Below are 115,528 nucleotides of genomic sequence, written 5' to 3'. Positions count from 1 at the left end.
GTGGGGAAAAAAAATGGACTTCAGTCCATTTATATAGATATAGCAAAACACGTATTGAGAACCATGTTTTTCAGGGAGACTGAACTAAAAGGTGTTAATCAGCTGTATCAAGAATTGTCTTAGAGAGTCGTGTTCTCATTAGTGAAGCGCTGTGATTCTCGCTCTTAAATCGTGTGGAATGAACTTCGTGTGGAGCTGACCTGGCACCTCTTCAGCTGTAACTCATGCGCACGGGGAGCTTGTGTACTCCTGCCCCAGGAGGTAAATCCCCTCCGAACAAGTCGTCCAAAGATTGCAAAAATTAATTTGGGCGTTTAGAGAGCATTCAGAAAACCAGCTGTAGCCCAGCACCTGGGAAGTCAGGCATGTAAAAAAAAGCTCCAGTTGTGGAGCTGGTGAACCTCTAGACCTTGGTTAACATAAAGAAAAGAGCTAGTCACTACCCACGATGAGTTTCTACAGGCTGAAAACCAACTCACAGGTTCTAGTCCATGACGGTTATTTGCAGTAAATAGAATCATAGAATTGTCTAGGTTGGAAGGGACCTTCAATAGCAAGCTTAGGTCAATTCAATGATCAAAACTATTTCAATAATGTGAATGTAGTTTAGATAACCCTGGTTTTTAAATGGTCATTTTTATGAATAAGCCAAATGTATTTAAATTATTAAAAAAAAAAAATAAAATGTGTTGAACTGGTATGCAAATACAAATGCTTTACTAATTTCCCTATACTGTTTCCGCTTAAGAAATAAGTGCAGCTAAATTATAATCTCCTGTGGAAAATAGGCTACTTTATTTGATATATGCATTAAAAAGCAAAACAAAGATCTAACAAAAGAGTCACTTCAGTAAAAAAAAAAAAAAAAAAAGAAGAAAAAAAAGAAAGAAAGAAAGAGTAGCAATGCTGATATAGTCAAAAAGCAAGGGCTCAGTTCTTCAGTAAATTCCCAGCGTCTGGGTACAGCCTATTGCAAAAGTAAGGACTTGGAAAGTATCTTCACATGCGGAAGGCAGCAATTTCCTGAGCAACATTGTGCATGATAGGCTGTCACAGGTACATTCACGAATCCTTTGGATGGAGTTTCGGGAAGTGAAACTGTAGTGACACATTTTAACATTATTACTGGAATCACAGCAACAGTTGCTTTAATTATTGTTTCAGAAAACGGAGTCATAGGAAGTGCCTCGGAGTAAAACCTTGTTTTTCTGTATCTCGTGCCGTGTTGGTCACAGCTGCTTCTGATTAAAGGGGAATGGGTTCTCAGTACTTAAGGGATTAATAAGAGAAGACAAACCATCTTAATTAATTAGGCCTGACATTTAAACTTCCTGAGAGCATGATGATGATAATATGGGAGTCATTAGAGAGCGCAGAGAGGTAATACGAAAGCAAAAGTCGCAGGATCGCTCAGTATTGATCGCAATACAGTCACTATACTTCTTTTTCAAAAAGGAGAGCAGTGCGGAATGGCTCGACGAAGAGACAAAAGTTGGTGGGCTCTTTTTGGGCCATTTAGCAGAACAAACTGCTTTTTAGTTGATAAAGTATACAGGTAGAATAAAGTGTTTTCAGTGAGCTTAAATATCAGCTGACTTTTAGTTCACAAGAACATTTACTTAGCACTTAACAAATGTAAAATAAGGTACAAATCTAAGTATACGGCCATGCCATGCCATGCCAGTGTGTTTACTAAATACCTCTAGAGGCCCAAGAGCTTTCTTTTCCAGAAACCTCTTTAAGACCTGTAAGTCAGAGCTCAAGTAGAAATTAGGGGTTTGCACAGGGATAAACATAAGTTGTTTTACAGTCTCCAGACATCTACTTTAGCTATTGGATGCCTCAAATGAGCACTGTCCAGCCACCACAATTTACCGTACTTGAAGTCCTCCTTAACTCACTCCTGGGAGATTAATATCCGTTACGGCCACATCCTGATTTCCTGTGCAAAGTGCTTTTGGGATAACAATTCCCCGTCATCCTTTGTAGCAAAGAACAGATCAAAAGCGATGCCTCTTGACATGCACCCACTTGTATGCAACTGCATCGATACTGCTGTGTTCCCTGCTATTCTGTTCCAGAAGACTAAGGAATTTACTAATAGTATAGACATTGTCTGCCAAAATACCGTGAAGAAATATGAATCTCCTACACTTCTAAATGCTGAAGAAAGCAAGCTCTCCTTCAATTTTTAAAAAATTATTCATCTGATCACACCACCCTCTGGAGTTTTACATTGTGGGTTTTTTTAATTGTTCCGTGTACTTGGGCTTCTCTCCAAATGATGCAAAACACACAGCAGCAGGCAACATGGTTCCTGGGGAAGGGAAGAAGCGAAACTGATAGTATATGAAATACTCTAACACAATGTAAACATGTTCCTGTTCTTACTCCATTCATGTGGAGGTGACTTAAGATGAACAGGTTTGTCTAGACAGAAGTAAAAGAACCCCCGGGCAGCTATCTGATTGGAGTTGTTCAGACTGGGAAGGTTCATATGCTGCAGAGGTTCGTGTAAATGGCAAAAGGGTGAGAACCAGCCCTGATGCAGGTGTTGCTAAACACAAACCAACCCTCCATATGGTTTTTATTTACTTTACTAACTTATGCTTGCTACACAAACAAGTCACTATAGTTTGAGAAGATGGATTTCTCTTTCTAGCAGACCCTCAGCTACCAACCTGACCTGCTTGCTGGGGGCTCAGATCTAGAACGTTGTGGAGAGTCTGCCAAGGCAGACAGGTCCCATGTCTCTCATGCTGTGGAGCCCAGACCTGGCACAGTGCTCCAGATGTGGCCTCAGCAGTGCTGGATGGAGGAGAAGGATCACCTCCCTTGACCTGCTGGCAACAGGTTCCTGAAGACTGGAAGAAAGCAAATGTCAGTCCCATCTACAAGACGGGCAAGAAGGAGGATCTGGGGAACTCCAGGCTCGTCAGCCTCATCTTAATTCCTGGGAAGGGGCTGGAGTAGATAATCCTAGAAACAATTTCCAAACATTAAGGACAAGAATGTGATTGGGAGTGATTAATATAGATTTTTGAAAAAGAAATCCTTTTTGATCAACCTCATGGCCTACAGTGGACTGGCTTGGTGGATGAGGAGAGAGCAGTGGATGTTGTTAATCTTGATATTAGCAAGACTGTTGACCCTGCCTGCCATAACATCATCACAAACAAACTGATGAAATATAGGCTACATAAGCAGAGAGCTGTGGAATGAAAACCATCTGAAATGTCAGGCTCTGAGGGGTTGTGATGGTGGCCAGTCCCTAGCGGAGTACCCCTAGAGTCAATGCCAGGGTCGATACTGTTTAACATCTTCATTAATGACCTGGATGATGGGTCAGTGTGCACCCTCAACAGCCCTTCAGACAACACAGAATTGCAATGAGTAGATGATAGACCAAATGGTTGTGCTGCTGTTCAGAGAGGCCTGCACAGGCTGGAGAAATGGGCTGACAGCAATCTCTTAAGTTCCACAAAGAGAAGTGCAAAGTCCTGCACCTGGGGAAGGAACAACCCCATGCACCAGCACATGCTTGAGCCAACCAGCTGGAAAGCAGCTTTGCAGAGAAGAACCTGGGGGTCCTGGTGGACACCAAGTTGAACACGAGCCAGCAATGCGCCCATGCAGTGAAAAGGGACAACTGTATCATGGGCTGCTTTAGGACCAACATTGCCAGCAGATCAAGATGAGGGTGATCCTTCCTCCGTACTCAGCAGTGGCGAGACAGATGTGGAGTGCTGGATCCAGTTCTGGGCTTTCCCGTACAACAGAGATATGGACATATCAGACCAACTCCAGTGAAGGGACACAAAGTTGATGAAGGTACCGGAGCATCTGTCCTACAAGGAGAGGCTGAGGGAGCTGGGACAGTTCAGCATGGAAAAGAAAAGGCTCAGGGGGATCTTGTCAATACATATAAATACCTGATGGAAGGGAATAAAGAAGATTATTCTTTAACCTTCTTTAATCTTTATTCTTTAAAAGAGCCAGGCTCTTTTCAGTGCTTTTTCCATTGTTTTTCCTGTAATCTCATTCCTTCCCTCATTTTCACCTGTTTTCACCATTTAGCCAGACTTTTTCTGTACTCCTTTTCCAGCTTGGTTTCATGAGTAATGTTTTTATGAAAAGTTTTTCAAGAAAAATCTTTATGAAAAGCTTTTTCTATAAAAACTTTTCTTGGCTAAAAATTTCCAGGGTTTGGTTGCTCATGTCTGCAAATACTTTGGCTTTCAAGGAACACTTTCTGAGGACTAGTGTTCGCTGAAAGCTGACTTAGAAAACCAAACACTGATCTGTGTTTATCTCTCCACCTTTTCCTCCTCATGTAATTTTTCAAAAGCTGTCATTGGACTACGAAAGGGGAGAAAGGAGGAGGGAATCCCTTTCAAAAGTTTGCAAATTTAATTTTCTAGTCAAGTCCCCAACCTTAGGTCCCTTAGGCTACTTCTCCAGGCAGGGGTACTCAGGAGCGCTGGCAGGTGACACTGCTTTTTGGCTGGGTTGCTGGCTTAAACTTAGGAAGGGCATGTAACATACCTGCTCCTGGCTAAATGGGGCATGAAGGTGGTATTGTCCTGATTTCTAAGGGCTTTGGGATGAGTATGAGGCATGAGGCATGCAGTCACTTCCAGAGGAGTGAGACAGAAACCCTTTGTACTGCTCAGAAGCAGGACTTTAAAGAGATCTTTTTAAATACTAGTTAAAATCACAGCATTATTGTTCCGTTGACATTTTCCCATCACACCTCCACCACCGTTTCCCTTTCCTGGAGTGCAGAACCACTGGCCTGTGCCAAAACACAGCCAGGACAGAACTGTGAGCTGGGGGAAACGTTTTTTTTTTCCTCGGCATGGGGATTGCACAAGAATCAGTGGCAATGAGGAAACCCAGGTGGAGCTGGCTGATTCATTTGGCTGGGTGTGAGGAGAGAGGAGTGAGCTGAGCCAGGAGGAGCAAATCAGCCCATGGATATGGCAGAGGTGCTCTCTGTCTTCTTGGAGTTGAGCTAGATCATCCTCTGTGCTTGGGAAAAATCCCCTGAAGATGCATTTGTGGGATGTGCTTAAACTGCTGCTGCTGTGGTGTACATCCTCTCGTGGCTGGGAAGAGGTAAGTGATCCTGAGCACAGGGCAAATGGTCTGCATAAACCCTGCAGTTTATAGCTCCACAGGGATTTGTCCTTCTTAGAAATATGGACAGGTTTAGTCCTGTGTTCCAGCTGGTATTTCATCCTTGCAAGTGTAAGGAGGAATTGCAATGATACAATTTTGTCTAAAACCAAAAGATGCTTGGTGGCAAGGATGGGAAATTTGAGTTGCTCTTCTGGAAACCCTGTAGAGAAATGAAGATCACACAAGCGTTGTGGGGCTTGTCTGGCTGCCTGTCCCTTTCCTCCTCCCTTCCCTCTTTCCTTCTTTGGACATCATCTGGCTGTAGGGACAGTTTTTGAAGCAAACTTTATTATGCTTGTTTGTAGATTTTTATATGGTCACCACTAAACTGTATAATCAGCAACAGCAAGAAACCCTTGTGTTGACATCATTAGCATTATATCTGGAGGAGTAACTGTCTAATAGGTTACTGCTTCTTTTGACTTTGAGTGTATTAAATAGAAAATGTTTTTTTACATGCACAGGATGTATTGTAAAACACCTTAGGGAATATGAATGTTTAAATGGCAAAGGGGAAATCATTATTTAAATAGAAAAAAGGTGGAGTTTGTCAAAAAGCTTTGGTTTTTTTCAAAAAAAAATCTCTCCTGGTGTGTCTCAGGCATCCTTTAATTGCATTAACCTAGTACTATGAGCTCTTTTTGAGGAGGGCAGGAGAAGTAGAAGACCAAGAAAATGTTTTTTTTTAGTCTGTCATTCCTGGAGAACTTGAATTCTTCTCAACACCCTGCAGTGAATGCTGCTCCCTCTGCTGCCCTGTCCTAGAAACAGGGGCTCTGAGCCTCCGCAGGTGAAAAGCCAAGAGACAAATAAAGATCCCTAAATAACCTTTTAAAGCAAATCTGTAACAAGATGAGTGGGGCTTGTTTTTTTGCGTTTTGTTTTAGCGGGTGGAGAACCCTGGTTTTCTTCACAGCACAGGCAACAGTTTGGGTTCAGCATATTTAGTTTGTGTCCTAAATGGCACATGAATACATAGGTGATATGTATCCATGGGATATTACTATGGAATCCATGGATTTTCTTCTGTTATATTCATTTAAATCAATCAGTCGGAGCTGATTACAGTTTGTCTACAAGTTGCTTACATTGCATTCAGCTCAACCCAGGTAATTTTTACAATGACTGTCTTAATGGATGGAGACTCTGCTAAATGTTAAATTTTATCTCCACTCATCATAAGCATCTCAGAAGACCGATTGCTTTCTGAATGTTACCTTAAAAATGGAAGCAGCAAAGAGAACTGAATTGGTAACTCTTCTCTGCTGCAGGCACCTTCTCAGGGTCAGGAAATGTGGAGCTGGAAGGCAGCGTTATGGCCAAGCCAGTTCCTAAACCGCTTCTAGATTGCGCTCAGCCAAGGGTTTCTTCCAGCACAGCCTGACGGCCTGGTCGCAGCTGAGCTCTGATCGACCATCAGATGCTGTAACAGAAAGGAGTTATGTGTGACAGCACCCTGGAATTTGTGCTGTTTTGTTCAGCAGAGGAGAAATCTAAAAATTGCTCATGTTGGAAGACAGGATTGCAGACAAACAGCAGCCTCTACTGGGGAGGAACCTCCCATGCTTTTTTGCAAATGCAAAAAAAATCAGTTAATTGGAAAGACACCAATTTGGCAAAGAGTGGTGATGAGCCAGATGAGCGGAGAGTATGTCTCACAGTGCCCGAAGTGATGGAGGTAACATTTCGCTAGGCTGGGATGGACCAGTATAGTTATGGTCACAAACTTTCCAGAGAAACTACTAAAATGAAGTGAGTTGTTCTGATAATTGGTAAATCTGTAACCCCTGCACAACCTCACCAGAGAGCTATTCTCATTAAAGAAGTACGCAGCTACGACAGCATACCACAAGTGACAGTGCAACTTAAATCTCCCAACTCTCTTCCCGATTCCTGTCTTCCTCTTAGAGATGCTTTCTCCACCTGAGTTAGAGCCAATAGAGCCTACTGAAAAAAGACAAGGGAAAAATCAATTGTGCAGTGAGTAACTTAATCATGTAATGGAAAGAATGATCACTAAGCTATTTGTATCTTGAAGCAGTTGCTTTGAGTTCTGCTTTTGTCCAGCATGACATTTATCACACTATACAGCACATTTAGAAGTACTAAAAAGAGCTGACTGTGGAAAGTTACGGAAATCCCCAATGGAATCAAGCTGAAAAAGGAGATGATGTATGTAAACAGTACGGGAAATATTTTAATGGCTTCTGGAGTGAAGAAAAAATGATTTTTCTTTTCCAAAGAGGGAAGTGTTTCTGGAGAATTTCCACTGTCATCTGGCACTCGCCAGTACTAAACTTCAGTTTTGAAAATCAGACCCTCTTACGTATGTTCTTGCACTCTTTTTGTTTTCCTTACTAGCTCTGTTGACTGAATACCCTGTATATTAACCTTAATGCACTAATATTCAAGCCCAGTTCTGGCTTGTACTATGAAGACAAAAAAGTGACATCTACTGAGCTGTTATTAAAGGTATTTTTGGCGTCTGCAGTATGGCTCTTGCAGAGTGAGTGTCGCCCTCATGGCCAGGTAAATGGGACATTTCTCGTCAAAGCCTGCCTTGCTACAATTTCAGTACATTGTGCGGCATAGCAGGGAAGCAGCAGATTAATTTTGGCAGCTAATGCTGTGGCAGTCCCAAGGCATTCAAGATCCCAGCTGGCTGCTCTGCCATTTCCCCGGTGGTCCTTGCCCCTTCAGAACGGGGCAGGGGAAGGAAAAATGAACCCGCTTCTGGGCTTGTCTGGCCCAACCTGGGAACCCCTGCCTCGCAAGGTCGGATAGGTGGGTGTTCAGTACTTGTCTCCTGCTGACCTGCTTAAAACTGCTGCAAAAGGAAACTGGGTCTAGTGGGGTTTTTTTTCTCTCTCTCCTTTGGACTTGGAGAACAACTGTTTGTTAGTCCCTTTGAGACAGCTTTCCCCGTAAAAGGAGAGACATCAACATCTGCTTCTTCCAGCCTACCCTCATAGCTGGCATCTTTTTTGCATTTATTGCTTGCACCAGAAGCTGTCACCTTATGGTGTGGTACTTTCAACTAGAAAAGCCGCTCCAGCTGGGTCCTTGGCACTGATGGCAGAACAGAGTGAATTCCCTCAGATGTTTGCTTATATGATGTTTCCATGTGTATCTTCTCAAACAAACTTCTGTCAGCAACAATTACATGTTGTCGATATGCATTCAGTAGCTGGCCCATCACAATTTTCCTATTTTTTTTTCTTCCAGTGCTGCCAAATATTTCACATATACGTTTTGTCCTCTGGAAAGCTACTGCACCCTGCTTGCCACTACTGAAATCATAGAATCATAGAATCATAGAATGGCTAGAGTTGGAAAGGACCTTAAAGATCATCTAGTTCCAACCCCCCTGCCATGGGCAGGGACACCTCTCACTAGAGCAGGTTGCTCAAAGCCCCATCCAGCCTGGCCTTGAACACTTCCAGGGATGGGGCATCCACAACTTCCCTGGGCAACCTGTTCCAGTGCCTCACCACCCTCACTGTAAAGAATTTCTTCCTTATATCTAATCTAAATCTCTTCTCTTCCAATTTAAAACCATTGCCCCTTGTCCTGTCACCACTCTTCCTGATAAAGAGTCCCTCTTCAGCTCTTCTGTAGGCTCCCTTCAGGTATTGATAGGCTGTTATAAGGTCTCCCCGGAGCCTTCTCTTCTCCAGGCTGAACAACCCCAGCTCTCTCAGTCTGTCTTCATAGGAGAGGTGCTCCATCCCTCTGATCATCCTCGTGGCCCTCCGCTGGACCCGTTCCAACAGGTCCATGTCCTTTCTGTGTTGAGGACTCCAAAGCTGGACACAGTACTCCAGGAGGGGTCTCACAAGCGCAGAGGAACATCCATCCACCCTGCTACATGTGTATGTTCTTCCTCTAACCCTATCCTCAATCATCCCTTTTAGCTTCATGCCATCTGAGGGCACTTTCCATCCCCCCCATGGATGCTGAGAGCATTGAACTGGGCTGGACCCATGACCGGGGCTTTAGGTTCCCTTTCAGGGGAGGAAGGTCACTGGTGTAACTACTGCAGGGGAGACAGCCCCATTAGGGCATTTTCGCTGCTGAATGCAAATCCCTGAACTTCAACTGAAGTGGAGATCTGTCTGGGCATGGTTCAAGAGAGGAACTATCTGGAAGAGTGATACAAAAATGCATGCGTTTTGTAGTATTAGTAATTGCATGAAAACATGAGGGGAAAATACTACTTTTCCTCTTTCATCTGTTGCTGATTTCCAGCAGGGAGAAGGCTGGGCTGCAGAAAGAAGAGAAAATTAATACAATGCTTGTGTTGGCATGTTGGTAAACTGTGGGAGCAAAAAGTATGAGCTTATCCCCCAGGGACTTTGCTGGGACTCTGCAGTGCCTTGGCGAGCCTGGGGCTGAGAGCGGTGGCCGGGCACTTGCCCCAGCGCTGCAATAATGTGGTGTAGCTGGGAGAGTTGCTTACACACACACGCACACCCCTTCCAGCTGTTCATGGAGCTGTGCCTTAGGGCAGCTGGGCTTCTCTTGTCTCAGCTGGCAGCAAGAACAGCAGCAGAGGGTCCAGGGTGTCAGGCACAAGTTCCTCCTGTCCGGCAGGAGCAAGCTGAGCAGGGGAAGGAGGGGAATCATCCTGCAGGTGCTGGCAGACAAAAAATTGACTTGGGCCCCTGGGAATCGTAAGATCAGCTCACAGGCTGGGGAGGGGCTGTTCAAAATCATAGATGGGGTGTTATTTTGCAAGATATAACCTCTGTGGTCCCATTTCTTCTACTTGAGCTAAGAGTTATGAGTCTTTATACTTTTCCAGGAACATCCATTGGATAAGGGGGGCTGTGCTTCTTTTAGGGTACAATTCTTCATGTAAGCAACATGTACGTGTACAAGCTTCTGATATGTTATTAATAATGCTCACAACAGTGACCCTGCAGTGGTGTGTCCTCGGATTCCTTTTGCGTAATGTATGTGAGCATCCCATACTCACAGGATCCTGTGAGGTGGATCTAGGTGTTTATCTGGAGGCACACCTCCCAAATAAGCATCTTTCCACAGGGCAGCAAACAGCTTTTATGTAGAATAAATTCAAGAGAGCCTCAAAAAAATCCTAAATGAGGTGTGAGCCAGGGGTTGGATGGTGTGACATTCTCCTCTTGCTTTGAGCTTAAACTTTGAATAAAAAATATCTCCCTCAAGCAAATGGTCTCATGTTAGGACTGCAGCCTGTTCCTGTCTGCGCAACAATCATGTCACAGCTTTTTTATATTTTTTTAATATTTTTTTAACGGAAAAATAACAGGATGTGAATATACGCAGGTATTTCTGAGTGCTTTAGTCATGTGTAGTTCAGAATCATCCTTTTCTCATATGGCCTTGTCTACGCTCTCCAGTGGCACTGCCAGGAGCTTTCTGTGCTTCCGTGAATTCTGGCTCAAGCACCACAGCTGAAGGGCAATACGTTACACTGGGAAACCCCCACACCACCATTTTCTTTTGGTTAGCTGAGATTCTCCCCATGTCTATTTGAGTGCATGCAAGGCAGTTTTTCTGATGATCTGTGTGAGACAATTTCAAGTGGAACCTTCTAGCTTCAGTACCTGTAACTGTCTGTGAACACAGCAAAGTTGCGTGGTGCCTGTCGTGCAGGCAGTGGTCCTCCGTACGTATGTCCAGCGCTAGCTGTAATACGAAATGTATAGGTAAAACCTTCTCCTAGGCCCTAGAAGAAAAGGACAATTACCCAGAGATCATTAATAACAATAACAACTAGAGCAAAATTATGCATTGAATTAAAACTTGTTAAAGATACAGAGGAGGCGGATAAGTAGATCTGAAAATTTGCAAGGCAAATACCTTGTAATCTGGAGGAATAAAGCAGTGCACAATAAAGAGATTTGGGGTGCATTAACTGTCCTGAGACTCTGAACAAACCAAATTATGTCCTGAGAATGAAGTGTAGGGGCAGTGATTTCCAGGCCCCTGGTCTCCTCACCGTGTCACTGCTGGTGTGGTTCACCAAGCCCACTTTTACGGAACGGACGGGCACTTTCTGGAAGCTGCACTTAAGATGTTTCAATCCTTTTCAGGGAAGCGGAGGCTCGTCCTCCGCACTGACCTGTGACCTGGCTGCCGGGGCCTTGCTGAGAGCCAGTGAATAGCAGACAGGGATGAGAGGGAGTAATTACGACAGATGAATGGGGAAAATAAAGATGGACCTCTTTCTTCCTTTTATCTCAAACAGAGGAGCTAATTTAGGGAACCTTTCTGACAAAAGCTCACAGTGACCCAAATCCTTCCCCCTTTGTCTCAGCAGGGACAAAACCAGGCTCAGAAACCCCTCTGGAATAGGTTAGATGGACACTTAAGAGGTGCCGGGCGATGAGTGCGGGTGGATGCTGGCGGTGCCGGCACGAGCCTGGGAAGATCTGGTGGGGACTTTGGGTGACCCCAGGAGCCCCGGCGTCTCTCTGCAGCCAGAGGAAACCAATTGAAAGAGACTCTTGACCTTCTTTATTCTCTCACCAGCCCTTTCTTCTTGTATCCTGTCACTTCACTTTCTGTCTTACACTTTGTGGTGGTAGCGTTCCAGGAAATGGATGATTTGGTTTTTATTTCGAACGAGTATAGCATCTGCCTGTGTGACTCACAGGGGTGACAAGGTTTTTCTGGTAACTACTTGCGACTCTTAGCTGCAAGGTAATAAATCTCATCTTAGGGGATCAAGATCTGTGCTCATCAGTATATTTTCTTCCATTACCTTCCCTGTACCTCTTGTGTCCCCCTGTCTAGCTGTAGCTCCTCTTATCCAGGTAGCCATGTAGGCTAATTTTTTGCTGGAAAACTTCACCTGGAAATCAGTCCTAGCCCTGCTGTGTAAAAGCGCTGTCAATGCCTCTGATTTGAGGAACTTCTTGTGCTGGTAGAGAAAAATATCTGCCTAAGCCTCAGAGATAGATCAGCCCATTGTCATTCCCAGCTCCAAACACTTACCAGTTGCCTGAGTGGTCAGAAAATGTTTATCTTACATCCTTGTTGGGAAAAACCTTAGGCCCAACTTTGACACCTTGTCAAGCTGAACAAACCACAGGAAATTGTGTATAAACAAAATAGAGGAGGTTTTATGTCATTGTCTGTAGAGACGCTGCTGTCTGGTCTAACAGCTGGAGGTGGGAACTGAAATTTCACCCCTCCCTTGCTGCTTTCTGGGATCTGTGGGGTGATCTGTGGAGCACTGGAGGTTTCTAGGAACAGGTTTTTACCTTCCTCTTTGCAATGCATGGCCTTTATTCAGCTGGAATAGTGGTGAGCTCTGAGCAGAACACAGCACCCACAAGAAGGGTATTCTGCAGAGGTGGCTGTTGCTCAGTAGTACTGGCTCAGGGTGCAATATTCTTGGCCTCCCTTGACCTTGGGTAGGGATCCATTATTGATGTTAAAGCACATGGTACCAGCCGGCATATGATGCTGTGCTCATCCATTTGGAAGCCACACATGCTGGGGAAATTTTTGAAACAAAAGCAGATAGTGCAGAGAACCCACCTGCTGCTTTGGTGCTAAAAGCTCATAGGTTTTCAGCTGCCCTTCAGCTGCCCCATAGCCCCAAACAGGAATCTGACACAGCTGCTCTTACCAAAGATGCATATTACAGATGTTCTTGTCTTAGATATTCTCACCACGGCCTGAAGCCAGGAAGAGATGCTGATGGCTCCACTCGGAAAGGAGAGAGAGTTTCACGGGTTTGATGCTTTTATGACCACAGCAGATCTTCACAGAGGAGATGATAGGGTCTGTTCTTTGTGTCCAGGTGGGTTAGTCTGGTCTGAGTTCAGCTATAAGCACCCTCTTGTCCTTGCAGGTAGTAGTTCCACAGCACTGCAGGAGAAAGTCTGGGCAATGGTGCTCCCTGGGTTGGGAGCCACCCTAACTAATGGTCTGCAAATACAGCACAGAGGGGACATGTGTCCTTAACTGTGGCAGTCTGTGTACTTGTGGTACAGGTCTAGCAAATACATAGTCAAAAAAGGTGCAAAATAAAACCTAGCCCTGTGAAGTGCTCTGGGGAACAGCTACAGTGTGTGCTCCAGGGCAGATGTGATGTGAAAAACATTCAAGCACCCAAGGAACCAGTTAAACAGAATACAGGGAAGGAAATTGCGCATGGGGTTATGTGTGGTATTTGGAGGTAGCCAAGAAAGCCAACGGCATCCTGGCCTGTATCAGGAATAGCGTGGCCAGCAGGAGTAGGGAGGTGATGGTGCCTCTGTACTTGGCCCTGGTGAGGCCTCACCTCGAGTGCTGTGTTCAGTTCTGGGCCCCTCACTACAGGAAGGACACTGAGCTGCTGGAGCGTGTCCAGAGGAGAGCCACCAAGCTGGTGAGGGGTCTAGAGAACAAGTCATATGAGGAGAGGCTGAGGGAACTGGGCATGTTTAGTTTGGAGAAGAGGAGGCTGAGGGGAGACCTCATTGCCCTCTACGACTCCCTGAAAGGAGGTTGTAGAGAGGTGGGTGTTGGCCTCTTCTCCCAAATGAATAATGGCAGCACCAGAGGAAATGGTCTGAAGTTGCAGCAGGGGAGGTTTAGATTAGGTATTAGGAAGAATGACTTTACTGAGAGAGTGGTCAGGCACTGGAACAGCCTGCCCAGGGAGGTGGTGGAGTCGCCATCCCTGGAGGTATTTAAGAAATGTGTAGACATGGTACTTCAGAGCATGCTCCAGTGCCCGAGATTGTTGGTTTGTGAGTGGGGTGGGGTGTGGTTGTGGGTGTTTCGTTTGGTTTGGTTTGGTTTTGGTGTTGGTGTTCTGGGATTTTTTGGGTGTGGGCTTTTTTTTTTTGTTTGTTTGGTTTTGTTTTGTTGTTGTTGGTTGGACTCGATGATCTCAAAGGTCCCATCCAACCAAAAATATTCTGTGATTCTGTATTTAAATGTCCACTGAAGGGAGTGATCACCCTTGAGCTGAGCTGTTGACAGAAACAGCAGGATGTGTTCTGCTTTGTAGGTACTGCTGCCTGGCATGGGGCTGGCCTGAATCCCCAGGGCTGGCCCCAGGGGGGAAACACATTTTCAGCCCTAAGTGCCTATGTCTTGTCATCACTCAGAACAGTGAGGTGACTTGCTCAATAATAGCAGTGAGATTTGTCTGGTAATGATGTACCTAATGCTTCTAATGTAGTTTGTACCTTGCTTTAACATCTGTATGCAATTTTCCTAATTGCTTGACAAATTCTTCTTCAAATTTGTTACTCATTTCAGGTTGTTTTTTTTTTTTTTTGCTGTTTCATCCAACAGTGCAATGCTGAGAAATGTTAGTAAAAAAAAAAAAAAGGGGGGGGGGGGGGGGGGAAAGGGTGCACGGCTAAGCTGGTAGAAAGGAGAATCTCTGCCTTACCCTTCCCAAATTAGCCAAAACGTTTGTGTGGCTCAGGAAGCTGTACCTGCCCACAACAAAGTCTCCACAGCCAAACTGTCCTGTCCAGGGCTTCCAGACGACCAAGGTGAAATGCCTCAGTGAGATGGTCTAAGCATTCCTCCTGACACGTGTGCCCTCTTTAGCATGTGAGTGTGTGTGTTAAATACACCAGTATGGCTAATGGCACTCTCTGGTGTCTGCTGAGAATAACTAAGAGCTCAAATATGACTCAGGAGCTTCAGGGGAACAAGGCTGTAGCTTTTAGTAGAGGGGCCAGTTCAGGGCCACCTCTTCTTCATGAGTCATTGGCAAAACCAATTCCAGTCCCTGGTGTGGAAATGGAACTTTACCCAGTGGAAGGGGAGCTGAGCCTACTGCTGCTCCCTGAAACCCCTCATAGGCTGTCCCTAAAATCCAGGAGGTGCCGGTAATCCCAATTTTTCCAGTTTGATTCTTTGGTTGGAAGGGCTAGAAAACCTTACCCTCTGTTTTGTTTTTTTTTTTTTTTTTTTAAATCACCTGCTGCTGGAACCATTTGTCTGTTCCTGAGGTTCTTTTGCTTGAATTCCCCTTGGCTTTCACTAACACAGAAAAAGTTCCTGGGGCTCGAGGAACACTGGGGTGGCACTTGTGCCTGCCCCCTTTACCCTCCCACGCTGTGGCTGCCAAGCAGAGGGTCTCCGTGAGGGGAGCCTCTGCTCCTCTCTGCCCAGCTTTGTGCCAGGAAACTGCTTTCCAGAAACTTCCGCCTTGAAACTCCATGGAAGTTATGGTTCAGCAGGCTTGACTGTGACTTTTGGTCACAGCTGTCAGTATAGGTCAGGGAGAGATGAAAGGAACGGGGGCCGGATGGAAAGGAACTTGCTGTGCTTCGAGCCCCCGTCCTTGCTGTGCTGCCTCGGGGAAGAAGGGGCATTTCTGCTTTCTTCCATAGGCAGCTTCCAAAATACTTCCAAATTCAACTTATTTTAAGTTACTCCAGTAACTTTCAGCCAATATTTCCCAAAATGTCTATTTAGTCTGATAGCCTCAAATATTTTGAATGGTCCAACTAAGGTGTTTTGGTGTGTGTTTTTTTTTTTAATTTTGTTTTGTTTGGTTTTGGGGTGCGCGTGGCGTTAGCTAATTGCTTTAAAGAGCCTAGGACATGATAATTCAGTACATTTCTAAAAGGGAAAGGAGACAAAAGAACTAGTTTTCTAGAATATTGAAGACTATGAGCGTGGCAGTGCAACCACCTGCCATACAAACCTGTGTCGTAAGCCGGAATGACTGAAAAACCTGGCTTTTGTGGCAGTGCTGCCAGTAACAGGTTTACTGAGCGATAGCCAAGATGAGTCCATCGGTTCTTTTCCAGCTACAAACCATCTCTAGACAGTCTTGAAGATGTCAAAGGAAAGAAAAATGCAGTCCAGCTCCATGCCATGGTTGAGAGATTGCACTCTGGTTAATTATCTTCACTAATGGAAACATCCATGTACTTCTGGCTTAAGAGTAAATTACTTAAAAGTAATTTTGAAATGACTGGCTTGTGTAAATAGCTCTTGGTCCCAGCAGATTGCAGGAAAAAGTTCTTTCAAAAAAGGCTAAATTTGTTTTGGCACTTAGGGTTACAGAAAGGCTGGAAATAGCTTGGAAGCATGAGCCCTAAAAGCTACAGAACAGGGCAGAAAATGAACATGCTGCTTTTATAATTATTTCAAAGGGCTGCTGTGATTTTTGATGTTACTTTTTTGACTAATTCAGAAGCTTCAACCCAAGAATTTCTTCTCTGTGTGAATCAATGTTGTTGTAAACGCCACGTGGCAGTTACAGCTTCTCTGCATGGCTAGGCAGGGGGGCTTGGCTTGCGGCAGTGGATTTAGGTACTCCCGATGATCTGTCTTTGCGCAGTGCACAAGACTTGAACATGAAGATAATAGTTCTTAACTGTCGGGGGGAGCTGCTGAAAGAAAGGCTGAAGACCACTGGCCTCCAGACGCTCTGGCAGGGAGGCATGCATGTATCAGAGACCAGGCGGGAAGAATCGGGTGTTGCTGCTCTTCCAGGCACTTTGGTTTCAGCCGCTATTAGACTGGAGAGGAGGCTTCTCCGTTTCACTTGTTTCTAAGGGCTTCTTGTGCACATCCAGAGCTGCTCACAGCTCCCCGAGATGGCTTGCTCCTCTATCATCTTGTGGGGTGGTGCAGAATAGATGGTGGTAAGCCCAGGGTGTGCCCTCACATTCCGCAAAACACTGGGGTCAGGCAGGTTGTGTGTTCGGAGCGAACTGTGCTCCTCAACGAACGCTCTTGTGAGATGTTTTAAGAAAGCCTTACTCCTTGTGACTGGCCCGGGAAGTGGGACATATGGGAGATCTTAGCCAAGGGGATTCAGAGTCACCTCTTCCCCTTTCCACAAAGTGATGAAAACTATTTGGCTACAGGTTGGAGTGGGGTGGGGACAGGACTGGATGTGACGGGATGTGTTCGGGACACCTTAGTAGCTCGCTCTTTTCTAAGGCCATAAATTAGAGGGGTAGGGGGTATAGGGGAAGTAAATGAAGTTTTATGTGACTAGAAGAGTGAGTAGACGGTAACCCTTCCTGCAGATGTTTGTACAAACAGGGAAAAAAAACCCTCCTTTTCTGCTTTGTAGAGATTCTTAAAATTTTGCTATTACCTATATGTAGAGCCTTGCACTGTAACACAGGCAGTGGAGTTATCATATACAAGCCCTCAAATATTTTAATTCAGAATGATGAACTAACGCTATCCACTTCACCAATACACTTTATGCAATTTAGTGATGGAATTTCCAGGTGATGGTAGATCACAGCACTTGTATAACCCAAATGTCTGATAACTTTAATGACCAGTATATTCTCACAGAGAATAAGTACCAAAAAGCTATAATCTTGCAGTTTAATGTCAATAGCTGAATAGGTTTTGGGGTGCAATTTCAGCAGCATTGCTAATATGATCCAGGTATGCATTAATCATTTATTCCTCCCTTCTCCCAATAACACCTTACATAAGTAAAATTATCTTTTCTGAAGATAAAACTAAGTGAACATAGGTGCATATGAAAAGTCTGCCCAGAGACTGTACGGTGGTTTTTTATCACACAAATAAAAGAAAATCTCAAAGGCCCACTGTAAATGCCAACGTTATATGTTTTATTTTTAATCAAGTAATTCTTTTAAACCTCACAATATCCATGACTGACAGGAAAAAAAGATATTAGGCATGAAATGAGAATATAAAATACATGATATGTAGAAAGGCAATCAGTGCTTTAGTCCCTCAAGACAGTAAACAGGTGAAACGACCTTCAGAACTTCAACTCACTGTCTTTTTCTTAAAACATAAAATTCAAGTGATTTTTCTTTTATTTCACCTTGTAAACAACATAGAAGTCAAAATGGACAATGAGGTAATCTATACTACAGAAGATAATTTAAAAACACTAGATAAGACACAGTATTAAAGACATATAGAAATCAGTGTTCACTTTGGTCTCTAGTATGGTTATTGTTATTATTACCACAAGCAACACATACTAGTTTAAGCCAGTCTGGTGATGTTTGTCAGCCAGTTGTTGCTTAACTTAGTAATCCAAGAGGTAGTCAAAACCATTATCCTTTGCAAAGATGGTTGCTCTTACATTTGGTTCAACGACAATGGTAGCAAATACCTTGGTACTTTTTAACATTCTCATAAAAACACTCCCAAAGCTGCTAATGTACAGCTCTGGTTTATTATAAAAAAAGAAGCGTGTGTTCACAGATCAACCTCTTGTTAGCAGTCAACAGTTGTAACAGGGGTAACACAACCAACGGATCTTAAAGAAGAGGCTGTTGATATACTAAGCAAAATAAGATCGATGCGTTTAACAAGGCTCTGCTTGTCTCTAAAACAATACTCAAATCTCAGTAAGACTTCTAGAAAATTAAAATCAGTGCATCTGCACATGTACATATCTTCCCAATTACTTTTATATCTAGCACAGGGGAATACATATATATTTTTTTATGATAAACATTTCTTACAGATAAATTAATTAAATTAAATTTAAGACTCGATGAGATTTCCCATGTTCTTTTATAATTCTTCTTACAAAGAATGTTACAAGATCTATAAACACTTTTTATGGGGCTCTATTCACAAAACTAAGTATGACTAAGCAGGAACTCCAGGATAACACTGGTGCAAAGTAAAACTGGGCTGAAAAGGGCAGCCTACAAAGGGAAGAGGTAGGATCCAAATGTGGTGTTTGGCACTCCCTGAAAGCTGGCTAGAAGCAAAATACTGCAAATGGTATTACACCGCCAGATCTACCATCAACTGCAGCAAAAAGTTATTTGGCTCTGCCTCCAAATACAAGTCTTCCTCATGGCCTATCTTTCGTGGCAGGTAAATAAATACCATGACCTCTCCTGGGGCGAGAGTAAAAAAAATACCTCGCAATGTCCCTTACGATTAAATCAAATTGAGTATTCTGGGGTGGGATGATGGGAGGGAGAGAGATTCTTGTTCCAGGTTTAACCTTCTCTCCAGTATTGTTAGGAGAAAAATAGAGCTCTCTGAGCAGATATTTGAACTATTTCTACTCAGACGAGTCCTATTGTGAAGCATTCTGGCAAGGACAGGCTGGTGAATAGGGGAAATCTAGGCTGAGCCAATGCTGCAGAATATTCATTTTGTCCTTAGACATGAAGGAAGAATCCTAAACTCAGTCTATGCCTCTTTCTTTAAAGGGTTCTTTGCTTATTTGGAGCAGCCTATTGAAGAAGTACAACTAGATATGTTTTTTCTACTGCAGCCCAGTGCTAAATAGTTACCTGCCGCAGCTTGTGCTGCTATACGTTTAACTTAGGCATGTACATTTTCGTCTCTTCTGGAGGATGTATTTATTTTCGTGAACAGTGCCCATAATCCTTTAGACAGAAAAATAAAAACTTTCAAAGAAATGTTTAGAAACGTCTCATAATTTCAAATGGATGCTTCATCTTAAACAAGTATTTGCCATAATGTATGCAGTGGTGAACTATCAGTTACATATTTAGTACAGATAAAAAGTATGTACCATAGATCAACAGCCACCTTTAAGGCTAGAGCAGCACAAAGGTGTGTTTATGCAGTAAATATGAGGTAGCATTTTGCTGTAAACAGAATAATAATTTTATTGTTACCTATGTAAACAAAGTGGACTTGATGCTTTTGTGTTTTTATTCTTCCCCCTCCACCCCCCCGTCCCCCATCCCTCCCCTCCTAGAAAAGCTAAGCACCAGCAACTCCGACTGGAAGTCAGTGGGAGCTGTGGATGCCCGGCATCTCTGAAAACTCAGACCCTGTGAATGTAAAGACACGAATGCTCACATAAGCAACCAGTACAGAATACCACTTTATCATTTCACAGGAACTTAAAATACAAAATGCTGAGATCTGATTATCAGAAATGTAGGTCTATGTCAACTCAGAGGTAGTTACTAATATCAGTACATAATACTTATATAGAGATAAAAAGGTCTAAGACTATTTGGTTTGTTCTGAGTAAGCAGGTCTGTAGACTATTCTGTAAAGAAAACACAACATTACATGGTATATTCCCTGAGCAAAGTTCTTTGTCCTGAGTATGTTATGTAATAGTGATAACATTCTAATATATAAAAATAAAACCTTAAGCTTTCAACAATACGATAGGGTTTGGTATGTGCTCTTAGCAGTTCAGTCTGACTTTGGTGCACATGGTGATTTCAAACAGCACCAATTAAAATCTGCGTGTTGAAAATATTTCCTTATCTCAGCTCTGAACTTCTTACATATAAACAGGGAATGACCAGTTTTCAAATCCACAATTGCCTATTTCTATAAGGAACTTTGGTTTAAATTTTCAAAGTGACCTAAGTTTTGCATCTTTGCTGTTTAACCTGGTTTTTACACCGGCTAGAAGGTTAAGCAATGCCACTTTGATTTGTCTACATAATTTAAATAAGTTTACTATCCTTACGTAAGGCAAGGAAGTTCTTCTCTATAGATATATCACATTCAATATCGTCAAAGGTAAGCTTTGCATTAGTACACTGAGAACTTCAGTATAAACCATCGAGAGTCTCGCGAACACTGGCAAGGAATTCACACAAAATAACTTTCTTGAAATTGTGCCCTTCACTGAGGCGTTTGATTACTACCTGTTTACTGAAGCAGCAGCAGCAACAGTAAAAGTCTCCTCTGGCAGGACAAGTGGGAAGGGGGAGGCTGTGTAAGGAGCCAGCTGCGTACCTGTGGTAGCCGTTGGCTGCCAAAGAGCTGCCACGGGTAGGACTTTGGCTCGCCGCAGCCTTTTGTGCAGGCTGTTTCTTTAGTTTGATTATCCGAGCTTAAACCTACCTGACTCTTTCAAGCTTTAACAGCCTGTGTTTATTGCCAATGTTAAGGATTATACAGGTTTCTCTAATTAACTTACATCCGCAATGGGATTTGTCAAAGTACGTTATCTTACGTATGACTTGGTAATTCAGAAGTTACAAATGGGAAGCGACTTGAAGTTTTGATAGGCTCCAACTCTATTAACCCCGAGCAAGGGCTGCAGCCCAGGGAGTCTAGCTCTGAGGCCACCAATCTTTCTCCTCTTTAATGCACAAGTGTGTGGTCCCAGCTCACTCTGGACCAAGGCTGGTCAGCAGCAGTCTCCAAATCACAAGCAGCAGATGATGCCCAGGGCTTCTGGCAAATTTGCAGGTCCCTTCACTCAGGCTTGTCTGCAGCAGACACCTGTCCTTGACTCAACACATGCTGTATCATCAGCACGGGAGACTGACTGAGCAACCCCAGGTACCCATCTACCTTTATTCTTAAGAAACTATTTATTCCAGGATCTCATTAGCTTTGCATTTCGTTTTCTTTAAAACCAAAACAGACAAGAACAAAAAACCCTAGGGAGTTCTCTCCATGGCATTTCAACAGAAAACAAGGGGGAAGACCCTTCAAATTGAGGGGCACTACTTGGGACCAAGAGAAGTTGCTGCTGCTGCTGCTACTACTGCCACCAAGGTCCCCTAAATGGTCACAGAATACAAAGGGTTAAACAGGATGGTATCCTGAGACCACTCCAAAGGGTCTGTTCAGTAACAACTTATACATTCTCCCCTACACAACAGTCATCTAAATTACAGTTACAACCATATTAATTTAACAAAACATTTTGAGAAACCAGCACAGAAACTACACATTCATTGTCTTTTCTGGAGCTTTTAAACTCCTCACCAGCAAAGGATGGTGGCAATGAGAGACACATTGAGTCATGACACTGCATGGGCATGGGAGGGGAGGACTTTGTGGAGATGAGAAAGAAAATAACTCAAATTGATGACATGGGGGATGTCTTAGTATCTTTAGTACCATATGGCAGCTTTAAAATATGAAAGTGTCCTTTGGTTCATAAGAGAAGTAACAGTCTTGATCTCAGTTCTGTGTGTGGTTTTTCAGGTTTGGTTTGGGTTTTTTGAGTGAGATTTTTTGGGTTTTCTTGTTTGTTTTTTTTTTTTTGAACACATTTGGAAATACATTCTAGGAATGAGTTCAGGAACGTTTGTGGATATTGTGCCTATTGCTTCACAGTAATGTCTTGTGGGAGCTGGAGAGTGGTCTGATGGAAAAAAATATATTTATAGATATGTACACATACACACACACGCATGCACACTCATACACACACATACAGAAGGTAAAACGTAATGCACCCTGCTCAAATGTATTTTGCTTGGAGTGATTTGTCTATCAAAGAAAAAAAAATTCACAGTTCCTCAACAGTAGTTAAAATTCCAGGTCAGCTACTGATAATGAAATTATTTCCCCTGTACTTGCATGAGGTAGACATCCCAAGAGGATAAAGAAAATTTAAAGTTATGACAAATGCTTTAAGTTTTTTTCCTTTTCTGAACAGAAGGCCCCTTTCTGCTCGGTTCTTCGGGCGATGCAGACAACTTACTTGATGAAGCTTCCTGTGGTGACCTGCCCGAGCGCTCCGAGATCTCCGACCTGCCTTCCTGAGAGTACGGTGGAGACGAGTAACCATGCGTTCCTCCCCCTTCTCTTGGGACAGCAGAAGTGGAAGGCTGTGGTTCAGCTTCGTGTCTTCCCTGAGAACTAGTGGGCTGCTGCGAGACAGTTTTATGGGGGCAGTTAGCCACCATGTGCATGATGCTCTGACAGTAATGGCACTTCTTTGGCTGCGGAGGTAGACTACATTCTTTAGCGTGGTGGTCAAGGCCACCACAGTTGTAGCATCTAAAAAGAGAGAGAAAGAGACAAGGTAGTTATAAAACGCAGCATCAAACTGTAAGATTTTCTATGTTGGTTGAGCTCCGAGTGAGCATATACAAGGTCTGCTGGTGAAACAGCGGGGGCTTCTGCACCGATATCCCACCGCCGCAGGCTGAGGTACGTTTGAGTTTTGCTTTTTAGATCACTGGGAAGGTGCCCCTTTGTCGCACTGATGCCAAAAAACCACCTTGTGCTTGGGACCTAGAACCTTTTACCGTGGATCCCAGCCTGTCCCAGCCCCACTAGAGGGCACCCGATATTCAAGCATCCCGCTGCCACGAACATCTCTGTTTACCCCGGTATTTATAGCATTAAATTAAACGCCTGTGAGTACTAGTGTTTAATGCCTGGCAGGATGAACATGGCAAAGCGGGATGAGGAGAGCAGAGGAGGCAGTCACCAGCACCGGCACCCTCACCCTGCGGCCGCTTCGCTCTGCGTGTGCCTGTCGCTCGGTCGGGGCCATTAAAGAAATGCGTGGAGAGGAAATACTCGGGCTCAGATGTAACTGTGTCCTAATGGACATGCTGCTTTCTGCCAGGGAAACCCAAATGTGGAGGAGGGATGTGGTGCCCTGTCACTAGCCAGGCTCTTGCCCAGGGCATCTTGCCTCCTCTGGCTCAGCCAAGGCATGGTGAGCGGGAAGGGGGAGGCAAACTTTTACAATACATATGTTTCAGAGGGTTCGTAATAGCATTTACAGTTTCAAAAGAGAATAAATAAAGCCCCAGCAAGAGTCATAAAACAGGGTTTGTTTTTTTCTCTCAAAATTCCCAACCCACCTACAAGTGGCGATGCCCGGGGTGCCAGGACACGGCTGCCCAGGACAGGAGCTGAGGGGCACGGAGTGGCTCCTCCACCCTGCTCACAAATGGTCAAAATCGACAAACACTCTTCCATTAACCTTCCTAGCCAGGGAGCCCTGAAGAAATCTCCAGCAATTCCTTCCTGAGTCCTTTCACTTTGTTACACATGCCAGGAACACCAGTCCCTGGATGACATTATTCTAACTCATGATACGAAGAAGTGATTATACACCTTTGGCACGGTGACCCTATGCTGGTCTTGTTCACCACTGAGCTTTTTATTTTGGCTATTTTTCTGTTGTTTCTGTTTCTTTGTTTTATAAACCCTGCACTGAATGCATAGAAGTTTAGTTTACGATAATCTAGCATGCTACTGGAGAGAACTAAATCAATAATGATGATTTTTTTTTTTTTTTTGGTCTTCCCTTAACCACCATGAACTAATTTAAAAAACAACTGCACAAATACTTAGGTCTGGTGGAGTCAACTGAAGGGATTACAAAAGACCGTAACTATAACTATCTATACGTACAAAATAGTGCTATGTGTTCTGGCTTGAGCCCACATCAAAATATTTTCAATTTTCAGATTCCTGGAAAGTAACAAGGCACTGTTTCAGTTAATATTTAGTGGTCACTACTAGTCTAGATAAACCAAGAAGTTTAGTCCATGCAAAGCTGTATGCACAGCTGGAGTCTCACCTACAGAATTTACTTTGCCTTCCAAAGAAACGCAATTGATAAACTATTAACAAGATACTAACCATATCTTTATTTTAACAGACAAATGAAAAATCAGCATAAGTTGCCCATGGCATGCTGTCACGTCCTACAAGACTGACCTATAATTTAGAGAAGTTAAATTATGAACAGAACTTCATTATCCTTTCAGAAAACATTGTAATTAAATTGTCTTATCTTCCCTAAAATGGAAAAGAATCAAGGAACCAAACCCATTATACTGAACTCTGCACTTCTGTGACAACTGCAATAACATATTTTAGGTGAACTCGCTCCATTTTTATGTCACCACTGCACTGACGTTTTGTGTGGTTTTTCAGCGGAATTTGAAGACTATGCTTACACTCATCTGTCTGCATGTACTACAGAATAACCCGTGGAGAGATGCAGAATGTAAAGCTTCCCTTGAATCAAGAAGAAACTAACACATACAAGCCTCATTGTCATTTAGTATTGATTTCCCTAGCAAGGACATACTAAATATGTTGTGAAATACAAACATCCTGATCCAAGACCAAAACATCAAGCTTTTTTCCCCTATAACAAAAAAAAAAAAAAAAGTTTTAAGTTAGTAAACGATATCCATCTGACTGCTTTTTCCCAAATCATTGCAGATATTTTCAAATTAGTGACCCTTACTTAACGTTAGCATTCAGTCTTCTTAACTGGCACCCAGCTATGTTTCCCCAACAAGCTTCTGGATAAAATAATAAGGAATATCATTTGCAATTAGAAAAAAAAAAAGATTAGCAACAACAACAAAAAATCCCTTAAGTATTTTCCTTTCTCCTCCTCCAATAAATACATCTAAGAATTCACAACAATTGTACTTATTATAATTCAAGTTATATTAAAGAATTACGTTCATTATTATCTTCTTCATCGGTTTCTAGCTGTGTGCTTGTTCCTGAGCTAAGTATAGTATAATACAGCAGATCATGGGAGTGTGCAGACACTCTGGAAATCACGCTTTTTGTCTTAATTCAGAATACAGAATTTTATAGCTGTGAATGCATCTGCATTTGCTTCCTTCCCTTAATATCACATGCATTTAGAGTGGTTTAAAAAAGAAAAAAGTTTGAAAATAGGTTTGAAAAAAGGGCCTCAGTAGCAGGGTAGGCAGTAGCCATGGACAAACCAATTTAATCAGTCACTATGGTATGCGCTGTGTTATCCAATTCAGTGAACCATTTCACCTCACCAATTGACCAAGAACCTGCTGTCAGGGCCGCTGCTTCCACTCAAGAGGCCTCCGTCACCTTTTGCATATATATTTATCAATACATCCTATTTGCAAAATATTATAATTCCCTGTACTTATTCAAATCACTGCTAAAATGTCACCATAAAAGAAAACTCTATCAGAAGCAGTTGTGATTAAACTATGATTGGGCTTTTCAGGAATGCTTTTTGTTACCAACCAACTCAAGCATCTGGCTAAAGTGTCGCATTAGAATATATATGTGCCAGCCGGGGTGTGCCTGGACTTAAACAGGAGGGTTGTATTTATTCAGTTCTTTTAAGTATTTATTCATTCCCTGTCAATCACTCTTACCAAGAGAACAGATCACACCCCCTCTGAAATGCCTTCCCTCTCAAGGGATTTACACCAAAATGGAAATGGTCAGCCACCTCAGAGCTCACAAATGACACCGCATGGCATCATCCATGCGCATTAAGGTATGGTATTAACCCTTTTGTCCAAAACGCTTCAAATCTTTGCTCCTCTCTGCTGTATACGCTTATGTTACAACACAATACAACCTGAGAGCATAGGCTATGTGCACACGAGCCTATACATCCACATCTCTATATACATAAATATATAGAACAATATACAAGATGGCTCCTGCTAAGAAAATTAGCAAGTTCTCGTTTGAGTATATTCTCAGAAACTCTAGATGAATACGAACACACCAAGTGTTTTTTCACTTCAGAAGCACCATGGAAATAATGTATGTTAGCTTAAACACAACATAAATGTTTATATGTAAATTACACCCTGAGATGAATAAACCACAAAAAGCCCTTAAAAGTGCAATTATAGGGGAAATAACCCTTACAAAAAAGCGACAGCAAGAAGGATTTGTTAAAATAGGACTGTCTTTCTCACAGTAGGCTCACGTGATTTACTAGGTAGCTTCAGGCTCAAAAAATAACACAACAGAGTAAATAAAGAGATGGCAATTATCTTAACAGGGAATCCTTTCCTCGCTACAGCACTGACTGGAAGGTGTATCAGGGTGATTTTTTGATATAAAAAAGATGAACATTTTTATATAGGAACACCTTGAGAAACTTGTCTAGCATTGTATTTCAATATTCTCAAGAAAACAGTGACATTAATACCTATTAACAAAGAGAGAAGAGAGCATATCGCAAGGTTAAAAACCACTTCTAAATTCTCCTTCACTGTGGATTTGTGATTGCACAGAACTATGCATATTAAAGGAAACATGGAAAAGCAAAACACATGCAGATTCCAAGGTAAACTATGTTGTATTAATTGCAGTAAGCTGATGACTGAAATTCATCAGAAGTACTCAATTTCACAACCAAATGCAAGTGCCAAATAACATACTCTCTAGTCTCCAGCTTTTCCCCTTGTCCCAGCAGTCAGCTCCTGCTTAGGAAGCCCCCCAGCCCCAGCCCTTTCACAATGACAATGCCCTGCCTTGCAAATACCTTCCCCACAATAACAGCTCAGCTGAGCTAAGCAGTAAGGAGGGTAAGCACAACTGCTTGCTTCTTCATGCTGCTTTATAATATGATTTAGATGATAATCCAATATATATGACAAGTAGAGAATCATTTGTGTGGCTCCATACTATTATCCGTGGAGAGAAAAAGCTTTAAAATTACCCCGATGAGTGACTTTTTCTTGGGGGGGGAGGGGTTAACATCTAACAGGGACAGCAAAGGGAAGAAAGGGAGTATAGACAGAGGAAGACTAAAATCATTCTCCAGGATATTCCCTACATCAATTCCTCTTTTGTTTTCCTTTTTGAATGCTATCAGACAACAAAAAACTGCATCTTGGCTAACGATGCTCCATCTAGCAATGTAGATGCCTTGAAAAATAGCACGGTATTCTAACAGCATGTGCAAATGAGATATTTTTACAATACACTGAATGCCAACTAAGCAGTTAAAGCATAAAGGAAATGTTTAAAATTGTACCTAAATGTGCCATTTTTTTTAGTAATTACTTCCACAACATACCTTAAGAAAGGCCAGCTCTTGCAGACAGCCACACAGCCGATCACTCGAACTACCCTATTTTGCTGTAAAGGAGGTTAAACTATCCATGATCTAACAGAAAGACAGATCTTAGACCAAACTAAGATATTTTACTCTTCAAGGGCTTCAGTGACTTGTCTGGAAAATGAGCCCGTGGGGTGAGCGCAAGGGGACACTTCTGGCTGGTGGATGTGAATACACAGGAAATCTCGGGGAGGCCAGTGCTTGCTCGGGCACGGGCTGGGAGACGTGAAAAGCACCTCCAACACCTCAGCAGTACGGAAAGAGGCTTCTGGACCGCTGAGGATCTGCTAATTTCAAACTGTCTTTGAGATAACTACAAGTATATTTTAATGGATATCATATCTGTCACAGCAGCACTCCAAAGACTGACGGGATCACAGGCCGTTGCTGTTAAACGGGCACCTCTGGTATGGTACTGTATTATAAAAGGACCAATCACTTTTACTTAATACAGGTATAATACAAAACCCCTTCTTGCTGAGAAGTCTACACTTAAAAGTGAAAAAATGGTTTGAGTATTTTTTGAAACAAGGCAATACCCTTATGCCTTAGAAGAAGACAGCACATGCGGACCTCATCCTTCTAGACCAAGAAACGCTGAAACTACGTATAAGGCTGCAACTTAAAAAAAAAAAATCAGCAACTGTCCTTAGAAAATAAGAAAGTTTGGTTGGCTGCCAGGGCAACAAGCTGTGGGAGAGCAGGAGGAGCAGGAGCAGCGGCAGGGGATGGCAGGGGGGGATGGGGAAGCAGTGGGGACCCCCGTGCACCCCGAGCAGTGCCCAGTGCCCGCCGGCAGCCCCGCGCTGGGCATCAGCTCCTCTGGCATTCCGCTCCTTCCTCCGCCGCTTTTGCCAAGGATTCCCTTACAGGCATTGTTCCAGGGGATTTCTCCCCACCCCCGTCCCCTCAGAACCTTTTAAGCAGCATTAAATCCCAGGAGAAATAAAGCCAGCCTGTGTTTTTTAAAAAATAAAGAAAATCACGGGGCGCAGGAGGGAGCCTCCCCGCGGTGCGTGGCTGCGCTCCCTTGCTGCCGACTGTCCCCCACTCCCCACACCCAGTGGGGAATTCACCCCCAGAAATGTGTCCCCCAACTTATTTTTTAAAGGATGAAAACCCACTGTCGAGTCGATGAGACATACACGAGATGCACCGAACCCACATGTTTTGCTCGCACCCCCCAAGAGGGGAATTGCTGGAATGTTTCTTCTCACGTGCACGTTGCTGGGTTTTATGCCATTTTGTGTATTAACCTTTAACTCTTAAGCAGTAGTTGAATGCAGGAGAGAACAAAGGTAACTTTGAAAATAGTCTAATAAGGTATAAGTATTCAAAATACTGAATACTGAAATAATACTGAAAAAAATCATTTAAAGTCAAGTGAAATTATCTTGTTAAATTAACTAGAGAATAGAGCATTTCGCATCTTCATCAGAGTATTTATGGTGTGTCCCACAAGCAGGGTCATACTAAGGCAGAAAAATTCACTAGCACCCTCATTTATCAGTCCATGGAAAAAAAAAAGCACCTCAGTTTAATTTTAAAACTGTAATTATTCCTAGCCAAGGATGTTGGAAAACCGTGTATTATCAATTCAGAAAGCGGCACATCAGGGCCACATTTAGATCTGTGCTGATCCTGTGAGTATTCGCTACCCTGAACCCCTCGTTCACACAAAACACTGTGGAGGCAACATGCTGGGAAAGTTAATTGCAGGCTGTTGTTCTTCAGTAAAATTCAGTTTGAAAATTTCCTGTGCTTTACAAGCTTTTTGAGATTAACAGAAATATCATCTTCTAAAAAGAGATAACCTCCTAAGGAAATAACGATGAAATAAAATAAAAAATGCTCATCTAGCTAATTCACCTCCAAACCCTACAACACATGATAATTAACGTACCAGAGATGGGAGACTTTCAATTTTGTGAGAAAAACAAGGGCCCTTAATTTTTTTAAGCTTGCCTTTTTTCACGTTACAGATAGCCCCAGCCGCCGACACAAACCCACTGCCTGCGAGGCTTCCAGTAACACGAATACTGATGATGTTTACTCTTGTTACAAATAAATAAATAAAAACGCTCTGTTGTAAACTCATCAGATCGACTAGTTTTCTGTGGTTAGTTCTAAATCAATCTATTTTCCCTGGTGTACCACAGAAGTAATATCAATAGGTTACGGTCTTTTGTTGCTTGGGTTTCCCCTCCCCCTCACCCCCCAACAAAGAAGCGGACAAACAACGTGGGGCATTTGCCTGATAAATCAGGCCTGTCGGGATACAATTTAGCTTAGGTTCGTGAGGAAATGAATGTTTAAAATCTGCTAATACAATTTTACCGGAAGGTGGATGTATTTTTAGGGGTTTTTTTTGAGAAACAGAAAGGTGGTTCAAAATGCACAAAATGCAGTCTTTTTTTCTACAAAAATGGAAAGGGCTACACGGAGAGCAGCTCTTAAAAAAATAACCTCCATGATGTCGTTTCCATTCTTTCTTCCTTTCCACAAAACCTTATCGCTGCTATCCACTCAGCCCTCTTTACAGGCATGGAGGAAAATTATTTTTCACATGATCACATAAAAATCCTTACGAAATGCATCCTCATGGAGGAATGCTTTGGATGTACTTTCATTTGTTACAACAAAACGGTTTTCTTTATATTCAGCGTTAAGAACTCCTGAAATAACAATTTACAGAGTGAGGTCTTTTTTCTAAATAACATGAAAGATGGGTTTGCTCCAATAGTATCAATATAGCATGGAAAGAATGTGTGTATTTTAATGGCTTTAACTCATCCAGATAAAGCAGATACAAGATCAGTGACGGTTTAAGTAAGTTATGTTTTAAACAGTCGTATATCACACATTTCAAACATGAAATGTTATACCATGATTTCAAATAAGTCTACTACTGTTAATCTTTTTGCATTACGAAACCACACACACAAATATTCTCAGTCACAATTTTCCCTCGTAACCTTGAATTTCTGTGGGAATAATAATAAATAAAAAAAAAAAAGAAAAAGAGGGGATTTTAAATTAAAACAGTTCTGTGTGCAGTACTTTTAAACAGTTAAGTATTTTCCATAGTTCATGTTGGTGGAAAGGCCATAAATATTTGCTCTGGGTATCACTGCAGTGTGTACGTACCCACATTTGCAGCCTGTAGCCAAAGGTAGCTGGGGTGTAGCGCTGGGCAGGCATCGGGGTGGCCAGAACTAAGTGGCCCTTGGCCGGCTGCGTTTGAAACCACTTCTGGGCGCCCCCTGTTTACAGAAGCATAGCTCAGTAACACCAGAAGTCTTCACAGGGGTGGCTGGAGCCTCCTGGCCATGTGGATAAGGACGCACACTGCATTAACACCGGCTCAACTCTTTCTGGGTCAGTGAGGTGCCGACCATGAGCTAAGAGGCATGCCTGACCTTATCTGCATCTCAGCAGAGCCGGTCCCAGGGTTTCTGCATCCACTGATCAGCTAATCCACAGATGAGATAAAAGGGTAGTAGGTACCTGGAAATTACTTGTTAAAAATTGCCATTTCCCTTTTGTTCCTTATTTTATCACTAACGTTAGCAGTGAATGCAAGTAACACCGACCCCTCACAACAGCAGGAAACAGCAAATGGCATCCTGGCTGTAGGCGGGAGCACAATGAAGCAAGTAGTGGTAGAGGAAGGAGGAGGAGGAGGAAGGCTGCTCTGGAAGTTCATAACCGATTTTTCTTCCCCAAATAGCAGTTTGGAGTCATACGATTTCAGGTATCCCTTATAAATCGCTATCATGCACAAAGTGTCAGAATATCTGGTGACAGGAGTACAGACTGATTTAGATCCTAGCCTTGAAATGGATTCTCCTATAACATTCATCGAATTAGTTGACTTGCATGAATGTAGGCTTCACAACTGTTAAGAATTGCAGGATTTCACCAGCAACTCACATCTTCATTCTATTCTTCAGAAATAAAGGGATGGTTACTGTCTGACAGACTCACTCTGAGGAGGCACCGCCAGCTCTCTCTACAGGGGTTCCTTCCAGAGCTCATGGAATTGATAGAGTAAGTTGTGTCACATGGAACACACACACAGAGCTTCCTTTCCCGACTGTGTAACAAAAGGACATCAAACATGGTGGTTGGTTTTCCTTGAAATAGCACCTGTAAGTTCACATGTTCAACCCCTGCAAGAACAATTAAGCCATTCGGGTGCTCTGCAGCCACATTTCTCTGGCAAGGGAAATCTGCATCACTCCCATGCACCCACTGAGAAAGCAAGCAGTCAGTTCCCAATTCACTTTTCCAAACTTGCATCTAAAGACGTCTAAAATGGACTAGCCCTGTATATTGACATTATTACTAAATGGCTTTGTTCAGCATTTTCCATAATACATTTTTAAGAGGCTTTCAACATCTTAAAGGAAAAAATTAATTTTGAAACGTTTCACATCAAAATGCAGAAGCAACAGTAAAGCGTGAAAAGAGGATTTCAGCTGCAACAGGATTAAGCTTCATATGTTAAAGCTTTTAATTCCCACCTGAGGCAGGTATATCTGCTGTCCCACACTGCCTGATCCCTGAGAATTAAAAGTGAAATAATGCCATTTTCTACTGTTCTGTCCTATCTCACCACCAGATTTATCTTCATTGTTAACTCACCCTAAAATTGTGCACATAAAAATAAAACCCACATATATGCACATAAACCAACACTGTTAATTCAAAATTTGGTGTTTTCTTTTTCTTAGTTTGGCCTCAGGATGGCAAATCTCATGCACAGGTTTGAGCTTACTACTTCTTTCTCTGAATTCTGTAAATTCTATGTACAGTTAAAAATAATGAAACTTAACTGAAATAATTTCACTATATGTGGTAAACTAGATCACTTTATCCCTCTTGGTTGCGATTACGTAGATTAAGTGATATCACTCCAGTAAAATGATAACAATGCAGTTAATAAAACTTTTTAAAAATATTGCATCTTCCCAGAAACAGTGCATCTTAATGGTCTTAATTCTGCTCTCAGTCACATGGCTGTCAATCCAGAGCAATTCTGATAAATTCTCTGAGCTTTAATACTTTAATAGTGTAACTGTAATGTCCCACTGTGTATGAATACTGAAAAGCCACTTTGCAGCAGCCAGGGCTGGTTGCAGAGGTCAGGCTGGTACAAGCTGCGAGGCAACGCAGCAATGGGGGCCAAAGCCCCTCAGTTCCACCTGTAAATCGGTGTTTGGTGGTTGATGTAACACTTGAAAGCATAATGAAGCATAAATCACAAAGCTGAAACGAGAAAACCAAGGAATTATGGCCAAGGTAGAGGAGTGATGTGTTCGATTCTTCTGCCCATTTGTGCTCAGCCTTTCTGGTTAAGCATGAATGAATGAATGAATGAATGACTTCAAAAGTAAGGATGTTTATAGGCCAAGGATCAATTTTCCTGGCATGACTGATGAACTCTGCATCAGGAGATTTAGATAAAACAGGAACTCTAGACTTATATAAAATGTTTGAAGGCAAAGAATAATTCAGATAAGGGCACCCCAGTCGTGATCGATGCAAGGGGACAGCAGATTACAAGCTGGATGGACACTGAGCGCACTGGCCAAAAAAACCGCCATGGATTTGCTCACCGAGCGCAGCACAACCAGCTATCTGTAGGTTTGATCAGAAATTCATACCCAAGCCACAACTTCAATTATGGAAGCCCTGAATTTACACTTCTGAAAGCAGTCACAAACCAGAAGAGTGATTAATGCCAGCATCATGTCTGCGCCTTAATATTTCATCTACGCTCTAAACCAAACAACCTTCCAGTTATCCAGTATCACTCACAGTGCGAGGCAGGAAAACTGCACCTACCGACTGGAAGCGTACGGAGGCAGAAAGGGCAACACATTTTTAATGCAAGCCCTGAAGTTGCTCAGGATGACTTGCATCCAAACATGTCTCTCACACCCAGTGAGGTATGTGGCGAACCCTCAGGGACCTTTTGTGTAGGTTAAAGTGTGCTCACTGGCTTGGGCCATACAGGTGAAGGGGAGGGCTCAGAAGCCAACTTGATAATTTTGTGGGGCTTAGGTGTAAGCTGGAGCACTGAGTTGCTGGCCGTCCAGTAGAAACCCCAAGTGATGCAAGACACAAAGTAAATTTTTGAGAAGCCAGGAGTTTTGAGGCTCCTGGGTCCCAAACATTAAATCTAGGAACTCAATGCCTTCTGTGTGGTTGAAAAAGGGTTACCAAGCATTGGAACAGGCTGCCCAGGGAAGTGGTTGAGTCACCACCCCTGGCAGGATTTAAAAGATGGGTAGACATATAGCTTAGAGATATGATTTAGTGATGGGTTTTGTCAGTGTTAGGTTGATGGTTGGACTAGATGATCTTAAAGGTCCCTTCCAACCTAGGCAATTCTATGATTCTATGAAAATAGTAATACCTAAACAGTTTTAGCCATAGAAGAAAAGGGACCAGACTTATAAAAGCCTGACACTTCCCACACTATTCCTGGATAGTTCCAGGAACAAACGAACTGTTTATTAAACCAGTGTAACTCTTGAAAGCCTGGAAGGCCACAAAGCCTCGCTCCTAAATCAAGATCCCTTTGGCCCTTCTCCTTACAAACTTTCTAATTCTAAATATCCAAAATACCTGGAAATACCCAATTTCAAGTAACTGCAGAGTGCAGGGAGACTGTGTCCCCCACCCAGGGGGACCTCAAGCACAACCCACAAATTTCCCTCATGAAAAGTCTCATCTTTCTCAGGCTCAGAAGCTGGTGATGGAGAGCACGGCATCACCTTCTTCCTCTGTCACAGGCAGCCTGTGTGACCCTGTTGTGTATCATCAAACGTTTACAGGTATTTAAATGCCTAAGTCTCACTGACTTCAGAGGCAAACAAGATCCTCATAGCTTTGAGAATGAGTCTGTACCCCATGGAATTCTATCTGGTAAAGCAAGGAAAAAAAAGATATTATGGTACAACAGAGTACAACTGTACAGTGATCAGGCCACAAAGTAACTGGCATTCGCTGAACTAGAGCAAGAATCAAGCACATCCCAGACAATGTGTAAAATACCCGATTTTGAAATTGTTTTTGTTATGGTTATTTTACTACTGTGATGAAAAGTCATAGACAAGTTGTGAAAAGTCATTTCACTTATGTCTACAACCCAAACATTACACAGAAAATGAGGGCTATCAAAAGCTTAATTAGACTTCACACAAATGCAGAAAACCCCTCCACGTGTCTTTTTCATTCTCTGTTGGCAGGAAGCACAAAAATGAGAATCAGATGCGGAAAACACACACTTTCTACATGGGGCAAAAGCCTGAACCGGAATGTCTTCAACAAACTACTGTGCTTTGCTTTCATCCCAGTTTCCCGCAAAGCTTTGCACAGTGAGTGCCACCGCTGCTTGCTGTCTTGGCAGCATCAGTGACAGCTCCTGGGGTGCCCTTCTGTTTTCACACTCCGCACTGTGAAACGAGCCAGCAACAGTGTGCTGTGCCAGGCAGGACACAGGGAACTGCCAGCGATCCTGCTCCAGCACTGCAACCCATCCAGAACCCTAAGCGGCGAACGGGACTCCAGCTCGACTACTTTGCATTTCGTTCATAGCTTTTCTTCGCTAATGTGAAAATAAATAGAAGATAATAATCCAGCAAACAGCCTCTTTTCAAAAAGAATACTTCCAAAGACATATGATCTGCTTTCCAAAACTCCTGAGGATGATCCATGCGGTAACTAAAACTGCCAGCCAATTCTCAACAGCCAAAGTTTTCAGTTAACTCATCTACTTTTTTCAGTTTGTAATGTTTGTTTAGCTCGGTTCACATCACACCTCCAGTTTTGAGGCAAAATCATAAACCATTGCATTGGCACAACTGCGAGTGTGATAAACACTGCCAGGAGGTGAGAGGGAGTAGATTAAGCAGTGAGATTCCCATCATCCTCAAATGCTCTTGCCAGAGGAACTGCAAGGAGGAACTGCTCCCTGTGTCTGGGACTTACCCCTGGTCACAGCACTTACACAGCCCTTACCCAAACCTATACTGGATTTCTACCCAGGTTCATGAATATTTCAATCACAATATTTCATTTATCTAATCTGCACCAGTAGGAGTGTGTATGTGAAGGATGGATGAAAGAATCAGTCACTGGAAGTCCAGGCACAAGATGCAGATGTTGAACTTAGTTGTGTAAACTGGGTGGCTGTGGCTGAATTCCCTTTCAGTTAAAGACAATGAGCTGGAAAAGAACTAAATTGGCAAAAAAGTAGCTGAGTTGGCTACAAAGTATGCTTGAGTTAAATACACAATAAATACAGCACACAGAGATGCATATTTTCCTTCCTCTAAGTAAATATGTTTTTACACCATTCTTTTACATATTCCCCAAAAAATCAACCATCCCTCTACTTCAAGGTTAACTAATCCCTTTTTTGTGAACTCTCCCTCTACTCACGCATAGCTGGGGCACTTCCCACCTTGTGCTCACGCAACTGCTACTTGCAGCTGGACAATTTCCCTTCTACCTCCTTCACAGGTTCTGCCTTGCTGCGTCATTATTTCTTCATTTTCCTTCCACTGCAATGCCTGGTGTGGAATCACTGCACGTCAGGACTCTGCAAGAATAGCTCTCTGACTATTTTCTGTCTGAGGCCATTGTGAAGATAGGGCTTGAGTCAAAAGCTGCTGCTCATGGACAGAGAGCAGTCTGGTAGCTAAAAAGGGAGAAGGAGGGAATGTCAGTGGTTTGCGACCAATTAGTCATGAGATGACTTCTCAGCTCCATTCACTTTGCTTGTAGTTACCTCATATGCAGCGGGCAGGAAGCCCTTGAGAGGAGCTCAGCAACGTTGAGATGCCAGTCAAATGGCATCTTACAATAACCATGGCTGTGATTACAGGACTGCTGCATACAGTCAGAAATGAAAGTGTAATGTTTAAGGATATTCCTGTCTTTGTAAGAAATACGAAAGAAATAACTGTTAGTCAACAATGTCTGCTGGGTTTATGGTACACAAGGTTAATTGTTTAACTCCAGGAAGAGTATGAAGTCTTGCTCTGTTATTGAACTCATGATTTGGGGTCGAAGGCAAATGAGATGGCTTGCATTTGTATTCTTGATGTTCAGTGTAACATTCACCCTGCTCTGGGGATTGCCTTGAGCATCTCTGCAGCAACAATAGATGTATTCTTTCTCTGGAAATTACCTTAGATCTTTATCACAGGGTTAACTGCTCAAATGGTTGTCTTAGAGATCATAAAACAGCTTCACAACTGAATTATCAACTCTGATATTCATTCAATAATAACTGAATTCTTTTTCAAGAATGGGACAGCCTATAGGACAGGGTTCCCTTGAAGCATCTCACAGCTGAGACAAAGATCCTGGTTTCTGCAAAATGTTGTGGTAATTCCAATGCTTTATTACACTCAATGGCATAGAAATATCAGGCCAACATACCTGTTAATATACCACTGACTTTCTACATCTAAAAATTGTTAAATGTCATTATTTGCCATGGTTAACTATGCTATTACCTAACTATTTTGGTGGCTCTGAAAGCAGAATGCTTTACAACAGAATGAATTTCTATGCATCGATATCCCTTTTAGCTTAAAAGTGCATTGGAGCTTTCAGGTTACCGTACCAGAAGTGCTGGTGGTAACATTCCACTCTATATAATTTCCACTATTAGCTGAATCCAGCCACTAATATTATAATGTCTTTAAAATATTTTGAGTAAAATTTGTTGACAGGAATATTACCTTTTTTTTTTTTTTGTAAATGATTTAGCCAAAAAATCTGCACTTTCCAAATAGTACTTACAAATTACCTAAATGCTACTACTCTGTATCTCTCAAAGAGCATCAATACCAAATGCATTTACCACACATGTTAGGAGACCCTTGCCACGTGTGTTTAGAGCAGTGCTCCCTCTGGTCTGGCTCCAAAGTTAAAGCATCTGAAGTGTAAATTGTGTGTGACACAGCCAAGGAAACCCACTTTACTTTAACCTTGTTAATGGTGAGCCAGATGGAACCGCTGAGGCCACCCATTGTTCGGGTTTGCATTTTTGTGTAATGCCATGGTGTAGGTCCATAGGGCCTCATGAATTCCCCTCCTCTGAATATATACTGTGCTGTTAAAGGCACTGAAAGGATCAAGCTCTGCTCTAAGAGCAGCTGGCTTTGTATTTTTTTAATGGTTGTTAGCAGCAGCAGCAGGTCCATTCTGCTCCCCCATTCTCCCATTGCCCTTCTTAAAATCCTGATCTGTCGGTTCTTGAGCGAAACCAAGCCCTAACTCTGTCCTGTGTGGCACATAAGACTTCCCCTCAGGTTCATTCCCCCAAATTTTAATCAAAAAAGTCTCAGATTCTCCCTCCCTTGCAGCCTCAGAGCCTGACCCAGTGGTTCTTAATCACACGAATAACCATCACTGACTTCATCAGCAGTTAGGTCATAATTTCTTTCCTACCAAACCCAGGTAACCTGTGCCTGCATGATTTTTGTTACTGATCATCGGTCTCTGAAAATTTCACCAAATTTCCCTGTCTTGACTTATTTTGTGCTTTTAAGATGAAAATGAAGCAAGAAGAGTTTTGAATAGATAGCCCACAGCAGACTCCCCAGTCTGAGAAATAAGGGGAAGTTTGTGAATTGCCAGGGCCCATCTGTGCAGTGCTTGTGATGTAGAAGATATCATCTCACAATGAAGTGCCATGACACAGCAACGTCAGACATTTGCTGATGAAAAGCTGCAATGAAGGACTTAACAAAGGCGGTGAAAAACCCACAAGACTTACAGCTGGCTGCCTATCAGGCTTCCAGCTGCGGTGTGAGATACCAGAAGGTGCTGGATGGCTGGGAGAGGGGAGTACTCTTCTCCCCATTTACTCCAGATGTGATACAAGCTGTTCCGAACAGGATGAGAAAAGCGTGAAGCCATCCCTCCAGCCCTTCCTCCCTAGTGTGCCTGCCATCAGAAAAGCAAACTGCACCTCACAAAAAGGAGACTGCAGCCAGAAATGATTGAATCACACCACCGAACACCAAATAATGTGTCTGCCTCTTTGCAAGAGGACTTTAATATACTCCTGAAGACAATGCAGTTAATGTAACTTGCGAATGATATTACAGGGATGCTGCAGACAATTAATTATCTGTTGTTACAGAAAATACACAGAGGGTTTTGCAACACTAGGGCTGATCAGGGTATTAAAAGGGCTGAGAAACCATAATCAATACTTCAGAGAAAATCCCCTGACCTGTTCAAAGTGACTTGCTTTTGCGCTACACTGGCAGAGTAAGGAAGGAAATCCCCCTAACAGATTCTCAGGTCAGTGCCTCATCTGGCATCAGTGCCTTATTTCATACTCTTTGAAATACATTCCTGCTGTTCCCATCTGGCCTAACGTACCTTTGGGTAGAGGAGCCAGGAGACACCTGAAGCTCAGCAGCGCTGAGACCGCTGTAGCATCAACCAGAGCAGGAAATCAAGGACCTGATCGTTTCTCTTCTTTCCCCAAACTGCTCTAGACAACGTCGGGAAGAGCAACTTCCCCCTTCCTACATGCTCCCCAAAAGCAGAAAAGTGCCAGCCAAACTCCCTCCTGGGGTTCCTACAACCTGACATAAAAGCTCTGGGCCAGCCACGGCTGGCTGCCAAAGGGGAAGATCAATGACCTGGGGAACCACAGGGAAGACACACTGGCAGGAAAGGCAGGACAGGGTAAACCTCTACTTTCTCCCCACAGAAAGAAATTTAAATCCTGTCCCTCACCTCTCTACCTTTTACATAAGTAGTAGAGTGCAACTTAGGAAAGTTATATTTAACTTGGATAGTTCTTTAATATGGTTGTCTTTAAAGGCTGCCTACATGCTATGAGGCGGCTCAGTGGGATACACTGCACAAGGCACAGCAGTTCTATACTCACTACGTTGTTAAAAACATTTCTAATTCCAAGTCATAAATCACAGGGAAGCACAGGAAGTTCAAAACAGGTGAAGCTCTTGGGCTCAGTAAACTATTTTTTAGCCAGTTCAGACTTTGCGTGGTAAACCTTATTTTAACTGATAATTTTCCCTTGTGCACTGTTATCCTTTTTGAAGGCCAGATAACCTTTAGTACATTTCCACTGCCTAAGAAAATAATCTAGTTAAAAAAATACCAATGCTAGGTAGGGTATAATAATAAGGGTAAGCAACAATTTGCAATTGGTAAATTAACATTGCACTTCACCCACTTTTTCTCATTTTTCCAGGTCTTCTCTGTTAGTAGGATGCAAGGCTGTCATATGTATTTTGAGATCGGACTGGCTTGATTGCCGTTGCCTGCAGTTTTTATGTCCTTCTTTCACGAGCACTCTTTAGCCCTAAGTCCGTATCCCAAAGCAAAAGCTGTTAATAACCCTGGACTGATCTGACACTCGGTACTTTAGCACCCTAGGATGGAGATTATATGCCCCCCTTGATTTCAGCATGTTAAGCTTCCTTGAAGCTTTGTTTCTTTCAGAGGCAGCTGCCTGCATTTCCATACCTTAACCCGCCTCTTGCCACCAGAGTTAAAATCACACGTGTATCTGTTAGAAAAAAATAGCTGCAAAATTACTTTTCCTATGAAGTCTTGTAGAATTAATTAGTTCAGCTGGTAACTTTCCTCTGGTGATGATGACAATAAGAAAACCTTAAGTTGTCTTACAGAAAGGAGACTTTAATTGCCAATACCACAATCTTTGTATAAAAGGAACTCTGAATTACATTACTATCACTGCTGAGCTTTATCATAAATTATTTTTTAAAAATGAACTAGGTTTTTTTTGTTTTGCTTTTTTTAAGGTATTTGTTTCACTTTCTTGGTAACTGAGGGTAATTGTAAGATTTGCAATAAAACTAGTTTGCTATCTCAACATAGTAAATTAGCATTTTTAACACACTTTTATACTTGATCAGTATTTATGAATGCTTTGAAAACTCACTGATTCCTAACAAAGACTAGGAAAATATGCATGTCTGGAAGTATCAGGGAATATAAACTTTCCTTTTTTTGGGAAGCCTGGAAAACACAACACTGAATGGATTATATACTGAGTTATAAGGTTACTAGGTTGTATACCGAGTCACAAGGTTACTGACACTTATATGTACTTTTCAGCATCACAGTACTACTAGCTTTAAGTGCTGATTTTATGTAATCCTTTCTTTCCATTCAGTGAGAAAATTTCCTTTGAAGAACTGTCATTAAGAAACTTGAAACATTAACTTCTTGTGTATTACACACAAACACTCTATAATTGATACATGTAGTAAAATTAGACGGAAAGAATATGGTTTCTGCTATCGTGTGTGAAATTTGTTATTTTTTTCCTTGTCACAAAAGGTGGCACGTTATCATTTTAGTACCTAAATGTACACATCTACTGGATGTTTAAGGACACCATTATCGACGCAAGAAATTTTAAGCTAACCCCCAAATCTGAAAGAATCTGTCTTGAATCCCACCTGAGAAAGGGTATGGCCTGGGGTTGGGCCAAGGCCATCTCTGTACCTTCCCCATCTGCTGGGTGGCACGCACCAACCCAACTGCACTTGGTAGGGGGACACTGACCTCAGCAGACCGCAGAGTTCATCTTTTCTTCCAGAGAGGCTCTTTTCCTCTGTAGAAAGAGACTGCAGCGTAGGCGGAATTAAGTTATTGGCACACTCTGCCAAACAGGTCTCTTAGGGCTGCATCTATTACAGCGTCCTCAGGAGAACTCTCCTGGCCATGTTCCTTCACCACCTCAGCAGTCTCACCCCGTGGGTGCGTTCAGCAGCGTCACGAGCCGGTCTGAAATACCAGCAGGGCAATTTTAAAAGTGCCTGTCATTTTGCGGCAAGCGCTGTGCATCCCATCCTCTCCCAAGAGGGGCCACCCTGGGACACCTGAGCCTGCTCACCCACATCCCACGCAGCAGCGGCAGCAGAACCCCTACCTTCAGGCCACACACGTGTCATCCTTCCTCAAATAGCTGTGCACAGCCAGGAAAAACCAGTCCTCCTACTCCCCAGGGCTACTCACCAGCCACAGGCACGCCGCCAGGGAGCCTGGCACTCGGCGCCAAGCCATTCCCCCACCAGGCTTCAGCACAGCCACAGCTGCGGCACACACCTGCATTTGCGCCGGCTTCCACAGATCACGTACACCCCACGCACACCGTGTTCCTGGGGACCCTGGGCAGCTACAACAACCCCGTGAGCACCCAGCAGAGAGCTGTATCCCAGCCACGCACCCTGGACCACCCTGCAAAGCACACAGCGACAGCCTGTCCTGGTTTCTGTCCCTCAGTCAGCTCATGGCTGACCCACGGCTGGCACTCCCCTTCCTCTGAATCATGCGGAACATGCATGTTACAGAAGCTTCTCTAACTATTCCTCACCTTTTCCGGAGGAGGAAATAGAGGCGAAAGGAAGGTGAACAGCACAGCTTGCCTGATTTGGGGCAGAAATATACTGAAGACCTGTCCACAGGCACTGGCAGTCATCAGTCCACAGAAAACATCAGGTTGGGAGCAGCTCTGCCCCTGTCTGCTGCGGAGAGATGAGCACTGCCCATCCATCACTTCTCTTTAAACCTCGTGAGCCCCAGTCCCACAAACCATATCCAGCCACCCCTTTCACAACGTTTCCTCCCCGACTCCAGTTCTTCACACTTCCATCCCGATTCTGCTCCTAATCGTCACATTTAGCTTTTACATACTAATATGCATGAACCATTTTAGAGGTCACAGCTGGCTACTTCAAAGAAATAAGGATTTTTAAACCGACAAAGTATTGTTCAATGAAACAGTGCTTTTTTTAAAAAAAAAAAGCCCATTATTTGTTGCAAGTCTTTACACATAAACCTGTCTCTGTGGAATCTTCTATTTTTTCTTTAACTAAATGAGAATCTGCTTTAAGAAAACAATTCCAAGTTAAATGAAAATGGATATATATGCCACACACAAACCCTACTCCTCTACAGTGTAACAAAATATGCAAGCTTAAGCAAATTTACCACCTGCTACCATAGAAAGGGAACATGGTGGTTACTCTGTCCCCAACACAGCATCTCATTATAGCAGCCGGATGTTTCCACTGTAGTGATTAGCGCGCATACAGTGTCATGATTAATTTCCAGTACTAATACCACCTTACAATTAATATACTTTTTCACTTACAGTCTCAACCATAATCTGTACTTCGAGATTTTTTTGCAGGTTTGTGAAAATTCTCAACTGATTGTCTTACACAGGGAAGAGGGTAGATGCAAAAGGCACACGTCGTGACATCGTTACTTCTGTTGTTACCTGGCCTAAGGAGAGCAAGCCTACACAGCTACACTGGTACAGCTTCCTTTTCCCGATACCTCATGCTGCAGAAGTGGACTAAGGTAAAACCATGTACTCTAGGATGCACCAGCAGAGAGAACCGGGAGAAAGGAGCATACGCTACGGCCAGGCTGGAGACAGACACAGATGGAGGACTGTTGGCTGGTTAGACAAAGGTGTCCTGCTAACAGAACACATGCAGCATCTTTTAGAAAGAAACAGTCATGAAGAGTCTTAGCTACCAGGACACCAAACTGCAATAAACTAAACTGGGTCACAAAGCCAGGACTCGCCACCTTCCACAGCATCACTTTGTTACGCGACTACCTGTAGCAAGCTCACCTGCTGGAAATTTGTAATAGAAAGGGAGTATCACTGTCAGCGTAAGAAAAAAAATCACTAATCAGTTCCTGCCAGCTCTACATTGCAACTATAAAAACAATGTTTGTTTGTTGTGTTTTTCTTTAATAGATGAGGTCATCAACATGTACATCTCATTCTGAACCGACTTCTTATTAAATCATTTTCCTTTTGATATCCACTTTCTTCAATGCAGCGGAGGCAACCTTTCACAAATCTTCTGCGTATACAGCTATGCCCATACTGTATGTGTATACAACACATATGTACACAACAGATTTAGTAATTTCTTTTTTCCTCTTCACAAAGTCATTCTTCCATGAAATGCACATTAATGTTACACTTGTGTAAAGACTATTATTGTTCTGCCAAACTCAAAAGCTTTCAAATTTGACTCATTCATATTTTATGCAAGTATTAAAGCAAGAAATGTGGGTCTTTAGGAAAAATGATATATAACAGCTCAGATATAATACGATATACTTCTAAAGATTTTATGGATGGCTATCACCTGAAGCATCTCATAGACATTCACGTTCACCTGGCAGTTAGGAACAACTATAACCACTACTCACAAAGAAAACCAACATGCTGCTTTGCTGGCTTCTCATTCAAATAAGCGGCTAGAAACAGAGGAGGACTGCAAACCCCAACAGTCCCTTTAACAAAAAAGGCCACCAATAATCCAGATTTCTGAAACCTTCTGAACTTGACTGCATTACTACAAAAAGTATTTTCTGATGAGTTCTTATTTTGAAAAGGAGGGGGGCAGTGCAGGCTAAACCCTAGAAAGCAAAGCAGAAGAAATTATCTCTTTATGGCAGTTCACGGTAAGGAAGTGACTCAGCTGAGGCAAATTACAGAGTCCATTTGGAAACACTGATTCCAAGAGCACTGGGGGCTGCAGTTCGAAATCTGGCGCAGCTGCACTGCCAGAAATTTCAACCTTCACAAGCACATAAGCCCAAAAATACTATTTGCAGTAATTCTGATCAGTTTTGGTTTAGCTCTGCAGCAATTTTTTGTTGTGAAAAGAACATGTGAGGGAACTGAGGATAAATTCCCCACCTATTTCTCACACAGATCAAGTAAAAACAAAGCAGAGTTTCATCATAAAAAGTCAATTGTAATTTTTAAGTCATTAAAAAACTGTATTATTACCTCTTTGAGTTTTGAATTCCCGTTCCTCAAGTTCAGCAAGCAGTCTACTCTGCCCTGCAAGCTACAGCACATGAAACTTGGAGGCAGTTCTTAGTACATTTAGAACTAATGCAACAATAATTAAGGGATGAAAAACCTCCATCCCCCCACTCTCTACTACAGCAGTTTTCGATCTGTAGATCTTGGGTATCTACAGACTACTTTTAAAGTGTAGGTAAAAGATAAGAAAAGCAGCCTTGTGGAGAGGATGTTTGAATCATCAAACATCATGAAACAAGAAGATACACACATCCAACAAAAATCCTGTGAGGCAGGTCTTCCAGATTTAAAAAAAAAAAGTGTGTATCACTGTTCTCTAATAATTCAAACAGCCAAGAACCACAATTACAATTGTAATTAAAACCAGGAGTGATGTTAAGTATTGAATGGACTAAGGAGGAAACCAATTCTGCATTGAAGAGTTTACTATCTAAACAGACAGAACAGAAGGAAGGTATGGAAAGGGGCTTAGGCAAACAAGAAATTTATCTTATGTCCTGTCAGGCACACTATCTTTGTAGTTGCTTAATTTTTTTCCTTTATTAATTAACAAGTCCTCTGTTCCTTCATAATGATTCACATGTTTTCACAAGTGGGTAACCAAAGCTATTTTGTAAAAGAGAATTAGCTCTCCTTCCATCGATCCTACTGATTTATTTAACCCCACAGAGGGCTGGCAAACAAGAATCACAAAATGGCTGATCAGAAGCTACCCCATCTTATCCCAAGAATTCAAACGGGGAACGGATCTCCAAGACACAACAGCATTCAGGGTTGGTCCTGCCCCTTCAAATGCTCTGTTTCCCCTGTGGTACTCCTGGAGACGTGGGCCACGTCTGGTTGAGGCAGTACCACGGAGGATGCAGGGCAGGTGGCCATGGTGGCACCGCCGGGGTCACGTAGCACACCCGGCCACAGCAGCCCCTGCAGCTGGTAGAGTTTCTCCAGCCACCCCCGTGAAACGGCAGGAAGGAAGCGGAGCGGTGGCAGCGTCCGTGGGAACGGTCCATGGGCTGCTGCAGTCCACAACAGCTCCTCCTGCTTTCCCTTCTTTTCCTTCCCAGAAGGAGGAAGAAATGATGGTGACCACCTTGTTCAATTTCCCCTCAGGCACAAGTCAGGGCTAAAACCTACAAAAGGAAGGGTTTAGCCTTCAGAGAAATAGTGAGGAAGGTTATAAGGTTTAAATCTCATATCCTTCACTATCAAAAGAACAATAATAACGTGTGGAGGTTAGACTGAGGCTTACAGATAGCCGTCTGCTTGAGTTTAGCTGTATTTTAAAGTACTTTACTGAGTAGCCATAGAAGCACCAGAATCCATACACTCTTAGTAGGAGCCTGAGCTGGGAGATAGCCACGACTTTTTTTTTTTTCCCCTGCTAGGTGTGTTTGCATGCTGAAACACTAGTCTGGCTTTGGCACGTGATACTGAAACCACTTATTTGCACTTTAAGCAAGACAAAAATGTGATTGCTTACACAAATCCTTGAACTTGCATAATTTTCAGATGTGGAAAGGTGTCTTTCTCTAGACACTATCATCTTTGAAATTGATTGTACAGATGAAAGATGAAGTCCTCATTCTTCTAAAAACACATACTAATGAATTTTGAACTATGACAGACAAGAACATACAGTACTGTTTTCTTTTAAATCAATTTCTAATCTATGAAAGAACATTCCTTGGTGACAAGTTTGCATTGGACAGGCATTCACATTTGAAAAGCCATAACAAAAAAGAGATGCTTACAAATGTTTTTTAAGCATCACAGTCAGGAAACTTAAACATGAGAATACTTATTCCCATGTACTGAGAGCACCTGTATTCTCCAGTGAGAGTGAGGGGTCCTCATCAGACCACAAGCAAGATTCAGGTTCCAGAACACTTACTACTGCTGTTTGGAAGAAACAGAGCTAATTAAGTGCATACAGGCTGTATGATCAGATCCTGAATTATTATCCTACAAAATGTCGCACAAAAACATTTAGTATACAAAATAAATAGCACTTTTATACTGAACAGGCATTATGTTTCTCCAATTAAAAAAAAAAAAATTCTTCAGTGTTAATGTCCTCAAATAATATAAATTGCTTGCATCAACAAACACAGTACAATTAGCTTGTTACCCTTAAACTGAGTTTAAAATAAGCAAATTGTTTGATGACTTTGATGTTTTCCACCCAAAATGTGCTGGCTAATTTTTCCATTCCAGTTCCCATTCCAATCTTTTAACTGCCTTAATCTCCTGCCCTCAGATGTTGACCTCCTAAGAACAGAGGTCATAGGTTAGCACAGACAGACCTCAAAAGATCTGGACTATCAATTCATGCCTGAAAGATTTCTCTTCCACAAAAGAACCACTAAAAAAGCAAATTCCAAAATTCAGCTCCACAGGCTGCATAAAATATAAACTTGTTGATATGTTACATTCATACATATTCTAAAAAGATTGGATCTAAACAGTGTGAATTAATTTCTGTAGGATACAAAAATAAATAAAACCAATGGCATCGACATGGAATAATGACCGAACTTCAAAGATAAAAAAGGAAAGCTCTAGACAGGAGAGAATTAAGAGTTGGCATCCTTAACCACAGATACGTATGTTTTAAATGTTTCTAATCTCTGCATTCGAAAGTAGCATTTTTCCACATTAGGCATTTTTAAACATGATTTGTTTTCTCGTTAAGGGTGGAAGTATGAGATTAGCTAACTCAGAAAATGAAACAGCACCAGCTTATACAAATTTTACTGATTATTAATGAGACTACTACCTCATTTTCTTGCCATAATCAGCCATACAACAGATTCCTTGCTGCTTGTTTGGTCAATGAGCGTACAGCTCTCATTAAAAGAATGCCAGATGTTTCTTTTCTATGCATAAATGAAATGTATAGATTGTAAAGGAGAAAGATAACTTCATGAGGCTCCAGTGAGTTAGAAATACAGGGATAATAAGAACGAACGATTTTATAAAATTATTTCTGAGCTCCAAGTAAAATTTTTACATTACACAATGTACATAAGGACAAAAATGCTAAAAGTGAAGTGATTAATGATACTCCCACATTTAATAACATAAAATCCTATTGAACTATTTAACAAAAAGTAAATTAAAACACTGCGGGGTTGGTTTTTTTTTGACTTAGAAAACTAAAGTGCTTCACACATTTTAAGTAATTATTAAGAAGAGACGTAGGCACATATTCCTAGCATTAATTATATGAGGAGCTAGCCATGATTCTCCAAAAATATATCAAAGCACAAAAACATGGAAAACTGAGCCTGATCAACAGGAAATTAATGATTTTTCATATATGTACTAGAAATAAGTGATTACAACAACTAGCTCAAGAAAAAGAATGTAAATAAAATCAAACCTTTAAAAAAGTAAATAAAAAGGCTTTCCTTACATCTGAGCTAGATACAATTTCTAATCCTATTGCCAACTACTGATTATTCCCTCCCATTGATGGAAGAAGCAACACTGCATAATCTTATAGAACAACTCATTATGCAGACGCCGACTGACACACACACTATTGTTTTGTTTTACATTATTAGTTTAGCACAACAAAAAGGCAGAGCTACCGATTTCAAACACTAGCAAATCTGAAGCTGAATTTGAAACATGGAACTATTTCAGCTTTTTGTGTTGGTCAAAAGATACCCATTTATCATTGAGAAAATCAAAGCATTCTGGTTAAACTTTGATGCAAAGGCTGTTGCAACATTAATTGCAGACAATGAAATAAGAGCAGTCTGTGGTTTGCTATTGTTTTCAGAGCTGTGTGAAGTAAATTCAATGCTTAGCATTTAAACTGTCCAACAGCTAAAAAAGTAAAACTCCAAGTAACTTTTAGGCTAAAGAAAGCCATTCAGCACAAGACCAGTGCAGTTTAAATCAATTTTTGTACTTTCAGCTATTCATTGTAAAAGCTCTAGCGCCGGGAGCCTCAACACCAATAAGATTATAAATGAATGGAGATCAAAGAAAAGAAGTTGTTTAGCTCCCTCCCATATTTCATAGTGACCCTTCACAACTCTTTCTTCCTTAACCGTTCCACGGGTCTGTTACTGAGCAAACCCAGCTCCCTCTACTCCATCAATAACGCTGGCCTCAGCTCGCTATTCCTCCAGCTCGGCCACGGCCACCTTTGTTCTCTCTCGCACGTGGACGTGCAGTTTCCTCCGTGAAACCAGTCCCTTCATCCTCGTCCTGCAGTGTCACAGTATGGTTTTGAAGAAAAACCAATCCAGATCCCCAAGCCCAACTGCTAGTCAGAGGAGTGTTCAAGCTAACTTTTCTACCCGTTACCTACAAATTCAGCATTCAGAGGAGAAGGGAACAATTTACACAGTAGTAACAGCCTGTGAACTGACGTGTGAGTTCTCCTGCACGGCCTTTTCTCGTTTGCTACATGAAATATAAGATAGTTATTGTATACTTCTTTAGCCTCCTCAACTCAATGGTTTGGACACACCACTAAATCCAGCTGAATCTTGAACACAATATGGGAGTAGGGACTTTGGGGCTCTCACTAAGGTATCTTCATGCATTACAAATGTTAATTACTTTGCAATGGCTCTATGAAATTGTGTGGTTTAATTGGTCTCAATAAAATGCACAGGATTCTGGAGCACAAGAAAAAAAGCCAAAATCATTTTCCAGGGGAGCGTTATTCTAGGTGCCCAATTTGGAGTATTAGAGCCCGTGGAGCACTTAATATTTTATAGCACCCAATACGTTTAGGACAAAGCTCAAACTGAGCAACAGTTACAGCTAGGAACATTTGGTGGTTCTGCAAAACAAACTCCAGATGTGTCACGTTTATCACCTGGTAAACGAGGAACACACAACAAGCAGACTACTGCAAAAAGTCCCGTTTCCTAGAATCACAGAATCATAGAATCGTCTAGGTTGGAAGAGACCCTTGGGATCATCGAGTCCAACCATCTACCCTACTCTACAAAGTTCTCCCCTATACCATACCCCCCAACACCACATCTAAACGTCTCTTCAGCTCATCTAAACGTCTTTCAGATCAAACCTCCCACATCTGCTGAAATCTTCACACCTGGGTCTTCACAGGGCTGCAAAGCAGGAGCTCACATCCCACCTACACTTCAGCTCCTTATGCATCAGAGCTCTTGACTTGCAGGAATCTTTCAAAATGGAGGAAACTTTGATTCAATCCCTCTTTGTGCCTGAGGGGATTCAGGTTTCTCTGTACTCCCCCCTGAAGAATGCCTGAACTACCAGCTTTGAGGTGGTAATTTTGAGACTGGGAAAACTCTGTACTTCTCATATTGATGCTATTCTCAATGGTCTGTCCTCCCCTACCCAAGCCCTTCTCTTCCCTCTTCCCTTCCTTATCTCCTCCAAGCCTGTGCGTGAGATTTCACATTCCTGTTCCTTACTAATCTTCTCTTTATCTGTTGTCCTTGCAATATTTTTCTGTCACTCTGCTTGAGGGACCATGGACATCACAGGAGCATTTCTGTCTGAGCTCCACTGTCTCTTCTCTGAACAGCCTCCCATAACCAGAAGAAACAACTGCAAAGTCCCACTGCCCTTCTGGATGGACGATACCACCTCGCTGTACAGGGGTGGCTTAAACTGGTACTTTTTTTCCCCAAATAAACCTACCTTTCCTGGTGTAAATACACCCTTAAACCCATGATTTCTTTCAGGACATAGCCTATGCCTTATTACCTGCTTCAGAAGTGCTCTAGCACACTGTAGGTGCACGAGGAGGGTGTGCACAGTGGGAGCAGCAGTAGCGTGCCAGCACCACCACTACAGAGCTGATGACTACCTCCGTGACACATTCCTCTTATATAATGAGCTGCTCAGCTTCTTGACAAAATAAGATATCGAAGTAAATTCACATTTTTAAATGATTCATATTTAAGTAGGTTTGATCTTTAAGTGTCAAGGACAGAAACATGAAGCCACGGCTAATAAAAGAAACAGCTGTAGCGATTTGGAATTATATTACAGCACAGACTTTATGAATTTGAAGTTAAAGGGCTCCAGAACTTTTATTCTTTCTGAAAAGCTTCAGATTAATCAACAGCGGTAAATCATAGGCAATGTTTTGGGAATATGTGATTTAGCAGCTATGCTGTAATTCAGTTTTCTCCAATTTTCAAGTTCTTGGTATCTTTTTTCAAGAGGCCAAGATACGTGGCAAATGTTTCCATCATCTGGAATCACCATTATAATCCTTCCTTAGTGTTACTTGCTTTGAGTATGTTTTCTAGGTGATGCTGGAGTGTAACACATCAAGAAAAGCAAGGAAATGCAACTGTTTTCCTAAAATGAAAGGGATTTAAGGTTTAACTATTTACACTGAACGATTCTGCAGTAAATATAGCACAGACTGTGTGCATCTTTTTAACAGACAGTTTGTCCTGTGAGCAGTTCTGTTCCCAGCAAAAAGCAGCAGTCTGTAGTCAGGGTCGACACCAACAGGGGAATCTTTTCAAATAATGCCTCTTCCCTACTACTTCCAAAGCACAGGCTTAAGTATTTACTGAGTTGGACCCTGAAAATGGATGCACGTTTCGTTTATTCTTGTCTACTTGGAAGTAGGATATTAGTATAGTAGTGAGAAATGCAATAGCGAGAGAGCAATTTGAATTAAGGTAGAAGACGCTGGTTATATTAGGAAGATTTTTAGAAACAGAAATGATGTTTTGTAAACTATTTACTGAAATGCTTTTTTAGCATACACTCTACTGAAGTTATTAGTAATCTTTGTTAAATTGAGAAAAATTCACAATTCTTTCTTGCTTCTAAATTCCTTCAGATATCATTACTTCAGGTAAGACTCCAGTACGATCATTAGGCATATCAGCACACCATAGCAAAAGCTTGAATATATGCTGGTACTTTACTGTAAACGAGATAGAGCTCTTCCCTGGATGAGAGAGGGTGAAATACTCAGAAAGCACGAGGCCTGAAAAGAGGCCAATTAAAGAAAAATTTATTTTCCAATTAAAGAAAAATATTCCACATTCCGAAAACAGTGTATGTACTTAAGAAACCCATCTGCTGTGCAGGGACAGCTTTACTCTACATGAGGCTGCATAAAAACGACACCTTCCTACTCACTTCATCTGTTCCTTGTACATTTTCAGAATTGTATCTACTTACTTTAGCATCAAATTTGGATTTGTTATTATAAACACTACGAAAAATTTGGGGCCTATCGCTTCTTAACTGTACATGCGTACAAACAGATACCAAAGACAACTTTATTCAGGCTCTACTCTGTTCTTAATACAAGCTTGCAATGAAGAAAATCAGACTTAGATACCGTTTAGCGGTATCACTGCCACCGGGTTCCCAGCTCCTGCTTTAGCACAGAAATTTGCATTCAGTAGAAGCGCGCGAATAGCCCTATCAGAAGGCACATCTGATGGAAAGGAAGCACATAGTTGTGTGTGTTTTGTTGATCTGTACACCTAACTGCAAAGCCCAATCCCCGCCGGCACCCGAGCGAGCAGGCTGAAACACTGCATGGGTGTGCAACTTCACCAGCAACGTGGTATCTCAAATGGGCCCCTACTTGCAAGCTGCCTTGTGATGAATTTGGTAGTCAAATCGTGTATAACCAGAAAACGGCCTTTCAAATGAACGAGGAATTGCCTGTGTCACCACCCAGCACACAACAGTGTGCCTGGGTACCCCAAAATAACTCAAACTGACCTCGGTCTCAGAAGCAGCACAGCTGGCAAGGGATCAAATTGAGCTCCGTAGCCTGCATCTAAACACAGGCACTTGGCTTTGCAAATTAAACAATGTTCTCTACATTTAAAATCTCGAATGGGATTTCCTCCACATCTTTTGAAAGACAAATTATTTTATTCTAATATTAAACATATTGTTATGCACAACCGTAACCATTTCTACATCTAGTTCCAACATTCAAGTACTGATCCTTCGGCTCGGCATCCTGGATCTGTTTGAGCTACGGAAATAGGCAGGAAGAGAAACCCATTATCTTTTGAGGAAGGCAACTCCCGATGCTGTGTGCTGCATATTGGGGTAGAAGCCAGGCTGGCCATGGCTGTCTTCTGAGAGCCAAGGCTTTCCTGCTTGTGCAGTGCCATGCAGCTTCTGCGTTACTTCCATGCCAGCTTTAGAAAATGGCAGAATTGTGAACACAATCTATCCCAGCGAGGAGCAGGAAAATTCAACCCTTTGACAGTGATGTGCTGACACCATTTTGTGCCAAAGGCTACAACTCCCTGAACTTTTCATCCATTTCTCTGGATGGCTGGGTCTGCCCCCTGTTTTGTGCTGGTGCTGCTCAGGACCTGCCCAAAGAGGGTTCCTGGGGCTGGCCGAGGGCAGGAGAGGCCGTGTCCCTGTGGCATAGCTGTGTGAGGTGACCACCAGCCCGGCCTTGCCTCCCAGCTCTTGGGTGAAGGGACTCTGATGGGATTTCCCCATTTGCCTTGGCCCGATCTGCCTGTGAAGCAGTTTTAATGAGCTTTTCCCGTTTCAGTACTAGTTCAGGGCTCTCCTTACAGCCCATACCACCCCCCATTATTCATGTCTCCTCCACAAAAATCTGCTCGGCTCGAGCCATAGGAGGCTTTTCTGTGAAAACTAAATTATACACTTGAGTGTGATTCCGTCAGGAGAGATGGAACTGATATAGTCTCAAGTTTGAAGTGACTTCGTATCATGTAACTTTTCTGTCCTGAACTAGCTCTCCTAGACCCACTAACTTCGATCCAAACGCCCTCCACAGCACTCCATTGTGCCGTCATCTCTGCCTGCACCACACTCATTCAGCGGCTATTTGTGCAGACCAACGAGCTTTTAAAGACTTTTAAGATGTTATTATAGTCTGACTTTGGATCATCTGCAGAATGTCTTCAGATATTATATCCATTTTCTGTCTGGCTCAGACACAAACTAATTTCAAGTGATAAACTATCAGAGAAGTATTTTATTTTAATTTTTATTTACAGTCCTTCCCGCCCAAGTGGTTGTATTTCAATCCAGAGTTTAAAAATATGTTTTTCTTCACTTGAAAATTATGTTTTTGGTCATGTCTAGGAGTCACTGGCAAACACATTACATCTTAACACAAAACCACTTTTCCACAAAAACACCTGCCTGGATGCAGTCTTAAGTAATGTGCTCTAGGCAATCCTGCTTTGGCAGGGGAGTTGGACTAGATGATCTCTAGAAGGTCCCTTCCAACTCTGACAATTCCGTGATTCCATGATTCTTTTCTAGTTGTCTCTCCTTCGTAGATGTCTACACTGGAAAAAGGGTTTTGAAGAGTTCCATTGATGCTGCAGTGCTCCTTACTATTTAGCCAATGGCTAAATACATGGCTATTTCACTAGCTGTATTCCCAGAACATAATTCAGCATCACTATTTATCCAGTGGCAATGCTTGGTGAAGCTCCCTCATTTCCAGCAGCTCCTGACTCTCTCCCTCACAGTTTACTTGCAGGGCTGTGCTGTAAACCAAGCAAGCGAAATGTTTCATGTCAAACCCAAGATCTCACAACACATTACTTATTTATTACATGTTTAAATCCAAACCACTTACTGATACAGGTCACCTGTGCTAGAAAGCCGCCCTGCCACAAGTGTTACTGGAGGGTAGCATAGGACTGAAACATCGTAAATTAGAACTGAGAGATGGAGCTATACCCTTAATTATTTCTTTCTTGCCTCTTCCTTCTTGCTTTATTTTATTGCTGCCATTTTGGTGTAAATACTTCAAAACCAAAAAAAGAAAAAAAAAAAGTTGTCATCTTCCCTGCCCCCCTTGAAATGTTCCACATGAAGCAAGTGCCAAGTTGAGCAGATACAGAACTACAGACACTCTGCTGAAAAAGTATCCAACTTTGAGCTTCTACTAAGAATATTTACAGATACTGGATAATACCTCTAGGTCCCAAAAAGAACTCTAGCTTCCAGTCCTGTGAGCATCATGCATCTTCTTTGTTAATACTGTGTCAAAGGTCTGTAGGTCAAATTTATTTAAATGTATGCTGCACTAAAGAATATTTTCCCAGCCATATAAATTTATAAAAATAATATTAAATTAAAAAATTACAACTAATAAGATGGTCCTTTACTACGTTTCATTTTAGGTCATATACAAACACTAGGAGTGTTTAGTTTTTGTTTTTGGTTTTTTTCCCTCCCTTTCTCCCTTTTTCTTCCTTCAAATCTCATTCTGAGATGGTGGGCTAGGTCCCCATTTCATTTATTCTACTCTAAATCAAGATTTCACAGACCTTTCTACAAGTTACCAAGCAGGTGATTAAGGTGTGAATTCAGAGTTCTTTATCTTTTCTGCATCAGCTCCCCGCAGTCATTCCTGGAGAGCAGCAGAGTGTGCTTTTGTGTCAGCTCACTGTCAAAGTTGAGCAAAACACATTGTGTTTGGCATGCGTTAGGAGTTCCTCTGAAGGGAGCCACAACCTGCCGCATTATAGCGCGTTATAAATTCATCCCCTGGCTTACTTAGGTAGAGACCAGCTGCACGAGCTGCCACTGGGCACCTTTGCCATAAAACACCACTTCTAAACCCAGCACTTCTCAGATGCAAATCTCAACTGAGTCTCGTTTAGAAACCTCCCCTCTAGCCCAGATTACTCGAGACACTGTGGGGAAAAAAAAAAAAAAAAAAAAAAAAGTAAGACACATAGATATTACAATAACTTAAAGTAAGGTCTGGGAACCTAAAGCCGGCAGGCTGCTTATAGCCACAGCTTCACTCCACATGGACCACAAAGACTTTCCCTTTCTAGACCTGGCGTGCGCTTGCACGCTGCCTGAGAAAGATGCTAAAGTGGCCAATATGACCAACAGCAATTACAAAGCCTTCCCACCCACGTTAATGTGGCCCCCAGTAATGTTGAAGTGGAAATATTATCATATTGAGGTCCTCACAGCAACAACACTCTGCAAATTACAGAGACTCCGAATCTATTGTGGAAGCACCACAAAATCTACCAAAAAGCACCAATATTTGGTAACCTCAGTGTCACGACCCCTCCCCCCTCTGCACATATTGCTGCTTTTCCCTTTCTTTTTCCCACCTTTGCTATCTCTGTCAGTCTTCCTTTCTGCCTTAAATCCCACCTACACCATGAATAGAGTCATGGGATCCATTCAAATGGGATCTATTCAAAAAGATGCAGCGAGGCTCAGCCTTCACACAGTTACACTGATAATGTAGAAAAGAGATAAAACAAGAATGTGGAATTAGCTTTCCTAAATGGAGGTAGTTCTCAGTAGCACAGCAATCTTTAAGAAATTTTTCACTACACATGTTGGAGATGCGCTTTTTTTTATTGGCTAGGCATTCAATCAAAACTAATTTTCCTTCAAGCAAAAACACTGCTCCTCACCGAGTGATAATGTCAATGCTACTTCAGACATTTCAAATTTCAGACTTTTGATGTCTTATGACTTAAGCATAAGAATTTTGAGACAAAAGTGGGTAGATGTTTTTGCCCACGTTTTCATATTCAAATTAATTCAATTTAATTTTGAATTTTTCCTTCTTTAAAGGCAAGTGAACATGAAAGAGTACATTGTCTCATGGATCACCCCTCTGCACTGTTTTTCAGGGTATATCTGTTCCAATTTTTCCTATGCTTTAGCTATGCTATGAAAAAACATCATTGAAAGTAGGATTCATCTCACAACTTCAGAGACTTGTAAGGGAAGTATCTACAGCATTGGAGCTCGGCTCATTTTGTAGTCCCTGAAGAGAAACAGCCACAAGGCAAGATTCAACCCCAATATTTTAGATGCTTCACTAGGATGAGCTGAATTGCACTCTGAAATACTGCTTCCTCTGCATTGACTACACTGTGCACTAGAGATGCCTATGTTTGTTCAAATCCCTGGCTCCTTAAATACATAGTTTTTCCTTGTTTACTTGTAGCCTGTTCATTTAAATTTCAAGGCTTTTGAAGCAAGGACTATCTTCCTTCATATACATGTGCAACAAACAGGACAACAGTATCACGACTGTGGCCTTTATTTGCTGCCATAGTATGAAACATCAATAATAATGGTAATGCTAATACCCTAAACAGATTAGTAATTACAGTCTATGGAAAACCAATGGTTTAAATAAGAACTAGATTGAAAGCCTAGCTAAAGAAAAAAAAAAAAAAAGGAAAATGAAAAAATGATTTTTCACAGCCGTTGCATGCACCACAACTCTGAAAGGCCAGATATGGTGAGCAATCAAAAAGAAAGCTTTGTCTGGCTTACAAAGTCTCTCCTTGTTGTGGTTATGGACTCTGATCTGTTACAGCAGCAATAAATTTTGTTCATGGCCTTTAGCTTTTACAAAGAAGGTGAAAGAGGGACAACTATCATGTTGTCTCCAGTCCTTAATTTAAAAAAAAAAAAAAAAAAAAGAAAAAAAAGAGGGGAAAAAAAACCAGAAGTCTTTTAACAGAGATGGGAACAAGTGGAGTTCATCTGTAGCCAGCAAAGTCTTCTGATCCCCTGTATCTCGAGACTGGACTACACTGCCTTTTCAGGTGACCTCCTCCTTCCCAAGCTACTCTTTGCTTCAGAATTTGCAATAGATGAGAGGCACCCCTCAGTCATGCCATACGTGAAATCCTGCAGGCAAGACCTAGCTGTTTGGATGTTCTTACCAGGATCCCTCATAAACTATGCAGTCCCCTTGACCTCAGTCATACTGCTACTGGGCTGGGCAATACTATGAGGAAAAAAGGGAGATTCACCTAAATACAGCAGTTTTGGGGCAGAAAGGCTATCCTTGGGGAACTAGGTGGAGGTGACTTTGTAGTGAAGAGGATTACAGAACTTCTTCAGGCCATCGGGGCAGAAAGTAAAGTAAAACAGGACAAGTCAGATTGCTGCACTTGTGTATAAAAAAGTGCAGCTCTCAAGACTAACCCAGAGTTTGTAAAATATCATTACAACAGTTCTTCAGATCACCAGGAATTAAAGGTTTTGGAAAGACCTTATACTCTATTCACTAAGTAAAAATATAATTAATCAAATTATATACATCTCAACCCTGACTGCACCACCTATACTTTCTTCTGTATAAAACTACTGATGCACAGTTTAAAACCCCACTGCACACAATAGTCTCTTTAGCATGCACAACTCTCACCTAAACATGACGTTATTTCACCTGCATTCAGACCGACCTCTTCTCTCAGTCTAATAGCAATATTTTCAAAATAATGTTACATTCCTTTGCAGGCTCCCTCTAATTCAATAAAACTTTCTCAAGTAAAACCAATCAAGTGGGTAATTTATATAGTTGTATAGATACAGCTTAGTAAATTTAATCAAATTACTAGGCTACATGTAAAAGCCAAATTTACATAGAAGGGTTTCCTTTCACAAATGAATAAATGCTGAAACCATAATTTCAAGAAAAACTTGCAAAGAAAAAAAAGAAGGGGGGGGAAGTAGCAAAGTAAGGTAATTACCTATCTCCCTTTGGTTTTCTTTTTTGTACTGTCTTCCCTTTGGGTCGTCTTTCACTTCCTAAACAGGGGCTCCCACCAGGGCCTGTTACCCGTATTGATTCAAGGCCTTTGGAAGATTTCTTAAAAGTAAATTCCACTGGTTCTCCTTCTTTTAGGCTTCTAAATCCTTCCATGTAAAGCTTGCTCTGTAAATAGGAAAAATACTCTTGGTTACCATTGCCTTAAAAACAGTATTTACATTCATAATCAACAGGACAAAGTATCCTGCCTACTATCCTAGAACACATACAGGTTGAATAACAGTTTCCTCTGCATGAGCTACAGCAGAAGATACTACAAATTATAGTCTTGGATACACTGAAAACACCAAACAAGTAACAAGAAGCTATTTTCAGTATCAGCAAAACTGAAATAACATTTTCCTTTTCTGTGATGAATGCTATAGATGTAAGAAGCAGAGAAAATGCTGTATTCTTAAAGCCCCTGTCTAACAGGCATCGGGAACTGAAAAGGCTTTTTTTTTTTTTTTTTTTTACAAAATGGAAAGTTCACTTCAGAGCTATTAGTTAACAATCAAAATTATCATAATTTGTATTCCTTGTATCTGGGACAGGGCTCTGCTGCTCTTAAAATGACTCAAAGATACAATGAGCACGAGAGGCAGGAGGAAGGCACTCTGAACAAAGTCCACTGAAATGGGCAATTCAAATATACCTAGTGAGCTGGTGAATTGTGTTCACCAGCCTAAAAATCTTGCCTAGTTAGCATGATGTAGGAATGGATTTGTGTTTTCACTCACAGAAAAGGAAATTATTATCATCAGGGCAAGTGAAATAAATGTTGGTAAGTCTTTTGACATTACACTGTAGCAGCAAAATCTTGGACAAGCCGAAGTCAACAGGAGCTCACCACTGATTTTGATAAAATTTTCATCTCAAATCCTGATAAATTATGTACAACAGTAAGGCCAACATGTACAACATGCCAGGACAAATTTGATGAATCAAACTCTTAAATAAAATGATCATCAAGTGAAGTGAGATGATTTTTTTGGGGAAAAAGGTAAAATGAAAGACACCGGTTGCACTAAATGTTTATTTTAGAAGTTACACATTACATGAAGGAGATCAATTGGAGGCACAGAGAATATTATAAAATCTGTCAATTTCCAAACACTTGTAGCTTTTGCAGGAGAGTTACAAAACGTGTGTTCTTCCTTTGCTCATGAACTCTTCATAGCAAAGAGAAAAATGTACCCTGACTGATTCTTATTCCGTTCTCCAGCATTCACTTGGCCGAACCACGGAGTCAAGAAGGGAATCGTCACTGCAGGTGCCATCTCACTACTCAGTCACACGTCAAAAAGAGCCAAACAACACATCTACTGCCCCACAAGCGCAACTAGGGAATGTGTTCCAAGTCAGATGGCAACCCCTGACACCAGCTTCCTGTATTCACGTTATGGGTATGGCAGGTCTGCAGCACCCAGGCGCGATTTAGCGGAGCACAAGAACCGACACCTACAGAGTTCGTAGTTCATATACAAAGAGGGAGCTGGTCTCTTCTCAAGGATGCACAAAAGAGAGGAGGCAACAGGCCCAAGCTGCTTCAGGGGAAACTCCATCCAGACATAAGGAGAAGTTGCTCACTACGAGAAGGATTAAACAGAGAAGCCCAGAGAAGTACTGTAGTTCCCTTTGCTGGAAATAGCTAAGACCCAGCTTAACAGGGCAGTGAATAACCTAATGCAAGGCCCCGCTTTCAGCAAAAGGTTGGACCAGAAGATCTCAAGCGGTGTCTTCCAACTTAGACTTTTCTGTGATTCAGATATCTTAATGTGGAGCTGAATCACACCCGGCCTTTCTAAAGAGGGACACCACTGCAAACTCCATTTCCCACAGCACTAATAGAGTAAGTTTAAAATTATAAAATAATTGGGAAAATTTATTTTAATGAAACCACGTGAAAAAACATGCACCTTTGCTTCCAAAATCCCCAAGTACCAGACCAGCTGAGTTCTCAAAGTCTACTCAGCAGCAACCATTCATAACGCAACAAGACGCTGCCAGTGACTGAGGGACCTAGTTGCTTATAGTTTTTCCAGCAGTCAGAAGTAAGCAAGGACACAGCTCCACCGGTTAGGGCGAAGGCTGGTTTTGCTTATCCATCTGTGCAGCTCTAGTACAGGTAGCACTTCCACCAAACGTTGTAACAGTGTGAAGAATGGGACAAATAGTTGACTTTCTAAATGAGAAGTTGAGCTCTAATTAAAAAAGGGGGTGGGGTGGGGTCAGGGTGGTATGGAGAAGGGTCACATATAAAACAAGAAATACATAATAACTGTTCTGTTCCCTGAACCCTAAGTTTGGCTGATTTTTGAAATGAAAATATAAGGTATGAAAAAGGAAATATGCAAATTTTCTCACTACTACAACTGGAAGTCAGTAATTCTACATAAACCAATGAAAAAAACCACCCAGGAAGGCAATATTATTTCAAGCAAGCCCTCCACTTTGGAATGTCTGTACAGCAATAAAGGGATCTTTGTCATAATGAAGAAATACCCAAATTCAGAAGATGGCTAAAGATGACACCACTACTTATCAACCAAAAGAAGAGACTCTGCCTGTGGCGCGAATCCTTCCCTAGGTCCATCCACACCTCTTCAGTTTTCAGCAACCACCAGGGAAAATCTTGTTAAAAGGAAAGAACTGAACAACATGTATTTTGTCGCAAACTAAAAATATATAGTTAAATGTTCCAAAGCTAGACAATCATGACAACACTGATGGGTGCTAATTACAAGTGGAATCTCAAGCAGATACACATAAGCTCTTATTTCTCAGTAATACTGAGCACAGCATGGATGCTTTTGTCTTTTTGTTTAATTACAGCTCAATGAAGATGTAGTTAAGTCTCAGCAAGACTTAAGCATTTTTCCTTTCTGAGTTTCACTGTTACAAAATAAATGCCAAAAGGTTGACATCTGACATGCATATAACATAGCATGTATTCTACTTTACTTCAAAAAAAAGTACTTATTTAAAGTGCAGCTAGTAGGCATTATTAGTACTCTAAAATGTTTTTTATTTTTCTCAACAGAACTTTTATTTCCAAACAAAGTACTATATTTACAAGAGGGATTTTAAAATATACTTAAAAGCCAAAGTAATGAAACAACTATGCTTTTCTAAATCACATAATGTGCACGTCTACTTTTTTTTGCATATTTGTTTTTTCAAGCACTTTTAACAACAGAAAACGTTGAAAAAAAACACTCCAAATGACTTGCACGGTACTCTCCTTGAATGCACCTCAACGGCTTCTCAATGTTAAGAGATGGGTTTGGTGCCATCTGACTTATTGCGTAAATGTACACTACTATGCCACAGCCAGCTCATGGTGAGATTCTCTCAGGGTACAAAAAAAATTCAAAGCCATAGTGGGAAAAGTGATATTTGGAAACCAGCAAAACAAATCTAAAACCTGAATTCCTCTTGCCTAAAGAGTTGGACAAAAAACGTCTGTAAAGTCGATAATTTAATGTTGAGAGACCTAGCTAGTATTTTCCTCGCGCTACTTGAACCAATAAATCCCACACAATTAAAAGCAGCCAGAGTTTCAAGTCAGTGAACCATTTCTAGAGCCCTGAATGGGGTGTATGGGCACACCGCCAATGAACAAAGGGAAAAACTTAAAAGCAACATGCTTTTCCTCCTTTCTCTCTCTTTCAGCTGTCAGAGACTTCGCTGTTATTTTTGCCAGCATTCACCACAGTGATTTCAGACTCCAGCTTTTTTTTTCTTTTTCTTTTTTAACTTTACGGTGCCATTTCTTTTTTTTTTGTTTTGTTTTTTGTTTTCTTTACAGTTATCCTATTAGTTCTTGGTATTTTAGTCTACAGCATAAAGTCTCACACATCTCTGTTGCAAGCAATGGCTTTGTCCAAAATGCTGGCAATTTCATCAGAGTATTAGCAACAACAAAAAATAAGAGTGGAAAAATCCATGAACGCAAGTCCTTGGAAAGCATTTCTCACTTCGAAATGAAAATCAAAAAATCAAAAATAATCTGTCTTAGCAAGATAGTCCCAAAGACAAGTACTGTTTCTTTGGCAGTGTCAGAGAGAGCTTACAACTCTCACCGGGCTCTACAAAAGAAAGGAAGTTTGGAATTAAGGCTCATTACAGGGGCCTGATACGTGTGCATTACTTTTATTAACATGTGGGGAGGGAAAGGAGAACAGGGTCCCAGTAAGCGCCGCCTCACAACAACTTTGCCACTTCTAGTCAGGGCTGTGAACAACTGCTGTTGCAGCCATTAAATTCTTGGGGGGGTGTGGGGGAAGTTGCTCAGTGGCATTCTACTCAGCATCGTTTATTTTCTGTATCTCTCATTTCTGCCCCTTTTTATCTAGTGATTGATTGATTGCTCAGTACAATGACCAGATGCCACCAGTATGCCGGGTTTCCCAAAGTAAGAAAACGGTTTTCCCTCCAAAATTATCTACAATTAAATCCAGACATGAAGGAAAGCATATCCTGAAGCCCAACTGCACTGAAGATTCTAAGAAATTCTCTCCAAAACAACCTCATACAGTTCCGTCAAGAGCCAGCAACCTTTGAGTAAAGCAAGAGCACAGATTAAGAGGACACAGAAGTTAAAGGATTTACACTGGATCTATACTAGTGCTTTACCTGCATTAGATCAAAAATCAGAATTTAACTGTTGTACACCGCAAAAGTTAGGGGAAGCGTTGCAAAATACTATCAGTTGCATGATACAAGTCCTGCTGCAAGGACTTTTGCTGTCCGCCAAAAATTCGTTTTAGGAGGTTTGTCACAATCATGTATTTTTGCAGGCAGAATGCTAAACCAAACAAAAAAATCCACTACACTGAACAACAGCCCTTCTGAGAGCAACACGTAGCTCTGCTGCACTAACACAGAATTCGAAGGCCAGGCACCCACAAGACAACTCGCCATTGCTCCTGCTGACCTCACGGGCTTTTTCCTGCTCCTTGAGGCTTATCTTCCACCAAATCTGGCACTTCTTGGTTCTCCTCATAAGCCAATTTAACTCACTAATCTGACAGGAAACAAACTCAGTTTAAAAAGGGGGGAGGATAAGAGAAAGAGGAAACAGGGATAGATTTTTGTTTTTCCAGTGAGCTAAATCTGTTCACAGAAAGGTTCAATGAGCTCCAGGGCATACACAGTGGAAATGGCAACTCTTGAGACGAGAATGTGTTCCTTAATATTTTATGTAAAAAAGAAAAATCTACAGTATTACAAATATATTTTTTTTTAAAGTTCAAAAGAATATAAATTTTACTTAAAAAATAAAGCTATAAACCACTTGATTTCTCAAAGATTTGCACTTCAGCTCTTCTTAGGCAATCAGCAGCCATGTACACTACACATATACAATGCTTATTAGATACCATGAGCTATTGCAACTAACTTTACAGTAGGGAAAGAACAGGTACGTAGGCAGTTACCGCAATGCAGCTGGTACACTGCAATTTCACATCCTTATTTTCTTGGAATTTGTTTCTGTCTTGAATTTCCGCCTCAACTGTAGTCATATTCATAACCTTGTTTCCATTCATCATCCTGTTGCTGTCACCACACTGTTACTGAGAGGTGTGCAAAGGTATTTATTTAGCTTTTTGAACAAAAGGCTCTCTCTAATTGGAAACCGCTCTGCCTATGCAACAGAATAATTTCTTCTTTCTCAATTTATTCATATGTCTAAAGAAACTTTTACTAACTGCTTTAATTCTTAAGAACTTTAAATTCTAACTCAGCTTAATACTTTCAGCTCTTGTTCAACCACAGCTTCCAAGAAGTGACTTCCTTTGACAATCTCTACTCCGTTCTTTTGCATTACCTTTTCTCTACCAATATCCCTCCCAGTAGAAGGTTCTCTATTAGAAGGATTAGGTAGTTTCCCACAATTCTCCTTTTCCTTTACTTGGGATTCAAGTTGAACCATTTTTTTTCCATTTAAGCCTCCAGTACTTCAGCTCACCTATATTCTCTAACCAGTTTTCCTAATTTAACAAATGTTTGCCTTCAAAAAAAAATTGTTATTTACTTCTTATCATTCCATCCAACTTAAACCAAATTAACCCAGCTAATGTTTTGTCTTCATTTTTTAAACAATCAGGTTTTCTATAAGGTCAGCAATACCTTCCACGGTCCAAAATACCACAACTTCTATTCTGCATTACTCTTTTGGTACGAAAACTATTTGCTGTCATGTACAGAAATATCACATCATTATAATATAATTTGTGCTTAAATATACATCTAGCCTATCTATAATGTTACTATTCCTACTAGTATACCTCTCTCATTCTATATAAATTGTATGTTGTATATATACATACATACATCGTATATAAATCCTAAGCTAGAGGTCTACAACAGGTCGTTCATAATTTCTTCCCAAAATGATTTTGACCAAACAGATTCTACTGTGTCCATGCTACTGTTTGTTTTTTCACACAGTGGCACTTCATTCATGACACCTTACTAATTTTCTGCGTAATTTTCAGTGTATGTGTTCAGGCTATCAATGCTATTTGGCTGTGTTTCTGCTGCCTCTATACGTGGTTACGCGTTCAGCACCAGCTGTTCTAGTTTTGTATACTAATGAAAAGAGCCTGGATAATAAACATCTCATTTGCTTTTCTTCCCTGACCTCACTTTCTCTTCTCTCTATAGTAAGTACATTTTTTTGTTAGTGTAGCATCTACACAACCGGTCTTCTACTGCCAATTTTCTCCCTTTGCTCCTTTGGATAGACCATTTGTCTTACTGCATGTGCAATTCTCGTTTACCCAATTTTCCTTCTTCTGTGCTTTAATACCAGGCATGAAAATCAAGCCAACCTCTTCTCCTATTTCTTGGTTTAACTATTTTCTCATCAGACATGCGAGGCACAAGAGAGAGTTTCAGGACTCAGTTCAGTCAATTCAAGGGGACGGTTCCTCTTCCCCCACCTCAGTCTCACATTGACTCAGGAAGAAAACCGTTTACCTCTTTTTGCTAACGTCAGGTTTTCTGCTGTTTCTGCTCCCTGAATCAGTTCTATGCAGAGCCAAAAAACACCAGCACGTCTCAAAAGAAGCCACGGGAATGTGCAGCCATGGCAGTTAAGGCTGTCCTGTGCAGCACCCTGCCAACTCAGACTGCCTCAGGGATCTCCTCGAACCACGACACTGAATACCCTCTGAAGCCCACTCATTGAGAAGCACCATCTTCTCTTCTCCCAATGCTCAAACACCTCCAAGCTCCCTCCTCACAAGCGCCCCCTCACTACCAGCTGACCACACTGCCTTTGGGAACCCCACACAGCCCCCCAGGATGGAGGCCCTTCCCTTCCTTCGCTTGCCAACGAGCTGTTCCACCCTCGGACGAGCAGTCACTTCATGCAGCTGAAACCACCCAATTTTCTGTTACAAACACTCTTGTCAGCTTTAAGTCAGTTCTGCAGAAACCTTAAGGCTCTTTCTACAAAAATTGGGAACGAACTGACATGACCTTTTATGCAATCACTAAATAGAGAAGATTATCCTCTTTCTGTTTTCATTTGGAAGCGACACTATTTTTTTCATTTTTTTCTTCTTTCATGAGCCAAGAGCCTGAGGTGCAGATGAACAGGCTCTCCAAGGCACCTTGACATTCTATTCATATTAGTGAAGTGTCAAGTGCAAAACTCCCCAACGGGGGACAAAACCAGCGTGGCCAGGCTGTGGGCACCATGTACCTCTTCCACTGAAAAATTCATGACAACAGTGAGCTTCACACTTTTGTAGTGTCCACCTAGGCAAGAGTATTTTTCAAGTCTCCTTTCTGTTAAAAAGCCAAACCCCCCAGGCAGAGGTCAAAACAAGCCATTATTGCAGCTCTTCTTCTATTAACCTGGAAAAAGGTGCGACACAGAGCCCTAGACTTCCCCTCACCCCCTCCCTCTCTGGTAAACCAAACAACAACAAAAGAACGAGAGAGGGGTCCAGCAGAAAATGCATGAATGCCACCGAGTCCAGTTCTCTCATTTCTTCCAAAAGGTATATAAATGCACTGAAACCTGCACGATGAATGAGGCTGAGCTCTCTCCTGTCTGGCATCTCTGTCATGAGTTTAATGGTGAGGACAGAACGCAGTACGGCTACAATTCACTCATTCTGAAAAACAGACTGAATAGATATACTACAACACAGTTCTCCCCTAACAAATCTAAAAACCAGCCGATTTCAAGGTAGATTGTCCCATAAACACAGATGGAAGCGCAAGAGCACAGGAAGGCGCAATGTACAACCCACACAGTTTGCTGCATTTTTCAAGTACTGAAGATGTACTCCGTAGAAAGCACAGACTCCACTGTAGAGTTATTTCACCTAAGACTAAACCACAATTTCCTCCAGATTTACTACACCTTTCTGGTGTTGTTAACCACATTTTCAGAAACAACTGCAGCATCTTTATTTTCCACGCCTGCCCTACGATGTCTATAAGCTTTGTTTCCGCGCTCCTCTATACACCCCCATGCACGGCAATGACAATCCCCTACGCCAGGAGATGTTTTAGCTATATAAAGCTTTCCTATCCACCCCCTTTACCACCTCCTACCGTCCCGAGAGACTGCATATAATGAAAAAGAAGTTAGGCCCAGATCGTGCTCTGCTAATTCAGGTGTAGCAGGATCTCTCTCTGCACAGGCACCTTCCCCTTCCCCCGCATAAAAGTGGCCTGAGAGAGAGAATCACGTTTTCTTACTGCAGACCTTTAATACCCATTTCTGGGAAGCTGCCCTTAACCTTTAAATTGGCTACCAGTAGTGAAAAATAGTACCAGGAAAATCCTGAGAAAGCGGTTCAGCCACCTTTTTGCGTGCCAGCTTTACATGAGAAAATCGAGTGGTTCAGGTCTCGCTGGTAACCAGAGGAACGGCTAACGCTGTGGGCAACTGCAGAAGCCACAGGCTGACAGCTGAAAAGAGGAGTTTCATACAGATGACTCAGCGAGTCAGTGGTAGGGAGGGAGTCCTGAACCTGTTCAGACAGTTCAGCTCACCCTACTCTCATGGCAAAATATATCCCAATTATACCAAACTGCCTCCTTCTGAAGCCTGGCATAACAGGTAGCTACCAACAGCTCTACAGACCAACAGGGGAAGAGCAGGTTGGGGAGAGGGTTGCTGGGTTGTGTTGGTAGATACAGGCCAACACATGCTCGGGACAGAAAGAGGATCTTTCTTGTGAGCACTGAGCTGAGGCAGGACCGTGGGGTGGGAAGGATGGAGATAAGAGAGAACGGTGGTTGGATCGTGCTGGAACTCAGCAACTTGACTTTCTCAAGGGGCAGGGGACAGGGTGGTAGAAGGGCTGGGCTGTGCCGAAAGACCAGGGGTGGCAGCCTGCAAGGAACAGGCTGGGGCAATGGCCTGGCTGATTCAAGCTAAAACTGATCTGCGTAAAAGAAGTGGCTGACAGTTATGCTGGCTAAAGGTTCTCAAAGCTGCAGAAAAGCCAACTCCTCTCTCTTCCCAGGCTCCGAAGGGACAGGAGCAGCTCAAGACCTGGAAGCAGAACGAGGGTGTACAGCCCTGACTTGAATGGTGCTAGCAGTCCACACCTGCCACTACTTCACCTTTCTTCTCCTCTGGTGGGTCTAGACCTGTAGACTGGAGCCCAAAGAACTGTCCTGACAGTACCACCTCTCCCAGGTCCTGGGCTGAGAAACAAGCGCCTGCCAGCCCAGCACAGTGCCACGACTGCAACCTCACGGGTCCTCGCCTCAGAAATCCGAGATCCCTTCCGCGGAGGATGCTTTCTGAAAACTACCGTCAGCTGCATTAGTGCAAAGCCCCTCCATGCTTCAATGACCTCTTCTAATTTTTCAGAGGGAAGAAAGCTGCCTGCTTGAAAGCTACTGCGAGCTGGGGAGCAAGGGAGTAAGTGAGCACGGATGATGTTTTAGCCAACTGGGAGTAACTATGCCCTAAGCAATCCCAAGATAAAAATCCATTATCTTGTAAACAGGAACCACTCCTGAACTATTCTTAAGCTTTCGGGCAAATATTGTTTTTACTTTTATGGTACAGGTGTCATTAGTTCTCACCGAGGACTCATGTTGCACTGTGCAAAGTCCTGCACAAATTGTACGAGGCGGCACAGTTTGTCAACAGGCAATACACCAACGCTGCTAAATCCTTTGGAGGTCACACCTACATTTAATATTTATTTTAAATCTAATATATTAAGTGAAGCACAAAAATTAAATACTGCTTAGAATATTTCTTTACTAAAATGAAAGTCACCATGCACACAAAAATAAGACAAGAATATCTGACAGAATTGGTGGGGTTCAAATGTCATTGCTCATAAAGCAAAGAAGTGATATATAGGCTGAAATTTTTATTGGGGCTGGTTTATTTTTAAGTTGTAGTTATTTTCACAACATTATCCATACTGTAAAAACAAAACACTTTCTCCCTTTCTATAAAAGCAAAATTAAACAGCAACATTTATACTGTAGTAACAATTCTTGACTTATGATTCAAGTTCTCTAGTGTTTCTATATTTTTTTAATTATGCCTCATCAGCCTTAGCTATTCTTGTACAGCAGATTATACATTTATTAATTTTTTCATTTTTTAAATCTAGTAGTAGGTAATCTAGTATCCCATCAGTTCTACTAACTTATAGTCAACTCTATCTAAATTACATACAATTTTATTGGAATTACAAATATTGATTAGATATTTGTATTCAGATATTTGAATAAAAGAACAGTTATCTTGGAGGAAGAACGAGCACAAGGTTATTTTTTTTTTTGAGGGAAGGGATTAGCAGATCATGTAAATACATGACAGTTAAGGTACTAGAGAGCAGTAAAACCAGCAATAAATGTCTAAGATGGTCTGGACATAACAGGAAATAAGTGGGTGACTTCAAATTAAAATATTTTTTAGAAATACAAAGCAGTAGAAGAAGATAGTGTTGATGATTCAAAAAGTAACTTGAACTCAGCAGCACCTTTAAATTATTATTTGGGAGAGTACTTAGTTTGTAATTTTTCTGGGAACTAGTTCTCTAAACAGCTGCATTTTAAAAGCTGACAGAAATGGCTGGTTCAGAGCCACTTGTTATCAAAGCATAAACTATGTTCTGTGACAAAGGACATGTCCTGTGTTTCAATGAAACACCTCTGAATTTACAGTGATACAAATGAGAAAAGAGCACTTAAGGCAAAACCCTTCTAAAGTAAATAAAAGGCAGATTAAAGTAGTTTTTATGGAGGAGGACAAAAGATTTTAACTATATAAGATAAACTAAATTTATTAGCATAGGTACTGGGAAAGTACTCAGATATTTTTGAAAAAAATTACTTTTAAAATAGTATCTTATTACTATAGTTATGATTATATTTATTGAGGAAGTAATTGTGAAACTGGAGTATCACGTGTACAACCGCATTTATCCAACAACAGTAACATCGCCTTCTGCTCAGATTACATAACACAAGACTACTTAAATATTATTTAAGACTCCAATATTGAATCTGTCATTTTTATGTCCTAATTTTAGCATGCTCTGCCAAAGAATGTAAATGTTTTCCGAGGCCTCCTGAAAGAGGGTCAGACCAGCTGCAGCAGGAAGACACAAAGGGGTTCCTTAAGGACAAGTCCTTCCTCTTACAATCTGCTGACACAGCTCCCATCAACACTCCTGGGGGAGAGCAGACCCAGAAGTATCAGGCTGTTCACTTGGAATTTGTTTGCTTTTGTGGGTGGGTCACACCTCAGACATGCCAGACACATCTCATTGTGAAATGCAGGCAGGTGACTAGTTCTGATGCAATTATAAAGCAAATATTCCACAGAAGAAATCCTCATAAACACGTATTTATGGTTTAGCTGCATCACCTCGTAATACCCTTTCAATATCCTGATTTGAGCTGTAGACTCTGCCCCATCCTTCTTTCAAAGCCAAAAAGCACATTGTTTCATAGGGCACTGGTGGCATACGTGGCACGTACAAGTTTCCACCACCTGTTGGGGGTACAGATCCCGGCTGACAAAGGGAGAGCTTCCAAATACCCTTTCCAGGCCAAGGTAGTGCAAGTTACATTTTCTTAACTTCTGAGAAGTTTCTTTCTATTGTACCCATCTGTAATAATATTAAAACAGTTCTCTACATAATGATTTTATTCCTCTCAATTCTGGCCGAAGACTTTTTCCTTCTCACGACATTACACTTTATACGGAAGAAAAAATCAGAACTGCATAAAAACTGATGTCTTTTCACTACAACCTATTTATGTTTCCACTCAGTCTTTTTGCTGGGTTAGTGCAACGGTCTGCTCTCACAGATGACCTAACATCAGCAAAAGCTGCCAACCCTCCTCACACCAACATCTCAGGACCCCCAAAAAACCTGAAACTCACGATAAGCTATATAGCCTGAAGTCTCTGCCATCTATATTACTCCCTTACAGGTCAAATAAAAGTTGCCTGCTCCCTGAGCTCTTTGCTTTTAATGCTGGAAGTAAACAAATTCCAGGCTCTGGGTTTTTTTTGACCATTTGAAAGAGAAAACTCCAAAGGCTAAAATCAGAGGTAACTAAGATGTAAGAAACACAACTGAGTTGTGAGTTGAAACAATCAAGTCTGTATATTATTTTTTTATTTACCCTCCTTTCAGTGACATATCTTATGACCTTATTCACATCAACATTTATTTTCTGGCTTCTATGTAAGATGCAGCCATTTGTAGCTGAAAGCACAACACATTATGTTGTGGGGTGGGGGTAGTAGGTGATCATAAAATCAAGTAAGTACAAATCAAAGTGAGAGAAATAAAAAGGTGTTCAACTTGCAGCTGTATGTGCAACTTCAGCTTCAGTATTTTCTAAGTGTTCCCTCTTTGACTGCACAAAATCAGTTTTCCCTTATCACAGTTTATATACACGTGTTACGTACATGTGTGTGCACATGCAAACGAGCATGTAATAACTGAAAGCCAACTTCATAATCTAGGTTGATCAAATAGATAAATCAAACAGAGGCCAAGTTAAACACCAGGCCATCCAAGGTGCCCATTACAAAATGTAATAAAATGTTAGCTGGAAAGCTCCTGCTAACAGAAAAAAATTACTTGCCAGCAACTTGAGTTCTGCAAACCCCTGTTGCACAGATTATACTACGGGGGGGGCAGGTATGCTGCAGTATTTAACCACAAAGGCTTTTCTTAATCCAGGCAGTACCTACACCGGATGCATGTGCCCAGCAGTTCTTGCACCAGCAGCTTCCGCAGGGATCACCCGTTGGGAGAAAAGGCACAGGAGAAGGGAGGCTACTGAGCAATTGCTCAAGCTCTGGTTAAATGAACTCTAATCATTACCAGTAGATTCATCTGAGCATAGGTCAACATCCGTTTGTGCAGTCTTCAACTCTCAGTTATAGCTACAATAGCTGTGGAGATGCAGTGAAGTAGGAGATGCAGTGAAGTAAACTTACCAGGAAAAAACGAAAACCTATCTATCTGTGGGAATGACTCAGCTTTTGGTAAATGTGGTTTTGGAAGATGGTAGATAAAACTGTTTTGTGAAACAACTTGAAAACCTTGAGCGGGAACACGGTGAATCCTTAGGGAAGATGCGTTACTGATGTCCTCCGCAAATCCCCAAAATACCACACCACTTCGCAAAAACACAGCAGTAGCAAGCAGGGTATGCAGTCCCACCTGAAAGCCCGTTCATGTTCCACCTTATCAGACACTTGAAAGTACTGTAACATAGAATTGGAGAAAATTTAAGTACCGGTGGTGAGAACACAGAGTAGACACCGAGCTCTATTTCCACCAGGCTTGGATAGCAGGAGAACATGCTCACTTTTTAAGCTGAGTCAGTTTTTGACTGAATGAGCAAAATATATCTCCACATTCAGGTGGTGACTCAAAACTGCTACAGGTAAGAAAGGGGACGAGCAGAATCTACCAGTTGTCAGGAGTCATCCATGCTCCATACAGTGATAGGGAGGAAATACAGATTTGGATTGTACATCCCCCTCCTGCCGTGAGAAAGGAGGCCTGAGAACCCAGGGGTTGTAGAGGGTGGGGGGACAGGACAGGACAGGACAGGAATGAGCTGGGGACCAGACCTGCCTGCCTCGGCCAGATGGGAACATGAACAATGGAAAGTCTCGTTTTCTCTTACAAAACGCATGTAGGATTAAAGGCATAAATAGATGAGGAGATAAGAATTTCATTGACAGAAGGACAAAGAAGGTATTGACAGCCAATTAAGGCTAAGACCTCCTCTGGAAAAAATGTTCCAGCAATTCTGGATAACACAATAAACGTGTCTCTAATTAGACAGGCACAGTCTAAGAAAATGTTCTGTGGTAGAGCTCTTGCATTTCTGTTCACTCTGATAACAAATTTAAGCAGATAAATCTGCTTGTTTGGTATTCTAAAGGTTCGAAACATACACTACTAATGGCTGTACCCACAAAGTAGCGCACCAATTCCAGAAGCTCATCACCACCTTATGAGCAGGGAGAAGATGACAAAGCTTTTGCACCACCTTTTCAGGGTCAGAGAACACAATGATTATCCAAGTGTGGATACAAGGCCGCACAACGTACTGCACGAAGACCTGGCAGGCTGTGCAGCAATGTACCCCAGCAGGCACCACGACACCATCACGGCCAGTCAGGAGACCAGGTACCATGAGCTTGAAGAGAACACCAGAGCGTGCTTCCACACCCCAAGGAAAAACTCACACAGGACAGTTACAACAGACTAACAATCGCCTCTGCCAAGATACAGAGAAGTAACATGGTCTACAGGACCACGGAGGCTCAGTAAAAATTCTACTCATGAGCAAAATGTGCTTATGGACACAAAAAAAAAAACCAACACAGAACTAAGGAGACCTTCCTACATCTGTTCAGGTGAACAGATGTGAATCATTTTGAGGCCAATCCTACATCATCTATCTCACTGTCTTAAACTCATACCACTTCAATTCAATGGATCTCAAGGACAAATCAGTAAAACAACTTTTTTCTTTATAGCTATACAGTACTTCTGTACCTCCCGAGACCACTTAGACATGACCATTACGTCATGTGAATAGTTATTTTAAGCATGCAAGGAAAGCTTAAGATTATGGTCACGATCAGTCACCTGTGAAGTTGCTGAAGTTCATACACCATGTGGGATTTCTTACAGCTGGCTTTGTTCTGTGGACACAGGAATACTCTTCAGAGTAATCAGGTGCATAAATGTCTGTTATGTAGACGGGCAAGATATTTTTGAGATAAGAAATTCCAAAAAAATGTTAACAAGAAAATAGAAAGCCAAGGCTACATAAAATTAAAGTCAGATCACTTGGGTTTTTTAAAGTTAACACAAATTAGTTTAATTTAGATTAATCACCCTCGGTCTTTCCAGAGAACTAAGCCCCTGAGGCCAAAAAAAAGCATGGGAAACTTGAGAGAGGGCGGGGACAGCTCCTGGCAGAGTTAGGACATTCAAATGCTTAGAAGAAAGAGACCATAAAAACAGATATGGAGCTGGGAGATGCATGATTCTCCACAGACTCAAGACCTCAGGCTTCCCTCCTGTAAGCAACTAAAACTAGGAATAGCTAAAGGCTCAAGAATTAGTTTGCATCAGCAAAATGTTCATATTTTCAGTTCAGCTGTTGATTTAGAAACGGGTTAAGTATAAACCACCAAACGGATACTCCAGCAGAGTTTTTTTCCCAAATGACATAACCTAAAGTGAATGAAAAGAGTAAAAATGGGGACTGACTGCTGTCCCTTGGATGCAGCTTTTAAAAACTAACAATCCCTCTGCCCTGTCTTCCAAAGGGTGCAGAAGGAAAATAGAAAAGTTTTTAGACGCCTTTCTCATCAAAGAAAACATACTGTGAATGTATTTACAGACACCTAAGCCACCAAGTATCGCTCCTGGGAAATAACACACCCAATCCATTTTTCATTGCCTGATAGGATACAGAATGAAGGCCTATCACTTACAAAATCAAAACCAGTAGCAAAGTCATTTGTTGTCTGGTGAAAGGGACACAGAACCAGCTATGTATGATCAGCCAAGTAAGCACATGGCCAGGGCAGCGACAGAAAGCTCTCCAGCAGTGCTCCACATAAGAACAACCCAGCAATGCAGCAACAACTTGGACAAATGCCAGGATCCAGGGTGAAATAACATGGATATTCCACTGGAAAATGAAAAACAAACACTGAAGAGATAGAAAGGCCCTCCTCAATGGAAAGGGCAGGGTTGCTGTTCAGAAACTGGAAAGATGGACTGGCCCGAAAGGACTCCAAAACTGGACATCCTAGTCAGAACTCAGATGGACGTAGATGAACTCTTCAAGGAAAATTTGGAATTTGTGACAAAACCTTTCTATGAATAACTAAAAAGGCCAGTACAAGCTTCTCTATACCAAAAGAAGAAAAAAATTTTCAAAGTGAAGAAAACATTTCCCTGGGAAGTAAATCTTTGTATTAACATAAGAAATTTATACAATCCATATCTGATAAGCTCATTAGCTGACAAGCCAATCAAGATACTAATTTCTCATGTCATCTTCACACTGCAGTTGATACATCCATTACCTCCAAAATCATGGATTAGTAAATGCTAACATACTGACTTAGAGATGGCAACTATTGTTGGGGAAAGTCTGGGTGAACAGCTGAAATTCTTAGTAACTGGGATGTAATATAAAGCAGGTAAACATTTCTGAGAAAAGATCAATCTTGCAGAGCAGTGAGCCACAGGGCTTTAAAAATTATTGCCATGAGATCCCCCCAAAAGCAATTAAGTGACAAGAAAAGATACTTCTACATCAGTATCGGAACTCAGCCTACAGAACAGCTAATAAAATAAAATGGTGCTGTGCATAATGTACTGATCCCTCTCACTCTGCAAAAGGTGTATTATCAATAGCTCACACAGTACTTGGAAAACATACGCGAGGAGATTAAAACTACTCTCCTGTGTAAGTTCTACTCGGCCTGTGGACGTGGCTAAAGTTAAACCTGTTCTTCATTTACTGTATTATGAAGAAAATTTTCAGCCTCCTGCAAGAATCGGTAACTCTGACAATCAAATATGAACTCACATTTTTGACTGTAACTGTGGGCTCATCTTCACTACTGTTAAATCAATTGTACTTAACTCAATTACAGTGAGGTAATTACATTAACATGAGTCAGTGCATCCACACATGGCATTTGCACGTGTGCGTAGTGAATTGCTGTTACCTCCCACGTGGCACAAGTACTGCACTCGCTCAATCACGTTAAAGGGTACGCAGCTCAGGACACTTTCACCTGTGGTTCAAGGCAGCAGGAAACCACGCTGCTGCCAAATGCCTCTACCCCCCTCGCACAAGGCAGACCTGTTCCAAAGCTGTCCTTAACCACGTACAAACTAACCCCCGTGTGCATTTACCTGCCCGCTGTTGGGCTTCTCATCTTTTAAAATTTACTCTGGCCTAATCCTTGTGGCAAGGGAACAAAACCACCCATCTTTGCAATCTGTTATTATTAAACAGAAAGGTGAGGAGAAAATGAATAAATAAATAAAATAAAAAATTCAACAAAACTGTGTGGGCTACAAAAATTTTACTGTTACCACAAACGTTGTGATTCACAGGCTCCTGACTACATCTGCTGGCAGCCACAAGTGCACCCATCTAAAAGGCTCTCCTGCCTCTCCATCCCTCTCTGTCTCAGGGTACATACATGTTGCTAATTAAATAGCTCAAGCATCATTCCCTGGCTCTGAAGCAAGGTGGCACAGCATAACTTAACATCCATCTGGCACAATTCTTTCCGTCCCTGTCTCTGCCCCCTCCCCAAAAGACAGGGTGGGTAGCTGTGCTCAGACTGCTGACCAGAGCAATTCTGCCAGCCCCTGCCCTTCTGCCAGATGTGCCAGATGCAGCAGCAGGTGCCGTGGGGAGAAAACGACATGCTACCCCCTCACACAGCACGGAGGATCACACTCCACTGCCTCAGCCTGCTCCCGAGCCGGGTTTATTTATCACTAGATGCAGTCTTAAAGCTCACAAAGTGAGTGATACTGGTTCAGTTAATGAGGGAGACTTTCTGCTACTGATGAGGCAGGTGATTGCTGCAGGTACATTTAGCTGGCCCATGCCTTAATTTAAGCAAGAACCCATGCCTGATATTTGCGAGCACAGCTCAGCAGCGATCCTCTCTTGCCTCTGGATCCTGACAGGAATCTTTGCACAACTTTTTAGTATAATCAACAAGCAGTTGCCAAGAAACTGAATCCATAGTCAGATGTGTAAAAAGCAGACTCACAGATTCAGAAAAATAGCAAACTAATTTAACATATATTTTCTCTTAAAAGACTAAAGTCACTCAACACAATATTCAGGAGATGCTATAAACAGATACAGTACCTATTTCACACAACTTGTGAATGCCTGCCCTTTTGTACATGGAGAATAATGACTGATAAACACAGAAAATATAATATTGACTGCAGAAGACATTCCCTGGTGTTCAGGCATATGCCATGGTTAACAAATGGTAGTGCTAAAATCCTATCAAAGGGGAAATGAAAACCAAACTAAAGATGGATATGACTTTGGAGATGTAAGGACAAGAATGTAGATGTCTTATGTTTGTCTAAAGAAGCACTTTCTAAACACTTTTAAATAGCTTCATAATCTGCCCAAGCAGCCAGGTATAAGCAACTTTATCACAAAAGGACAAGTATTTTCTGCTTATATTCTGTAAATGAATATATTCTGAAATGTTCTACAGAACACTGAACCCAGAATACTCATGCCAAGAAATACACTAAATATGTTAATACAAGGTTTTAAAATACCATTATTACAAAACACCAAGTTAAGGAAAACTTCTGAATGAAAAAGCATATTTATGCACAGATCAGAGAGATGTCGTTTCTTAGGAATAAATAAACAGCATTCATTTGTAAGGACCAATTAATATTTAAATTATGTCACATGGTTTTAAAGGGTTTATCTTAGGGAAACTTGTTTGAAATGCAGAAAACCGGAAAGGAAATAATCATTCTATTTGGTGCTTGCTTGCCTTTTTAGATTGAGAGTGCTTTTAACTATTTTTATTTTTTTTGAATTGTGATAACAAATCACAATAGGAAAACAGATCTTAACGAAATCTATTTAGAGATTTTTTACAAATAGCTGTGCTATCTTTCAGTATTAAATGTCAAACAACCTGTGCAAAACCTCAAGCCCTGGCTTACAACTACTGCATTATTTTATAGATAAAACAGTAGATCTTCACTTTGCTTTTGCAGTCTTTTTCCTGATTTGTGCACTCACGTTTTAATCCGATAGTGGTATTCTCTGACCTTACCAGTGTCCTGTGCAGCTACAAGCTCACACAGTGGGGTCAAGAGAGAGCACAACCAGAAAACTTGTGAAAAAGGAAAACAAAATGGAGGAGGGGCACCCGCAGAAGATGAAGGAAAGCCAGCAGAAATGCCTACAGCATGCACTGCATTTGGCTCAGCTCTCCCAAAGTAGTGTTTCCTTACCACTACTTGAGAATTTAAAAAAATATGTCAAAGAAAAACTCTTCCTTGATCAACCTCCCCAGGCTTCCAGGGACAATTCTGAAACTATTTATTTACTATAGGTTATATCCTATTTGTAAAGAAAACAAGAATTTATGGTAAAATGCTGACCCACAAAAGTTAAGCTGATGGGAGAGAAAAGAGTTTATAAAGTTTCCTCATTGTGAAATTATTTATTTTTTCTCAGAAAAGGTAGATATTGTTTCATTTTGTAAAATAACGAAAATCCTGTGCTATGCAAATACCTTTAAGTGGAAATTAAATTTACATTTAACAGTCATAAATTTTTCAAATGTTACTTTCACAGCTAATACTCCCTTTAAAAATATTTTCTCACATGGAGCTTGTTCTTTCTTAGATTAAATTTTCCGTTTGTTTGCAACACACCCTCCCCCAACCACTGAAAAAAAAGATAAATTGCTTGCTGTTAATGTCACTGTGGTAACTTATTATAACTACCTGAAATTTGGAAATCAATAATGACCTGAAGAACAACCTACAAATAAAGATAAATGGTATTTTTTTCACTCAAGTCTTTGCTAGAATAATGTGCCAAATAATTTAATTTGTTATAATATATCCAATATTGATATCTTCCTTATTCTTATCTGTGTGCCAGAAACAACCATACCTACTTTAGTCAGTCTTACATTAAGGCAGGCGTGTACAGTCATGATCCACTTAGATCATGTACATAATGTCAATGCACAAGGAGCACAAATTATTGTCTGCAAGAGAAAGCGCCAAATTACTTTAATCAACCATTAATCTATGCAATAAATTAAGGCTACTGAAAAGCCTAATGATTTCTTCAGTTACATGTTGCAGTTGAACAGATTTTTTTTTGAGTGGCATTTGGCAATTCTTCTTTCTAAAATAAATTTACAAGAACAGCTACAAATTCAAACCATGTATAATTTTATGTATGAAAGACAACTTTATTGCGAGGATCCTGATCAAATGCTATTAAACACAGAGCTTTGCTACTGGATAGGCTCCATTCACCAGCGGCAATCTATCTGTATAACAGAAACGTTTCCCAAAACTCCGGGACATATCTTTTTCTCAATTAAAAACAGCCACACGCAGAAGTTTCTCCCAAACCACGCCGAACCTGCTCAGTGTAGACTGTCAGCAGTGCCCTGAAGAGCTGCCAGATCTCTTACATTCCTACTGTGCCCATCCTTACCTCCATGAGGCTACTCACCCCTGACACAAATTATATGTATTTATGTATATATATATTAAAATATGTATATATAAAGGATCCTTCAATTTATGTACATCTGTATTACCTCCTCACCAAACACCTCACGGGGAGCGGGGTGCACTGTAATATACAGTGGCAACATACCGTATCTATAATATCTGTGGTACACTCTGGCCAGCCATAGCACAACTTGTGTCAATAAAAAATTTCAAGATAATCACTACTGCATTTTATTAACTAGAATATCCTTCTAACTTTATGTTAAACTAGCAGCAACCGGACTGCAAAATTTTCAATGCATCTACTAAATCTGCCCAGGTTATGCACACGCAGCACCCAGCATAATTTCACAGATGCTGCACAGACAGAATTCAGTCCTTCCTGCGCTCAGTCAAATGGAGAGCCCGACCTGCAACTCGCCACACAGAAGTCAGTTTGGGACCTTGATCATTATCAGCCAAGTCCAATGAAGTCCCAGTGACTTCTTAACTCTGTAGGTCTGGCACAGGTAACCAGCACTTTGCAGCATTGAACTAATACCATGAAGACAAGCACATGCACGTGCATGAGAAGTGTTTCTTTTCAAACACTCCTTGGTTCATACAGGACACTTCAGTGGTTTATTTCTGTGAAAATATTTTCCAAGTGTCCTTAAAAGACAAACAAAAATTACGGCTACAGCCTGCCTTGAAGCAGAGCGCGGGCACCAGGAGAGAAGTTATTTATGGCTTATTTGATGTAGCACTGGTTGGCCCTGAACCTTAGTGGCCACTGAGTTCAGCTAATATACACTACTTCGGGTCTGCTAAGGAAGTTTAAGTCATGGAGACTCTTCAAGGAAGCTTAACTCGATCCTCCTGTAATATTAAGTCAAAGGTGCACCGGGCAAGAGACAGCTCAATTACACCTCCTAGTTACACACCAGCAGGCCAGTCACAAATTAAATGTTGCCAATGGCAATGGGAAACTCACTCCCAAATATTTCTATTTTTAAAAAAGTTACAGAAATAGACACATCCACTATTTGCAGGAATGGACTGTTCACATCACTTTCTAAGGAAACGAATGCCAGACCAAGCACAGCGCTGACACAGGGCGCAGTCACAACGAGCGTATGCCAACGAAAGTGGAGGATCTGAGAGATACAGTTGTGCAGAGTCTTGCTTTGCCATTTTTTGAGTTTAATTAATGTGACTGAAGAGAGGTTCAGGGAATAAGACCTCCCATTTTATTTTGGCTCAGTTCCCTGAAAATTACACTCTACTACTGTCCTGACACCAAATGGAGTGGTCATATTCGGCATTTCCTCAGGCTGCAATCATTTCCACTGCTCTCCTCAAGTTACCCCCAATTTTCATGTGTCTCCTATGAGCTTGCTGATACAAATGAAATTCAAACATGCAAAATAAATTACTAGTTTTCAGCTTCAAGAGCTGATTGTAACTCCTTCTGCAGCTACAAGGCAGCAGAACTGACACTGGAGCCCATGTGGGAACATGAGGACAGGGTGGAGGTGGGTGGGATTGCCTTTTGTAGCAAAGTCTAAGTGAGGTGGCTTAAGGTAATAACGAAACTGCAGGGTATTAACAAGCCAGGATTTTGTCCAGGAAAACAAAACAAAACAAAAAGCTAGCATAGAATAACATCTTTAGCAAACAAATTTTTCTTTAATATTAATAGAGATGCTAACTGAATTTAAAAATAACCATGCAGCATAATTCTGGGGCTCACAAAAACAGTAATGACAAGTTTGATATGTATCAACCAAAATATCATTAAAGCAATGGTGTATAGAGTGACAATTATTGAGCTCTCCAATTTGTGAGATTTGATTTTTGAAAAGCATTTCTACCACTTGGGATTATAAAAGCAACATTTAAGATTAACCTTAAAAACAGGCAAAGAATTTTACACAGAAAGGTTAAAATAAGTTGCCAGCCCCAAAGGAAACATTATCTAAATATTCCAATTATGTGATATATACAGTAAAACAACCCTAAGTTTAACTGAAAATCCACAGCCAGACAGCACATGTGAATTAGTTAACACTATAGAAAACTTGAGACAGTTATCTACTTGAAATGTGAAATACTTCTTGACAAACACTTTCAAAAAGCACGTGCCACCTATATGAAGCTAACAATAAAAGTAAAGCAGCCTTCAATCCCTGCACTATTTTGAAAAAACCAAACCAACCTTAGGGTTCCAGCAGTACAAATCCCCTTCAAACACAAGCATTTAAAAAATTATTTGCAAGTAAAAACGTTATCAGAAAAAAACTGAGATTCCAGTGAGCTGGATGCTGATGGGGAAGAAAGGAGCAACTGACACAAATGTATCATAGTCAATAGCACTACACCAAACTCATCCCATAGGAGAGACTGTCCCAGGGGGGTGAATCATTGCATGCTATTCACAGCCTGGAACTGCATTTCATATTTTCAAATTTAAAAAATTTTGGTTCCAATTATACTATTATAAACTACAGTCAGAGAACTTGTAAAACAGCTTTACACAACTCTCACACATTTTTTCATTTTTGTTTTTAAAAAGAAAAAAGACTATCAATCCGTTCCTCTATTTGAAAAGTATTTAACTTGTGAAACTACAGTTCCTACACAAGGAAAGAAAAAAAAAAAAAATCCCACCGAGTCCATGCAGAGCTTTGCCCAAGGCCAGACTAAAGCAGACCATTTTTAAGGGGTGAATAGTTGTAAGTCACATATTTAAGGTCCTAATCTTGAAACCCTTATTTACATGGATAGTTCTTACTTTAAAGAAGAGGTGTTTGCAAGATCGGAATCCTACAATCATTAATCTTTTTGAATGACTTTTTAGCATGAAGGACTATGTTCTCCTTCAAAACAAACAAAAGCAGATAATTCTCCTGAATATCTTGCAAAGCCTTTCTTTGTGTTGTCACCTTACAACACTCAGAAGTTAAAGAGAAATTGTAAGCCACAAGGTAAAATGCGGCTGAGAAGTTCTAATAAGTTTAAGAAAAAATATTCGTTGTGGGTAAAACTTTAAAATTACAAATATTTCTGTAAATATGACTATTTCACCACAGTGTGATACTTAGCAGCACGTTTTACTTCATCATTAGAAGTCTAGCTATTTACTGAAAAGTCTAAAAAAAAAAAAAAATCACCAAATGCCTAACTTTCTATCATATCCACATTTAATTCTCCACCCAGTATTCTCTTTCTGCTAAGCGTCAACGAAGCAAACAACAAATGCAATGCTTAGCTCAGGTTTCACACGCTCCTTAAAAAGATGTTGCACTTGTGTTCAAAGTCGTTTTTAACGTGGAGGGAGAAGACATCACTACCCCCATCCCCAGGCTCTGCACCCCTCCATGGTAACGCCTGTACCGCCGTTCCCGGCGTGGCAAGGGGCAGAGTGGACGGTTCGCCCCGGCCCGGGCCTCCTCAGGCGTCCCGGAGGCCACCGGCTGCCCGGCGGGAGAGGCAGCGGTATCCCCAGCCCCACGGGGTTAGCTCGGGGCGAGGTGGAAGGATCCCCTCGGCGGTTACATGTCTTCAGCCCCGTTAAAACCAAAGGTGCAGGCGAGGCGCCGTGCTTCGAGCGGCCCCGCCGCCGCTGCCAGCAGGCCCGCCGGGCCGCCCACGTGTGGCGGCCGCCTCACCCCGGGCCTGCCCGCCGCCGCCTTGTCCTCCCGGGGGGCGGAGGAAAGGGGCAGGACCCCGCGACCGCAGAACAAAGGGTGGCATCGGCCCTCCGCCGCTTTCCCCGGGGCTGCCGAAAAGCGGCCCGGGGCTGCGGCTCATCGTAACGAGAGCTCGGGGCCTGCGCCTGAACGCGGCGGGGCCGCCTCCGCCAGGCCGGGCCGGCTGCCTCGCCGCCATCTTAATGGGCAGCCCCCGCGCGGCCTGCGGCCTACTGCGGGCACACCGCGCCGGGCAGCCTGCCTTGGGTGCTCGCTTTAACCTCGGCTCAGTCTTAAAAGCGTGTATGTCTTTTGATAGCCCCCTGTGTAAGCAGACGCTACCATGGCGCTACGCGTGGGCATAATTTAGTAGCGAACCTACGGGGAAAACAGCAGCGTTTTTGAGCGCACCGTTTTATTTGCCCGCACTGGCTGTAGATCAACCTGCTCCGTGCCTGGTGGTGAAATGGCGCCCATCCCCAGGGCGCCGCCCTGGCACTCCGGCGGGTGCCGGGTGGCTGTTTTACTGCTGGGAAGAGGCGGCCCAGCGTTAACTCCGTTGACCTGTTCAGAAGCACTGCCCCCTCCCAAAGGCCAGACCCTGGGACAGCTGTTCTTGACGCATCACTATTCCCATTCTCAGAGACACCAGCATTTCTAGCAAACAGAACATCTTTGATTCTTTCACGTCCCCGGGCCACAGTTAACTACCCGGCCCACACCGGGTTACCGAGGGCCCAGGGAAGCGCCCGCCGGGGACCGACCCCCTCCCGCTGCTGCCGGGGCTCCGCGCGCCACCGGCGCAGGCTTCTGCAGCCGAACTACGCCGTCAAACCACCCCGGCGGCGGATTCCTGCGCGGCCAGGTGCGCGGGCTGCTGGAAAAAAAAAAAAAGAAACCCCGAACGGCAGAATACCTCGCTTTCAAAGACCTAACTGCCCACCTAAATCCATCCTCCTAGATCCTTCAGGCTGCGGTCTGGGTTTATACCGCTACGTTACAAATATAAAACCTCACGGCCCTCCCGCCTGTTTCGCCACTGGCACGCCAAAGCAGAACTGAATCACCTGTCTTCACATCAACCGATCGATTAATCTATATTTTATAAATTTGTAACTGAGAACAGGATTTCAGCTAGCTTGTTCAGTACGGCGGCAATGTTTTGCTGCTGTTTGCATTCACAGTGATGAACTTAAGATAAAAACAGGCGTAAGAACAAGAAGAACGTGCAGGGATTCCATTCCCGCAGGTATTAGATGGAGAGAGGTACTACCAGCGTTTATCCTGCAGCCCCTTCGCTACCGGAGCCCTCCGAGACAACTTCTGTATTAGAAGCAACCTGCACCACTCCGATATTACCAACTTAACCATAAATGCAACATTTATATAAGAAAAAGCGTAGCTCATTCTTTGGGAGAGCAGAGATTTTCCTCCACCCCCGCCACGCGTGGCACAGCAGAGAGAGAGAGAAGTCGAGCCCTGACTGGCAAATCCTGCCGGCAAGCGGAAAAACTAAGACCCAGAACCTTTACTTTTGGCTTCTTCTAGATACTAATTACATGGATTTGCAAACGCACTGATCCAAAAGGGGGCTGACAAATATAAAAACCCACTGTGACCATCAGCATCAGTCTCTGCTCTTCCTTTACGCAGCAGAATCCAAACTGACCAAAATTGTTAAATGTATTTCCCAAAATAGGCAGGAACACTGTAGAAGATGAAAACTCGTATGCAAGTATTTAAGAGATCTTGTATTAATCAATAATGAATATTTTCATTGTGGGGTTTTTTTTGCATAATATCTAAATTAATTTTGCTAATTTCATTTCTTGATGCTTGAATGTATTTAATGGTAACATTTTATAGCAACATTGTTACCAGAAAGCTCTTTATAAAATTAGTCAAATTCATGGAAAGTGGACATCTCAATATCTGAGCATCTGTTTTTGACAAAATATTTTGTCTAGTAAATGTGTCAAAATTATTTTACAATGTAATCAATATTTTTCAACAAATCAATTTTTAAAGGGAATAATAATTACTATCTTTCATGGGTACATTGAGCATGTACCCTTATTGTTTGATAGTTTACCTCGACACAGACTTGTAATAAAAGGAAATAATTTGCTTTTTTTGTCCCATCGCCTTAAAATAATTGGCAATGAGATATGAGTGTGCCCAGAAGATCAATGTGCTAGCAAGGTATACAAATTCAGATTAACTTCATTAAACTGTTGGAATTAAACAGCAACGACAAAAAAAACCATACTAAAAAAACATACTAAACTTTCCACATATTAACTAAAGTGGAGTAAGCCATAGAGCAGTACACATTTTTATTCTCTTACATAGTATCAGTAAATAATTACCTGCCAAGTTAGTCCTCTTTTACACCTGAAATGCCAGGAATTTCAAACTTGTCCACAAAATGGCAAACCTACACTTAAACTAATGAAGATCCCGGTGAACACGAACAAAGGAAGCCTATGGAGTGTTTTCTGCCACATAAGATGTAAATAAAGAAGAGTCATATTTCTCTCAAGGTACATGGTTCAGCTGAATGTGATGCAAGAAATTTAGATGAACATTCATATACGGTAAATTCATACAAACAATACTGGTATATAATTACTTTTCGGGGCATTAAAGATTGTGAAGCACTTAAAAACAATGTACTTGTTTTCACAATATGTGAAAAACAAATATTTTAAATACACACACACACACCCCCTTACATTTATTTACTGAAACTTTTCTAAGTATCCAAGCTCCCAAAGGAAACTATCAGAAAAAAAGTTCTTGAGAGAAAGTGCAGACCTATTGAAACATTTTCATCCCTATTTCACTGATGTCACCTGGCTCAACATTTCATCTGAGTAACTTGTGGTCCTTGAAATATAGCTAAATATACCTTTAAAATATACTCTTACAATGCCAGTCAAAAGGAAAGAGAAAACAGAAACCAAGCCAGTTTTTAAGCATTTAACAAATAGATTCTATTCATAATCCTAAAACCAGAAATATTAGAACGAAATCAATCATTTTATACCAGTTACCTCAAGAGAATATAATATACTATATAGGTGCATTTCATGACACCTATTGTGGACAGCACTGGTTTAGCTCCATGTAATGGACATAGTATTAATAAAGAATAAATATTAAATTACATATGGATAAAAGGAAAACAAATTATAACTATTAAAAGCATAGTAATGCTTTATATAGACTTAAAAACAATTACTGATTTCTGTATGAAAAAACTATATTAATTGTAGGAAATCATAGAAAATGTTAAACATTGATTATAGTATCAAATAATGAACACTAAAAATAATTAATCTTTGGCAAAAGGACAGTGCTTCAATGGTAGCTATTCTAATGTCTAATCTCGGTCCGTTTATGATTGTCACCAGTTAAAGAAATGATCATCCAAGGAAGAAGCACTATCTGTGCGAAGAAGAATAACAATAAACCCACACAAGTATGGAATGGGCTATCACTTTCCAATAAACTATCAATAATTGTCAGTAAAAAAGAAACTACTATATTACAGAAATAAAATAATCTGCTGTTTGCAAAAATTGTAATTGCCTAATGAAAATAAATTAATGAAGATTAACATAAAAATTCTTTGGGGAAACTGAATCCACCAATTACATTGTTAAACATAAAGAGATTTTGTTGCTCAAAGAGGGCTGCAGATTAATTTTAAAAAGTATTTGCTGTCTTGCAAAACTTATGTAATCATTAAATGAAAAGCTGTCACATAAAATGGAAAATGTGCTTTTATTTTTTACAAAAGTCATTGTCTTTACTGAAGACAACATAGTCATAGATCAAATTTTAAAGGCACCCTCTGAGCCAGAATGTTTTGAATTTAAAGAGTTTTAAACATTTTCAAATCGGATAGATCAGATTTTAGAACATTTGGTGGATTTTTTTATTTTAGTTCTTGAGGAAAAGAAGGCATTGCTAAGAGGAGAATGTAATAGCCAACTTTCTTAGTGTAGATAGGAGACTATAGTGCAGGAGAATGAAGCACCCCTTAGTGAAAGATGTTGTATTTACTACTGCATTAAGAGTTTGCAAAAGCATGAATTAATGCTAACAAAACCCTATTCCAATTAGTCTAAACAAAGATTTTATCTTCAGCCGTACTATATTTCTGCCTGAAAATCTTGAATGTGATTTTCATCTTGACAACGTACCTTTAAAATATCTTGCTCCCTTATCATCTACAGTTGTGCTCTTTAAAGTCAATGGTGATGTGCAAAGTTCTCTATAAAAAAACTCTTGATTTCTGGTAATTGTTTATGCATCTCCTTCACACCCAGAATCAATCACCTTCCAAGTAATGTCTATCTTTAATAATTACCGCTGATTTCTGAAGCCAATTAAAAACACTTTTAAAAAATATTTTACTTTTATCTTTGTTTCTAGGTTGCAATAGTTTCTAAACTGGAGTGACACAGAGTGACCAGGATGCTCTGCTGAATGTCCTGTTCCTTAAAATCCATGTGCGCGCTACAGCCACGCAGAGCCCTACGCAAGAAACCACACGTTCCTTACGGGGTTAACTTCTACACTACGTTTCCAGTTTTGGCAAAACACGCTACATGAAAACATTAAACAAATGTGACCCATTCCTACAAAACAGTGATTGCAAATGTAACATGCTTTCTTTAATGAACACACACACACAAAAAACCCAAAACCAAACAATGAAGCAGACAAACAAAGCAGGTCTGGCACAGCCAAATGCGAATGTAATCAATCACTTCAGCGAAGAACTATTAAGCACTTTGGAAAAATGGAAACGTTTTGACTAACTGCATTTACAAATATTTGAGGACCACACCATACCTCCAAATCTGTAAACTGTCCACCCCTCCTTTCTGGACAGAGGGTTCAGCTACTTTCCCCCTCCCCGTAAGTCAGTGTTCTCCCTTGGTCTGGGTGGGATCTCTACGTGCCTATCACAGGGGCGCGGGAAAAAGGCAGGTCATGAAAGACCGTGCCAGGAGAATTCCCATCCTTCCGCTCCTGAACAGAGATAGACCATACTGCAGTTACAAAGTTTTTCACAAGTTTTCCCCAATACGTACCACATCCTATTACCTCTGTCAGAAACCAAAGGTGACCCAAACTGTCTCTGGATTACCCAATAACTAACTGTTCAAGATCCCACCATGCTTTCAGTGCAAGGATGAACTACATTCACCTTCAACAGAACCTGCCTGCACCGGTGGAGAGGGGTCCGGGAGCATTTCACATACTTCTTCTACCACTCTTTCCTCCTGCTAGGGAATGATTTGGGGCTGAGCAATTTTTCCACAGGAAGATGTAAAAAACAAAAACAAGCAGCATTGTCAGCCCAAGAGCTTTGCATCAAGGCAGCCTGGCAGGTTAGTGGTCAGGTGAATTTAGGTAAGACCTTATAAATTATAAATTCACAGTACAAAAAAAGTAGCATATTGTGAAAAGTATATACAACTGAAGTAACTGTTCACGCGTACGCTTCACGTTAAGTTGTATCATTTTAAGTTAACATTTAATTAAGCAGCACTGACCCAAGCCCTAGTTTACTACTCTACATTTTAGGCACTGTACAGGGAACAAATCAGATCACAACACAGCCGTCAAGTTTTTGACCACAAAAAGCACACTTACAGGCTTACAAAAACAAAAGGACGTGAACTACATACTTCCAGTAAGAACATTCAGAGACAGACTTAAAATCCACTCCTAATGCTGTCCAGTTTATTGAACAAGTTTCACAGGTCAGCGAGACCATTTCACGTGAAAAGATTGAGCAGAATTTGGCCCACGAGATCTGTAACGTCCACAGGAAAAGAAAAGATGTCATGGTTTTATTACATTAAGGAGAAGGTTTTGTTTACTGTTGAAATAATTCTCAAATTTCCATTCACGTGATGTACTATTGCTTTTAATATCTGGGGGAGAGAGTAGCAAACAGGCTTGTGAATAATTTTTTGATCTTATTCCACTTTAGTGTTAACAATGGCTAATTCTCAAACTGTGCAATCTACGTATCTTAGGCCAGGTAATTAAACAGGGTAAGACAGCAATATATACATCTGTTAAATATGTGGAGTAGTTGGAGGTCTAACCCAAAGTCTACAGAAGTCAGCTTGGGTCTATGAGGTAAATTCTAGATTAAAACTTTTATATATTTCTTTTATTTCTAATATAACGAGTCCAAGAATATTCAGAAATTACTACACATGGTCAACAGAGGCTTTTTAAAACCCCGTATTTCCACCAAGATTGTATTATTACAAATAGCCCATAAAAAAACCCAAGATTTTGATTATTACCTTGCAAAACACAGTTGTAAAGTGAAATAAAACATTTTTAAAATTATAGCACACGTGCACTATTAAGAGATTTTAAAGACACCTGTACTTTGAAAAAATACAAGTTCGTGTTTATTTTAGTCTACTTGAAGTACACAAGGGCTATCACTTTTACTCTCAATTTCAGTCCAGGGATTATTTTGGTGCATGTATTTATATAACCACAAACAAAGTTATAACACAAATGTTAAAGTAGCCTCAAGTGGCACTATAATAAAAGCAATCTAGAAAAAACCCAATCCTTCAATGCTGTAAACCTATAAATTACCATGACTAATTAGAAGAGGGCCTCTCTGGGAATTATCTTTGATAGGAAAGCCACTATCAGCTACGTTCATGAGAAGTACACACTTATGAATGTAATAACATTAGTGTTTTCTAACAGAATCATAAGATCTGTAGTAGCCATGGAATATTACTATATCAATATAATACCAATATTACTATACCAAAATATAATACCAAATATTGATTATACATGCATTCACTCAGATTTTAACACATGAAAATACTAACCTATGATGCTAAAAAAGCAAAACAAACCTTTCAGCCTCTCTCCTTCCAAAAAATGTAATTCTACCACTAGATTACAACTTTGGAATAGAAAGTATCTGTATGATTTTCTTGGCTCCTGCACTGATAATAGAGCAAGGATATTCTACATACTCTCAGACAAATAACTTTGAAAATTAAATGTATTTTTAAAGTTATACATATGGAATAATTCGGGAGCTCTATCTTTTGAGTTATCAATGAATTTCACTCACCTATCTGCTAAAAGATATATCCAAATTATTATGAACATGCCCTGTAAATACACTTCTGTTCTGTAGAAGTAAGAAACAGATTATTGTGATGAATCAAAAATTCTTCCTAACTTTTTTTGTTTTGTTTTATAAATAGTGCTGTTTTCAAGATATTCTGCAAGTTCAAGATATTCCAATGCCACAGCCTAACTGTAATCCTTAAAACAAGAAAAAAAAAAAAAAAAAGAAAAAAGTGAAACATATAAGACTGAACTGATGTGTAACCCAAAAAGATTCCAAAACATTCCAACTTCAAGGAGAGCTCAGACGTTTGTACTCAATTCCGATCCTCACAAGTGCCCTTTTTCTTGAAAAGTCACTAACACTTTTGCTGTCTCTCCATCCCCAGCTGAAGGTAACACCAATATTCTGCTATTTTGCACCAGAGGAAACTGCACCATCATTCACATTTCTCTGACAGTAGCCTCCAGCTCTCTCTCCTTCTATAGCTTCACCTCACCCTGGGAGCTGCTTGTTTGCATCCTTGGCCGCCATTCCATGTGCCAGCACTGCCCACCCTTATTGTGGGGACCCACTGGGTTTCTCCCATATAAAAAAAATGATAAAAATCAATTAGGAAAACCAAAAATTCCCCAGCGGGGTTTGCCATGCAGCTTCACAAGCACCTCTGCTAGCCCAACAGGGAGAGTGCTATAAAAGCTCCCCAAGGTTACTTAAGCAGCAGCACTGCTGCCAAATGTACGAGTAAAATCACAGCCGTAGGACTCCCACCGAGAAGGGTGGCTGTAGGAGTCCCAACCTCCACCTGTTCACCACTCTGCTACTGCAAAGCCAACTCAGCTGCTTGCAGAGCAGCTGCTGACCTGCTGCATGTTACAGCTTTGCACGTTAGGAAAGAAAAATAGCAAAACCAGTGCCAGTTTTCCTTAATAGAGTGGACTGTGAAACTTGCAGCAGTTTCCACAGCTGCTCTGCAAACAGCTGAGCCATCTCTGGAGTGGGGATCTAGAATTTCCTCTAGCCATCTCCCAATGAGTTAACCCCCCATTTTAAGTCAGGGCCGGCCAGAATAATCTGAGGAAAGGCCAATTTCTCCAACTAGATATGCTCAAGTAATCAGAGGCACTTCCCCACCTTCCACACAGAGGTATTTACTGCTGATGTAAAAGTAACTGAAGGATCCGATCTGCTCCTTTCACCAGTGGTACCCAGCAGCAAAAGCTACTCCAGACCTGTCCCAAGTACCGTCCCTTAGAAAGAGCTAAGTATCTATCAGTCATGATAACTTTCAGCTGATTTAACAAAAGGGAAAAAAAAGCATCCTTAAATACAAAAGGGAATGAAAAATGTAAACAGTACATCCTTATTTCTCTGTGTCCATTTAAGAAACATCATAAATGGTCTTTACCCTCTGGTCTAGGTTCCTATGATGTTACTTAAATTATACCTTTACAATCACTTTTATACACCTTTGTAGAAACTGATGGGCCTGCTTTTGCTTCAGTTGGCAATTAGGGGGGAAAGATGTCAGGCCTTTACTGAGATGGGTTACATAAGGAAGATTACTTAAACAGTGTTTGCATGGGAGTATACTTTGTAAAGAGTCTAAAACCAACCTCTGGATGGGTCTGGATATACTTACTCCCTCAGAAATGTAGTTGTAAACCAGGACAAGCAACAATAACAACATTTTTTCCCAATTTGACAATTCATTTCCTTTTAGCTTTGGTTCATACATCTGCTTTGATATCTTATGTTTGTGCCCCAGACAAAATATCCTCTTCCTTCCACTATCCCAAGCCCTGTGCACAACTTCCTCAGTCTTGGAGAAAAAGAGGATAGCCTGCTCTGGAAAGGGTGTGCTTACTGCTCTGATAAAGAGGGAAATCTCTCTTACGACAAAATAGTCCCATTGCAGGCCTCTGTCTTTGGGCCAATGGTGATTTTTGCTTGTCAACCTTTAATGTTTAAAATTCTTCAGCAAAATCTGATCTGATTCAACACCATTTAGGTTTAATGGGACTTGCCATTCATTTAAATGCTACATACATCTATCAATAAAAATGCACTATAACATTGGATTTAGATGTAAATAGATGAAATCTGGGATATATTTCCACAGATGGTGGCCCCATAACAAATATCAAATTACAAATTTCTTCAGACAACCATCTCAAACCATCAAGCTCAATATTTTGCCATTTGTCTATGCACCTATAGGTAGGACTTGAAATGTAGGACTGGGTCTCATTAGTAGCCAAAATACATTTAAAAAAACAAACAAAAAAACACGAACAAAAAACCCAGGCTGTACTATTCCGCACCACAAACCCATGGTCCCCATAAATTAAAGTCAATTTTCTCTGTATGCTCCAACACAACTGATGAGTGCCAAAGCTTCGCTTTGGGTCTCCAGCTGTTACCCATTACAGGTTCTACACGTGTTGAGGCTGCTGAGCACACTTTGACACCCACATCTTTAGCAAAGGTCTGATCTCTGCCGGATCTCTGATACACATGCTCACTGCAAACACACATTTACTCCCCATTCGCTTCCTTCCTCAGCTTCCCTCTCTAAATCCTGCTGGCCACTTTTGTTTTGATTAGGACTGGGCTTGCCTGGTGCCCAGAAGAAGTCAAAGATGACAAGTTTGTAACAGCACATTCTTGCATGGAGACTTCTGTACTTCAAACGGGCATTGCTATGTCATACTTAACAATAAGGAGCAATATAATATTGATCTCGCTTGCCCAGAACTTCCAGTTATCCTGAGCAATTAAGGAACTTTTTACAGGCTCTTAATAATGCAGAAATGGAAAAGATGTGCTAGGTGAATGAATGTATCCTTGCAAAAGCACAGGATCATGTGTCACAATGTAAGAAAGTAGGCATTTGGTGTATCACACCATGCCCAATGTTATCGTAGAAAAAGTAGTTCAACGGTGGCTAAAATACTAGGAATTTAAATAGGCACCTGATTCATCATCAAAAAGGATGGTCAGTCAAATTAAGGGAAAAGACTTTTCAGATGCTGCTTACATGTCTGATTTTCCATTTATTCTTCTGTTTACAATCATAACTGAATAGTCTCAGTGATTTTCCCTCCTTCATTATAGGTACGTGCAACAAAAATTATAAAAAATTAAAAATTTATAATATACAAATGATAGTACAGCGCAGGACTCGATGTGAGAAAAAAGGCACTCCCCCATTTTTATCAAACCTTGTAATAAGAGTAACTTTCAGCAACAGTAAGAAAGTTCAGATGAAAGTGAAAAATTTCAAACCAACCATGTTCATTTAATGAGAAAACAAAATACACCAACTCCTGCATGCTGCTCCTCCCTTCCTTCCTCTCCCCATCTCATAAAAGAGGATCCCAAAGAAGGATCATGTTTAAGGTCCTAGTTCAGAAATCCTGTATCAACCCCTTAACACAGTACGAATTTTGGACTACAGAGCCAGGTCCCAACAAACATCTAAACTGAACAACCCATCTCATCCTGAAAGACCACATTACTCAGAAACAGACATAAAATTATAACCCTTGATATTCACAAACATGCATTTAGTTGCATCTGTTTACATCCAGCACCCTACTCTTCATTATCATCTTTAACATCTGGGCTTTGTGCTAAGCAAAGGAAAATAAACATGTTTCTACCACAGTCCATACAAAATGTATGCAAGTAAAAAAGAAAAGCCACAGTATTTTTGCCTTACTTGCCAGCATCCAAAAAAGCTGTAGATATCAAAGTTGTGTGCACAATTTTGAACACGCAAAAAAAATTTTAACAATCATCCATTTCTCTGATTTTACAGAAGCTTGAGCTCTTAGTTCTTAGCAATGAAAACCTTTTTTCATGGGCACCACAAAAGATTTCACTCCCTTCGCCTCTCCACTCTGTTTTACCCCTTGACAAATAGATGTTTTTCTAAAATTTAACAAGAGCTACTCACACGTAACTATGTGCAGAATTCACATCATAAAAGAGAAGCAAGCCATATTATTCATTCCATGCTACCTATTAAAAGTCCAAATGACAACACTGAGCCAAATTCAGTAAGGTGCACCTTCCTTGGATTTAACAGAGTTACACAGGACTAATATTGCCACTCTTCATTTTTTTGTAAAAGAAACACAGTGGAGTAGGCACATTGCTGTACTAGGCATGGCTTGTCTTTGAAAAATTAAGTAGTTTTTAGGACTTGTAATTTTTATGTGACACTTGAATTACTCAAACACATGACTTAAAGATATAAGTTGTATCAGAATAAAGCCAAAAAAGGACAAGAGTGTAGATGTTTGTACATGTACACTATTTACCTTGTACCCACACAGAGATGCACATCTATAATGGCTGATGTGTTTCTGCCTTCAATAATGCATCTAGCTCTAGCATCTTCTCATTACCAGAAGGGTAACAACAACTTGAAGGTAGTTCAGAGAAGATCAATCAAAATGGCTAGTGCTGAAGGAAGGACTTAAAAGGTAAAAACTCAATACTGCAGCTGTTTCACAAATAGAACTCTCATTGGGGAGAAGGGGAAGAAAAGTCCAAAGAAAAACATCATCCACTAAAAATACATCAATGTATACAACTAGCGAAGCACTGACTTTAGAAAAACATGACTATAATCTGCAACAACCAAGGGGGAACTCCCAAGAAGAAAGCAAAATTATTTATTACAAGCTCAAAAGTCTAGGTATAATGAGCTTAAACTATTACAGGAATTTTGACTTGACATCCAGTAAGTTTTTGCTCACAGCAAGATCTCATAAACTGGGCATAACCTCACCAAGAAAAGGTAAAATAAGGAAGTAAAAATATTGTTGCAGGGTTCAAGCTAGCTTTGACAGGACTTGAACAAAGTAAGATAGAAGCTTCTTTCCTCTGCTTAGACCGTTTGATTCTATAAAATGATACTAGTAGCTACAAACATTGCAGAACAAGTGAATGCACACAACATTATGTGCACACATTTAAATAAATGATGAAGTGTTTTCAAAGCAGTTTTGAACAGGAATATTTTGTTTCAAGAGATTAATAAACTCACATCTTTGCCTGGAAAAGACCTTTTCATATGACTAAATTTTTCATATTAATGAAACTAGTAGGAATAGTGTCCAATTGCTGTTCAGATGGCAGACTCTGTTGTACAAGCAGCACTGTTAAAAACATTACTGATTTAAAGACATTTTTATGCTCTGGCTGCTACCGTTACCACTGGTCAGCCAGTCAGCTAACACAAAGCATTCTATAGAGCAATATAAATTATCCAAAACATACTCTGAAACGAAGTAGTTACTGCTTCTCCCCATTACATTAAACAGAAAAATTCTACTTTTCACTGATGGAAAGAAGATTCGTGTCACAATAAAGTTTACGTATATCCCAGATTTCATCAGAAAGAAAAAGGTGAGAAACATTTTGTTGTTGTTGTTGTAAGAGCAATCCATTGCAGGATACTAATAAATTCATTCAGTATCTCCCTAGGTAATACTCAGAGTGACTGAGGCACACAGTTTATATGCAATGAAACATGCTATTTTTCACTGTGATGTGTCTTAGAAATCTAAGGATATTGATAAATTGTAGATTATTGAAGTGTAAAAAACCACGTCTAACACTTTCTTCTTGTCCCCTCCTTTGGGGGGACACAACTGAATAGTGACTTCCAAATTTACCACATACTTTGTTAGTATTTTCTGTCTACTTTTCATTATGGAACAGCACACCTTGTCTAGTATTACTTAAATGTATCACGTTATCATGCAGTTCAACACTACTCTCTTTCCACAGCTGTAAGAATATCTCTGTTTCAAAATGTGGGGGGTTTTTTATCACCACCACTGCTACGCTTCAAATGTTTGTCTTCTATTATTTGAGAAGCAAAAAGAATGACATGTATTAACACAAAATTAGATGAAGAAAAAGGGTTTTTATCTATAAAGTAAATTTACAGAAGTGTGAAGAGCAATTTCATGACTTTAAAAGGTACAAATAAGGGAAGAAAGGAAAAAAAAAAAAACCTGGAGGAAGAATGCTCCTTATTTGATAAGTATTTCATTCATTCAGTTCTAAAAAGAAAAAGCAGCAGCAGCAGCAAAGAGGGGGGCACCTCATATGCCAGTACAAAGCAGGAAGTGTAAGAATTTCGTAAGTTCACTATTGGATTCTACACCTTGTACATAACTCCAGACGCAAACAGCTAATATTGATGCCCAGGCCCTTAGGCACAGGGTACACGTAAGCCAGCAAGATCAGAAATCCACTCCAGCACCGCAAGGAGCAAGGCAACGCGCCACAGTAGCAGCACTCTCAAGTTCAGTCACCTTTTTATTAACCTAATGAAAAATGCATTCTTTAAAAAAGCCTGATGAAAGTTACCACAAAATATGGCCGGGCCACCAAATGGAACATTAAAAGGGAATCACTATATAATCACGGAACACCCCCCTGCCCCGTCATTGCAAACGTCATAGAAAATGGACAACCACGTAAAAAGTCAAGATGCCTTTTTGCCTTCCTAACATGGCCCTTGCCAAACCCAAAATGGTCTCTTTACCTGATACCGCTCTTCTGATCCCTGATCACAGAGAAGACGGGTGCAATTCAAAATAGCGTTGTTGCAACTGGAGACTGACTAGCAGAAGGGCCAGGGAAGGTCTACACAAGCTCCTTCTTCACAAACCACGCTACAGACCTTGGGAAAAGCTCCCTTAACTTTCTCATTTTGTACGTATCTTGCATCTGAAACTCCTTTGCAGGAAGGCATTCACACCAGCTTCCACGGTCCCAGCACGAACGCCGTTCCCGCTGCTGTGCTTAAAAATAAAAACAAGGGCCACAGGCGCCTTCTCTCCCGAACAGCCTCACAGAGACCCTGCTTTTGGTCCCATCCCTTAATCACTCTTTTTTTTTTTTTAATAAGGAATATTTAAAAATCAACCAACCAAACCACACGCACGCTTCAGTGTATCACCACAGGGACGCTCGCAGGTCTGAATTACTGAAAAATAACGCTATAATTATGTCTTAATTTCACTAACTAATCTCAGATGAGCTCTTAAAACGCAATTCGAGGTTTACAAGAAAAGCGTTTAAAAATTGTATTCGAATGTTATCTGTATGAAACCCGACGTTTATTTATTCTTTTGCAAGCTTAATTTTAATCAGTTTCCAAGGAAAGGCATATCTGCTCCTGATCAGTCTGGTGCCAAGTGATAATCCTTGTTAAAAAGAAAAAGTGCGGCATTTGAAAATAAATAAAAAGCACAGGAGAAGTTTCTAACCAAGGAGCCAGATATGAAGAAACAACATTATCCGGCCACAGAAACTAAGCACAATCTAACGACCTTATTTACCGAAAGCGTACTCTGCCAACAAAAACACTACCTAAGGCAACTTTTTAGTTACAGATGTACCTAAATACCTAGGAAAAATAGGTTATTTCTCTTCACATGAAACCAGAGTCCCACTAGCGCTCAACCAAATGCGGCAGGCTGAGATGGAAGACAAAAATGAGTCTTACTTGGTGTACAAAGACATCAACCGGAGACTCCAAGGGGCTTCCCTCTCGGTTGCTCATGGAGATGAACCCGAATCCCATTCTCACATTGAACCATTTGCAATGGCCGGTTCCGTGCAAAACCTGGGATTCCTCCTCTTCTTCCTGCTCCGGCAACTTCCCGGGCTCGTCTCCACCTTTACTCGCCCCTGCTGAGGAAGAGGGAAAGGCGGGAGGGGTGGGGGGGGTGGGGGGGGAGTGTGGGGGAGAAGGGGGGAGAAAAAGAAGGAAGGGGGGGACAAGATGCAAAGCAAAGAGTTAAATTCTGGTAACATCCTTTTGCCACTGTATAAAGGAGTTACTACAGAAGAAACGGGGGGGGGGGGGGGAAGAAAGGCGAACAAAACAAAATCAAAAAAGCAAACGGCGAACAAGCTGATTTTTTTCCTAAATTCTAAAATAAACGACCTTCTCCCCAAAATACGTAAAAAAATAAAATCACCGGAGGTTACAGAGAGGAAGCACTGCGTACGGAGGCTCTCCCTCTCTCTTTGCCCAGGGCAGCCCACGTTTCTGTACATACGTGTATTTTTCCATTTAACTCCATCTTTCAGCCACATTACAGCACGGAACGCGATACTTTACTTGAATATTGCTGCTTTAACACCGATCCCATTTCTCAACAGAAATTCTCAGCCCAATTAGTCTCTCCTCGCAAGGCGCAGGACCGGGGGGCGAGGGGGGAGGTCGGCCGAGGAGGGGTGGAGGAGAGAGAATAAGCGAAATTGGGTAGATTGCACAACTGGTTATTGCACATGCAGCGCCGAAACCACTATTTTCCAACGCGTATCCATCCCTTCTTGGAATAAACTTTCGATTAAAGTTGGGACAGGTGTACGGCCGTTTTCTCATCCCACCACTGCAACTGTGCTTAATCAAACAGGAACAATTCAAACAATAGCCCCCTGAAAGCTTTTCAAGTTGTGAATCGGTGTGGGCGGTACGGAACAGTTTCTGAGCTGGGTAACAATGGGTTTGGAGAAAGCCCCCTTGCGCGAGCTGCTAAAAAAGGGTAATGCATAGTTGGGTTAAAAGGGGGGTGGGGGGAGAGAAAGGGGAGGGGGGGGGAGAGAGAGGGAGAGAGCAAGCGAGCGAGCGAAAATCATAGTAAAACAATAGAAAAAGAAAATTAACCTTCGGCCATGTTGCCCCACGGGCCCTCTGCTCCAAACTCGTGAGATGAAAACTTTCCCTGTGGATCGAAGTGGTCTTCTGCATTAATCTAACATCCTGATTTTGAACGATCGCAAATTTAGCTCGCATGGTCTAATGTGCTTTCCCTCTTTTGATTTTTCCCCTTCTCTCTCGCTCCGTTTCTGGCCCCCTGCGCACACGTGACTTGGTCAATTACATGCTTTCTTGCTACTAATTTCACATCGGATCCTTAAGGGGTTGGCAGGAGGCAGGAGCAGCCAATCGCCATTTCAACTAGGCTGACACACCAAAATAATTTATGAATGGACAAGAAATTTCCAACACGTCTTTTTTTTTTTTTTTTTTTTTTTTTCTCGACAGCTAATCTGCACGCGTCTTTACGGGAAATCGAGATGACGTATTATTCTGGGGTTTCTGCGCTCTCGTGCATGCACAAATACGTAGGAAGATCCCCGCCTTTCTAGATACAGCCCAGAGAACAACAAATACATCGCGGAGGAGGTTATTGGGGTGCGTGTGCACGCTGTAGGTGGGGTACGCGCACACACACGCGAAGGCGAGATGCTCACACATGAGAGACACGCGTGTGTACAGACATGCAGTAGGTATGTCGGGAGGCATCTGCATCAGCACGTTACCGTCTGCGCAAAACACGGCCGTGCGTGTACCCGGATCGCCCTTTCCACCTGAAGAGAAGCCGCCCCAAAGCCCCCCCCCCACCCCCCACCCGCAGCGCCGCTGCCTCCCGGCACCGTCCTCTCCCGGAGCCCCCGCGGCGCTGCCCACGCCAGACCCCGGCTCCGCTCCCCGTGTCGGTGCCCGGCACAGCCCGCGTCCCGGGCAGGAGGGGTGTGTGTGTGTGTGTGTGTGTGTGTGTGTGTGTGTGTGTGTGTGTGTGTGTGTGTGTGTGTGTGTGTGTGTGTGTGTAATCTGCCTCTCCCTACCCACGTGTGTGTGTGTGTGTGTGTGTGTGTGTGTGCGTGTGCCGCGGCTCCCGGGCGGCCGCCGCCACTTCACGCCTTTGCTGCACGTTACTAATTTCGCATTCAAATGAAAAGCGCGCCGGAAACGCGGTATCACCTTAATACGGCCCAGAAATGTGCGGAGGTTTAGCGTTTCAAAACATTTATGGAGGGGGATGGGGCGAAGAATTGTACTTCACAGGTTTCTCCGCCATCTCTTTCCGGGGGAGGGGATGTGATTAATGACTTCCTAAATAAGAGCCCAGTTTTCAAGCCTAACATTGGAGTGAACCTCAGTCAGCAGCGATTGTTCCCCAGGAGCGTGGGGGAGAGAGGGAAAGAGAGGGAGGGAGGGAGGAGGGGGGAGGAGGAGGAGGGCTGACAGAGAAAAGGATTTGCTGGAGAGGAGGAAGGCGGAAAAAAAAAAAAAAAAAAAGCCGGAGGAAGAAGACAAAGAGGGGAGGAATAACGCTGACCGGGGAGTGCTGTTTTAAGGCTTCAGTGCCAGCGGGAGGGGGGATCCAACTCGGAAGAGAAACGTGTTGTGTGTAACGGGCTCGGTACAAAGGCACTCCCCTCCGGCTCCCGCAGGTACGCGGCTGCCGACGCGCCCGCAAGCCCCCGCTGTTGCTGCGCTTACGGCCGATTATTTTAAAAACAGTTTTTAGCCACCTAACACCTCCCACCCCCCATTACTGAGGTTCCGTTTTATTTTCCATTCGTCCTATCTCCTTCAGTGTAAAGGTACAGATCAAACATCAGAAAACATCAAGATTTTTGCCTTTTCTGTTCTCACCACCCCCGCCTCACGATCACCTCGCTTTACATCCAGTGTTGTGGAACCTTTAAACGTTGCCTATACCTTGTTAAAACCTGAGCTCAATTACTTTCTTATTAAAGCCCCTTCCTCCCCCCGCCCCCGGCATCCTCTCTTATCCCAAGGACACACACAAACAAAAGCCAAAGCAACAGCGATCCGTGCAGAACCCCAATCCAAGGGGTTTATGAATTTGCAAAGCACTTGCTGTTGTTTTGGAAGTGGCGTCGATCAGTCTGCCCAATTACGGGGGACGCCTTTGCCCCGATGGGCCTGTTTACTCCTTTTGTTGCCTTTCAGGAAAGCGTAAATTCCCCTGCTAGCGCCTTTTTTTTTCTTTCTTTTTTTTTTTTTTTTTTTTTTTTTCTCCTCCTGTGTGAAATACCAAGGTGCTCAGTTTGACCGTTTGCGAGAAAGAAGCGAGGGTGGGCAAAAGTGTACAAATACAAGCAGCCTGGCAAGTGGAGCAGAAGCTTTAAATCCTGAAATTCCTTTGCAGTCTTCAACCGTAAATTTCCTATAGGTTATTTCAACAGTGGAGGTCGACTTCCTACACTGACCTGCCCTACGCATTCGTGCAACACACCACTTCTTTTTGCTCGTAACCAACTCCCCCCCCTTTACAACAGCGATTATTTTACAATATTAAATCGCCAGTAATTTTATATGCTTGGATCTTATGACCCGGGCGATATCTAATATATAACAAACGTATGAGATTTTAACACACGTGAAACCTCAGCTATGAACAAGAAATTAAGGCTACCGGAAGAAAAAAACCCACTTGCACCACTTACTTGAAGTGGCCAAGGCTACATTTCTTCAAACAGAATGGCACATTTATAAAACACAAGCTCTCCCTGTCCCTCCCTTCGAGGAGACAGAAGGTATTCTGTTTAATACCGTTTTAAAGGTCTTTATTTTTTTCAGATTGATTTATTCTACCGACATTTGGTATGAAAATTCCTTAGAGGCTAGAGTATTGGTTAAACAGACACAAATGAGTTGATTGAGTTCATTAAATGGAAAAAAAAAAGAAAGTCTCGTTAGCAAATTTCAGTTAAAAGGAAGTTCAGTGTAGTATGTTCTTCGATGAATAACTGAAAGACTACAAAACCACGTAAATAAATGAACATATATCAATACATTTGTTGCAAAGTATTTAATATATTGCAAAATAAATGCAGATTTTGTAAAATGGGGGCGGGAGGGGGGAGATTTGCAAAGGGTCTTTACTGAGATTTTCAGGCCTCCAGTATTAGTGGAATTAAGGTTGGGGTCACTGGACTGGTCACTGGTGTCAGATGTTATCGACTCATTCATTTCCTGCAAGGGACATCAGCCTTTCAAGTTTTGTGGAAGGTAGAGAGCTGCTGCCAGCTGGGAACTCTCCGGAAAAAGAAAAAAAAGAAAAAAATAAAAAAAAAAAAAAGAAGGGAGGGGGGAACCCAACCCACCAACACCCCTCCAAAATTCAGTCGCAAAGAATCGGGGGGAGGGGGGGACAGCCAAGAGGATAAAGGTGGAAAAAGCTTTACAGGAAAAAAAAATATATAGTGGAAAAGTTAGTTTAATAGTAATAGTTCATATATTAAAGAAAGATATTTCTGTCCTTATATTTCGCTAAATAGATGCTAATTTTGGTAAAGACAATTATAGGAAGCTGGAATCATTGTCTTTCCAAATGCAGAGTAAGAGCTCACTTGAAACTATGTAACCAAAACCAGCGGCGTGGCTTTTCCAATTCGTCACCTTCCTAAAACTTTTAAACTCCTAACTTTGTTTTCTTCTATTCCCCGAAAAAAAAAAATATAAAAAAAACCCCAACACCCTCCTCCAAAAAACAAAACAGGAAAAAAAAAAAAAGGTCAAACAAACGCCCGCCCCGCGTGCATTTGAAACAAAACGCGTGTTTTACACTTGAAAGCAGAGCTCGGGGTGCTGCCACGACTTCCCATTTCAAAGCGCAGCCAACATTTCTCGCCGACGAGCGGCCGGACAGGAAAACCAGGAACGGCGCCGGAGAGCCCCTCCGCCCCCCCCCCCCCCCCCCCCTCCTTCTTCACTTATCGGGGTCGGTTGCTTCGCGCCGCGGCCGCCCCACGCGCGACAGCGCCGTTCCCGCCGATGTTTGACCGAATAAGACGCCCGTCGTGGTTTTTACGTGTTTTCAATCGAAAGCGACTCTTTACTAACGCGGGGCGGGGGGGGGAATTTTCCGTCCGCTTCCTCAGGGCAGAGACCCCCCGGGCCAAGGGTCTCTGCCCGTGCCCGAGCTCTTCCCGCCAAAACCCTCCTCACCTACGGTTTGGGCGCCAAAACCGCCTTCCCTTTCCGCCGCCGTGATGCGCCAGGGTCGAGGGCGGGGGTTGCCACCGGGGCCCCGGCGGACTTTCTTTTCGGCGGCGGACGGTTCGCCGTGGGGAAAGGGGGAACGGGGAGGAGGACACGGTCCCGCCGCCCCTCAGCCGTTACACCTGAGGTCGGCGCCAACCGCCGCCGCTCCCCGCAGCCCCGGCTCTGCCTTCGGTACTGAGACGGGGCGGCCCTCCCCGAAGGATCTCCCCGCCGTTCGCCGCTATTTTAATTGACGGCCGCAGCGCGGTTTCAAACGCTTTACTGATATTTTCCTGTCGAAATGAAAAGCGGCGGGTGTCGGGGCTGCGCGGTCCACCCTGCCTCCCGCGGATCTCTGCCGGCGGGTTTATAAAACACTGCCGGGATCCCGCGTGTGGTCGGAGGGCAGGAGGACGCGGGGGGCACCCACCCGGAGCGCTCTGCCGCAGGATGTGGTTCTCACGTGCATTAACTGTCTCTCAGCGGCGGATTCGCAACCGAGAGCGACCGCTTCCCCGGCGGATTTAAGGGGGCTGCAGCCAGCCGTCGTGGGAAACCGTCTGACAGGGCTCAACCAACCCCCCCCCCCCCCCCGCCTCAGGGAAGAACGGCCCTTGCGGAACGACCGGCTGCCCGCCCGAAGTAACCGCGCCGGCGGAGAGCGGTCCGGTTTCACCGCTTCCCCTCCCAGGGTGCGGGCGCAGGGCGGTGAGCGGGCAGCTCTGCGCCCCGCTCCAGCCCGTCCCCTCACCCGGGACAATCGCACCCGGGCTCGGTGCGGGGCGCGCATCCTCCCCGCCGGGCAACCGCCCAGGGGGCTCTCGCCCGCCGCACGGCAGCCTCCTCCCGCCCGGGCACACCGGTAAAACCTGCCAGCGCCAGCCCAGGGCTATCTGCCGCCGCACCGAGCGCTCCCCGTTGCGGGGCACCGGGGGCACGGCTGTTTTACAAGTGTCTCTGGGACGTGCGCCTGCCGCGGAAGCTCCGCGCCCCCTGCCCGCCGCCCCGCGCATGCGCCGGCGCCCGGGAAGGGCCGCGCCCGCCGTCGGGGGAGGCAGGGACGGGCGGGCAGCTCTCCCGGTTGGGCTGCGGCCGGAGGGAAGCGGCGTGGCGATCAGAGGGGGCTGCGTGGCGATCAGGGCCAGCTGGCGCTGGGACTTGACGTACAAATAGCTGGAGGAATTACAACCGCGGGCGGCCGCGGGCGGGGGGTAGTGCGGAAGCGTTCCTAAGGGCGTGCGGGCTCCTACAGTTTACAACGGGCATCTGGTGGTGGGTTACTGCAAATAAACTTTCCTTATGTAATTGTTTATTTGTCTTGCAGAAGCAGAACATTCAAACTACATCAAGCAAGAACTCTGAGGCTTGTGCACGAAAGTAATGATTCCCTCCCCCAAAGAATTAAGTTCACCTGAGTCGGTGGGACACAAGTGCTGCAGCACCTCAGCTTTAGAGATACAAAGTCAGCCATGTAAAGACGCTACAGAGAAGACTGACCTGAGCCTGAGGAGACCTTCTTGATTGACCTCATCGTCTTCTGAGGAACCTAAAATCAGAGAGCTGGAGTCAGTACTGTGTACATTGTACCAGAGTACCATATTTAATTACCTCTTCTCCAGTTTAACGGCTCATTAGAAGGCCATAAAATGCCAGGGCATTGACTCTGTGAAGTGACCTGTAAACTTATTAACTGTTTGAGACTTACCTAGCTCATCCGAACCACTATGAGATAACCAAGGCATAAGATAAAAATCAGCTGCTTTTTTATTTCTTTTTTTTATTTTATTTTATTTCCCAAGTACCCGTAAAGGCATTGCCCCTTTCATTGGTCTCTTACGAAAGCTACGCACTTGATGACAACAGAGGGAGAAGACACAGATTTGCAGGATATTGGAAGGTGTTTGTTTCCTTTATCAATATTTAATTGCTATAGGTAACCTAAGAACTAGTGAGTTGTCTTTACTATGCTTAAATTGTACAACTTAAGCAATCACTTATGCCTTGTATATGATTTAAAAAAACAACAAAAATGATTCTTCAGGCTTCTTTCATGGTCAAAAATGTAACTTGATGCCAATTTATGAGTATCACTAGAAAAGTGCTGTCAATTTTGTCAGTTATAAAATTGCAGAGCATCACATGCAATAATATTAAAGTCTAGGTCTCAATCTGAACAAAACCAGTGAGTCAAAAAAACAGAGATGTGTGACTTGATTGAAACTACATGAAAGGTGTACTTTTGATCTAGTTGACCAAAGCCTGGCTAATTTTGTATAATGCAAATAAAAACATCATGCAGAAAATGAGTACCACAGATGGCAGGAAGCATGAAGGAAAAGACCTCGGTTTTGGAGTAAGCTTGTTACTTAGGCTGTCCAGTTTGTTTAATAAATGAAAGATGAATAGACAGGAGCATGCACAAACTCACCTGCTACAAGCCTGTCCTCATCACCCTCTACTGTCTCTTGAGTAGTCTACTTTAACTAAAACCCATCCAAAACAAACAAGGAATTTCATTATCCTCCTGTTTAGTTATAAGCAAAATTCTCTTAACTTTTAGAGAAATCTAGGATTTGTCTTTTTCCAATTTTAGAGCACATCCTGACAAGTTATCTTCCTCTCTTAGTAAAATATGGGATATTCCACTAGGAGTGAAAAAAACATAAGAATGACCAAAGACAAATGAGAATCAATTTTCTCTAACTTCTTTTCTCCTACAGTCACTTATCCTGAGTCCTTTCCAACACCAGGAATCAGAAAAGGGGATGGTACAATCTTTCTTTTCAGTGCAACAACACTGGCAAGCTGATTCAGTTCCTCTTCTTTTGTAGTCACTAAATTTTCCACTGGAATTGTGTGGACTTTTGCCTTGTATTAAACCTAACTCTGCTTTTACACCTTCCAGCACTGAAGCCCAATCTCTTGTGTCTGCTTCTTTGTTCTGCCAACCTGTGGCTATGTGGCTTTTGTGTCTTTCAGATTTACTTGCATTATTTATGCAACATAATGAAATATGCAAGCATAGAGTAAAGGATCCGTTCTTGGCTTTGGCACGTAGTCTGCTCAGTTTATTAAGGGATTAAAAATAAATATTTTTGGGGAGCGGTGCTGGGACTCAAACGGGAATAGTACAGTTCTTAAAAACTAACAGAAAACAGCACAAGCTCAAGTTATTCTTGTTTCCAGTATCGCCACTTCAAAACAAATTTGTACGCATCACATATTTTAGTGTCATATAAACATATCAGATCATTAAGGATAAAAAAGGAGATGTAATTTTTTAATAAAGTAGTAATTATAAGTAGCTTCCCAGCACAACACACAAAACTTGGCACAAGGGACATTACTGTAGAAAAGCCTGGGCATTCCCATTCCAGTGTGTATTTTACTGCATCCTACTGAAAGCCGTTAAGAAATCAGTCCCTGACTTAAATGGAAGCAAAATTGGGCTCTAAAACAGCCCATGGTAAACTCTCCTATGCCTCCTTATGCAGTACAAAACCAGAAAAAAACCATGGCATTTTAGTTTTGTAACTATCTTGGCATTTACATGAATTCTGTAACTGCAAATAACAAAATACATCTGTTCAGGAATTATGCACTAGGCAGCAAGATCTTTTTAGAGAAAAAGTTACTTGCTTTGAAAGCAATCCTTGTTTTAACTATGCATTCACAGCATGTGGAAGGGTACTGTAACAGTAGGCACAGAAAAATTAATGTAACAGAACACTATATGGAATTATTGCAGGATAGGAAATACAATGAAAAGAGTAGTATCGGCTAAAGACACACTGACAGACATCCAACAAAGGTAATCCACCTTTCCTTACAGGTAGCACATTCTGTAATTTAACTTACTTAACAGCTTATATACTTTTGGGGCTTTTTTGACAACTTATCAGTCAGTAGAAAATAACAGTAAGTTTATACCCATTTAAAAAGAAAAAAATCCCTTCGATAAGCATTGTTTTGAATTCAATAGCTTAAGCAAGTTTGCTGGCAAAAGATTCAGAAACTTAATTTGCTTGGATGAAAGTAAAGCAGACATATGTAGTTAGCCCATTAAATAAGTTATACACTTTTCTTCAAAAATAAGTTAAAAACAAAAATTCAGATGTTAAACCTGTTTCTTTCATAGTCAGTAGCAGCCAGGGGACTGACTTCTTCCATGGAATAAAGCCAGCAGTATTTTTTTGAAAGAATGCTGAATATTATAAGTACAACCAGAGTGCAGAAGAACTAGAGAACAAAACCCACCAATGCTTTATTTTATAACAAAAGAAGTATGATAGTGATGCAAAGGAATAAAGGAAAACATTTCAATTTTAAAAGAGCTCTTTTAGTTAACTCATCAGGAGCGAAGACTTAAATGGGTGAATGCTGGAAAGTATATACAAAATTTAAAAACTCCCTATACAGAACCCAAGCATAGAAAGAGCATAAAACATCGGCTTTTTAACATATATATACACATACACACATTGTTCAGATATATTAACTTAGAAAACACATTTTCTAATCAACAAACTTTGCTGTCTATCTTTTGAAACCGTCAGTAAAAATTAAATAACACTTTATTCTTGTTTACAGTTCTTGACTGCTGGTTAGAAGCACTATGCACACAGTATTTTGACTTCAAACATCAGAAATGAGTGTTGTCTTATACTTTAAATTAACTAGTTTTAAGAGTATGCACATGAATTCCTTAATGTAAAATTCTAAATAATGGACTTTCTCCTGAGATGTTTTCGTTGTTTTAACTCTCTTTTTGTTTCATTCAGTAAAATAGTTTGAAATGCGTAAATAAGAAAAATGTACACTCAGGTGTCAATGTCCTTATGTAATTAAGGTGGGGAGGACGACAACTTGAAAGCTCACACAATTTTATTCTTAGTCTAGCCATAATTTTCTTTGCTTTTCTTCCATACTTTTCTTCTTAGACCATTGATTTTTTAGCAAATGAAGTTTATAACAAGTGCATGTGAGATGCTGAAACGTTTAAAAAATGCTGATTCAAAAAAATTAATTTAACAACTAGCAAATTAAAATGTAGTCTTTCTTTACTGATTTCACACAATTTTGTCACTGATCTGAAGAAGGGTAATTACAGTTTGAAGTAATTAAAGTAGCTTGGCAATAGTCCAGGTATGCTTTTCTCAGATATAAAAAGAGGGGGAGCATACCTTAGCTTTTAAGAAATGAAGTACACATTTTTGAAGATCAAACATCCAGTTATGCACCTTCTAGCTACTTTTAAGAATGTCATCTGACTATAGTGAGAACAGAAATAGAGAAAGGTAAAATGTCCTTCCCCCGTTGTTACTAATGTCATTCTTTTGGGCAATGAAAAGGAGTAATAAAACCCTGCATCAGAATAGGAGCCACTAAAAACCTACCAACTATTTAAATAGGATCAAAGTTTCTCTTCAAAATGAAGTAGTATTATTGTATTAATATTGACAATTATTTTAGCATTAAAAACTACTTAGGAATTATTTAGGTTAAAACTTTAATAATATATACTAAAGGAACACACTGAACAAGATTATTTTTGTTTTAAGGATTTAAATTAGGTATACACAATTCTCATATTTAGTGTATTTGATTTCGTATAACCTGCAATTTGAATATACATATCTTAAGCAACTATAATTATTTAATAAAAAGCAATGTAAAATAAGTAAGTTTCAAACAAGGTTTTGTAAGATTCAAAGATGAATTTTTTTAAATACACAATTTAAACATAAAACACATCACCCTCCTCTACTACTGTTTTTCTACTTCCTTCATATTTTAAGTATTTTGTTCCTAGTTTACTGTTAGCATGGGCATATTGAAATTGCCACACATTGATTTGCTACACAGCGAATGAAACAATGAGAAAACTACCTTGTGATCTTATTGCAGCTGTTTTCAGAGCGATTTTTTGTGGTTTTTATGTTATTTAGTATCAGTTCTTTGCAAGGAAAAAAAACTTTAAAAGCCACAATTCTCAAATCATCATATTTTGATAGATAAACATATTTTTCAGAGCTTGATCACTAATTTATTTTGTAGTTATTTATTTCTATGAGAAACTACATATATTGTAAGTATTTCCCCACTTGAAAACAAAACAATTTGCAAACAAAACAAAGCCAAATGAAGCTCTGAAGATAAATGTTAAAGGCCAAATTAAGAAAAAGTCATTATGGCAACAAGGTGAATTCAGTATTTAAGCTTTAATTTTTAAAGAAAAATGCGTTTTTTCCCATTCTCCCTGATTATACTAAATTGAATGTGAATTGTTCACATTCAATGTAGAGATGCTACATTTTTAATCCAGAATTGTACATGCTTTTTCTTCAATGCAAAACCATTATTAAACCAAGATTAATTCTGTTCTAAAAACAAATGCTATAACTTACAACTTTTGTTTAGGTTATAAAAATACTCTAACCAATTAAGACTTTAACATCATCCCCTCAAAAGTGATGGCACTACAAGAAATTGTATTCTTAAAAATATAATCTATAGATTTTTGTTTGGTTTTTAAACAATTTTAGTATGTTTTTTTCAGACCTCCTTTCTGAGATGTTTGACATTAATCTAATACTTGTTTTCATGGAATTCACACATCTTTCACATATCCTTTCATTTGCGTAGACTTTTTGGTTTATTTGTATGTGCCATTTACCTACAAAACACAGAATCTTCTTTCTTGCTTTTTTTTTTCTTAATCACCAAATTATTGAGAGCATTAATAAAGATGAAAATTTTTTTATCATTTGTATTTCATAACATGCTCACCAAATACTGTTATGGATATTGTGGATTAAAACAATCAAACCAAAGGTTATAAAACAACAGATGAGTGTTACAACGAATATTAACTTTCCTAGAAGTACAGATAGTCCACATTGTATGACATTTTTCTCATTTATCTGGAATGGACAGCAGTCCTGTATCTCATACCTTTTGACTGACTCACTGTTTAAAACAACTGAACAAATAAAGAATGGACATTTTTTATAAACCAGATAGATCATTAATTCAAACCAGAAAAAAAAAATACACAGAAACATCAGTAATATGTAACTAAAAATCAAAGATGAACATCTTTAAAATCAGTGCACACACCATTATTTGAAGTAGGCACAGGAGACACCATGTCTGAAAGAAAAGCAAAAACCTACGATATGATACAAAAATACTAGTGAGTGTACAAATTTTAACAGTATAATTTGTGGGCATTATCCTTAGGTGTTGCAATACTGCACATGGTCTAAATATATATAAAATGTTACCTACAGAACATTTATTAAATACCTTTAGAATATTTATGGAAATGTGGTTTAGTGTAAATGCGATATTATTAATATAAACATTGAAACAATCCCTTCAAATTTATAAGAACCCTGAATCTTACTTAATTAGTGAAAGAATACTACACTGCATATAATAAAAACATAATCACATACATGTATTAGTTAAACAGTCAGGTTTTAGGTCTGTGTAATTACTGCACAGTGACACAGAGAATGCTGCAGACTGGAAGCAGGATTTTGGGGAAGGAAAGTGCTTTGCTAGAAATAATAAATACGTGCATGAATGCCAAAATGCATGGACCTGCAATTTAAGTTTATTGAAATCAGTGTGTATAATCAGGATTGACCTCTTTTTTTGATACGATCACTGAAAAAGCAGAAAATGGCTACACGGTCTTCTCTTAGTTCTCAAGTACTAATGCTAAATACAGATGGTAGACTATTAAATGTTAAATTAAGAAATGCATTTAAATGTTTAAATGTAGACAGACGTATCTTTATATCAGTAACAGCAGCACAAACAATTCCATATTACAGCCACATTCAGGAAGAGGGAATTGTGCAAATCTATCTTTATTTCTCTGTTAAAATGGACTAGTTAAATATTACAGTCCTTGCTTTTCTGTATAATTAAGCTTTTGTTCAACCATGAAAAAACTGGAAACTGATTGCTTGAAAATGAGCTGCATGACCTTTGTCCTGGTTTGTCACCTCTGACCTTTAATTTGAAGACCCTGCATATCAATTCATTCTATTTTTAGAAGCAGAATGTTAAAAAGTCTGTAAATTTTTAAAATTGTTATCTACCCATATGAAACACATCAGATTGTTTTTGTCTTTTTTTTTTTAGCCTCTACACATGAAACCAGAATAGCGTATTTGCTTTTTATTATGCAACTCCATTTGAAATACCCAGTGTACAATTACAGAAAATGAACACTTGTCTCTGTAGTGAAAAAAAAGCTTTTTTTTTTTTTAATTATTATTTTTTTACTCTACTAGAGACGCTGAAGCATATTCAAGTGAATTTAGGAAAAAAAAATCTTCTAGATTGCACACCTTTCAAAATTTAATTGTCTTTTCTTAAAGAGAGAAAGAAAAAAAGCTCGTGTGTTTGTACTGCTGCTGGATGCCTGTTTTTTTTTTTTTTTTCTTGAACCTTCTCCATCCTACCAGTGGTTATTTCGTTCTCACTGATGACACGCTGGTTTGATATTAGCTTTCAGAACGCCCTTTCATAAACTGAACCTATGGTTAAAAATAGCAAATAGCGAGTTCCTGTCTAGTTGTGGGTTTCAGCAGCACTTCCATTTCATACAGCTAAAATTACACATCGCAAGTTGTCTACAAACAATCTTTATTGCTGGAAGGGCTCATTTTCTGAAGAAGAAAGCGCTACAGTATTTCGGGCATGGATTTTACTACCAGCGTTCAGCACCGAGGCGATATTCGGCACGCAAAGTATTGCGTAAAGGCTTTTGGTGACAGCATTTCCCTACCGTGACCCCTTGCGAACGATGCACAAACAGGCGTAGGCGGACAGGAGCGGGCAGGGCACAACGGGCCCTCCCCGGGGCGGCGGGCTCCGGCCGCCACCAACATGGCTGGCGGGCGGCATTCAGCACCGCGGACAGCGGCGCGGCGGGCGGAGGCGGGGCCGCCGCCCCCCGGGCTCCCCCGCGCTCGGTAACCGGCGGCTCCCTACGCCGCAGGACGAGCCCTCCCTCCGCCTGGGGACGCGGGGCGCTCAGGATCCTCGCCCAGGGGGGGGAAAAAATGGTTCCTCTGGAAACTACCTCCCGCCCGGCGTGTCGCGGGGTTCGGCTGCGATTCAATCAAAACACCACCACCGGGTTACGAAACAGAAAAAGAGGAGAACACGTATTTTAACCGCTCGGGCCCTAAAATTCATTCGGGTGCTCGGAGACGGGGCCTGAAACGCTGTCGGTGAACCTACCACTGCACCCTGGCAATGGCTCAGGCAGCAGCCGCTCAGGCCTAGGAGAGAGAGGGGGTTTGGGATTTCCTTCTTCATTTATTTATCACCATTTTTCCTTTTCTGAAATTTTTAACACATTCTCCGGTTTAAACAAACAAAAATTGCTGATAAAACTGAGATGGCAACACCTGCCTTTCACAGAATGTATTTTAAAAACAGAGGAGAAGAGAGCTATTTTTGTCACACGCACACTGGCAGAGTTTTTATGACAGCTGCATTTTTGTAACTAGTTACACGGGGCAAGCATCAGCTGTAATCACTACTGCCCTTACATACATGATCCGCTTCACTACTGCAAAGGGAACTTGGCTTCCTGGTATATTAATAATTAAGGTCATAATTTAATTCAATATTGATTCTTACTACTTTATACCAAGGGGAAAAAAAAAATCATAATTCTTTCAAGAGGTATGGCTTAGTTCCATATCTTATAAATAGCTGTCCAAAAGTGGTGCCTCCTCTGAAGTTTTAAGGTTTTTTTAGTGTGCTTTAAAAATAAAATGTTCTGTAAAGCAAAGTACACAGGTATCAATTTAAGACTAAACACACACTTTAGCATTTTAGTACAATATTATATCCATATACCACTAAAACTACATACAACTATATTTAACTACAACCAAATTTAACCATAATTATTTTCTTAGTATTTGATGAGTTCTTCATGGCAGGACATTGCTGTGTACTTGCAACTATTAATAGTGTTTCCATGCAGATGTGAAATTCCCAAACAGCCTGTGAGAGTGGGGAAAAAACCCCGCCTCATGTATGGCCTATTTAAAAAAACCAGCAAGATCAGTTATGTAAGGAAAAAAGCACAACTCCTGTAAATTGGTAGAGTGCACTACTATTTCGTCCCGTGACTGTAAGAACATCATACATAATTTACTCACAACCACTAACAAGCCAATAACCGGTAAGAGAGAAACAAATAAATGAATGAAATCTCTTTAGGTAATATGTTTATCAGCTTAAAATAGGTAATTCCCTCGTGCTGAAGCAAAAAGAGATTAAGAACTAACCAAGAGTTTTCAGATTTATTTAGATACGCCAATTTCATCTTTTGTAACAGCTGGAGCAAAATATTGACGTGCATTGCTGCTGTTTGCCAATTTTTTTAAAGTAATTTACTGGCTGTTTAGCTGATTCGCTGCACGATTTGCTACAGCCTAATAATCACTGCAGCCGAATGCAGTTGCCGGCGTTCGGCCACCAGCGCCCACCGCGATGCCGCCAGCAGCGGTGTAGGCGCGACGCAGCCCCGCAGCAGGGCCAGATGCCATCCTACCTCCCCGCACGGCAGCGGGCCCGCCGGCGCCCACCGACCAAACCGACCCCGCCGCCTCTCTCCCACCCCACCCCCCCGGGCGGGAAACCAGACAAGGAGAAACGAGGCGCTTTGGAGGCACTTCTGCACTTTTATTTGTTGTCCCGTCGGCACTCCGCCTCAGAGCCGGCCGTCAGGCTACACGCCGCCGTTGCCTGGCAAGCCCGCCCCGCACCCGCGCACCGCCCCGGCCCCTCTCCCCGCAGCCCCGCGGGGGGCGGGCAGCGGCCGGCTGCGACCCCGCGCTGCCTGCGGCGCGGCAGGGAGCCATTCAAAATGGCGGCCCCGCCACCGCTCCACGTTTAAACCCCCCGCACCGCGCACACGGCGCTGCGCGTGACACCCGCCGCCGGCGGCGGCGGCGGCAGCAGCGGAGCCCGCCCCGGCCCCTCGCCCCCGCCCGCCCCGGCGGTGGTTACCACAGGCCGGCCAAACCCCGCGCCCTTCGGGGCGCGCCGCCGCGGCCCCATCCTCCGCTCCGCGGCCGCCTCGCAGCGAGGAGCGGCGCCCGGCGGGTCCCGCGCCGCTGTCCGTCCGCTTTCCTCCCCAGCCTTCCCTTCCGCCCCGCTCCCCGCCCGCCCCCCGGCTTCGGTCGCAGCGGCTCGCCGGGCGGTCACCGCCATCCGGTGGCGGCGGCGGCGGGGCGCGGGCCGCCCCCTGGCGTCGGGCTGCCGCAGCGTCCCCGCCGCCGCTGCCCGGCCGTTACCTCGGCCCCGGCCGCCGCCGCCGCGGCGCTGCGCCCCGCTCGTTCGTGGGGGGGGGGGGGGGGGAGGCTGCGCCCCTTCGCCCTCCCTCTACCACGACTGCTGCCGTCGTTCGTGTTGGACGTGCGGAGCGGCCCCGCCACCCCTTCTCCCTCCGTCCCGGCGGGGGAGCGGCGGAGGCTGCGGCTCCGTTCGAGGGCAGCGGCGGGGGCGGGGGCGCGGAGCGGCGGCGAAGGAAAAAAAGGTGCGAACCCGGAAGTAGACCCGCCGCCGCCCGCAGGGAAACACCCGCGCCCGAACGCAACACAATGCGGAGCCGCTTCGCCTCCGCCCAGCCCAACTTTTTCCTTCAGCACCGGGGGAAAAAAAACCACCCGCCTGCCGCCCCCCCCACCCCCCCGCTCCTCCCCGCAGCCGCCAGCCGGCGGGACCCACCCGCGCCCCCCGGCAGGTGCGGCACCGGCGGGAGGGCGAGACCCGGCGGCGGCCCCGCCGCGAAGGAGGGGGTGAAGGGAGCTCGCTTACCTCCCGCGCGCCATGGTGGCCGGGCTAAGCGGGGCTGCGGCGGCCGCGGTGGGGAGGCGAGCGCAGGGGCTGGGCGGGGGTCACGCACCCACCGACGGGCACCCCCGGGGGCTGGAACGGAACGGAGGAGGAGGAGGAGGAGGAGGCGGCAGCCAGCCGCGGCGGCAGGAGGGAACCGGTGCTCACGCCGGGAAGGCGACGGCGGCGGCAGCCCGCGATGAGGGGCGGCGGTGGCGGGCGGACACGGCCCCAACGCCGCCTCACGCCGCAGCCGCCGCGCACCTGCCCGCCGCCCTCCCCGCGGGCGGGCGGGCGCCCGGCGGCTGCGCGCGGGGGCGCTCGAGGGCAGCGCGAGGCGCCGGGCGGGGCGGGGCGGGGCGGTGCCGCCTCCACCCCCCCACCCCCGGGGGAGCCGCCCGCCGCGCCCCGCCGCCCGCCCGCAGCCCCGTCAGCGCCACCCCGCCGCCGCCGCCGCCCTCCCGCTCGCCCTCCTCCGGGCGCCGGGCTGAGCTCTCCGGGCTTTGTCTTGCCGCAGGCCTCGTCCCGTCCCCTCTCACCCCCTCTCGCCGCGCCCCGCTCACCCCCGTCCCACCTCGCAGCCCCTCGCCCGCCCGCTCGCGGAGGTCGAGGGCCTCTTCTGCCCGGAGCCGGGCCGGAGGGCCCCGCTCGCCACATCCAGCCGGCCTCCTCCCCCGCCGTTTGGAGGCATCTCGGCGTCTCACGGCTGGGCATCGTGGAGGGCGATCGTCTCCCGCGATGGCACTTGGCTCGTCACACCCCAAAGATTGGCCGTCCTGGCTGCAGCGCGTCCAGTCCACCTGGGCCGCTCCCCACCCCCAAATCTGCCGCTGGCGGGTTGGGGGCTTCGCTTTTGTGCGGAGGATCCGGCACAGCTTAACCAGCGAGAGCCATGACCTGCTGGTGGTGGGTCTCATCCCCAAAGCAGGCAGGCTTCCAGCTGTACAACTGGCTTGCCCAGAACTTGTCGGTTCCCAGTTGTCTTGCACCATGATGGGGTTCCTTTCCCGGCACGTGAGACTGTATTAATCCCAAA

The 115,528-nt window shown here is 42.2% G+C and overlaps 1 protein-coding gene across 1 annotated transcript; it reads right to left on the bottom strand.

The window, feature by feature from the left end:
* Positions 1–22,484: 22,484 nt before the first annotated feature.
* Positions 22,485–104,143, bottom strand: LIN28B (lin-28 homolog B). Its single transcript, XM_074150813.1, has 4 exons — positions 104,110–104,143; positions 97,306–97,493; positions 58,094–58,278; positions 22,485–22,854 (listed from the first exon to the last, which is right to left on the bottom strand). Exons 1-4 carry the CDS (start codon positions 104,141–104,143, stop codon positions 22,485–22,487), a joined length of 777 nt encoding a protein of 258 aa, XP_074006914.1.
* Positions 104,144–115,528: the final 11,385 nt, after the last annotated feature.

The sequence above is a fragment of the Numenius arquata genome, chromosome 7 (genome assembly GCF_964106895.1).
Source record: "Numenius arquata chromosome 7, bNumArq3.hap1.1, whole genome shotgun sequence".
NCBI lineage: Eukaryota > Metazoa > Chordata > Aves > Charadriiformes > Scolopacidae > Numenius > Numenius arquata.
The sequence above is the reverse complement of the archived record's forward strand: the minus strand, read 5'-3'. Positions and strand labels throughout refer to the sequence as shown.

Coding starts and splice junctions, on each gene's coding strand:
- LIN28B (XM_074150813.1), bottom strand. CDS start 104,143: ATGAGGTCAATCAAGAAGGTCTCCTCAGGCTCAG. Junction 58,279..97,305: donor TTGATGTCTTTGTACACCAA/GTAAGACTCATT, acceptor TCCTATTTACAG/AGCAAGCTTTACATGGAAGG. Junction 22,855..58,093: donor AGAAAACCAAAGGGAGATAG/GTAATTACCTTA, acceptor CTCTCTTTTTAG/ATGCTACAACTGTGGTGGCC.